Source organism: Larus michahellis, chromosome 2, assembly GCF_964199755.1.
Source record: "Larus michahellis chromosome 2, bLarMic1.1, whole genome shotgun sequence".
Lineage (NCBI taxonomy): Eukaryota > Metazoa > Chordata > Aves > Charadriiformes > Laridae > Larus > Larus michahellis.
Window position 1 is genome coordinate 76663137 of NC_133897.1, and position 121896 is coordinate 76785032.

General features: G+C 43.7%; 1 protein-coding gene and 1 long non-coding RNA gene across 3 annotated transcripts in view; both read left to right on the forward strand.

The window, feature by feature from the left end:
* Positions 1–2692, forward strand: part of LOC141739201 (uncharacterized) — a 5683-nt gene extending 2991 nt beyond the window's left edge. The window contains exons 2-3 of the long non-coding RNA XR_012585608.1: positions 276–402; positions 2437–2692. This is a non-coding gene — a long non-coding RNA (uncharacterized LOC141739201). The remainder of the gene's footprint in view (positions 1–275; positions 403–2436) is intronic.
* Positions 2693–27803: 25111 nt separating this feature from the next.
* On the forward strand, positions 27804–105445 carry F13A1 (coagulation factor XIII A chain). 2 transcript variants are annotated; one of them, XM_074576015.1, is made up of 16 exons: positions 27804–28031; positions 28942–29084; positions 34850–35038; positions 46485–46736; positions 53392–53510; positions 59071–59178; positions 61704–61878; positions 65353–65491; positions 71653–71756; positions 72558–72646; positions 73647–73800; positions 74368–74655; positions 79587–79747; positions 82777–82913; positions 86777–86889; positions 104583–105445. In XM_074576015.1, the coding sequence occupies exons 2-16, from the start codon at positions 28943–28945 to the stop codon at positions 104747–104749; spliced, it is 2337 nt and encodes a 778-aa protein (XP_074432116.1). In that variant the 5' UTR covers positions 27804–28031; position 28942; the 3' UTR covers positions 104750–105445. The 2 variants fall into 2 exon arrangements, with proteins under 2 accessions (XP_074432116.1, XP_074432117.1); XM_074576016.1 differs by lacking the exon at positions 104583–105445 and having other exon boundaries at positions 27910–28031; positions 86777–89015.
* Positions 105446–121896: the final 16451 nt, after the last annotated feature.

Below are 121896 nucleotides of genomic sequence, written 5' to 3' on the forward strand. Positions count from 1 at the left end.
GAGTCTCAGCTCTCATAAGCTGCCCGGTCTCAGGCTTGACCCCAGCTGGCTTGACCCCAGTCAGGACAGCCGTAACCTTCCTGCACCTCCTCATCCCCTCAAAGAACACTCAGGAGGAGGCACAAGTAGGGAAAGAGAGTATGGAATTTCTTTTAAAAGGCACAAACTTGTGACCTAGTTTTCGCTACCTTTTGGGGGAAAGTGTGTGTCTGACTGCTATTTCTAAGTTGATAATACTTTTTTTCCATGAAATAATGGTCCAAATTGTGTTACAGATAATCCCATCTCCTGATGCCTGCTTGTACATCTACCTGGTGGAAAACTTTATGTTGCAGTGTTCAGCTGACAAATTGAAATGTTCCACAGAAACATGTATTGGCTCCATTGACATTTTCATTTCAGGTATATTATGTTCCATTCATTTATGTAAAAGTCAAAAAGATAATGATTTTATCCACACAGTCCTTTTAGGCTTTCTGAAAAGCATTCAAATGAAATCTTTATAGAGGATTTCGTTTCATGAAACATTTGGAAGTTTTGAATTTGAAAAGTTGTTTTTAAAGTTTGTTTCTTTTTTTTTTTAATCTTGAATTAAATCTAGGTGTTGGTATCTTGAAATTGATTGCATGATGCAAAATTCATCTTTTAATTAGCTGTATTTGTAATGAAGAAATTTCCTGTCTCTTTTTCATAAGAATAATAGTGCTTCCTTCAGCGAAGTGACTAAATTCCACTCTGCAGCTTTCAGGCTGTAAGAAGCATTAATTGGATGTGATATTCTTCTTCACTTCTTGACCTACGATTACACGTAGTCAAACAGCAGTGTTGTTTTGTCATGGAGTTGAATGCATTTTAATTCCATATTAAATGAGTCCTTCTACATCGTGACACAGAAATGTTTGTGTTCTATAGGTGTTAATAAATACTGATATACTGAAATGCAGAGCTGTGAAATTATGTTCACTTATCTTGCACCATTAAATACCTAATGTCTACTCAGTCTGAAACCTGCTAGGTCTCTTAAGAATCCCTGAATATCCAGAGCAAGAGCTAGAAATGAGAGTGTAATACTGCTTAAAAGCAGAGATTATCAACATTACAACATGCTGTACAGCTTTTGTATCACAAGAGAAGACTCTGAAATGAAAACCTGTTTTAGCTCATTTTTTGGTAGTCTTTCTTTGATTATGTCCCTCTTTCCCTTTCTAAGATCTGTAGGGTTGGTAAGACAAGCAGCATGTTACAGAAATCATCCTAGTAAAACAGAAGTGATGCTCTGAAAAACTTGCTTAGATTAGTTCTTCTGGAATATATAAATTGGGTGGCAGCTCAAAAGCTTTGTTGGCAATTGTTTGGGGTGCCCTTCCTGCTGAGAAACAGGATCAGACATCATAAATTGATTGCCAAAAATTGTTTTCTGAGGTTCTTGGTCTCAGGGACCGCTAGTGGCCTGAGGCAATGATCATCAGGCCAGGAGTGGTCCCTCTGCACTGTGCTACAAGTAGGAGGGATGCAGTGGGGCTCCCTTTTGCTGGTAAGGTACTACTGGGAAGAATACCACTGTGAAAAAAATGGAGGACTGATGCTTTCTAAAACCCCAAGCAGTGTGGCTGAGGGATTGGAAATCTCTCAGGAATGTAAGTCTTGACACTTTTTGGTTTTTTCATCATGAAGGACAGGTTTGTAATTTTCAGAGGATGACCTGCATGCAAGCAGATGTCATGAACTGGCAAATGTTTGCCTGTGACCTTCCTAGCTAAACCTCTGGCTGGGCTTCTGCCTGTGCTTCTGAAATGGACTCTAGTGGGAAAAGAACCAAAGGACTCTGTTTCTCTTCCTGATTTTTATCTCTCTTTGCTGGTTCTGTCATTATGAAGTCTTTTCAGGCAGATTGTATTGCCTTGCTGCACCTTGGTGTAGCAGGAAGACCAGGACAGGCTCTCAGACTGAGATTGTCACTCATCTTGTGCCTTGCTCTCCTCAGAGCTCTGAGGAGCAGCCCAAGGATATCAAAAAGCGTCATGGCTTCATCCATTTGAGAACCTGTGTTGTATAGACAAACTGATGAGATTTTAAATAAATGAAGTGAGTGCAGCTAATGATTGTTATATTTGAGCTTCTGAAGACCACAAAGGTAAGAGCAAGATGCAAGGATCAACAGTTTTAAAATATTTATACTCTAAAAGAACGCGGGTATTTGTGCTAAAAGGAACTGGGAACTTGTATGTTTGCTGATATTCCAAATATCCCTTGTAAGGATATAAAATACTTAACTGGAATGGACCCTGATCCTTGGCTGTCACTGAATTCCCTGGAAGCAGGTTTGGGCTTGTGATCTGGAGCAATATGCAAGGTGGGCTTCTAAGCCAGGAATAAACTGCAAATTTACCAATTTCTTAGTTTCTCTTCTTTTTCTCCCTCCCCTTCTCCTGACAGACTCATCGTGGATAGACTCTCGCACCCACCACTGGCAACTTTAGGAGCGCACTGAAGGCTGCTCCTTTTTCCAGCCTTCTGGTAAACACAGGGATCACTCACTAGAAATCCGCTCCCCGTTTGTCCTTCCCAGTGGATCACATGCAGCAGTCCAGGAGGAAATATCTCACTCTTATAGGTCAAGTGGGATCCCATCGTCTTCATGCACGTGGCCAGGCTCTGCCCTTTGCTTTACTGTTGCCTTCCACAGCACATCAGTGAGGTACATGAGGGTGGCCTTTCTTTTATTCACTTTATGAGTGATAACATGATTTTATTAACAACGACGTATGGTAACTCAACCTGGCGTTGTTTCATTTTTTTCAGTACTTACTTTTTCCCTGCCAGTATGAATAGTGTGACAACATATTTTGGTGGTCTGTCATACAGACTCTTTTTCGTGCTTGCTCAGCAGGCTAGGCGTTTATTAGTTTGTTTGGGGTTTGTCTCAACAACTGGGGAAAAATATTTTGAACAGTATTTTGGACAATGTCTGCCTGAAAAGCTGTACAACTTGGCCAGGGGAATTAAGACACCTGAAATAACTTTCCACTCTATTATCAGGGTATATCCTGAAGTGAAGGAATATCGTTTTAGGCAGACTTGTGAAATCAGGAGGGGAGATTGAATTCGTTTGCATTTATAAGTAGGACTCACTCTCAATGAAGATATGCAGTCTCTGACTTGACTGTGCATTGCTTAGGTTGGATTCAGAAGGAAGGACATAAAGGAAAAATGAGACTGTAGATGTGGACATCAGTAAAGTTTTCAAGATTCCCATTTACATGCCTGGTAAGAATAGGACTCCTAATGATAATGAGCAGAGAGAGAAGAATCGAGGTGAAGAGGAAAGTATATACAAGACTATTAAGGAGAAGCAGGCTTGAGAAAAGGTGAATTTGTTGATTTATGAAGGAGGCAATCTTTTCACTGAATGAAGACAATATATAAATTTTGTTTTGTTGTTTTGAAGATTGGAGTGGGGAAATTGAGGACCAATATAGATTTATCTCTTTTATTAATGTTGTGTTTTTGTAAGAATATACAGAGATTTCTTTCTTGTAATAGGCATTCTGTATTACTTGGAAAATGATCAAGAAAGGATTCCCTGCATACAGAAAACATTTACTTTCCAAACTCAAGGTTCACTTGGCAAGGAGAGAGAATCAACTGGTGCTGTAATGACTTCCTGATTCTGAAAAAGAATTGGAAGGGCATGGTGAACAAAGAAAGAAATGTTCATAAATCCAAGGTGTCCTTGAGGAAAACAAGGCTTCTAAAGCTTAGAAGATAAAGAAGCAAGCTCTGAGGCTCACAGGGGCAGAAATTAATGGCAAACAGGAAAAGAATTAAAAGGCTTCAATCGTTAGTAGTTTCAAAGGAACAGTTTCCTTTGTTTTCCTTGCCTTAAATGGAGGCTGATGTGGATCCTGGAGAACTAGGCTTAACCTTGATGCAGAGTCTGAAAAGAAGTTTGAAAGAAACATTTGTGGCTGTTGACCCAAATGATAACCTAACACTGAGCATGGTGTTGCACAGAACTGATGTCAGCCCCACAGACCAGTGCTGAACATGCCCTTAGGGTCTTCACAACCTCCTGGGGACACCAGAAATCACCATCCCCACCCCTCAACTTGAAAGTGATAATGGAAAGGAGAGGACATCTGGGCTTCCAGAGGAGTGAAGCTCTTATCGGTTGGTCACTGTCTTTCAAATCTTTATTATTCATGCTGTAAGGGTGGCACTGCCAAACTGTGATCATCTGAATATTCAGCTTCTCTTCTTAGACCTTGCTGCCTGACCTCTTGCTCTCTATAAGATGATGCATTCCCCCCTCTCTGGTGTACCTCAATACAGCGGGATAAATAGCCCTCTGGAACTGTCTCCAATTACTGCAGAGAAAGCACATGCAACTTAGGCTATGTCAAGCTCCTAGCTGGCTGTGATGAGAGAAGTATCCAACCCTCGCTCACTGGGTCTAGGTCTGAGTATGACAAAGAAATAAAAAAAGGAGTGAGGTTACAGTGGAAGCGGGTGAGAAAAAGCGAAGTGGAAATAAAGACGACAAATCCTTACTGCAGGCTCTGTAAGGTAAAATGTGACATGTAGATGTGACTGGGTTAATGGTACTCACCGTGATACCATTGCCTGCTGAAGCCTGGCTATCCCAGAGGGTAGGGATACAACTGGTGCAAGAGTTACTCAAGGGGCTCCCAGAGGATAATATGAATGGCCACCACATCTCATTCCCTGGTGTCACTGGCTGTGGTGAACTCCAGGGTGGGCCTCTGAGAGAAAAGTGGGCAAAGAGGAGACAGAGGTCTGTGCTGACAAGGAGGATAGACAGGATGAGAAATAGCAGACAGAGGAAGTGTCCAGTGAAGTCAGGGAAGCAAAAGAGTCCAGCCTTCCTGAAGAAGCCTTCTTCCAGTAGGGAAGTTTAGGTATGTTCAGCTGAGGGGAACCATGTTTGTGTCATGTATCAGGCCCACAAGGTGACTTCATGAAAGAGAAAGACAATGTATCAAAGATATTTTCACAATGATGTGGTGTTGAGATCTGGGTCATTCGGCTGAGGTCTAAAGAGCTGAGGAACCCCGGGAGAAAGCAGGTCGTCTCTGGCTTCAAGTTCCTGCCCTCTTCACAAGGGTTGCAAATGAAGGGAGGACTGTACTTCTTCTTGGGAGAAGCAAAATTTGGCTCACCAAGTACTTTGATGTCCTGTTAAGTTCTTTTTTTTTTTTTTTTTTTTTTGCCTGTGACCTCTTCAGACAGTTACCAACTGGAACGTGTTGTGTTGCTGTTTCATTCACTTTCTTTCTGCAGAGGTGAAAGATGTGCCAAATCCTGTTGAAGAATACATGCATTCCAGAGGTTTAGGTAATGCTTGTGAGTTCTTTGATCATTTTTTTGAATTTCTGAACGTATCTACTTTTGTAACCATTCTACAAACTGAGAGGAGTGTCTATAATTCTCAACCAGGGAGGTGGGGTAGCCACAAGATTTTCACAGAGTTCACACCATACTGAAATAGGCCAGTGGGAGGCTATGTTGAGGACATCTAGCAGTTTCCATTCTAATTTGAAAAGCCTCTCAGTATATCTTATTGCTCTGGTCCTAAGCTATTACCTTGGACCAGAACCGAGGTAGCTGGTGATCCAGCATCAGCTGCATCTATGTGGGTGGAAAAAGTAGATGAGAGTGGTTTCGACATAGTGATCCCTGAATGCTAATGAAAAGAGAAACACATTTGGCACCATTACAAGCCAGGCACTCTGAGGATTTCAAAATTGTGTCCTTTTTTATAACAATAATAAATTTGTCAGTTATATGGGGAAACATTGTGAAAAATGAATGTCTTTTACTGTGTTCAGAGCTGTTGCTCCAAATCCAGCGAGATAATATCCAATAAAACTTTGAGCTGGGAGGTTGAGTTCTGCATTGCTAAAGCCTTCATTATGTGTGGTTATAGAAAACGTACACATGTGCCAGTGTGTCTCATTGTTCTTTTGCTGTTTTATTATTTTGTCAGAATGAAGTGGCTCTGATTCCAGCTATGAAATGCAAGTTTATCTTATATTGATCCTGTGTCCGTGTATAGGTCCTTAGCAGCTTTGCAGGGTGCTGTTAAGACCAGTTAGGTTTTATTTGCAGCCAAACCATACTGTAGTTTGTTCCCTATCAAAACAAATTGCATCTCAGTCCAAATGTACTTTTTCTTTTTTTTTAAATTGTAGAGGGTTGTCATTGACATCACCCAATTTTTTTTGAATGCTTAGGGGGAGTTAAGAGCCAACCTTGGGCACCCCAAGGCAGGGAATGTGGCTCTGAGGTTCCCAGAAATGCATTGTTAAATGGCTGTCTCTGCCGTAGGCCCATAGCATAGCACCCATAGTCTGACCCAGACTACTCTTGACTTTATAGTGTAGGCCAGGTTCTTCTTTCGGTGTCAGTCTGAAACTTATCATTAGGTTATCTATTGCAGTTTCTAGGATAACACACATTTCCTTTATGTCTTTGACAAATCCAGTAACTCCTTGTTTGACAAAGGTTTATGTTTGGTCCAGCTGGAATAAACTTAGGAGGTCTTCTATAACCAGGTTCAGTTTTCAGCACTCAATGAAAGTACTCCATCTCATGAGCAGTTAGCATCTGAATCTGAATAAGGTACGTCACATTACCAATCCACTTGTCGGTTCTTTAAATGTTATAAATCTAATTCACAACAATACCATCTCCCATGCGGTGTCATTTTTTTCCTAACTGGTGTACAATTTAAAAAATTATGTGTACATTAGCACCCTTCATCAGATCCTTGGAGGGATGGCATTACAGACACAATGACTTCAAACAGCATTGAAATACTGCAGCCTTTGAGGTGAGGTCTTTTTGTAGTGTGACCAATGCTATGCTAGGAAAAACGTAACACCTCAGGCTGGAACAAAGCCAATAGGTAAGGGCATGTGCTTGCCTAAATACCCTACCCAGACAAATCACAGAATATTTTAAAATAGAAGAATGATGTTGTACCTAAGAAATGAATGAAGAGATTTTTGGTTTAGCATAAACCAGGCAATGTTCTGGCAACACCAAAGGTCTTGGGAAAGACTATGAGGACTGTGTATTAGTGCAGCATCATTGGTATATCTCGTCAGATCCAAACTGAACTCCTTGAGGGACTGTGCCATGTGTTTTCTCAGCGTAAATAGAAAAGTTCTTGATGAAATCATATTTGTAGACAGCATTGAGCCTTTGCAGGGGAGACTGGGCACAAAGCAGACTAACAGTAAGACCTTACCATTTAAAACACTATGCTAGCAGGAAGGTGGCAGGAGGGTTGGGAATGGGCTGGCCTCCACCATGCTAAAGGACACCTTTCTGGGAGGGCGGCAATGTATTGGTTGTGGGTCCCCTCCTTGGGTAAGGAAAGCTCAGTGCTGACAGTGCATCTACCTGAGGATCAGACAATGGAAATTGTTATTCTCCACTACTTCTTTCCTATCTCTGACACGTTGTCTGTAGTACATAGTTTTAGGACAGTATTACCACATGCATCTGTCTGGGGCTGTGTAATGGATGTGCTGTACCAAAAGAGAGATTTGCTGTTCCCCCTAGCAGATTAGAGCACAGACGTACCACTTAGAAAACTCTTCCTGAATTCACCCGACCGGATTTTGTTGGTGGTCATATACATAGAGATATATACATATATATATATACAGAGAAATGCCATAGTCTTCAGTACTGTCCCTTAGATTGTGTACAGGCAATGGTTGCGTATCAGACCCTTTTTTTAATCTAAGGAGTCAGAGGCAATTGCAGTCAGAGAAATTTAAAGGAGAGAACCGAAATCAAAGGACTGTTTTTGTTTTGTTTTATTTTAGAGACAGACGTTAAGGTTTTGAATTTGTTATATCAGACCATCAAACGCAGTCAGTTTCCCCTGGTTAATTTTAGAGAACTAAAATATAAAACAAAATCACTTAAAACCAGAACCAGCTTTCATCCTTTCCCATACAGTGTGTCTGTAAACAACACAGTATTACAAAATATACTTCTAATTGTATGTTACAGTTTCCCCTGTAAGGATGAGCAAACATTTGCACCCATGGGGAGCAGCGTTTCACGAAATGCTTGGAGTTCAGCTGCAAACTGGTGGTCCAGATGATTCCCTGATGTCCACGCACTTTTAATAACTCAGTGCTCTTCCTCCTCCGTGGCCTGGGAACTCCTTCCTTAGTCTTCTGCTCCTTCTCCTAGTGCTGGATGGCAGGCTACAAACCAAGCGTCCCCTTCCCAGTTCACCTTGTTTGCTGGAACACTGGTAAGTCCACCCAGGCCAAGTGCTGCCAGAAGTCATCTCCTGTCTTCTCACCCCTGCAGCACTCCTTTCTGGGGACAAACACAGGCACTTAAAGGGCTTCAGTTGCTTGCTGCTGCTATGGCTTGCCCCATTGTACAGACCCAGCTCTGTAAACAGCATCTGTAGAAGAGTACAACTGAAGTCCTGTCAGGTGTTTTTGGCAAAGAAGCAAAGGGGAAGGCTCGGTTTGAGTGTGGGAGGTTTAAAGCTTCTGTGCTGGTCTCCAAAGTCTCTCCAGAGCCAGAGCACTTGAACGGGAGTCCTACGTGGAGTGGATAGGCTTGGGTCTGCGCCAAGTCACAGCAGTGAGCGGTGGGAAGATGGAGAGGGCTTCAGCTGGGGGCATGTGTCCTCCGTAGCTCACTGTGGGTTCATTATTGGGTGATGGGAGGTGAAATGTTCAGCCCCTCTCCTTTTCTCTTTTTGCGGTTGCTCTGCCCACTGCTAATTTACATCTTAGACATAAAAGAAATCTTTGTGTTCAAATGAAAAACATAAAGCTTCACTCTAGGGGCGATTAAAAATGAACAGAAAAAAGATTATAATATACTGAACAATATTCAAATGTGTTTTAACTTTTCCAGAAAAATATGTCTGCAGATCTGCGTGCCATTGCAGAGATTAGTCTAGAGGGAATTGATACGTCAAACAGAACAATATAATGACTTCTGATCTTTACTGAAGTGGTGAGAGAAAGGAAATTTTAAGAAAGGAAGAAAAGCAGCACAGAAGGTAGAAATTGTGGAGAATACACCAGGAATTTCTGGAACATTTTACACTTCAAAAATATGCACGTGTGGGTTGTGAACCGCTTCATAATTGTAGGACCTGCCTCAAAAAGTCTGTCAGAAATGCCAAGGCACTCATGCCTTTTTAGACCAGACTCTGACAGTAGAGCAAACCCATCAGAGAGGTCCCCAGTGTTTTATACGCATAGTGGTCACACAACGCAGAGCACTGTTGCCATAGCTATCATTCAAGTATCTCCAGATATGGTTCAAATGTCCAAAGACTGCCTGAGGTTGGAAATGGCAATGACAGATTTTGTGCTGGAGTGGATATTACCTGTATCGCAGGTACCAGGACTAACTTGATAGAAATGCAATCTTCCGCCCAGATCTGGTCCAGATCAAATTTGTACTGCTGAGTGCTCTGCTGGTGGAGAGACCTGGAGCCTGTGTCTGCGAAAGCCTGGTGAGAGATTCTGTTCTACCACTCTCCTTCCGGTATTGAATATCCTAGTTTTATGTCACGTACAATAGATGGTAGAATAGAAAGACAGAGCTTATGGTTCCCTATCTGTCACGTGAAAGTTGTCTATCTGGCATAGGGGAAGTTTCTCAAAGATATTCTTCCTGCTTTTCTCATGGCCAAACTGCACTACATAGAACAGATGTATTAAAACACGAACAAAAGAGAAGTGGGGAGTGGAGGGGAGCCACTGGCATGGGGTAACTTTCTCTTGAAATATCGCAATTAGGTTGTGTTATGATTGGACTCTGTCATGGAAAATGAGCCCTGAAGAGGACCTTAAGAGGTCATTAAACTACCTTTCCTTCTGAAGGCAAGTGCAACTATATCAACTTCATCCTTGACAGATGTGTGCCTAACTCCTTCTTAAAGGTATCCAGAGATGAAGGCTTTAAGTTGGGGCCTCAAAGATTAAATAAGCATTAACAAGCTATAGCAGTGAGCAGCTGTGATTACTAGAATTAAGCCTGTATTCTAAGGTGCTGGAAAAATTAATCATCATTTAAAAATATCAGTGTGTAGGCTAATTAGCCAAGGCACAAAGCTAATTTAAAATTAAGCTCTGGAGAAAGGTGAAACAGTATGAGACAGTAAATATCCTGGTCTTGCTTTTTTTTTTTTTCTTTCTTTCAAAATTGTGCTCCCTGTTTTTGTGACACTGATTTGACTAAAGATGCATAAACATCTTAATACGTTTTAGTAGTGGGGAAGGAGGGAGGAATGCAGTCAGAAGTGAAGACACCCAGTGTGGTTTTATCCGTGAATTACCTTCTGCCTTTGTTTCACATGGGGTGGAGGTGGGCAGATGGTGTGTGGTAAGGCAGTAACTTAGTAAAGACTATCCAACTTCTTACCTGCCTTGACTTAGGAGCCACTAAACTCCCCTCTATCGGTTTGCAGAAACTGCTGCTGAAAATCTGTATTTATTACTAATTTGAGTTCATCTGGTTTAAATATCTGGCCAACTAGTTTTGTGTCTTTTATGCTTACTGTGGCCTTCTTTTAGCATCCTTTCTCTCCAAAATTGCTGAGGTATGTATGGGGACAATTATTTGTGAACTGTAGTCTTGACTTCAGAATTGGGTCATGAGTTATTGTCTGAGAATTTGGTCCTTAAAACTAAACTGTCAGCAGGAATCATTACAATTGCCTGGAAATATGCTGTTAAAAAATTCAGTTTGTTTTTACCTGGACAGCTTTTTACCAAGCTCTGCAGGGATTTGATTCCAAGCCCAGTGCAGCTGAAGGAGACCGCTGTTTGTTCTGCAGCAAGGCTGGGATTTGGACATAGGTTAGGCTTGCTTTATAGCACAGACTTAATTCTGTCACACACCTTCATATCTCTCTGGCATTTCGCTCCAAAGCCAACGTAGTAAAGACTACAAGGTTTTGATATGAGTGCATCCTTTAAAGGTATAAATCCCTTTTCTAAAACGGGAAAAAGAGAAGTATATTGTGACTGACAGCTCAATCTAAGCTTTGCATCTAAGCAAAACCCCAGTCCATGCAGGAAGTGAATTGCAGAGCTTCAGAAATAGCACAGAAACCTACATTCTACTTGCAAATACACCGTTCATAGCTCCCACAGGGGCTGTAGCTCAGCCCCCTGCAACAAACACAGCAATCCGGGTGTGGAATAACACATAAAAATCTATGTTATGATATACACTCACAATAAGGCTGCCTTACAACAGGTAGGAAATCTTCTAATTGCTCGGAGTATGTGTTGGAAGGTTGCCTTAATGCGGGGAGTTTGCATGGAAATGGAGCTGAGCGTGGCAGAGCGGGACTTTGAAGGTTCAATCTGGTCCCATGAAGCTGCAGTTAGACAGATCAGGCTTGGTGCACGCTAAAAGGAGGTGAGACAAAATCCAGCACCTTTGGCTGAGCATGTGAAGCGAGACCTGACATTTACGGCTAATGAGAGGTGTCAAAGTAGCTCTAGGCAGCTGGGCTCCATCCAACAGGGTCTGCTTTGCTTTGGTTTTGTTTCTCGCACAATGTGACGGGGTTTAAATTACAGTGGGTTTGTGGAGTGAAATCTGACTCTCTTAAAAAGACTCAGAAAAGGGGTTCAGCTGACCCTGGATGCTTTTTCCCAGCTCCCGGAGTTGTCATTTCCTTTCTTTGCAGAATTCTATCATTTCTAAGGCATGGTGTGTGCAAGAATACCCACGTACAGAAGGTGTGTAAATAAATGCCTGCCTGCAGACTGCTCCGGTAGCAGTGGCATCACAGTATGGGACGGGGCATGGAAAGGGTCAAGGTGAAAGCAAACCAGCCATCAAATCCTGCCCTCCCCACGCCAGGTCATGATTAAGGTCAGGAGCTGGGTTGTGCCCTGCATGGTGAGGGAATTAACATGGAGCGGCGGCATGCCGGCGGCAGCTGTGGGAGGCCGGCTGGCATCGTGCGGATGAACACAAGCACAACATCCCCTTTCAGCTGCTGCACAGGGTCCAGGGTGTCCCCAGAATATCACGCAGGGTGCAGTCTAGCCACACAAAAGTGTTGTCCCGGTCCAAGGCGTTGCCTTTAGGGATCAGTGGGAAGGCAGAAGCCAAGTGCCCTCCCTGGGCTCTTGGTGGTGGGAAAGGATTGAAGGAAACCATGTCCTAATTCCATCTGTGCGGCATAGGTTGTTTTTTTGCACCTCTGACGTAGTTTGCTGCATCAACAGGCTGCTGAATCTACCAGCATCTATCCAGAGAGTGTTAATACCACGGAGGATTGAGTTGTTTTTTTGGATGGCATGAGTTTCTAGCACTTACTGAAAACTTGCAGATGAAATCTTAAAAATCTTGAAATTTCTAGAGAAGCAGTGAGAAACAAAAGACACAGGAATATTCGTGCTGTGGCATTCTGTCATTATGTTTAATGCAGTTCATAGTAAATGTTTGTGTGTCTGCGTGTGAATAAACATATACATGTCTGTCTGTTGAGTAGTTTCTCTCCCTTCTTGGGGTTTTTCTTATTAAAACGAAGAAAATATGTAGTTTCATATCACCTATATTTGCAATCACATTGTAAAAGAAAAGTTTTGTTGTAGCTTCTGCTAGTGCATCTCAAGAACAAATATCTGAATCGGGTTTATTCAGATACACCAAACATATTTAGTTGCAATGATGGAAATTATAAAACCTTTTGAAATGCTATTTTTTTATTTGCCTGAATGGAAAATAAACAAGCCTTTGTTCAGTCCCACCTCAAACAATAATGATCTGGAGATTGTTTTAAATGCTGGAAAACACCCATAGGAGATACAAAATAGAGAAACAGAATTGTCAACTTTCCCGACTGATTAATCCTGGATTTTAAACTAGACAAACAAAATTTCATCTCAAACAATAATTTTCAGAAAATCACGACTAAATGAGAGGACAGCTTTCCATTGGCCCAGTTGAGTTTATTTTCATCTCTACTGCATGGTATCCTTTTCCGTGATTAATCCCACGGGAGAATTCAATGTGAAGCAGGTTATGGGAAAGCAGTCTAATGAAAGTAGTTTTGCAACTTTAAAAACACAGCCATTCCCAGGATGCTTGGGTTTGCCATTCGGAGTGAAGGGAAGGAGACAAGCACAAGGTGCTTGAGGGCTGAACCTCTACCTCCCATCAGCACCTCCCTGCGTGCTGTGCGCTGCTGGCATGCAATGGCAGAGCTATAGGTTTGGGGGTGGGGGTGGTGCCGCTACCACCCTTTCTTTGGTAAAGCCCTGCAAGGATGTTTCTACAGCTCAGGCTACAAATGGGAATGACTTGCCATCAGCTGCTTCCATCAGTAGGAGAAGTTTTGTACTACTTTTCTTACCGTGCATAACGGTTTTCCCTGCCAACAGCTTCATTGATCAAGGTGTAAAAGAAGGCAGGGAGCTGACATTTGCTGTCCTCTCCGCAGAGAGAGGAATGCTGGCTCTGCAACCTCATGAATGAAGGAAAAAAAAAAATGAAATCGCCTTGCTCCCCTTCTGCAGAGTAGTCATTAACCTCGCTAATGGGGAAGGAGGCAGCTTTTTAAAGCCCCGTGCCTGAGGGATTACACATGCAATGACTCTTAATGTCAGCATTGATGTTTCTGAGTAAGTTTGTACCCTCCTGAAAACATAACCCAGGCAGGCAGAGGTACCGACGGTCCAGATTTATCCTGAAGGGATGGATGAGAACAGGGGTCACAAAATAAAGGCCAAAACCAGTCCTGTTTATGATAAAGGAGCATCTATGTGTTTTTGTTTGTAAATGTGAATTTCAAGGAATAGATATATATACACTATTCAGTGTGCAAAATAAAAGGCTATTCACCAATGTTTTAATATTATGCCTTAATAAAATGACACTTTCCAGAGCTAGTTGTGACTTTGAGCCAGATCATGGCTAAAAATATTAAGGGAAGGATCACCACAGCAACAATCACATTGCTCCTCTTCTGCAGAGGAAGTGGAAAAACACTCAAACTTTTGCCAACCTGAATAAATTATCCAGATTATCAGAACTGTAAGGAAAGCTGTATGTAATCTGCTCTGTGTGCGTGCCCGTGAGCGTGCGCATATGTGTTAACTGGATTGCAGCCTGTTAAATACCTATGTCAAAGGGGACAGCTCTGAATGTATGCTCAAGAGAAAAAAAATTACCACAGTTGTACCTTAATTGGCCAGCAGATACCACGTGCAGTACGGTGCTCACAGCAGCACTGGGGGACTCCAGTCCAGCTGCTGGGCTGGGCTGGGCTGTCCTGCTCGTGGTGCTGGGAGATGGGATGGGGGACACCGGTGCTCTCTTGGTCTCGTTCCAGCGTGAAGCTGGGAAAAGGCTAGGTTATTCACCTGGATTTGGGAGCACAGGCACACTCTTGCTCTGGTCTGGCAGTTGGTTTTACGTGTTGCGTGCGGTTTGCTTTGCCAAAGAAAACCACCTTGTTATCTGGGGAGGGAAGGGCATGGATGGAAGGGTTGGGGGCAGAAGCAGTATTGTCACTGCTTGACTTTAAGCACCTTGTGCAGGAATTTGCACTGGAAGCCTTCTCCTACCAGGCTGCCCACATGGTCAGTGGAGAGAGGCTGGCTTTTTTAGAGGCGGCCCAAGGGAAGGACGTGACTTAGAATAGTGGTAATCATGTCAAGATCTTTGGTAAATTCAGGGTGCATCAAAGACCCTGAAATCATGTTAAGGAAGTCCAAAAGCATGTGGCTTTTGAGCACAGGAAGACAACGTTAGGGTTGGAGTGCCAAGGGTGTGCGTTTCTATTCCTGCTTCTCCTGCCATTAGGAAGAGCTCCTGTTTAGCCGTTTGCTGGTTCCATACTAAACCCTGGATTGTTCCTGCCTGCCATCGTTTTCTGACTTGGGTTTATAGCTAGAAATGTCCCTTGGTTTTTCTGAGATCACACATTTTAAATAAACAGTGCCTGATTGTTTTGCGTCTTTAGCATTTTATACCTTTCAGGCTCATAGATGCTTTACAAAGGAACATTTTGCTCCTGTTGAACAAAATAAGCCAACTGATGACAGACTTGCTTTTCTTCATTTTCTTTTATGCAGGCCAGTGCAGACTTGGGCTTGGCTAGATGACCTGTATCCTGGCCCCATTTGGGGTATCTACCAAGTGTTGTTGCATATACTGTAATGTTGATGCAGACTGAATTCCAGTAATCACCTGTACCTGATGGTAACGTGGCTGGAAAAGGGTTAAGACAGCTGCTGTCAGAAGTGTAGGGGGCTTTCTACTTGTTCAGGGCCCTTGTGTGCCAGTGGCGGGGGTGGGGGAGGTACATGAGCAAGCAGGTTTAAGTTTGATCACAGCTGAAGAGCCTCCAGCTTGCTGTAAAGAGAAGTTTATGGCAAAATTGGTTACTCTGCAATATTCTGCTGTTCATTTTTTCAAATGTAAATTTTAAAATTTGCTTGCCCATTCATTTCAAGAACGCTAGGGGCCCGTCCACTCCTTGCTCTCTTTTCTGTCGTTTGCTGTCTGCCACCTTGCTGTGCCCACTGTGGCTCCAAGGCTGGCAGCCTGCTGAACTGCAGAGCCTTGCCACATGGCATGTGCTTTTGGGCAGGATTTTGTGCTGGCTGGCAGTGACACTCAGCCATTGCAGTGGGGAAAATCTAACAGCGGCAGCTGGAGTTAATGAATCCGACATCACCCTGGAACAGGGATGGGAATCCCAGAGCTCAGGGGGTTTTCGTGGAGGTCTGCTGCAATCTTGATGCGTGAGTGACTGGAGGAGATGAAAGCACATCTGGATAGGCTAAGGAATACATATACACTAGATTTTTTTTGCATTATATTTAATTTAGTGCTTGTGCATTAGGTGTCCTGTCCCCCCCCCATCTCTTTTTAAGGTTCACTTGTTTTAATGTGTAAGGAAAAATACGAGTGGTGCATATGGTTAGATGAATGTCTACTATGATTCTGTTATTGTGTGCTGGACCTTTAAAAATAAAGTGTTCCCCAGGCTGTAGTCTAGAAGGGATTGCTATGCATCAATGCAAGATGGCCCTTACAGTGAGTTACACGCTTGTTTTTCTCTCACGCGGTTGTTATTTCTCTCCTTGCTTATTTGATTTAATTTGAAACAAAAGCCATTCTGGTTGTAGGAAATTTTGATTTAGGTGTTCAGGAAATGGAACAGGATTAAGTCTGTGGAAAAGGGCACTGCGGAAATCCTACAATAGCAGCATGTTACTTCACCCACCATTCTGTCAAAGCCAGGTCTGGTCAGGACATCTCCTCTGTACAGTCCCGACCTATCTGTCAGGAGGACAGACTCTGAACTAGATGATAATACAGGTTGATTTTCTTTCCCCTTCAAACTCCCTTCCTCCAAACTAAGGTGCATGTACTATAACCAACACCCTAGTCGACAAAGCTGAACGGATTGCTAGCTGCGAAACTCATGTCTGGGTTCCCGATAATGAGATAATATCTAAGAAGCCACCAGTTTCTATCATGCAGATCTACTAGATGAAAGTCTCAAATATCAAGGATATATCCAGACCAGCTATGGGTCAGATGCTTCTACCGCGTATGTATTTTTGTCACAGAATCAGCTCATTTGTGTTATAGTTTGGGAATAAGAGACTCAGCAGCCTCTAAGCTGAACACAGCCTCACAGAGTGCCTTCCTGGGGGGCTCTCTGTTGTACCTTCCTGTCAAATGTGATGGGAAATCAATGATGAATAGGAGATCCCTAATTGCCATGCATACTTGTCCCTGCGTGGTGTCAAAATCTGAGTTGGCTGTTTATTTTCTCATATTTTACATATGACTTATTTACTTAGGAAGGGGAGGGGAAAGGAGGAGGCTATTTGGGGTTGAAGTGAAAAATGAGAGAAAGGAAATTTGGCAGTGATTCTCTGCTGGAGCTGCTAGGAGGCCTGCAGAAACTTGTCCCATATCTGCATCCCCTGCGCTTGTCGTCAGCTCATGCTTTGTTCTGTGCTCGCAGCGGGGTCTCAGGGGAACACAGCTGCTGCAGCTGCTTGTAGACCAAAAGGTGACCTTTTGAGTAGCCAAAGAATGATGCATTATTTAGTGCATTCCCGGCTGAAATGGAAATGAAATGATTTCATGAGCAGAATGATTTGTTTGTCCTTTCACTTGGATGCATCCTCTTTGGACCACACAATAGTGTGGTGCACACGCCACTCCTCGTGGTTTCTTCTGGGTAAAGCTCTTGATAAGACAAGCATTGCACTTTGAAAAACACTGACTGTTAAGTAGAAAGACCCTACTAGCCAAATGTAATAAGCCTCAGTTTAGAGGTATTGAGTTTGCAAAAAACAACTTCTATTTAAATAATGTGTAGGAGTGAAAGCTTCCTGGTGAAGTGTACGTCTCTAGACTACCAGCTGATACTGCTAAGTATCGTAACCAGCTGTTATTTCAACATGAAGTATGCTACATCTTTCAATTAATCAAGAGTCTCTTGGAAGGTGCCATAGCAGGACGTTCATTACAGGGACGTTAAACGAATGGAGTATTTGTCATTCTCATAGACAGAGTCTTCAGCAGCTGCCTCCCAGTGATCTCTGATAGCCAGATACTTAGGCACTCTGCTTATCCTTTGGGCAAAGGAGGGGAGGCAGATGGGAACAATTTTTCACAATGTCTAACTTTAAATTTCCTATGTGGTCTTCCAGACAGTGATTCAAAGAACCTGAAGCTGGAGCCTACCTCTCCTGCTGGCTGTGAATGAAGACGGCAGTATACTTTGCTGCAAGTCCATCTGCTCTTGAACATTATAAATACCTTTAAAAAGATCTATCTAATAGTGTCTTTCCTTTGAAGTTTCCAAAACCATTTATGAAGGCTTGAAAGTGGTATTATTCACGTGTTTCAGATGAAGAGAGCTGAAGTGTCAAGGTAACAACTGTTTTGAGAATGACTGTCTTTCTCCAAGCCATGAGCGTGTGGAGGGACCTGGGGGAAGATCCAGTGTTTACCAGGGATTTCACTGAGCTCAACAAGCCCTGAAATGTAGGAAGAAGAAATCTGCACGAATGAAGAGGCGCCCAGCAGACCATGCTATCTCATTGGAGAACCCAGTGGTAAAAATTGTCCATGAAATGATAGACATCTGCTTTTGTGGGATTATTTTTATTAGTAAAGTATTAGACGGGGTAAGGCAAGTAAACAGGGATTCTGTAAATGACTGCAAGTGCAGTTGCCTGTTTGACACTGTCTTAATTGTTACCACAAACAGCACAAGATGATGAAGAATGACCACCTTTCTACTCAGAAGATAACTGCCTTTAAAAAGAAAGGAATGAAACCCAGCTCTATGATTTCTAGGATCCCAATTAATTAAAATGGATATGACTAAAGAAGCATAAACAGCTGAGCAGCTTTCAGCCATTTCCCTGGCATGTTCTTACTGACTCTGAGTCCTTATTTCCAACCACAGTGTCTGCTCATCCTTTTGCAGCACCCTTCAAACCAGCCTCCCCCAAAGGATCCAGCAGACGTGGTCTGAGACAAGAGCTGAGCACAAGCTGGTAAGCATTCACTGCAGGGAGTTCCAAGTGCCGTGGGATTTAGTCAAACAGCAAAGTACAAGCTTCTACTATGACTCATCTGGTGTAAAACTAGTGCTAAGTATTGTACATAATTAAGACAACATTATTACAGTGAGATAGCACTTCTTTTTTTGGCATGGTTAAAGTCTTGAAAAGGTGTAATGTTTTCAGCCTTTAGAGCTGTGAAGAAGATGAAGACTTATGATGGGAGTTCATACTAAAAGATATCATGGCTACAGTGAATTTAGATCATAATTTGCGTTATTCCTGAAGCTTTGCGTGTGTATTTCAGTCACCTTCATGAAAGGCTGTGTTTTTTGTGAGAATAAACACAACCTTAAAGTAGTAATCATTAGATAAGACTTGCATCAATGGCCTCTGTAGACACTCCAAGGGTTTGCTGATTTTTATGCCACAAATCATGTATTTTATTTTGAGCCACATTTCTTAAAGAGATGCTACTGGTATTTCAAATAACAGACGTGAAAAATTATATTTACCGTTGAATGCAATAGAAATGTTGGCAACAGTGGTGTCAGAAAGCTATAGATTCAACATTTGAAGACCGACTGTCAGCAGTTACGGAACAGAAGTGTTAGTCAGCCAATGGCCCGAACGATGGGAAAAGTTAAACAAGTAGGTCATTACAATTTGCCTACTTGCCCCAGCTTTTTCCTTCAGAGGTCCACAAATCATCTTTGCTTTTTATGAATGCATGTTCTTGGTTAAAATTTGTTGTGGTATAATGCAAATAAATTCTGCGTATTCATTGCTCAAAAGCCATTTTTCCAGGCTACTTGCTTCTCATTATACTTAACTAGTAACTGCTCTTTATGGTGTTATGATATTGTTTCTGTTCATTGATTAGCTGTCTGACTTGCAAGCAAGAGGTGGGAAATCAGACTGCAAGATGGTGACACGAATCATTTTAAGGGACAGGACTTTGAATGAACCTATTTCCATCTGTGTATTCCAGTGGATGCCTTTGAAGCATGTTTATGCTCTTACTTGAAAATACATTGGCTACTTCTTCAACCTAATGTTACCACCACTTTTCTTATCATTTCCTAACATGCTACTTGTACCCCATTTTCATGCACATCTCCAAGGAATTATCCAAGAAAGTTACAGGGACTACAGAGTTTCAGGAGGAATCGCGGGCAAACAAGGCGCTGGGGTCAAGACATCTGAGCCACAGCCAGTGAGCCCCTTCTTTTTGTACGAGTTGAACAAACTATAATATTTTACAAGTCTGAAGATGAAGAATTCCAAGGGCCTTTCTGAGAAAATGATCATTTAATATAAAAGATAGATCAGTTCCCATTTTGTTTGCACTGCTGTTTTCCAGATGAGTTTCCAATCTATTAGAGAAGTAGTAAATGCTCCCCCAGCAACCAACCATTGATGTTTTGAAAGGAAATCAAAAAGCAGTGTAAGGTTGTTGAAGAAAATGGCTTTAAAGGAAAAGAGTAAAAGATCATACCATTCCTGTGATAGCTGCAAAAGTTTGTGAAGATTACAGCTGAGAGAGAGATGGGCCGGAGAGAGATCAAGGAGTCAAGGAGAAGATACCTGCCTGCAGAGCTTTGTCCTAGCATGTTTTCTTGGAAGCTCCCAGCCTAAAACTTTGTAGAGGTTGATCTGTTAGGGGCGCACAACCAGAGGTGGAATTGCGGAAGAGATGGATAAGCCTCAAATGGAGAGGGCGCCTGTTCACCATGGTTATTATCTTGTACTTTGTACGGCTTTGACAGGATTTAAACAGCTTCTTGACGCTTGAGAGAAATACTGTGCAGGCCTATTGTTCCTAAAGCAGGGTTTCACCGTCAGCTGAGCATCCAGGGACCTTGCTGTGGGTGCATGCTGGAGTTGCCCATCTGATGGAGTGTCTCTCAGCTGATCTGACTTTTACCTTTACTCCAACCATGAGCTCACTACGAGCACAAAGGGAAAAGTATTTGTATTCCACTGTGCACATTGACAGTAATTTTGTGGATGCAGGACAGCGCTATAGAAAGAGACAGCTATGTGGAGTGTTTAGAAGGCATTAATTTCTTACATTCTCCTTTTTCGAACCAGACTGCAAAAGGTTATAGCGGGAATAGCAAAGGAAAGAACTTGCAGACATCACAAAAATCAAAGCCTACAGCTTGTGTTGGATGGGTGTATTTGGCACACATCTGTGATTATGAAATTACTTTTAAATTGCTTTTAAACTTCATCTGGATAATGATTCATCCTTTCAATTTCCTTTGTCCCTCCAGAACATCCACCATTAACAAACCAACCAGTTGTGGTGTTTTACAATCCATGTTTGAACCTACTTCTCAAAGCATTGCACACTTCCTTAAATAAGCAATTACTCATTTGCACAAAGATAAGGTCAGCCTTGGGAATGAAAGATGGATGAACAACGCACTTTGGCAACCATCTTTGAAAAGAGTCAAGAAGCAGTTGCACCAGAGACTTATTAAACTGCAACATCAACAGGCGGCTTAAGTGTTTCTGTACAAACAGATATTGTACAGCCTTGATTTGGTTGAGCTGAGCCCATTACAGGATTTAGGCATATGCCTAAAGATGGAGTTACTTACATGACTGAAGTAAAGATGTGCCTAAGTGTTTTGTTGTGTATGGGCCTACACACTACATCTGTGTTTGTATTAAGAGGAAAAGCTGTTCTACAAGACATTCGTGCACTTCGAAATGTATTTTTGTTCTGAACTGGAACAGGAAATTTTACCCTGAAGTGAAATTTAGGAAATCTTTAATTCCAGAAATCTTTAATTCCAGAAATCTTGTAATTGAGCGTACATGAAACATTGTGTGTCAGTAATGTTGAAATGCTTTGTGACATTAAGATTGAAACATTACGTGTCCACATATGTTACTAAATTAATTAGAACCAACTGTCAACTAAGCATGCTGGGATTGCCTGGGTTGTGTATTACCCTCCCTCTGGATGCAGGAAGAGCTCTGATCTGATCTAGCATCTTGGCTGAGGTGCAGTGCTCCATGAACACTGCTGTTCAACCTGTGCATGATGTAGAGATGGACCTACTGAACCCTCCTCAGCCCAAATGGCTTTATGTAGGGACATCAGTTTAGGCTTTGTTCTTGGAGGCCAAGGGAGCTGACAGAAGTATTCTGGTCTACAGTATGATGCCGTGAAAACCTTAATTTGTCTTTCCGTAGAGCACTGAAATGTATGCTCAGCCCATATGAAGCTAATGCTTTCATGACTAAACAAAACAAGTTTTGATTGCAGACATCGATTTGCACACATGAAAGATGAAACAATTTGTTCTAGTTTTTTGAACATATTTCTGGATTGCTTCCCTTGGGTGTTAAACTGCTGTGTTTAACATGTTGGTTTAAAATCCGAACCTGAAGATTTGTGCTTTAATCTGTAAGGATTGCCGTCAGTGGAATTTTATTTTCTGTGGTTTTATTTTTGACTATAACTATATAGTATTTGGGGGAAAGACACTGAAGTGACTGAATTGTGAATACAATTCTGGCACTTCATTCTCTGATATCCCCACTAGTCTATTAGGTGAATTTCTTCTCTTGTATTTATACGTAAATGGTAGCAACTAAAAGTTCAGATAATTACCCTTAAAGATGCCAAAGAAGTATTAGAATGGTATTGGAGTGTATTTAGAATGGCAAAGGAATGCAAGTTTATAGATCATCTACCTCACCAAAAGCATTTGGGAAGCATTTCAGGGAGTTGGAATTGATGATCCTTATGGGTCCCTTCCAACTTGAGATATGATTCTATGATTCTGTCTCAAGTGTCTTGTACCAGGTCTTTGACATGAGTGCTTTAGGGGCGCAGGGCACAGACCCTGTGCTTGTGCTTGTAGGTGGTTTGGGTCTTCCTTGGCTTGTCGGTTCCAGCCCAGATGTATCCAAAATGACTCCACATTGTCCAGGAGCCATGGTAGTTTGGGCCACCACAAATGGATGACCCTCATTTGCATCTGATGCTGTATGTGACAGGTGAGCCCCTCTGGAGCTGAGGGCTGCACCTCTGCAGCAGCCAGTCTGGGTGCAGGACTGACCTGCAGCTACTTAAACCCAAGCTGGCTCTTTGCAGAAACTTTAAGGTTCCCCTCCCTGAGCTCCCCCAGCCTGTCCTGCCATAGACATCCCAGCACCTGGAGACTGCAGCCTGGCTGCAAACGTAAAAGCTAAAATGACCAAATCAAAGATAAGCATGTTTAGGTAACTTCTTGCTAACTGCTTTACCAGAACCAATTGTCATTTTCTTGCAAGCTTTTTCAGTGTTGTGGAATCAGCATCCACTATAAGGAGGCTGGTGCATTGGAAAAAATTCAGGCAGCTCTGTGAGTATATAGCAAGAATGATAGGCTTACCAGACTGAATATGTTTTTTGCTCTGCCTGCCTCTAGACACAATGGCGGTTCTAAAGGGAGTAGGTATCTGTCAACAGTCTCTGAAAGGGGACCATACAAATAATCTGTTTCCCCTGCTTTTCAAGTTGCAGTCCCTCTTCTCTGTCTCCTTGCCTGATGGACCAAGTAGGATTGATCCCTAGGCCAAGAGCTTCTCTTTGGGTATATGGGGTTAAGAAGACAAAGTGGTACTGAACCTATTGCTTTAGAAAAGTCTCTTTGTTTGGCCCAAGCATGCAGCACATGTGGTGAAATTTATTTAGACAAATATTATATCTAAAATGGCTTTTCCTGCTTAAGTCTCTGGGTAGGTATGGCTTTGCTTTGATGTCCTGTCCTTTTGTTTCAGGGTTGAAATAAAAATCTATGGTCCACAGCCTTTGTGTCTCTGTCAGCTTATGGGTCGGCTGCCCACAGCGGAATTACCCAATCCCATTTTTTGAGAGATGTTCTTTCATCCTTTAAGGCCTCAACTCCAGCAAAACATAAACCACTAACCTTAGCTGGAACCTGTGAATATTGTCTCTTATGAAAGACCCTCTTGCCCAAGCTTGGCCGCTCTCTTACGCTTTCTGTAAGAAACTAGGGTAGCCCCTAGTACCCAACCAACTGAATGCTTTGGCTTCAGATGTCAGCAAGAATAGGAGTGGAAACCTGGGTTATATGTTCATAACAGACAATACAATTGCTTTCTTATTTTGCTGCAGTTACTACATGTTATATTTCTGTCTGAGGAAGTTAAACGCCTTCACAGACAAGTATAAAAAGATGCATGTGTTTTCCCAAGCCTGAACTCATGAGCTTGTATGTACTTTACCATAATCTGACGCTTGTTTTAAGAAATGTGTTTTATATAATTGGCCGTGGCAGACATGTATTCTGAAAGAAAAAAGTGTATTGAACTGTATACTGTGTACCACTAATAATAATTTGCAGCAGTATCTTCCATAAAAGTAAAGGATAATTTAGCACTAGAACACCAGGCCTCAAAACCAAAATAAAATCCTTTTTTTTTTCCGTGGCTAGACTTAGGATTCATCTCACCTCACTGTAGACACATATGGTAGGACCCATCACCCCAAGCTCCCTTTGCAGTCAGTACAGGGAACAGGCACTTTTAGGCCATGATTCATCTGACCTATTTACATGTCTGCTGTAGGAGGAGATGAATCACTGCCGAGACTAGATCTGTGCGGAGGATAAAGGGAGCCGAAGATGGCCAGCTCAGATGTAGATGCTTATACAAATCTACAGTTTGAATTTAGACTTGTGGTTTGGAACAACAATTTTTCAGAGAAGAGTTAAATTTTCTAAGCCACGTATTCCCAGCAGAATGTGTGTACGAATATATATATATTTTTTTTTTTCTTCCCACAACAGAAACATTTGCAACAATATCTTTTGAAAACTGCCCTACATCCCCTTCTCCAAATGTTCTGCCATCTGAAGAGCTGCCATTTTATCTACTGCCTCTGCCCCTCTTTCACACATACAGACGTGTGTACACATGCCATGTTTCAGAGCTGGGCCTTCTGAATTTTCAGCATTAACTCAAAATATACTCCTCTGTACGTGGTAGCCAGAGCTGTTACACACAGGCAGATATATTAGCTGGTTTTGTTTTTTAAAAAAAAGCGAAGCAAAATAAGCAAACAAAACCACCAAATGAACATTTCTGAAATTTGCTTCTGTTTAAAAATATAATTTTTTATTCATCTTTTCTGCTAGAATCTGCTCTACTCTGCCTGCAGCCTTCACGAGGCAGGGCATCGTAGGAAGAGCAACGTTGGTTTCTGGGAGACGAGTAATGATGCAGAAAGAGGGGGAAGACATACTTGATCATCTAAGAAAGGGTGCACGTTCCCAAGTGAAGCTCTGAGAAGACAAGAGAGAGGTAATGTTGTGTGGTTATGTATAGAAGATCAGAGTTGAAAGAGTCTGGTTTATGGGGAGTGAGGAGGATGTCCTCGCAGGTACACTTCTGCACATGCTGTAGTATAATGTCCCAGTGCGTCTGAACACCCGTCTAGGCTGCAAATGGCACGAGGGTCATATATTCAAAAAGGAAGAAAAAAAGTCACCCTGTTGTAGAGCTTTACAATGCTCAGCTGCTGCCGAGGAGTGCTTGGTGTAGCTACAGTAGTGGTAGGCAAAATATCCCTCCCATCCAGTCGCTGGCACACAGCAGAGCAACCCATTTATGTGAGCACCTGGTCGATCAGTTCGCTTGTGACAGATCTTGGCACGCCCTCTCCTCTGGCTGTAAAGCTTTACTGACTCGTGTTTTGCAGGAATTTCCACCCCCCCCCCAAACTCTTGTCTGGCATGGGAGGACTTGGAACAGAGTGATACTGGCTCTGGCGACAACAGGAAACTGCATTTTGGATAACCCTTTATGGTGCAAGCTTTCCAGCCATTTCAGGGCTTTTCTGTGGGGGTGGGAAGGCTGTCCATCATTCAAAGTCCATTGCAGTCAGTGGGAAGAGTGCCCGTGACTGCAAAGGTCTTTGGCAAAGGCCACAAGTATCTGAAGGCTGCCTCTGAGAAATGGGCACGGGCTCGCAGCTCCCCGCGGGGCACAGTGCGGAAGCGGCTTCAGGAAGAGAGAGTGCTCTTTTACTGGTCATCCCAGTGCATCATTCATTAAATATAAGGCCCTACAGGAAAACCAGGGCTTTGTGTTCTCCATGCCCCTCCTGCATCAGCCCTGACGTCAGTCGTTTCGAACCATGGAAGTTAAATTAAGGTCAGAGCAGTCTAATAGGCAAGGGAGAGCAAATGCTAAGAAGCCAGGGTAATGAGAAAATACCTGCCATCTGGAGCTGTCATAAGCACAAATTTACATCACTCCCACAAAATAAATAAATTACAGCCTGCGGAACATTACTCTCCCTGGGTGCAAAGCCCTGCTCCTGCCACGACCGCCAAAAATTTTGGCCTGCCCGCTTTCTGCGTGATGGTGGGCTTCTGCCGAAAGCCCTGGAGAGATGTGCACGGGCACAGGGAGACATCTGCAACCCCTGGCTGATGGAGCACAACGGCTGGAGCGGGATCTGTTCGGCTGCATCCGCTTGCTCCCTTCCTCCCTCTGACGGAAAGTTTTCCTCCTGGCTCTGACAGCACCGCAGCCACTTGGGGAAGCACATGACTTCCTCGAGAGACGGCATTTCTTATTTGTGTTGCAGGCCTCCAGCAGGCATGGCACCGAGGCAATATTTATATCAGTTTTTGTAACGTCGTCACGGCAGCTGCAATTTTGGGAACTGAAGTGCTGGCTGGAAGCGGAGAGAGAGGCACAAAGCACACCACGCCACATAGAAATGAGGGTGGAGGGAAGAAAAAAAAAAAAAAGAAAAAAGGGAAATAAAAAAAGAAAATCGGTAACCAGCCTCCTCCCCCAGAAAGCTCGTTGTGTTCCCGTGTGCCAGGGGTGCCGCTTGCCCTCCAGATGGTTACCGCAGGGCCCATCTGCCTAAAAGTGAGTCAATGGAAATCACAGCTCAGGATGCCAGCGATGGGACCAGATCTGTCCCTGCAGGGTGCCTGCCTCCTGGGGAAGCAGGGCAGGGGAAGGGGAGTCCCCCGGCTAGGTGGCTTTCCATGCTGCTGGGGAGGTGGGAGAGAGCCCAAGCCCTTTGGCTGTGAGGCAGGCAGTGTAGATAGCAAGGCTGCCGCCAAAACCGCTGCAGCCTGGTGCTGTGCCTTGGCAATCAGCCCTAGCAGGCTCGTTAACGCAGCCACAATGCCGTGCTAATGCAGCCATTCTGCTCCCAGATCCCTGCTGTGCAAGTGTCCTGGCTTGTGTGGAGCAACCTTGCTGTGGCCTCTACTGGGAAATCCCCAGGGAACCGGCATGGGGGTCCTGTCTTCCAAATGATTTACCTGCTGCTTCCCATTACAAAAGTATGACCCGATTCATATTCCTGTTCATATTCCTATTCGTATTCAATGATTTCAATGGTGTTAAGCCAGAAGAGGTTTGAGGCTTCACTGATGCGATGGGTCTGGAAAGCCATAGCTGGATGAAAGAGAGAGGAGTCCTCTTCATTCTGTCTTCTCACTCCATCAACCCTGCAACTGAGGCAACTAAGTGCCCATGGCTTTCCCATGTGTATAAGAGGGGCTCTCCACTGCCCAGACGTGCTCTTAGTAGGTGACTTGTACCTCTGCTGCCAAACAGCAGTGGCTGGCAGGACAGTGGGCCTGAGTTCTTCCCGGTACACTGCTTTTTCTCCATGTAACTCCACAGGTCTGTGGAGTTATGTCTGACAGAGGAGGTGTCACACCATCCCCAGTTATGTTCGAGCTTGGTGGAACTGAACAGAGTTGACATGGAGCTGAAATCCTTCTACCAGGTACTGCCCAGACCCTGGTTGTTAGGTGATGCACGTATTATCATGGGCAAGAGCTGAAGATACCTTCGCTCTCCTGAACTGCACAGGGTCTCAAGAAAAAGATCCTCTCTGCTGGGCCACCAATGAGCTCTCCATGTCCATGTGCCCCGCAGTCCTCCAAAAGGATTGCCATGAGGCACCAGGTAGGGAAACCATCACTGTGTCTCCCTGGGAGCGCTCTGAAAACTAGCACCTTGAGGCAGAGACACCTTTAAAGACTGGCAACATGGTGAGCATGGCTTCTTGGGCTGTGTTCCTCAGAAATCCCCTCCAGTCTCCCACTTCGTATACCCTTGTGCCATGAGGAGCTCTACTCTGTCTCACTAAGAACTGAAACTTTGGTGCCCGAGTGCCTTGAAATGCTCCTGGTGAGCAGGGTTGGGGTCAGACAGGCAGGGAGAGGGAGTGAATAAGCAAAGACGTGCCAGCAGTGGTGGCAGATCCTCCGAGCTGATGTGGGGAGGGCTTGGCAACCCTTTCAGCACTGTCCTATTGCAACAGGAAGGAGGAGGATATACAGAGATTACTTAAAAGCCCTCAACTTTTTCCAGGCTTCTATTGCACTTCAGAAATTCTGCAAGAAAAGGAAAAAAAAAAAACTATCTGAAACGAAGGTACCCTTGCTAACTGAAAAACTTCCTTTAAGCGCTTACTGCTATCAAATAATTGCTACATTTTGAATTGCTGTTTTCAGGAGCTTTGGGAAAAAGTTGTGTTCTCAGCCATGAATATTTTCTTAGAAGGATGGCATGGCTCTTTCATTGCTACATGCTTACGCTGAAATAGTTGTGAAAGCAGTTTTGAGTAGCTCAAAGTCTCTGATCAGCCTACATCTGAGATTTCCCTTAAGGTCATTAGTGGGAGAGAAAGAAGCGAATATGTGCTTTTTTCTTTCCCTTTTTCCTCCCCCCCCGCCTTCTCCCTTTCTCTCTTTCTCTCTCAAAAGTGGCTTTTCTGAGTGCAGGAGTTACCCCTTTAGATATTGGGTGTTTGTGTGCATAGGGACAAAAATACAATTCTCCAGAGTGTTGTAGGCTGTAGTATTTGGGATGATTGCAGTATAACTTAGAATGTCATTTTATTAGGGGGAGGTATGTGTGTGATGCACTTTCTGGAAATATAATTTGCTATTTTGGATTCAGTAATGCTGTTTTGGAGGGTGGAAGAGTGAATGATATTCCAGTTCTTTTACCTGAAACTCCCTAATGTTTTTAACGCCCTGCTTCTCCTAGGCAAATACTTCTGTGTTAGGCTTCCCTCTCCTTCTCCCGCCCCCCTTCTTCTCTTATTCATGTGTTTTGACAAACGCAAAATGCCTTCCAATCCTTAGAGAGCTGTATTCCATCATTAGACTGATGTTTTCTGCCTCTCAGTTTTTATTTATGTGAGTCTGAAAATGTGTAGCTCACTGGCACCCCACACTGTTTTTGGTTTCTCCCATCTTACGTGTGCCACACTGGCTCATGTTTGCTTTTTCTTTGCATTCTTTCTTTCTTTCATGGTGTTACAACATTTTATATACAGGATGTCTGAAACAACAGACAAGGAGAAGAAACCTCCTCTGAATGGGAGAAGAGCCCTCCCGTCAAACAACTCCAATGATGAAGAAAATGAGGTCCCTGAGATGGAGGCTTTTGGATTGATACCTAGAGGATTTAATCCAACAGGTACAGTGTACAATTAAGACATAAGTCTATTTCTACATCTTCTGTACTCACCTCTACCCAGGTCTGTGAATTAAAACCAAATCACTTTTTGCTTAGTATTGTCATTTGTGTCCTACATACTTCTAGAGCGCCTTACATGTTTTGATCTCAGACAGCTTTTATTGCTGCTTATGGACAAAACTTACTAAAAACACCCATGTGCATGGAAGTGTTACCTCAGGTTATGGGTAGGGAAAGTGAAGAGCGGAGAGGTTGAGTGACCAGTTTTCAGCTTGAACTGTGGAAGTGGTTAAAAAAAAGGCAAGAATAGGTTTTCCAAGTTTGATCACATTCACAGAGTCACTTTAGAAACAGCTGCTTTCAGGCATGGCTGTGGCAGCACTGGGGTGAAGGGGGCAGGAGGACCCTCCCCTCTTAATGGCCCTTCTGGTTTGTACAGCCTTAAACTGACTGTGAAACCACTGCAAAATGCTGGCTGGTGGGGAAAACTTTTGCTAGATGTTCAACTTTCTCATAAAAATGACCACAAAACTAAAAGGCATCCCCATAATTTTAATTATTCTGTGAATAGCGTTTCAACCATTTGGCTGGGGAGTCAAAGCAATATCACGTAGGGGATGGGGAAATCAAACGACATTCTCAGTGACAACCTTTTGGAGTGACCCTGAAAAAAAAATAGATAAGATTTGGTTTAAAAGAAATTAGGATTGGCTCCTGAATAAGTCACCAACCAAATGATGGTAATTTTTTGGCCTGTTTGAAACAAACAGCAGAACTTGTTGAATGTGGCAGCTCAGGGTAGCCAGGAGTAATAATACTTAATGCTCGTATGGGACTTTTCATCCAGGGTTGAAAAAGTGCTTAATAAATGCGGACAAGCATTAATTACTGCATTTTACACGTTGGGAAACAGGCAAAGAGTTTTTAAGTGAAGAGTTCAAACTTTTATTGCAAAGCATTATTTCTGTAATCCTAATCATGTGCCTCATCCACACATCCCCCCCATTTTAATACACACACATTTCTTTAAAACGCATTTCTTTTAAACAATATCTGAGCAAAACCAACTGGCATGTTAAGACTGTAGAAACTTTGCTTGTAGAACCTTTTCAAACCACCCTGTAGCTCTGGGGCAAGTATGTGTGTTTAAATTGTCAAATGTAATGCAATACAGGTCCTGACTAGATATTGTTTCAAAACCAGTATGCTCACAGAAGCTGGAGATGTGTAAGGGTGTAGCTAAAGCCCACCAGTACCAGGAGAAAGATTCCTATGGCTTTTTGATGTGCTTCACATCAGGCTCTGAATGAAGTGTGGTGCTGGTGGGTGGGAGCCCCTTGCTTTTCAGAAATGCAATGGAAACTTAGGAGTGTCAGGTCAAGTGAGTTGAGGCAGGAACCCAACATGTGCTTAAGGTGATGCCGCTGGTGAGAAAAACAGCCCTTCTCCAAAGCAAGAGTTTGTGTGGCCATAGGATAAACCTGGCTATGGGACTGGTATGGCTGAAAAAGAAATTTGTGCATAACAGCAAAACTCTTTTTGTACAGCTGGATCAGCTGTGCTGTGCAGTTCAGCTCTGCGATGCTTGTAGCAACGACATGCAAGGGGTAACCTGAAGGGAAGGGACTGCAGCAGCGTTCCTGTTTCACTGCACGTCAGCTGTGATCTAAGCCTGTGCTGCCAGTGTGGTCCCTGGACACACTGCTTTGGGGTAGGATGCTTAAGTCACCTGTCAGACCACATTTAAAGTTTATAGTCCAACGCAGCTCAGACTGGAACTTACATTCGGGAGCTGAGCCTGCCCGGAGCACTCACAGTGTTGTGCTTGGGGGATAAAGTGAGCGTCTGCAGGCAGAGCAGGAGCAGCAGAGCACGACAGGGCTTAGCACCACGAGCGCATCCTTGCAGAGGGCTGCTTGTGCCACCTCCTTCCCCTTCTCCTGCGCACCTCTGCACTTCTGGGCCGTCCAAATCTTTTGTAGTGGTTCCCACAGTTTCATTGCCATAACACACTGAAAAAAACCATGCAAATGCTTTTATCCTTGCTGTTACAACTAAGGTGTTTTCTAGCCTTTGGACACCTGCTATAAACATCCAAACGTCAGTGTCTTCACCTGTGTCAGATCATAGTCAGCACAGAGCTGTGCAGTGAGTGGAGGTGAGGGCACAGGCTCTCCGGGGAGGCAGCGGTTGTCACTTCCCAGCTCCACCAGCTGCAGCAACCAGCCACCAACTGGCCATAATAAGAGGTTACATACCAGGCTCACATCATTTAGATGCCTAAATTTAACTGAATCTTGCCCTTGATCTGTGCAGTGTAGGTGTCTACAGCTGAGCTAGTCACCCTTGTTTCCCTTCGCAGCCAACAGAGAGAAACAGGCATTTTTAGGGTGTGATTCACTTGACCTATTTTAGCTACTACTCTAGGATGAGGTAAAAACCCTGTGCTCAACTAGCTCTCTGCTGACACCCACTTCTACACTGCTGAATCACAGCCAGAGCGAGCGGCGGAGGCTGCCGGGGATGGCTGCCTTTCCAGCCCTGTCAGTGGGATGCCTGCTGCAGGATCCTGGCTTGCTTGCCGGGGGAGATGCTCAGCATGGAGGATGAGCAGCGCCCGAGCGCTTCTTCTGCGAGAAGCCCGTGTCTCTGTGAACACGCCTGTGCTGTGTCCTCCCCCTGGTTCTTCCTAGCCAGCTCATCTCGCCACAATTTGTCACGAGTGGGCCTGGCGCTTACAGCCGCTGGGTGGGAGGACACAGCCCTGCAGCCCCCACGGTCTGCAAGCTCCCCCCACGCACCCTCCTGTGCAAAGTTCTGTGACTCGCCGGGGAATCGTGCTTGCCCTGTTAGCACACTGATGGGCACCTCCTCTGGAAACTCACACTATTAGGTTTGTAGTCCAGAGCCCTTTCTCTCTGGTCCTCCAAGAACGCCCGACGTTTGAAGGCTATTCTTGTTATTCAGAAAACAGCTGAAGCTTGTGCTTATTTATTTCCATGCAAGCTTAACGCTGCAAAAGCTTTATGAAAGCATTAGATTGCTGCCGCTTCTGCAGCACACCAGGCTACGGGCAAATTGTCAAATGGACCTGACTTCAAAGGAGCCCTCGATGGCCACCTGTCCCCCACGAACAGACGAGCAGTGACGTGCAAAGCGTCTGGACCCTTCCTTTTGATCGTACTCTGGTGGCGGCATTAGCACATTCTGTTGCCCTGCTCATGTTTTATCCTCTGTAATTACCATTGCTGTAATTAACAGAGGCTCAGTTGCAGGTTATCTTCATCGGGCAAGCTCAACGTGCATTGTAACACTGAGAGTGAAATCGAAATGTGTTTTCTTCAGATGTGTTTGGCTATGTTTTGACAGGAGCCATGTAAAGTCCTGAGATAAAATGAAGCAAATACTGAAGTGATGGCCCAGGGTGGCTTAGCTTTGCAGTTCCTTGAAGGAGCTAACATGCAAACGACGGGCAGGGGCACTGATGCCTTTTATTTCAGAACATGAGATGAAAATGCAACAAACTCACAACTCCATTTCTATGCCTCCTTAGAAGGAGGGAGAATCTGAGCCAAACTTACTAATAGCTTCACCCCTTGCAGAGCCCCAAGATATGCAGCTTTTTCATGCAGTGCTTTCAGCCTGGGAGGCATTGGGAGAGAAAACGGGAGAGACTCTCCCCTGCCCCTGCTTTACTCCTCTCTGGGAAATTCCTGCCTCACGTGATTTAATTGTGAGCTTTCTCCACACTATTGTGAGTGAGAGTTGGTAAGTTTTGCAGGGAGGGAGGCAAAGACGTGCCCCACTTCACAGAAGGGCAACGAGAATGATTTCTGAGCAAAACCGCATTTAATGTTTCGCACAAAAAACCATCTCTGTAACTTCAGTCAGTGCTAAAGCCAGCGAGGATCTACAGAAGTTACTTCAGAAGCCTGGTGAAATGAGCAGAGAATATCAATAATATTGCCATGGGACTTTAAGCCTACCTCAGGTTTCAACACGGTATTCCAGCCTTTCTGCAGATTAGGGTTAGCAGGAGGCGGATGGTTTTGGGTTCCGTTCTAAAGGGCTTTTCCTTGAAAGTATCATCATCTTGCCCTGTCCTCAGGCAGTTTCCTTTCCTTCTGCTTCCCACAGGGCAGGGCTAGGCAGCTGATGGTGGCAACCCACGAGTACGACCTGCTCCTGCTGCCCTTATTTCCCCCTCATTAGCTGTGACCCAGAGCCCAGGCTGGGTGACTTGGCCAGGGTGGCAGAAGGACCTTGCTGGCGTCCAGGGGAGTTGCTGCCTGCGGGGCTCTACTGATGTCTAGAAGACATCCCTGCAGAAAGGCAGGGCTAATGCCCAGGCTGCTGTAGCCTGGAGGCTACACAGCTGAGACAGAGCCGGTCTCTAGGCATCGTCTCCCTGCCTTCAAGGAAGAACAGAGTACAAAGCTGTTGTCTGAGCTTCTGTGAAATGGGCCGTATTCAGCCCTCAGTGACTTGAATATCCGACTCACTGGCTGAGCGCATCATTCCTGCTCACAGTGTACTCAGTGGCAGGCCAAATTAGCCACCATCACAAGTACACACAGCTCCACCAGCTGCTGTAAATGTGCACCTCTCTTTGCCAGGCATGAGTTTGGCTCTGTAATTGTCAGTATAAAATGCAGAAATTAGCTAGTTTCTAACTGTCAGCACCTGGAAAGACAAGCTGAGAGCTGCAAATCAAGCTTTACTCTTCTGTCTCTCACTTGGTTGTGAGCAGTAATGGTCCTGCTGGCAGAGGTTTCATGATTATCTGCCCGAGCATGTAGGCAAAAGAAAGATGTCCAGTTTGTTTTCATGTGGTTGCTTGTTGTGTGAGAAGACTCCCCTTACGAAGATTCCCGGTATGGTATGGTCATGTAGCTCATGGTGACTGCAAGTGCCTTTGGCTATCTGAACGTTACCCCACACTGGCCATTAGCTGAGCAGATTAACTTCTAGCAGTGGTAGGCTATAACCCTTTAGAAAGCCCTAATTTGAAGAAAGCAAAGCTTTGCCCATGCATGTTATAGATACCTACCGCTGTTTGCCTGTAACTCTATGCTGTAATTATATACTGCAATGTTATATTTAGTTTTCATAAGAAGACACTAACAGCAGTGGAGGTGTACTGAGAAGCTGAGTCTAGACACATACAGTACACCAAAACCTTATTTAATACAGACAATCCAAGCTCTCAGCTGAATGTAAGATCATTAACTGCCTCTCAGGCTCTTCAGCACTCGATAGTAGTAGTGCTTTGCAAACATTACTGTATTTAAGCACCACAAAACCCCTGTGAATTTGCACTTTACAAATGAAGGTCTGCAAGAAGGGAGACATGAAGCCACAGCTGCTGAAGGCCCACTGGTTGCACTGATAAACTTGTGATAGCGAGACCCAGACTTGCAGAAAGCCGATGCCAAAGAAAATAGGGAGCCCAGCTCTCCTTGGGGACATTCAGCTTTCCACCTGAAGCAACCTGCCCTTTCTGCAATTGCTTTCACCACTCACTAGAAGCCTTGCAGCCCCTGTGAAGATGGCAGGTGGACAGAGGGGTGTCAGTCCTTAAGTCCCCGCTCAGCCAGAAGGACATAAGCCCCAAACAGATCCAGCATGCTCCAGCATTGCACAGCGCTTCTCGACGAGGCAACACTGGGCAAGGGGAGCACAGGGCCTCTAATGATGTTAATATGGATATTGAGATTCCAACGAACTGACTCCTTCCTTCTCTGTTCATTTATGTGTCTCTGCAGATTACCTGCGTGTTGTGGACATTCACATGTTCAAGGAGCCCCATGAGATTAACAAGCAGCAGCACCACACTGACAAGTACTACAACCCCAAGCTGATAGTGCGTCGAGGACAGTCTTTCCAAATCCAGGTTGACTTCAATCGACCCTACAATCCAGAGACGGACCAATTCTGGCTGGAGTATTTGATAGGTAAGTGCCTGGCAAAGGCTGTGTCATATCAGCAAAGTAAGGTTGAAGAGTCCCTCATAAACAGGAGCAAAGCAGTACTTAATGGCTGTGTCTTTTCCTGTTACAATTGATAAACCATAAAAACAGGCTTAACCATAGGCAAGGAAGTGCTTTTCTAAACAGGGTCTAAATCCTTACTCAAGAAAGTCAGCAGACTTGCTTGTGAGAGAAGGAGCAGTATTTGGGCTTTCTGTTTAACAATCAGTTGTGCTTTATTGAGCTTTCAAAGTTATCTCTGGTTAATGCTGTATGGCAATGCTGAAAGGTAGGTGTAACGGGAAACATCTTTTATAATAAAAGGAGATGCAGGGAGGAGGAGTCTGTTGTTTGAGGTGGGAGAGATGACTATGTATGAACTGCGATAACAAAATGTTGAGTCTGCAAGGGGGGAATATTATGCAGGATGGAAGAATAGGAGGCCTTGCAACTTCACAGCCTGCATTTACAGACAACTTGGTAACAAGGGAGAAGGTTCAGAGACTGTAGCTTCAGACCAGAGACTTACTCAGGGCCACATCGGAGACTTTCTGGATTTTCTGCAAAAGGAGCAAGAAAGCATTTTTCCTCTCACTGAGAGATCTTTATCAGAGACCCAGGTCCTAATGTGCGTGTTGGCTTTTTGAAGGTACAGGACTAGAGAAGGGCACGACCTTGCTAGAGAAGGGGAAAAGCAAGTGACAGAGTGGGGCTTCCTACTGTGCTCCAAAGATGGCCCCACCGAACACTGGTCCCTACATCACAGTCTGGGAAAGCCCCAGCTTCATCTAGAGTGATCTGGGAGTTTCTGTGTTAAGATGTCAATGTTCCCCTTATAAACTCTTTAAAGTAGGTTTGAATTGATGTTTTAATTTACTTTCCTCAGAGATGCAGTTCCGAAATTTGTAACATTGATTTTTTTCCACTGTTGAATTATGATGATGTGGCCGTTTATTAGATTTGTTGCCTTTTAAACCTAGATGGGCGTCTCTTAAACGTATGTGCAGTGAAAAGGTTACTGTCTGCACATTTTTTTTCATGGGTCTCTTCTTTCTAATTTAAATTAGGGTTGGGAGGCATGTTATGACAGTCCAATGAATGATTGGCTGAACAGCCACAAGTGCCTTTAAAAATTTAATATGCATAAATATCATTAGTTCTTTTGGGATTTAATTAAATTCAAGACTGTTCCCTTAATCTTTATATGTTTAAAACAAACAGCTGTAGCAAGAAGAAGAGGAAAATGGAACATTTGTTTTTTATTGAATTGTGTGCAGTTTGCATTTGTTTTAATCAGATATTCTATATTGGAAGAAGAAATTTAACACTTCTTTTGACATTGCACAGTCCACTTAAGAGAATATATTCACTTATTTTCCTGTTGCTCTTTCCTAACACATCTATCCATGTTCTGTACCATGAATCTCTAAGCATGGATCAAAATCCCTTCATCCTCAGATGTGGTAGGAATGGGGTTAACTGCAGCCTGAGACAGGGGAGACTTTGCAACAAACTCAGGTCTGAATGATGACTTGGACTCAGCTCTGAGTCTGTGGTTGACTCTCCCTCCTGGTTCTTTACTGTTACTGTCCTTTCTGTGAAATGGGAACGATGATGCTGATGTCCCATGTGTGGTGGCTGGCAATCAGCTGAGGGAACGTGCTGTGTGTACAGGATAGCATACAGATGTTGCCCTCCCCTGCTTTTTAAGTGTCTGTTTCTGTGAGCACCATTGCCCTCTCGATACAAGTAATTTAGCTCACAGAAATTCAGCTGGGGGTTGTTCAAGCTCCTCTTCTAGGAATTGGTTGATACTCAGTGCTCCACAAATGTTTCTCTTTACGCACTCGTGGTGAAAACGCAGTACATTTGTTCTCAGAGGCTAGCAACAGAAAGCAAAACAAAAACAGCCCACAAAGGAGAAGGAAAGTATCCGGAAATGATCTGCTTGACTCTTACTACTTCTTTTAGTGGCAAGTCCAATGTTTAATGCCCTGAAAGGGAGAAAGAGGAGATTTCTTGTACTTGGGAAAGGGCACTGAGTGCTCAAGGTTTCAGTGCTGTGCTCTCAAACCTTTTGTGATGGGAGACGTGGCCTTTTACATCCAGGTTTGTTCTGTTTGTCTGTCTGAAGAGCAGGCATTCCCCTCTCATCATGCCAGCCACCCGAAAACCAGAGCCCAGTGCAAAACCTGTTGCCTTGGCTGCCTCTGTGGGCAGAGGAGGGAGGCAGGCACCTCCAGGTGGCAGCTTAGCCTTGCTGTCTTAAAATGGGATGAACTCTCTTCTGGATATTTTTTTCTTCCTCCAGTGACTCTCTCCTGTAGACCAGGCTCTGACTTTAGGATCACCAAAGACAGGGGAGGTGAATCCCTCCCTTGGGTACTGTCAGGCCAGAGCTACGCCTGGGGACTGGCTCAGGCAACAGCCCTACAGCAGAGGCAGCTTGAGCTGAGAGTCTTTTTGCACTGAAACAAGGGGGATATCTCATAGGAAAGTGCTGAGTATGAGAGACTAAAGTGACGGACACACAGAAATATTGGCAGGTTGTTGTAAAATTACTTTTTCAAGGACTGCTGTCTGTGCCTGAGCAGTAGATTTCAAACGGTGCAGCAGAACTGTAGAATAACCTAGGTTGGAGGGACGTCTGGAGGTGTCATGTCCAAGCTCTTACTCAAAGCAGGTCCAGCTCACTTTGGCTTCTGAGGGCCTTGCCCTAGGGACAGGTTTTGAGTATCTCCAAGAGTGGGGAGGTTACCCCAAGCAATGTGGACCAGGCTGTCCACGAACTGTAGAAACTTTTTTGTGTTTCAAGGTGTTATTCTCCTAAGGTACAAAGGTACTTTTAGTAGAGATGGCTGGCCTTGGCACCCAGGGAATTCAGCTGGAACTGGGAAAACTCAGCCTCTCTTTTGCAGGGCTGTACCTACAGTGAGGACTGTTTATTCAACAGCACTGTATAAAGCTATTCAGAAATTATTAGTTCCCAGCACTGGAAATTTCCCAGCCTTGACATTAATCCATCACAGAATTTTTATCTATTAAAGACTAATTTTCCTCCTGAAAAATGTGACAATGGTAATGGCTTGATCTTGTGTGTGTGCAGAACTATTCTATTTCTTTCCTTCGTTCCCTAAAATTTAGTTTTACTTCTCTTTTTTTGCTCCTATTTTTGCTTCTTTTACATCATTAAAAAGATGATTAATGAAGCAAGTAAAGCAAGTAGAGACTGCTTAATCCTTCTAATTGATAATGAATCAGTGTTACCTGGGACAAATGCTTCTTGCGTCATGTGAAACTACGTCTGAAACACTCACAGAATGATCTTTAGTAACAACCCTTTTTAATCCAGAGTCCATTTAAAGACCATTCACACTGAGTCTAGAATTCATGGGCTAAGTTGTATAACCAAATATATATAAGTAAATATAAATATAAAAAGATGTAATTCACACCAATCTCTTGAAAGTCACTTTTACTGATACTCTTCTGTGACGGTTCCTTATGGCTAAGGTCCTTTTTGCTTTAACAGACTGCTTTCCATAGAGTCATCATTGGTGAAACTGGCTGAAGTGCTAACATGTGAATTATTATAATTCAGTTTTCCACATAATGCTTCATTAAATTAGGACCATACTTGTCTGCCAAAGTATGGAAAACAACCAATGTGCCAAAAAATCCACATGGAAAAATATCCACTTATAAAGAGTAATGGGATGTTATTCCAGTTCTCGTGCTGGACTGCAGCCCTGCCTCAGTACCTGTGGTTTGGGAGCTGCTCCATCACCACAGATTTCCTTCCTTGCAGCCCACTTCCTGGCTTTAATGAGAGGAAAGGTGAGCATCACCCCTTGGGAAATGCTCATTTTATTGGTCTGGGGTTGAGATGAAAGAGCCACAAGAGAACTGTAGATGCTGTGCTTACATTCAGTTCCCCACAGCAGAAACAATCTCAGTTTGCTTGGAGCCCCAGGGAGCCCAATGACTTCTTCACCCATCTTGATCTCTCCTGGCTACTGCCTTTGTGGTGACGGGGACGCTTTGTGCTACTCTTGGCTTTCCACAATGTGGGGTTCAGCCTGTCCGAGCACAGCTCCTGCGCCTGCGGCAGCCAGTTTGGCATGAGTGCCGCAAAGTTTCCACAGTCACTGCTGCACTGGCAGTGATTTCTCTGAAAAGCAGATGTATGATTAGATGGGCTTATACGGCTTCAATCTTGCTTTTAGTAGTAGTTTTCTGTACATGGCTGTAAATCCTAGAGTGGTTGATGAGTTTATGTGGTGCATCCTTACTCTAATGATATATTTCCCCACATCCTCATAAATTGTTGTCTATTTGTATTTTCCTTAAATGGCTTCATAAATCCATATATATTGGTCTAGCCCTAAATATTATTATGAACACTTTATTCATTGGCATACCTCTGGAATGATCATAAATCCCAGTCCTCCAGGCTGCTATCACCTTTCCACACATGTGCATACATGGACACCCACCCACCCGTCCATATGCACTCCTCAGGCTTCTATAAATCACTGGCTTTTGGCCTGAGATGAGAGCAGAGACTTACTGCTCCTTTTTCTACAGTCTTCCCAAGCCTGCTCCAGAGGAACAGTTATAAAAACATGAAAGCAACTAAGAACATAAAGATGTGAGAGCTGATCCCATATGGCTTATTTAGGTGGCACCAAATTCCCACTTATAGTCAGAGGGGCATCTGAGCACAACTAAATAACCAGGGGTCTGATTTAAGACACCCACACCAGAATCAATGGAGTTCTTTATACTATCCTACAGTGTCCACAGCCTTTCCCTAATTTCACAGCAGTGTTGGGACACAGGTTATTCCAGGAGGGTTGAGGTTTTGTTCTTTTTGTCAGACAGTAAATCTGTCTTAGTGGGAAGTATTGCTACCCCTGCTGTCACCTGTCCTCCTCAGCAGCTTGGGGGCACGGCAGTTGGTAGCTAAAGAAGTGTTTGGAACATAAGGTGTCCCCCAACACTGTGGATGGGATGTTGAGCAGAGTTCTGCCTCTGAGAAAAAGTCGCTCATTGGGAAAACCTGAATCTTGATTTTTTTAGGAATCTTCTTGGCATTATACAAGAGCAACTATGGTACTGGGGGCAAACTCTGTTGGTGCTGGTACATATCTCAGCATTGAGAGTTTATTAGATCACTATATCCCTGTTTAACAAAGAATTATAAAAATTGAACAAAGATACAGAAATACCTGATAGTCTGAACATGGAATCCCATTTTGGGGAAGAAAGAATAGTGTATTAGCAGTAGAACACATTTCCTAGAAATTGACTCCGGACAGAGAAGAGACCTGTTTGACAGCTCTTAGCAAAGAACAACAAAATTCCCTTTCTAGATTAAGGTCTTGGGGTATTTTTTTTCCTCCCCTCTGGAATTCCCAGCCAGGATCCAGAGGAGCAGAGAGGAGAGAGTCCCTGAAGGTGCTCCATGAATCAATCACAGAATGGTTTGGGTTGGAAGGGACCTTAAAGATCATCTAGTTCCAGCCCCCCTGCCCTGGGCAGGGACACCTCCCACCAGACCAGGCTGCTCAAAGCCCCATCCAGCCTGGCCTTGAACACTTCCAGGGATAGGGCATCCGCAGCTTCCCTGGGATGCAGTATTTCATGCAAAGGAATCTTTATCATACTCTCCTTTTGCACTGCTGCAGCAGCATCAATTGGCACATAAAATCTAGCTGTATTTTTTAATGGTTTTAATAGCTAGGGTGCGTGACTCCGACAGTGTTTTACAAGTGTAAAGTACTAGAAACGTTCACTCCTGGGACTGAGTGGTCAGATGTTAAGGATTCCTAACTGGAGCCATAAGCAAAAATTATTTCAAGATATTTGGGTTTCCTACATTTCTAAGTTTGTATGCAGCACTTCTGAAGGCAAATGGGATTTGAGGGTGGGAGGAACCCAGATGTGATATTAAAGCAGTGCCTTAAAGACACTACTGTTTTTTTTACAAAAATTGGTTTCTCCTTCTTGCTTGTTTTGATTGTTTGGGATTTTATTAGAGCATCTCTCTTTTTTCTTTTTTCCTACTTTTTGTCTCCTCTCCTCCTTCCTTCCTTTCCTTCCTTCCTTCCTTCCTTCCTTCCTTCCTTCCTTCCTTCCTTCCTTCCTTCCTTCCTTCCTTCCTTCCTTCCTTCCTTCCTTCCTTCCTTCCTTCCTTCCTTCCTTCCTTCCTTCCTTCCTTCCTTCCTTCCTTCTTTCCTTCCTTCTCTTCTTTCTCTTCTTCCCTTTTGCCTTTTCTGACATTTGTTGTAGTTATTCATAGTGATTAATAAGGCATGGTTCCATTATGCTAACACCCATCCCCAGGCTGCTCACTACAATAAGGCTTACCTCTGCTGCACGGCTGCTCTACTTGTGGCTCCCAGCTCAGATTTATTTATCAGCCTGTCACAATTGTTATACTTCCAGGGCTGGCATTGAAACAGATTCTTTACCCTTTCTATGAGAGATTGTATCTAGGTAAAACAAATGGACCTAACAGGAAAATTGTTAACTTTATTGTGTGTAATCTATGTCCCAAAGGGAGACAAATTCCTCAACTCCTTTATAAAACAATCTTCTAAGGAGGGTTGCTAAATAAGACTATTGAGAAACAGCTTTGTTCGCCTCCCTCTCTTATGAGGTATCCTACTTCCATCAGGGAGGAAATGTCCTCCGAAGCTCACTATATTTCTAACCTCTGTGCTACAAAATTTTGCCCTCCTCCCTGCTGAAAGTAAAACATCTACTCGCTTGTGTAGGGCCTTATCCAAGAGGACCCGCCAGTCCCTCCGCTGGCTGTGCCAACTCAGCAGTGGCATTTAGGAGCTGTTTAATCCACGGACACATACAGCAACGTGTATGTGCTCTGGGGATCAAAGGAAAAACTAAACTAGATGGAGATAGGGGCTTCCAAGGACTGGGCAGGGGAGGAGGAGGAGTGTGGTTTGATCAAGGCCTGGTCCCTGTTAGTCACTTGGAAGGAACAGCAGCAGACTTGGATAGCTGGAGGAGGAGCGTTCGTGTTTTGCTGACTGAACTTGCTGTACCTCTCTCTCGCTCTCCCTCTGTTGCTGTAAATCCCTCTCTGGTGTGGCAGTTTTACCCAGAATTAAACACAGCTTGCCTCCGTGCCTGACGGGCCCAGAGCTGACATGCTAAGGATCTGAGGCATATGTTAAAAATAACTCACTTTGAATGCATATGTGTGTGGCTACAGTTATGTGTTTTAGACGGCTCATCCTTTTGCTACTGCATAAATAAGACTTTGGCAAACTTTAGCAAACACTGCACTCTGCTTTTTGCCCCTGTGAAGTGTGTGTGTGTGGCAGGGGGCATCCATACGTGCCCACATCCACATATGCTTCAGTCATGACGCATTTCGCCATGTAGACCTTCACTCATGCTTGCTTACTTTCAAAGCCTTGTGATGCAGGACTGAGGGAGAGCTGATCTCCCTTAATAGAACAGCAACTGTTTTTCTCCTCTTTTTCTGGGTGCCTGGAAAGCCCAGGAGGTGTAGAGAAGAGCTGAGCTGTAACAAAAGTGAGCAGGATCTTTAGGAGCCCAGCTTGGATAGCTACAGAAACCAAGGTGGGATAAGAAAGAAGTACCAAAGGGTTGCAGGCCTGTGTGTTGTGAAGCACGGGAAACAGATGTGTTTGGGCCATTAAACTTTCTGTATAAGGGAGGTTTCTGTGTGAATACTGTCTTCTGGCAGTATCGTGGCTCAGTACCTAGGATTGAAATGCAAAGAGTTGGAGGCCCATGAAGAGGGCCACCGTGAATTCTCTCCTGTCTGGAAGGCAAGACAGTCAGCAGACCCCATTCAGTGCCTGACATCCTCTGAACTGCAGATGGAACCTATAAAAAATTCACCCTGTGCCTGGTGGTAACAGGGCAGCAACATCCACCTCTCTGAATCCTCAGGCTGGATTTTCCCATGTCCATGTGCTGTTAGAGAGAGCAGATGGGGACATCCCAACAGCGTGATGTCATGCAATGACTTTGTATTTCACAGAGCAATTGGCTGTGAAATGTCCTCGAGTGAGGGCCAGGGCCTCCTTCCCCCAAAGCACACGTGAGCATCGGGAAGTGAGGCAACCACAAAGAACTGGCTGTGGAGCATGGTTCAGGCTGCCAGCTCCTGGAGCAAATCGGAGTGAGAGGGATCCTGAGCCAGCTGATGCTGCTGGCAGAAGCACCCTCCTGTCAGCATAAAAAGAGTTTATCTTCTCCACATGGCTCCTGGTCCTGACATGCACCCAAACACCCTCCTGCCTCTCCGCAGGTTGGGTTAGCACCAGATATCCTGCAGAGAGTGCTCTGCCAGCCATTCACAGGCTTTTGGTAATGAGTCTTTGGATAACATTGAATCTTCTTCCTTAGAGACTCTAACCCAGGGAATGAAATCACCATTGCACATTATCCCTTCTGAGAAAGGGCTGACATTACAGATATCCCAACTATGAGCCAAAGCTGTCCCTGCTTTTCCACTGCAGCCACAAATGCGTGCTCAAGATGTGGAAAAAAGTCAAATAGCCAAGCCATTCTGAGAGGACTTCCCTATAATGTTGATAAACATAGGACTGAACCTACATAAGGATTCTTTTGCCAGCAACCTTAGCATGTAATGCCAAAGTTATTCAGCTTTATATTGCTCTAGTATCAAGACAACAGATGTGTGTATATGAGACTAGCATGGCTGGTGCTCTCAGGTGTCTAGATGTGTGATTACAATTCAGCTCCACAAGCTCCTGTCAGAAGTAACAATTCCCTTGCTCTCCCATTTACATTTTGGTCTTTGTTTCAGAAGATGAGGGAACCTGTCCTCTCTTCAAAGAAAATGTTGGAAAATGCTCACAGTGCTCTTGAGGGCTCTGCCCATCTTACCAGGCTTCCTCATGGGTTCAGGATTTATGCAACTGTAAGAGAACACCAAACCCTGCTCATCTGTCAGAAGCAAACAATTTCTCTTGTATTTACTGTTTCTAACACCTATAAATTATCCTGACTTCTAGGATATCCCCTCCCTGGCATCCTTGCTATGTCTGCAGGGATGCAGGCAATACCCCAGAGCATCTTCTCCTCATGGGTAAGCAAGATACTGCAGTGGCTTCTCTCTCTTACCTGCGTGGGAGCAGCTGTGTGGGGCATACACGGGCTACAGGTGCTCTCTTGTCAAGCGACATTTCTATTAGGTAGCTTTGCATGCAAGAGATACCTTCGTTTTGAAGGGCAAATGGAGTTTTGTGTGTTGAGGTTTCAGAAAAGTGAGAGAGGCTTGGTACTTTGCTGAACTTGCTATGAGGTGCCAGCGACAAGGTTTCCATAAAGATGTCTTGCAAAGACCTCATGCCCTCTTTGAGATCTTATCTGGTTCCTATGGGCAAATTTACCAGGAAGTGATTCTTCAGTACAAGGTGCACATGGACATGGTGGTGCAAAGCCCCTGCCACAGCACCGGTTCTTATGTCCCCTATAGACTCCTACACCAACATGCAGCTTCCAGCAAAGACGACAATGTCAGTTCCTAACCACGTTAAAATAGTAATCTCTCCCCACTTCCGCCTTTCTGAAGGAGGTAAGGGAGGTATTTTAAAAAGTAGCACTTGTTAACAGTTTTCAAGGATGTCAGTACAATTACTTGGTTTGCTCTGCTGCTTTGTTTGCGTGGTCTGCTTTTTTAAAAAACCAGTTATGTCAAAACTAGAAGGAAAATATCAACTGCAGAGGCAAGCTGGGTCTTACCCAGTTGCACTACAAAGAACAAGAACATGTTCATCTCTCAGATCACAATTGTTAGCAGGCACAAGACTCTCATCTCTGTTACCTCTATAGGCTTTTCTCTCTAAACTGGCTTCCCTTTGATGGCTTATATTTGAAGTGTCCAGTGCTTTATCTTCTAGTGTTTTCTATTGATTTTGCTCTCTTATTCTAGTCCTTTTTCCTTCTCTTGGTCTTTTCCTTCTGTTGTGTCCCTCACTGATCTCAACGGGTTTCATGGGTTACAGCATCTCTGGCTGATGGGGCAAAGTGGGCTATTTATGTGCACTGAACATCTGCAAAATGGAAATTCACGTGCACTGAATAATCTTTTGGATGAAACACAGTAGCCCCAGATTTCTTAGAAACACTGATGTTGTGGCAGCTCGCAAGCTTCACAGTCAAAGCCGGAGTTGTCCTTTCCCAGAATGTAGTTCAGATCTGGGATTATCTTTACATCAGCTGTATAAAAATAAGCAAGCAGGGAAATCAACGCCCTTGTGAGTTTAATTTTGAAGTTCTTAAATAGTAGGAATGAAAAATATAGAAGTCTGTCTCTCTGTCTGCCATCGTTGCTTTTCATTACCCTATTTTTGAATAAGAGACTCTAACTTTCAGCCTAAAATATGAAATAAAGAATAGACTTGAGAATGAGATAAGGAATTCAGCCTTCTCGCAAGTGTCTTTTCTGTCTATGCTGCTGGTTGGTTTTCAGATATAGTTTGGCTCTACCTCAGGCTCAAAGGGTAGATCCTCACACAACTTTGAATCCTGGCAGTACACATGTTTACACGTAGCCTATCTGTCTAGATGCTTTTTATAGTTGGCAGAATAAAATAGGCTTCTCTGCAGTGTGATTTGGCTTACTAAGAGGTAGACTATCATATGCAGTACTTTGGAGGTATGTCATATTTTGGGACTTATCGCTTGCAGAGAAAGTTTGGTTATCCAGCCCAGATGTGCTCACCTATACTCCGGGTGTCCGGAGTTGGTTCCTGCTCCGTCCATGAAGAGTAGATGCTGAAGAGGAACTGAGTGTTGGATATCTGCTGGTTTCCTCCATCTGTGTGGATTTGTGTGAAAGAGCGCTCGGTCTCTGCTTGTCGGCGCAGTAGCGCAGTGAGAAGAACGAGGCTCTGCTCTGCTAAAGAGCCCCAAAACCGAGGTCCATGCCCCAGTGGGCACCTGCATGCTAGCGACGAGGGTGGTGGGTGCATCTGAGCCGGGGAAAGGGCTCTTACCTACACTTACCAACAGCACAGCCGACACCAAGGCAAGGAGTAAGCTGTAGCGGAGCTTGCTGCACTAGGATAAACAGTGGTGAGCAAGGAAATCCTGGGACAGCCCCTGTTCACGCTGCCAGGGCTCCACTCTGAGCCAGCAAGACTGAAGCCTGCTGGAGTGAGATGGGTGGGATGTCTGCACAGGCTGCCGGCTAGGAGGTGTTGCATGTATTCAGGTGGCTGTACTGCCAAGTGACCAGGCACAGTGTGAAGCAATGAGGAGAGTAGGTGGTTTCTGCCCACTAAAACTTGCCACCTCCGTTGGAAGAGGACAAAAGGGATAGAGGACTGCAAGGAAATGAAGACACTGTCAAAACACAGTGAACCTCTTCATGGAATTACGCCCCCCTCTCTCTCTGCAGGTCGCTACCCACAGCAAAACAAAGGTACCTACATCCCGATCCTAGTGCGTGATGTGCTGAAACCTGGCGAGTGGGGAGCCAAGATTACCCATAAGGAGAACAACTCCATTCGCCTGTCCATCATGTCCTCTGCCACCTGCATTGTTGGGAAGTTTCGCCTGTACGTTGCCGTCCTGACTCCCTTTGGCATCCTCCGGACACACAGAAACTCGGCAACCGACACTTACATCCTGTTCAATCCCTGGTGCCAGCGTAAGTACCTTATCAGAGTCAGAGGTTTGCACTTTCTGCTGCTGGGCTCATCATTTTTTGGGAGAGGGTGGTCCAGGAAGGGGAGTTTGGTACCAAGGTGACTGGAGACAAGCCAGTTTCAGTCCCAAAATTATATGGTAACTCTGCCAAGAGGGAAGTCTTTCAGGCTGGGGAATAGCCCTGCGTGAGGCCCTGCAGGGCTCCATGCTGCAGAGCTGTGCCTGTGCTGTAGCTGCACCCTGCAGGTTTATGAGGCCAAGCCTGTGTTTACCAGCTCGAGCAGCGCAATGATGCTCTGTTTCTCGTAGTAAATATACTCCAAGACTTTCCTCTGACTTTAATAGGCATCAGCATGAGCCTCCTGCCTGCCCGTGTGTGCCTTAAACTGGCAAGTCAATACAGGCATGTTTTTTCCCAGGATTTGGCGTGGGGCAGGATGTGTCAGTGTCCCATACTGTGCGGAGTTACATTGATGATTGACACCTTTAGGATCTAGCATCTGCAGCTGAAAGCCTGCAGGATTTCAGTGGGAGCTGCTTCTCCTGCACAGGCTGGATGCAGCCAACCTGCTGCAGCATCGCTGGTGGTGCCTTCCCACTGCTACACGATATTTGCCCTTATAACTTCCCCTTTAGTGGTGACTAATTACCAGCAACCCTGTCCTCTGTGAGGAACAGAACATTTTGCAAATGAGCCTTTTTTTTATACTCCAGTGGGTTGAAGAACAATTTATTTTTTTTTCAGTCTCCCCGGATCCCGGGTAAAATCAGCCCTTACACTGACAGAATTATATTTTACCCAACGAACTCCAAGTGTGGCTTTAAGGAGAGGGCAAGGAGGACTGCAGAGGTTTGGCTCAGCCTTTCGACAGGCTGTAGCACTGTGTTTCGGCCTCCAACACTTGTAAGGCTCCCAGTCTGGCATACACGTTGCTATATATTTAGGTCACCAGGTAACTTTAATATTCTCCCGCCACCCTTCCTTCGTCTTGCAATGTTTTGAACGGAGTATTTGCATCAAATAATCCCATACCAAACAAGGGCCATCCTACCGGTTGACGAGTAAGTTTAGCATTATTAATAGAGTCCATTATTCAGCTGCACTACTGTCAGTACATGGAATGATTTGTGCTGATTTCATTACTTGCCCCTGGTCCAAGGGAATATAAGCAATGATTAGGTTATGCATTATTTAGGAAGATATATGTTAATGCTGAGTAAAGCGGAGTTAGTTAAGTGGGAACAGGAGGGAAGGGCAGGGCCCAGGGCCCCGTGACACCATGAGATACTTTTGAAAGCAGCGTAGAGGTAGATCCCTCTTAGCAGCATGCCAAGAGTTTATTCTGGGAGAGAAGGGAGAGCGTTTAACAGAAAGAGAGGAATCATTGCCAAAGTTATGACCCACTGTGAGCAGACAAAACTGCTCAAGGTTTGTGAAGGCATCATCAGCCTGTCACAGCTCCAGCTAGGGAGGTGCAATTCTTCACCCCAAGATAGAGCATTCCTTGGCTTTAGTCGTGAGTGTCATAACAAACAGTTTGTTAGCCAGCGTGGTGACTAGGCAGTAGCTCAGCACCTCCTTAACGGGGATAAACCCCAAAGAAGTAGCTTCTTAAATTACTTTAGATTGCTAGTATACAATGACTAGCAATACAACCAGCTAGGGCTACATGCAGCCATAACGTGGAGAAAAAAAATGATATGAGGGGCTTGGCTGGCCCACTGTGGTGTGACTGGGACCACACAGGCTGATTCAAGGTGCTGGTCAGGGAGTGGAAGGGGAAAATCAATCCCTTCTTCTCACCTCCTTCCCCATCAGCTCCGTGCGCTGACTGGTCCACATCTGTTCATGGCACACGGGTCCTTTGCTCTCCTGTGCACTCCCTCCCTCACACCTGAGCTGAAGGGAGCCCAAACCCAGCAAGATTAAAACCACAGCATGGGAGCAAACCCATAGGGAGCAAGACATGCCGCAGCCGCCTCCAGCAGCAGCCATTGGCAAGGCCAATGGAAAAGTTCTGCTTTAGGAAAGCAGAAGAGAGTCTCCAGGCAGCAAGGATGTGCTATGTGCCCACAGGCCCAGGGGAGGCAACGCGGGGTCACGCCTGGAGGACCGTGTTTTTGTCTCCAGCTTACACGTTCAGGTGTGTCTCAATGACTTTGGGTATTGGCCCTTGCTGACTATTGTAGGTTTCATTATCTGTATTTTTCATTTGGATTTAGATTTATTCTCATTTCTTACCCTTACTCTTCCTCCTAGGTAGTTTGGGCTAATTGGCTCCTCTATCTGCCTTTTCCCTCTTTCCTTGTGTTAGAAAACCAGGGAGCGTTTCTCCACGCTTTATCCCCTGGCTGGAAAGATTGTTCAGTGGAGTGACAAAAGGGTATAAAAACTCAGGCAGTTAAAGCGCAGAGAAAACAATAGTTTGAAAATCTCCTAGACTTGTTTGCTGGGTTAATAGCTAAGCAGAAAAGTCTGAGTGAAAAGCCTCATTAAAGAGAGAAGGCTGATGCCAGGAGTGAATGGGGATTGTTATAGCAGGGAGCAGAGCATGGGCTCTGTCAGTGTCTATCGCAGCTTTCCGACTCATCATTTTGGAGGAACATCAATGTGTCGGTATAAGCTTTTCTTTAAGACAGAGGCATTTGTGCCCTTTCTTATTACTCCTTTTCTTACTGTAGTTCAGTTTTGACATATCTTCCTAGTCAGGGATGTGGCATTTTTTCTGCTGTTTCAGAACAAGTTTGAGTACTTTACCAGTCAAGCTACCGAGTACTTTGCTTCCAAAATCATCAGATGCTTATATACGTTTTAATCCCCTTAGCTACATTTAAGGCTGATCAGCAAGTATACTTTAAAGACGCAGATGCAGGGCTTCATCCTGCAAAATTATATACACCAGACCCAAACATCTGGGAGTTCAACAAGCTAGTGGATTGAGACTTCAGATACTCAGGTGAAATTTGCATTACTTAATAAGCAAAGTAAAGCCTGTGAGGAGAGGCAGCATCCTTTCTTCAGCCAGCTGACACAGTTGGGAAAAACAGGTGTGCTTTTGGGCATGCAGAGCCCTTTTCGGCTGTGAAACAGAAGATACAAATGGCAAGTAATTAAGGATAACTTCTTGGAGTTTAAGTTAACCCTTAGCAGTATCAGACTACATAAAAGCAGAGAAGGGCTCCTTTGATCTGGGTGCTGTGAGCACTTTCCAAGGAGGTGCTGAACCCCAGCAACGCTCTGCTGGGGAACATTCAGTTCTTCTTGGGAAGAGACCTTGCATTGACTTGTGTGTCTGTCTCACAGGGGTAGATGCACAGAGTATCTAAGTAAGTTGCAGACTCTGTGGACTGAGGCATGTGTTTCATTCACCCAAGTCTTCTGCAAGGTGCATCGCTTTTAAGCAATTATATATATATTGCAACTTTATTGAGTCAATTGTATATTTCTTCAGCTTACGTGCCTCAAATGTCCCAATAGTTTGAAGTTTAGTAACATGTGGTTGACTTTGGACTCCTTTTATTTGTTATCAGTTGTCCAAATTTGTCCCAATAACATTTTCTGGCTTTCTGTAGCTAAAACTTAAATTTGATGTCTTGTCTCATAGATTCCATATGGGTAAAATTCATGCAGAGCTTCGTCCTTCTGCTACATTAATGTAGGCAAGCTCTAGCAGTTGTAGGGCAGCAGACTGATCCTGGTCCTGGGTTTTGTAGGTAACTGTATTTAGCTCTCGCCTCCCCATGTTTGCCACAGAGCTGTTGTCTTCCCTGCAAGAGCCCTGGGAGCTCTGTGGCTCCAGCGAAGCCCAGCCTCGCATTCCTGGCTTCCCAAGGGAGTGTGTTGAAGGAAGGCTGGGTGCTCAGGTCAAGGCTGCTGCCTCCACCTCCCCTCGTCTGCTGGTGCTGGTGCTGTGCTCAGCAGTCACTGCCTGCACGAAGAAATAGCATTTCCCACTCCAGCCAGTTGCTGTGCTGGGGATGGGGTCCCCCCATACTGGGTAGGGTCTTCTCATGCTCATTCACCTTCCCCAATTGAAGGGGTGTTTCTACACTCCTCATCTCCTACAAGGAGCCCATGTTCAGTGGGAATTCCTCGCTTGCAGTATTGTCTTCCAGTGAAGTGTGTTTTTACCTTATTCATCTTCAAACACAGAAGCACAGCGGCTAATTTGCTTCTTTGTAGCATTGCGAGTGCCTTAGTAATTTCCCAGGATAAAAGAAGAAAGTAAAAGAACCCCTAAACTGCTAGAGAAAAAGAACAAACACACCCAGCACATTTCTATGGAATTCTTCTGTTTGTCAGACGTGAGCCTCCACTTGCACAAAATAATGAGGAGTTGTACTATGTAGAGCACGCTTAGCATCAAAGTCGTCACAAATGCCTCGTATTTTTTTCTAAACAGTCTCAAGGGTAGTGAAAGCTGTCAAAAATCAAAGCAGCTGGCTTCTCTGTGAAACACAGAAGCCCTTTTTACTTTGTCAAAAAACACAAATATTTTAAAATAATTGACAGAGAAGTTAATCAATTTTCATCTGATTTAGCAAAGAATACGCAGTCTCAAAATAACATAAGCATCTCTATTGATACCAACCAGATCAGTATTGATATTTTTAATCCCTGAAAGAAAACAACAGCTGTCAAGAAGGCATATGCACACATTCCACTGAATACGTAACTGTGCAGAAGAAGGTGTGAGTCCTCCTTTGAATGTGTTCTCTGTACCATTTGTACAGATGTGCTTTAACGCAATCCAAAGCTCAGTGAGTGAATCCATATAGTTGTTCAACCAGCAAATCAGGCAGATCCGGCCTAATGAAACAGAGCCTACGTGATGTGTAACATCTGCAACATTTTTGGTGGGAGGTTATGCAGAACTTGTCTAGAGCTGGGCGCTGGACCTCAAAAAAGTCATATAATACAGTTTCATAAGTGTGAGAGTCCCTGCTGGGATAAATGACGACAGCTTTTTGATTCTCTGTCAAGTTTTAATGTTCTCTTTCACCTGGTAGCCTCTGAATATAAACAACACGTAATCTTCCACTTTGTGCCTGTGTGCAGTTTGGCTAGGTCATGGGTAGTGACAGCCCTAGGAAGATAATTCTTGATGATCCAACCCTTAGAAGCCGAGTGAATACCACCATCCTGCCAAATGCGAATGCAGGTCTCAGAGCTGCCCACCTTAGGGAAACCCCGATAAAACCTGCCGCTTCTCCGTTTGCTCGGATTCAGATGTAGTCTGCAGAGGCTGTACAGCAACCCTGTCAAAAGTGTAATGGCAAGCGCTGGTCTCCTCAAATGAGATAACGGTTTCTTACATCTGACACCTGCTTCCCTATCATTCCTTGCACACCAGTGTGGAGGTCGTTATGTTACATACCTATGGGTAATTCCTTCTGCATGTGTAGACATAGAGATTTAAATATCTCTTCAGAGAAAACAAAACTTCCAGCAGGGTCAGGTGTGTAGACTAGCAAAACCCTTCACCTAGCTGAAACCAGTGTGAGTTTTGCCACCATTTTTTTTTTCAGAGGGCTCAGATTTTAGCTTATTTTCATCCAAACTGCAGTTTTATGGGCACAGAAGCTTTTGAGGATGAGGTTTACAAGGAAGTACAAATCTGATTTGCATTTCAACAAAATACAACAAATCTTTAAAAGCTTTTAAAAGTGAAATGAGCCTCTAGTAATTTGTAGTGGGATGCTGAAGAAATCCACTATGGCAGTGCTGAGTGGTAGTTTTGCAGTCGCCCATATCAAGCTATCAGAGGTTATTGCTTCCCTTTAATTTGCTATCTGGTACCACATTACTGATTTCCTCAAATTGATTAATTCCCACACCATTAATTGTTAAGCTGTATCTCTTAGTCTGAAAATACAAACTTTGGCACAGGAAAGAAATCCTCAACTGTTCTAGCATCACAGAATCATAACGTGCTTCGTACTTACCTGTGAACTTCTGAATAGTTTCACATCATTCAGGTTTATTTATGAATATTAATGATGGGTTATTTACATATGTGAATCATGCTTGCAGGGTGAGGGGCCACACATATGCTAGTATAAGACCAATCTGGATATACCCTTTGAATTTCTCCTCATATCAGCTGGGCAGTCAAGTTACATGGGCAAGGGGGACTCCAGTCTATAACTTATGTACAGAAAAAGCAATCAAACCCTGCTGTTAATACACTATAAAAATTGTATTCCAGTTTTTTTAATGCGCTACAGATTTTTCTTTAGATCTCTTGACTTGAGCTGTTTTCCATTAACATTAATAGGTTTGAAATTGTTCTTTGATCTGTTTGTATGGATGCGAGTTGCGTCATGGTGCTCCAACTTTTAAATTTGTGGTACACAGTAATCATAAAATTCTTGATAAGATGTGACATTTTAATCATACTTTACAGATCCTGAGAAAACAGGCAGGAGTTGTCATCATTTTTGCATCTTGCATGCTTTTGTGTACCATATTCCTAACTGGGGTCACTACCTCCTTATTCTTGTGCTCTGTTGAAGCAAGTAATGCTTTGTTTGATGGGAGAGGGGTACTTTTCATCAAAGATGACTGTACTGTATTACATGCTAAGAATTTTTATCTGTCCTATATAAAAACTTAAGTGACCGTGTTAACATTTATTTTCGGTAAACTGGTGCAGAGGATGCCGTGTATCTGGATGACGAGAAGGAAAGGGAAGAATACGTCCTGAATGATGTTGGTATTGTTTTCCATGGAAACATCAACGACATAAAATTAAGAAGCTGGAGTTACGGTCAGGTGAGCTATTTAGACCTTCTCTGGCTGCTCCCAGCAGGACAGCAAATGAGTTTAATTGGCACCAGGCTGTGGTTGAGACTGTGGGCTGTGGAGTGCATTATTGGTCTCTCCTTCAGAAAAAACAAGGGGCATAATTTTAAAATTGTATGAAGTGGGTATATGCCTAATCCAGAAAAGCAATGTTATAATAGCTAATATTTAAAGATCTTGTTTTCGGGGCATATTTCAGATACTAAGACGCTGCCCGTTGAAAGTTACAATCATTAGCTGAGATTACCACAGTGCAGTGGTATTTTTGCTGCTATGTTATTGCTGCTTCAGGATCAAGTCGATTTGGTGAAAGAGTAGAGAGATTATTTTTTTCATTTTTTTCAGCAATAAATTGTATTGTGTTTTGACTCTTTTTTGTCCTAGCAACTCGGTGGAAATTATTCTCATCTGCTCAGGGGTATGGGGTGTGGGGTGGTCAGCTTGCCACAGGGTTCCTATGGCAAACTGTGATTTAATCCCAGAGTTTTCAATTTCCTTGCCACAGTGACAAAGGGGGGAACCTCTCCCTTTGCTGCCTGGAGACCTTCCGACACCAATCTCCGGTGGCCTCTTGCAGCCTGGGGAAAGCCCCCCCTTCCAGCCTGATGCGTGCAATTGGTGTGCCTTCAGTAACAACAGACTCTTAGTGCTTGCTTGTCTATTTTACGTAAATCTTTTTGTAAACACTAACGAGCCTGAAAATCCCTACGGGAGGAAAGAGTTAAATTGTCGTGTGAGAATGGGGGGAAAGGCATTAACAAGCAGAATTAAAACGAGCAAAACTAACCCTAAGGTGTCACTCAGAGGGGCTCCAATGGACAGTTATTGGACATGGTGAACTCTGCTCATCTCACCTCCTGGATTTTCACAACAGTATAATTAAGAAAGTATTGAAGTATTCCCCTAATGCTATGATGACAGATCCATTCAGTTTTCGTGGCACCACCCCAGCGCAGCCTTGCAGAAGAGGCCTTCTTGCTTTGCTTTCTTTCCCTCAGCTAAAGACAATCTCCAAGCTTGAGCGGGATGTGTTGCCAGTGTGCCTGCCCTGGAGAGCTCTTTGAACTCACCTCTCTCTTGTTTCTTTATTTAAGGGTACAATTTCATCTTTTTTCCTGCAGCAGCACTGCTTTAGGGAGTTCCTGCCTCTGCACCATTCCTTTGGTTGTGCCATCACTGTTGTTTGCGGGGTCTGACTGTCATCCTGATTGAGCTAAATATAACCTTTAAACAAGGTGGAGGGGGGGAGGAATTCCATAAACCGATGGTGCCTCTGATAGAAGAGATGTGGAACCAGATCCTGAGGCCAAAGCTGGGTGTGCATTTAAGTTGACCAAAAATGCCCCCTCCTGGCCCTTCTTTCCCCCTGCAAGTGCTTGTGCAGCTGTGCAGCGAATCAGACTGGAGAGCTGATCTAGCTGAATAAGCATCTCCTTGATTTTTTATTTTCCTTTTTTTTCTTCCCCTGGGTTATTTTTCGGGCTTGCTCTGTTCCCACATTTGGGATACACTCCTTGACAGATATGAGGGGGAGGGAGAAAGGGGAATGAGTGGCTGGAGGTGGACGGTGCTGCTTAAACCAGCTGCTGGATTTATGTCCTAAGATGCTAAATTTATGGCCTATGGTGGCTTGGCCTGAGGTGCTTATATTCTGCAAATCTGGCATCTTCCTGACACAAACACCAACCTCCCTTGAGAAACTGCATTATTTATTTGGTTTTGCTAGGAGGTAGTTCTGGCTGGGAGGTTAGGGCTGTTCCATCTCCCTTTGTCATGTACTTTCATTCCTGTGTTGTGTGAAATTGGAGGACATGATTTCCACACTGTGCTGTGGTGCACCTTTTGCTGTCACTTGCCTGTGTGAAAACTGAGTGTGGCAGCTGCACCTAAGGGGGCCCAAGCCAACAGTTTTAAAGGAATCGATCATTTTATATGGGTGTAACAGATATCTCAAAGTGCACAGCAATGGAGAAATATTCTTCTGGTTCCCTCGCTTTCCGTAAGATGGAGGACTTGATGTTCTTGATCTTACCCAGACAATTTCCAAGCATTAAGACAAGCATCTCCCTCATTTTCAGCAATCCTGGATGTTAAGAAGAGCATTTCTGTGAGCAAGTAAAAGTAGGAGCAGCAAGGCCTATATTATGCATATATCATAGAAGTATGCATCGTGTATTTATGACATATAGCCCTGTACAACAGTGTAAGTGAAAAGCATAAGGCCACATACAGTCATAGAAGTGAAAGGTATATGGTCATATACAAAAATGCAGATAGACTTATGCATGGTAATATTCTTACGCTAAAAAATTGCTTTGAACAATGGCAGCTGGAAGTTTAACTCAGGTTGCAAATTGAAAAAAAACATACAGTTCAAAACTGGGTTACTAGTGGGAGATGATTCTCGCAGTTGCTCTCTTTAATAAGCAACGTCAACACGAGAGGAGGAAAGGCAAGAAAAATGGACCGAGGAAGAAAAAACAACAGACCGGTTGAAACATGGCTGTAATGAATGAGGATGGAGGTATTCTTTGTAACGTGACTGTGATTCTTTTCTTCTAAGAAAGTGTAAATAGCCAGTCACTCAGAAAAGCCCACAGGGGATTCAGGGGAAATTTGGCTTTGGAAGAAATGTAGGTGCATAGGAATTCTCTATCTGAGAAATGTCAGAAGTTGGATGCTGTATTGAACATTTAACGTTGCTTTTTTTCTGAGAAAAATAAAATAAAACAGGTGGGCATAGAGTTCTTGTTGCCATTGTGAGTTGTCTCCTGTCCACGCATCGAGCTGCATTAGCTTTGCAGCCCACTGTGCAAATGTAATTTTACAGCACGTGCATTTGGTCAGATCAGGCAACGTGAGATCAGATCTGCCTGCAACTGACTGTAAGAAATACAGTCCTCATTCAACCAGTGCAAAAGGTGATACAGGCCCTCTTACTTTGATTTAACTGGAAGGTCATATACTAGAAACAGGTTAGCATGAAAAGAGAATGCCCAGGAAGGCCAGCCTGACTAAATGTGTTGCTCTGTAACACAATACACGTCTGTGTGTAGGAAGAACCCCTTTGCCTCTATGTGGTTTCATGCCTTGTTTTCCGTCTGTAGTCTTTACCAGGTGGCTCTGCCAAGGTTCCTTCGTTCTGCTTTTGGTTTATTTCCATTTCCGCTTGTGTTAAGTAGACAACCTGCTCCTGTCCCAAGTTCACTCTCCCGCCCTGGCTGCCCGCTGCTGCTCCAGTTCCTCTGACATTTCAGGGCTGTCCAGCCTTACAAGTGCTATGTTTCTATTCCACTTCCCTCCACTTAGTATTTTCATGCCAAGATTGAGAGCAGGGAACTGATTTAGTTTGATTTAATGTTTTTAAACCTCTGGATATTGAAGAAGGGCAAAACTGGCTTTAGAGTTAAGGCTACTCTGCATCCTACACTACTGCAGTAGTAGAACCAGGACAGGCAATCAGACTTTACAGCTTGTCCTATATCTCTTCTCCTGTTAATCCAGTTATTCCACAGGCATTCATGTCATTTCATAAATGCTAAGGTGGAAGGCAACAACCCTGATAGCAATTTCTTTCCTCTTTATTCTTCCAGTATCTGCTGGCAAGATTGACAGTGTCTCATAAACCATAGATGAGAAAGACTTAATTTGCAGGGTAAACTTCTTATTGATTTAACTCAGGTCTTAGGCACTGCAGATGACTTGAAGTGCAGAAAGCAGATTTTGATCCTGTTGGAAGTGATAAATCATTGGACCAGACCAGAAGAAAAGGGAACTTGAAGCAGGAAGGACGGCTATGAGGGCCCAGAGTTTACATTGTCTGTTGTGAGGATTCTCCCTGGGAGGGAAGGTCTCCATAGCATGGTCATTCACTTGAGGTTATTTGCATCACATACGAGTGGAGTGGACTGGAGAGACTGGACCATATTGGAAGTAGGTCCCTGGGAACACTGACCCACTCTTTCCCTTCTTGCCCAAACACCATTAGTTCAGTTTTGCTCGGACTGTAAAGTGGTACTTCGTAGTGAACATCTGCTCCAGATGTTCACTCAGGAAGTAGTTCAGTGCAAGTGTGGGTGATGATGAGAGAGGTGTTTGCTGAAGAGGATTCGTACTGCGGGGGTACCCTGAGCGATGAGAGCCAGGCAGGCTCGAGGCAGGGGCAAAGAGAGGACTTTCCTTGGGAAAGAAATGTCTGAGGGTGGTGAAAAACGGTGGTGCCTCTGCTTTCTTGGCTTATGCCAGAGCTCAGCTGCTGCCTGTAAGGGAGAGGCCAAAGGGTACGTGGGCTCCCTGGGATTTCACCGCCATCCCTCCCATCTTCCCTGTGGCATCGGCAGCAGTCTTGGCTGTTCAGGGCTTCCTTTTCAGCTCTCTGGTCTCAGCCTTCTCTCTCCGCTGCCGCTCCCTGAGCTGCTGAAGCAGCAGCTTGTTCTGGGATCTTGCTCACTTTCTTCAGGAGGCAAAACTCAGATTACCTTCATCTGCCAAGGAGCCCTAAGCCAAGCTCGGGACAGCTGCAAAACCAATCCATCTCTAGTAGCAACATGAGAGCAAAAATCCTGTTAGCCTGAATCATACCTTTAATGATGCAAACGTAGAACATAAAGCGTAACATGACAAGGGGATGATCTCTGTGGAGTTTCTGTCATAGCCTTGAATATTAATATAAGATTGTGTTTTCAGTGAATCTAGAAGATATTTGTTTCATTAGCCTGCGTGTCCCTGTCTCCTGCTCTTTTCCAGGGGACAGAGGTATTTTCCTTTGCTATGCAGTTTCTCCTAAGGAAAATGAAATACATCACAGGGCAAGTTCTGTGACAAATGGTTTCTGGTCTATTTAGGCACCTCTGCCCTCAATTCATTCTTGTGCTTGTTCATGCTGGATCGAAGAAACTGTACCTTTTCACTCTATTTTTGAAGAAGACTACTTTAGGTCACTTGGTATTTTTGATGTCTAAGTTTCATAGACCAGGACTAATCCATATAATCAGCTTTTGTCTTGTCAATTTTAAACGTATTTAAAAAATAATTTTAAAATGTAAGTGTCTTCAAATTAACTTTAGCAAACCATTTATTGTTCAACTTCCCAGCATTGCACTGGCTGTGTCAGAGAAGTCCTGAAATTAACAGGTCTGGAATCTGTGAAGGACATGAAGTCCTTCGCAAGCAGACTAGCTTCTTGTAGTTATTATTACAATATCTTCCTATTATATACTTGTTAGCACTTAAAATTTTATGTCCTGTCAGAAAGGTTGTGTTGTCATTTTAACCTTCTGGAAACTGGAATGAGATAGAATTGAAAATGACACTCTCTTTTCCCTCACAGCCTCTCACATTTTTTTGCTATATGTGGGCAATCATTCTAGAATAAAACTTGTATTTTTAAACTCACAACTTTGACTTGACCAGCTAATTTTGATGCTGATTGGTTATTACAACAACAATGAAAAATAACTTTTCCTTTGCTTTCCAGATTAAAAAGTGACTCAATTTTCCCTCTGTTTCCTTTTTTTTTTTTTTTATCTAGTTTGAAGAAAACATTCTGGATGCTTGCCTGTTCCTCATGGACAAGGCAGAACTGGAACTCTCTGGGCGTGGAAACCCAATCAAAATCTGCCGTGTTGCCTCTGCAGTGGTATGTAATAGATGCCTAATATGTATCAGAAGCGACTCGTAAATCAAAGACAGTATCATTTAACTGGCCCTCATTCCCTGATGTGCTCACTCCAACAGGTGCCAGATCAATTGTCCATTCTGACCTCTTGGGTCTGGCATTTTGTTTCACTCCGGTAAAGGTGAAATACTTATGTCGGCTCATTGCCTTTTCCTGAGAATGGTACCTCACTGGTAGGAAAACCACTCTTAGATGTTGCACTCTAGGCATGATAAAATTTCTTTTGACACTGTGCTCACTTTCTGGTAGCTGAGACAATTGAGAAAGGTATTTCTGCCATGTCCATGTAAGGCAGCATGATGGATGGAATTTGGGGTGGAGAACTGAGAGACTTTATGTGGACTCCAGCACTAACCTCAACACGGTCTTAAGACACTGCAATGGTGGGTGTTACTGTGTCTGATTTTTAATCCCTGAATGGCCTAGTCGGGCTGAGAACACTTATGTGTGCTACCTTGGCCCCAGAAGGAAACACCACGAGAGCTGTTCTCTTAAACACGGGGTCCACAAAACTTATCATGTTCAGAATGGAAGTACCTAAAATAACCAGAAGCAAAGAGTAAGGAGAAAACTTTCCACATTTCCATTCTTTCCATCTGCTAGGCACCAGGAGTCATGCTGTGGGTGCAAAAGCAGCCCCATCTCTAATATTCAAGGTGGGAGATTCATGCAGGATGTGGAATGCAGAGGCCGAGTCCTCTCATCTGCCGTATAGAGGTCTGAACTGATGCCTTCTGCTTTCCAGAATAATATTCTAGTTATCGAGCTAGTGTCATTAGATGTTCTACCAAGTCATCTACTAAAATAGACTGTCCACAAAACATGGCTGCTGGACATGGATGATCTTTTAGCCCACTTGTTACAGCATTTGCCCAGGCTTTAAGAGAATGAGCTCTTTGTCTTAGATGACATTGAAATGGGATCTCCAGCCTCGGTGTCACACACTGAATCTTGCATAGCATCGTGTTAAATAGAATAGCTTCAGCAAGAAGTATTGAGAACACCCCCACTTTTCTTTCTCTTTTAACCTTTTGGTTAGTGCTTTCACTGCAGACATTAGAAATATGGCTTCAGACCTTCAGATGGAAGTAAGGATTGAATGTGGTTCCCTCTTCACTGGGCTAGTAGATGTAAAGGATCCCTCGTGCAGGTACCACGGTAGCCCTAAGGCCAGGATAGTGCAAAGTTTATGAACGCAAAGAGGGGTTGGATATTACTTAGGGTTTGAGCCACTCAGTCATTTTAGGGAGATGAAATTCACCACTGGAAATCCAGAAGTCAATGGACTTTAGGTCTAATCTGCAGGATTAGGCCATAGCTGGGTGGGAGTTCTGGCCATCTGAAATCTGGACCTCTGTAAGAAGTGTCCAAGAAGTGTTGATATCCCACCTGTGTTCTTTACCCTCAATCTTCCTCAACTTGAAACGTGGTAGAGCTGAGCATGTCTGAGGAGGTGCCCCCATGCTGGGGTCCTTCTGAGGCTTCCTGACATTGCAGAGCAGGTAGAGTCGCCGCTTTTTTCCTCTCTTTACAGCCAGAGGAGAGCCTGAAGATCAACACACTGCCCTGTCCTTGAAACGCCTCTTTTCTTGGCATGTTTCCCACAACAGGGAGACGGGCACAACCCCTTAACCCTTAGGTTATGACTTTAAATACTTATCTTTATTCAGTCCTAGGGTTCACAGAAAGTCGATTTTCTAATTATAAAACAGTAGTTAATCCAGCCAAAAGCTTTTAAATGAGAATTGTGATTTATTTGGCTGGCATGTGGCTGTTCCACATTAGCATAATTAAAAGGTACAAAGAGAATGAGCGTTTTGCAGAGCCTCAACTGGTTTGGTTCAAATTGCAGCTAGGAGCTGTATTGCTCGTTAATGTCTATCAGTATAGCCATTAGTCAGCAAAACTTCTTGCTTTGTATAATCTTACCAGGGGAAAACTTACACAGCAAATTCCTTCTCGTTTTCATGTGTGCTGGACCGAAGAAATTAGTTTCTACTCTAAAAATAACAGTGGACTCATTCTCCTCTCAATCCACTGTAAATCAGGAGTGATTTTATTAAAATCTCTGGACCGATACAGACAGAAAAAAAGACACGTTAAGAAAGAATCCAACTTAATATTTCTGAGGGTTGCTTCTCAGTGTATAACTGACCATGTTTAGTAAAAATACATAGCAGTAAGCATGCTTAATGTTAATAAAACTTACTAAATTAGCATCATGGATACTCAGTGTGGTGATTTAATTTCACCATTATTTTTAAGTGTCTGACATTCATTCAAAATTGTTCAGCGATGGAGAATCCATGGCCCTTAGCAAGATTGTTCTATTCATCTCCTACCTTCATAATTAAACATTTCTGTCTTACTTCTAGCCTAAACTTGGCTATATTCAGTCTCTCCCATCCTATCTTTATCTGCTGGGTTAAAGAGCACTGTATTATTCTGTCTCTGACATTCCTAATGCTCATTTCCTTTGTCTTTAGATCAACTCCAGGGATGATAATGGTGTGATTGCTGGATCCTGGGACAATACGTACACTAACGGGGTCCCACCTTCTGCCTGGACGGGAAGTGTGGACATTCTTTTGGAGTATTACAGTTCTAAGCAACCCGTGCGATACGGCCAGTGCTGGGTCTTTGCTGGTGTCTTCAACACATGTAGGTATCCATGAGAAAAGCTCCACATTGCTATGTGGTTCTTGCATAACAGAGAGAGCTTTCAGGTTAAACTAACTAAAATACTTCCTGGCTCTATGGTGTTCAGGAGTAAATGGTAGGGATACTTAAAAATACATGGCTAAAATAGATGCTCTTTAAATAAACCTTTGGCGTCTCCTTCAGCTCGACTGCTCTTCCACACAGTTCTGTTAACTATTTATTGGTTCAGTAAAATCTATTCAGTCACTCAGGAGGGTATGTTTGAGAGAGAGAAAGTTAGTCTTTTGGCACGTTCCACATTTCTGTTAGGAAATCTGAGATGAACAGGGGGCTTGTTATCTAGACCTACAACATGAAACTATTACCCAGTATGGGATATGTGGTGGTGTTTCTGCTCCAGAAAGGCCAAATCTCACCTACCAAGGATTGTTCCTAGCAAAATTGACATGCATTGTCTCAGTGTTGGATTGCTCCCATTTTTTTTACTGTCTAGCACTTGCTAACAGCAGCATCCCAGAGGAACTAATACACTGGAACACACTGCAGCATATTATGAGTCAAGGAGGGCTCTGTGAGTATAAAAAATGTGCATTATACAGATGATGGGGACCAGACATTTGGAAACAATGCCCTTGTCAAGTGCCAATGTAGAGCCAGTAAAGCCATTCCTATGCTTATGGCACTGGCCAATAGAAGAAGCAGAACAGAAACTAAAAATGTCTTAAACCCAGATGATCTTCCTTAGAGGCACTTGCAACACATGCATTTAAGTATCAGACTAGGGGGGACCAGATCAGCTTAGGACTAGGGAGATACAATGAGTATTTCTGCAGGCTTGGAGCCTACTTTTTATCAAGTACTTTTCAGCCACAGCTGAAGGTCTAATTTTTGGTCCTTGTATTTAAGACATTGAAAGGAAATTACAGAAAAACTCTCTGTGAAACCTTTTGCTTTTTCACCTGATTCAATACTGTCACACGTTGCTGTCTCAAGGAATAGCATTATACTTCTCTTTACATTATACTTCTATCAAAAATGAAGGATATTAGTCACCTGTCTTCTGCAGCAAATATGGAAATTGAATAATTAATGACAAGTTACAAGACTAGTTCTTCACCCCCAGGCAGCCCTGGACATCTCTGTGTTTTCACTTTATTTTTTCCTGTTCTGTATGTTTATGTTTCATTTTGTACATAACTTTCCTCCAGTCTAGATAATTGAATTTCATAACTCATTTTGGTTACCTGAGGTAGTTCAAAAGCTATTCAAAACAGTAAGGACCTCGGAAATAAAGCTGTCTTGTGACCACCTAGCCTACTGCTGGCACGTGTTTCTCACAGCTGCATCGGGGGATGCAGCTTCTCTTTCATGTATCTGGAGAGGTTCCTGTTTTGATTTGGAGAGATGCTAGCAAGTGCTCTGTCCTTTGACACATGAAGTGGTTCATTTTATTCCTGGCGCAGTGGGATAATGAACAATCACTCACATCCAAAGAACCTGAGAGGTTCCTTCACTTCACTGCCTGAGGTCGCGTGGTCTGTACTTGATGATCCTCAGCCTTTGCACAACGCAATGGGTTCAAAAAGGCTCTTGCAAATGTTTCCTATGGTTGCAATTCCTCGCAGCAGCTTCCACAGGCCACCTTGTCTCCTCTGACTGTTGCTTCGTCTCACCAGCTCTCCTACGTTCCCCCTGCACTGGCCCCGAATCATTGCTTCGCCGTATTTTGCCTGCAGGCCACTGTGAAACTGGGGCAACGCAGCAGAGGCCCAGAGCCTGCTGAGTTAAACGGAGAGGCGTATTTATCTGGGGCAAAACTAGACTCGGTTTGCTGACTAAGGTAGTGAAGTCAGAGACCTGCCACTCTGTACTGCAAGGATTGCTGAAGTATAAAGTTTGTTGAGCATTATGAAATGAAAATGTTGTCCAGTGGCTGATCTGGCATGTAGCCACTGACACATACAGCTGCTGACCACTGCACAGAGAGGACAGCAAAGGTCCAAACAGCCACACACAGATAAAAAGCTTGTTTTGAGCTGATTTTGAGTCTTTCTCAGTTGACAATATTTTACCATTGTGACCAGTCCAGCTTTCCAAGGTTACTATGTTGTACACTCTGGATAGTCATCTGTTAAAAATGCTAAAACATTCTGAAAAATGGTCATTAATCTTGAAATTGTCAGACAAATTATTTTCAATGAGCCCTGATGGCTCATGTGCTGGAAGCCTGGGAGGGCACTTGAATTAAGTTTAATCAATAGGTACATATGGTATTGGATGCATCCAGGTAATTTGTCATCCAGGAACTTGAAATGAATGTGCAGTCTTACACTTTATTGGGAATCACAGTAGTGACACTAATGAATATACAAAACCCAGCAGTAGAAGCAAGGGCTGTTCAACATTGCAGCATCGGTACTATTTTTAAATAAAAACATTTTTTCAATAAAAATGTTTTCCCTTTCCAAAAATGCCCCTCTGTTTTATGCAGAACATTGTTGGCTCCTGAATTGGAAAACAGGAACTTTTTTTGGCTAAGACACAAATTATTTCAGCTGGAGAAGCTGAGACGATGGTCACCCTGCAGCCCCACTCTCCCCTCAGGCTCCATGCCTATTTATCAGCCAGGGTGCACCACAAACACAGAAGCTTAATGAGGCACTACTGTACTTCAGATGTAGCTATAGCATTTCCACATTTCCCAAATTTACCATTTGTCAAATGGGAAGGAGAGCCATCAGTGCTACATTGTGATGATATGAGATTTAGGGGTAGGGGCTATCTTTTTTTTTTATCCTCCTTTTAAGATCCTTTATGGGAAGTCACTATTGACTCCAGAATACTATTACTTAGCAATCAATACAAATTATGTAATGCATTTTGTTCAGGCTCTCTAACTCTGACATTTCACTTGCAAATAATGCAGCTTTTCCCCTTGTTAACAATAATTTTCTGCTTTATTCTTTGTGTTCTCCAAATCCCTTCTGACGGCAGATGTCAAACAGGAAAGCTCCAAATCAACCAGAAGGAGATACTTTCTATTAATTTTCTTTTTAGCACAGACTCATGATTCTCCTTGGTTACTGATACTAGGAGACTTAATATACTTTGCATTTCTTGCAACTCAAACTTATTTTTCTTTATACCACATTTGGTCATGCAGTTGACCCATTGCACCCAGATTTGCCCTGAAAAGCTACAGTTTGTTCACTTTGCAAGACTATTCTAAAAGTATTGGTAATCAGCTGCTTAGGTTATAACCATTGTACCCTTACACATCTTGAATGCTCATCATTTTAGGACCAAATAAAATATTTAACATATTCTATATAAAGACAGATAGGAGGAATTATTTGGGTTGATTTGACTGAATTTTCCCATTTTATTCTAGTTATTAATAGTTTCTCTCTACTCATCCTGTCATCCACAGTCTTCATATTTGTCATTCTCATCGCACTTGTCTCTTTGCCACAGTTCTGAGATGCTTGGGGATACCTGCAAGACTCATTACCAACTATTCTTCTGCCCATGACAACAACGCCAATTTACAGTTGGACTTCTTTCTGGATGATGAAGGGAAAGTGGACACCACCACCACAAAAGACTCTGTCTGGTGAGTTCTCCTAGCAACTGCCTTTAATATGTCAACCATATAAGTAGAAAAAACATAACAGCAATGCCTGTGGTTTATTTATTTCTCTGTGCATTAAACACTGCTAGTGGATGTAAAACAGAATGAATGGGTTGTTACTAGGCTGACCAATATGAAGTCCTTGTCATGTAAGGAGACAAAGCCTAGGGGAGCCCATTACTAATGTTACCATACAGTGCACATTTAAGCACACTGGAGGAGAGCTGGAATACATTTGTGGTCCTCAGGGCCAGGTCATTTCTCAAATGGAAAGGGGTGGGACGGGCACTTCCATCAGTCTGGATCCGGGCTCAACAGGATACCTCAATATCTATAGAAAAACACCCTTCTTGTTCTGCTTCTGCCAAGTTCCCGTATTTGTAGGCTGGTTTTACATTGTGTACATGCAGTCATTGTCGCAAGTAGGTACTTTCCAAAACAAATCCAGTTCAGCTGAAAAAGAAACAAGTTACTGAAATGGTCTTGCCAGATTTGTAAAAAGAAAACTCCCTAGGAACAAGAAATGGAGTCTACATATTCTTTTGGAGAAGGCAGATCTCTAACTCGCTCTTTGAACTCTTCCTGTCTCCTGTCTGACAGGAGAAGTGTAGCATATATTGATTATATGCTCTGTTCCGCAGAAATTATGTGAGGGTTATTTGGCCTCAAGCTTCTCCTCCTTAGAGCGAAGCAGGGAATGTGACCTCTGTATTCCTATATTCAGGAGATACTTGTCCTATTCAGTGTTAATATACCTGATTTGTGTCAATGGCATCGTCAACTCATCAGCATAGCTGCTCATCAGCATGTTTCATTAACAGCAGAATCTCTGGAAGTCTTTGTATTAAAACTGTAACAAACCCATTCTGTGGTGGAGGAAACGACTGAACCTGATGCTGTAACCTCTTTTATGTGACTTTCATCATCTGCTACCAAGAGGGAATCTAAGGAAAACAACTAGGTTCATTTACATCGGAAGCTTGTAACACAACATCACAGAATGGTTGAGACTGGAAGTAAAAATCTGTTTCCTGATGTTCAGAGAGAGTTTACTGTGTTACAATTTGTGCCCGTTGCTTCTTGTCCTGTCACGGGGGGCTGCTGAGAAGAGTCTTGCTTTATTTTCTTTCCCTCAACTCCCTAACCAGGCGTTTACACACATGGATAAGATCCTGTTGAGCATTCCTATCTCTAGGCTGAATGGTGCCAGTTGTCTCAGCCTCTCCTCATGTACAGCTTCTCGTCCATCAGCCATTCCTTCCAGTTTTCTGTATCAGGAAACTTGCTGAGGGCATAATAGTTATCATCATCCAGGTGATTAATGAAAATGTTAAACAGTGTTGGACCCAGTGTCAACCCCTGGGGTACACACCTAGTGACTAGGCTCCAGCTGGAGTTCACGCCACTGATCACAGTCCTCTGATCCCACCAGTTCAGTCAGTTTTCAGTACATCTTACTGTCCACTTATCTCGTCTATACTTCAATGGTTTATCTGTGAGGATGTGCTGGGAGATGGTGCTAAAGTCAAACGAGAAAACAAGCCCCATGCACTGATCTCCCCTTGCCCATTCAGTCATTCGTCTCATCAGAGAAAGCTTGTCAGATTGGTCGGGCATGGCTGGCCCCTTGTAAATCCATGCTGTCTACTGCCAATCACCTTGTCCTTAATATGCTTGGAAATGTTGGCAAGAAGAAATGTCCCCAGGGATCAAGGTGAGGCTGATAAGTTTGTAGTTCTCTGGGTACTCCTTCTCTTTCTTGAAGAAAGGAGCGATACTTGCTTTCTTCCAGTCCTCAGGAACTTTACCCAGTCTCCACGACCTTTCCAAGATAGATATGAGTGATCTTAAAATGACGTCAGCCAGATCCCTCAGCACTTTTGGGTCTATCCCATCAGATCCATTGGACTTCTTTGTGTCCAGTTTGTTTATATATTCCTCCTCTTGTTCTGACTCTACAGATGATAAATTGTCATTACTCCAAACTTCTACACTGGTCTCAGGGGCTGTGATTTCTGAGGACAAAACTTAGCAGTAAAAAACAAGGCAAAGAAGACACTGAATACTTTGGCCTTTTCTTAGTCCTTGGTCACCAGGTCTTCCGCTCCATTCAGCATGCGACCCGTGTTTTCCATAGTCTTCCTTCTGATACCGATGTACTTACCTTTCTTATTGCTCTTCACATCCCTTGACATACCCCATTTGATCTGAGTTTTGGCTCTCCTAAACCTGTCCCTGCATGCTCAGACAGTGTCTCTGTATTCCTCCTGGTCACCTGTCCCTGCTTCCACTGCTTGTGTACTTTTTTTTATGTTTGAGTTTAGTTGGGACCACCTTGTTTACCATACGGCCTTGTTCCACTGTCGGTTGATTTCCTGCACATAGGGATGGACCATTCTTAGGCTTGGAGAAGGTGACCCTTGAAAAACAACCAGCTCTCCTAGACCTATCTTTCTGTCCAGTGCTGCCTCCCATGGGATTCTTCCAAGCAGAACGTTAAACAGGGCAAAGCCTACTCTCCTGAAGTCCAGGGTTGTAGTCCTGCTATTTGCTTTGTTCAATCCTGTTAGAATCCTTGGGGCTTCCCAGTTTTCTAAGCTGCATCTAGTGTATGTGGCAGCAGGACCTCAGTACGTCTTATGGCATTGGTCCTTCTACAGCTCACAGAGATGTGAAGGAACAGTCACTCTTCTGAAACTCCTCTGCCTATAAATCATGTGAAACAAGACCCAGTGACTGGCTGCCCCACTGCTCAGTCCATATATACCCAGTAATGGATTATTGTTGTGCTTCAGACTTGTCACCATCTCATCTCTTCTTCTTCTCCCCTTTTTCTAACCTGATCCTTGAAACAGCTCTCACCCACTTTTGATATTTCCATTTATTTCCTTACCTCTCCACTTCCCAGCTGTTTCCCAAGACTTCTTAATTCAGTCCTGTTTTTTTTTATTCTTTTGGAGCAGGGCCAGACCACCAGCTCCACTGAAATCCATATGCAACTTCACACCAGCATCTCATCCTCCCATCTTACATTTGCTATTCTTTGGCTTGATTACTTTTCAAACTGCCATGTTCATCCTTTTATTCTCCTGGTGCATTTATTAGTACATGGTGCACATAACCCTTTGGGCATGACTTAATATATCACACACCTCTTTTCATTTCTCCTCTGTGTCCTTTCTCTTCATTACTCTGTAACACTCCATGGTAGCCCACATGCCAACTTTAAATGGCTTATGTCTTAACCTTGATTTTATTTTTAATGTCTCTTTTATTCTTTCTTTTTTTTTTTTAAGAGGACAAGATCAAGGTATTTATAATGATTTTTTAAATGTATTTCTCACTTTTATTTATAATGTCCTAAAAACTGGAAGCAAAGCTCTTTTTCTTTATTAATATATTATTTCTATTGCCTTGTACTGCTGGAGCTGATCTGTCTAGATTTTAAATTCTCTCAGACTTCAGGGATACTTGGAGCCAGAATTTTTAGTCCAATCAATCTCTGAGTGTGGGGCTCCCCCTGAATGTTATCTGACATTTACTTATTTTTATTAAAGATCATCTTCTCCCTCAGGATAGGAAACAACAACAACAAAAAAACACATATACAGAATTACACAGACTTTGCAAAAAGTTATTTTTATAAAGCTGGCCGGATTTGGGCCCATCAGTACTGCCTCCGTCCCCTCACTTTGTTCTCCTTGTCTTTCTTAATGATGATATAAAGACACTTAAAGAATATTTCTCTTGGATGGGAATCAAGACTCACTCCTACTGTGAGGTCCAAGCAGACCGATGTCAGTACCTCAGCAGAAACTTGCTCGAAGTCCCACAGCCCCACGAGGGTTCATCCATGGCCAGGCCCATGGAGAAAGCCCTTCTGAGACCTCTGCTCTCACATTCACTTCCAGCTCACTTTTCTCTAATTTCTCACTAAGGTTATCAGTGCCTCTCTCAACCCCAATGCCTGAGCTTATTAGCTAATGAAAGGGCAGCAGCTGGTTCCAGCATGTGCCTGTCTCATAAGCAATATGAAGTACCCTTCTTAAATTGTCTTCCAGGCATAAAACCCACCTGGTCATCTTTTATTTATTTCCCCATTGCTTTGTTTAGTCTATTCGTAATTATCTCTGTAAATATTTAATGGTCACAACATTGATCTGTGTAGCCATTCTTGCTTTCTTTAATGTCTTGGACCTGCTGTAGAATACAAAAACTACAGAATCAGTTTAACAAATTATGGCTGCAGAGCCAGCTCCTCAGCTCTGCTCACTTCTACCAGAGAGAAGTTTCTGCTACATTTTGAAGAGGCAAATGTTCCCCTCGTCCTCCTTTCCTTAATGCTCATGTGCTTTATAAGCAATGTCTTTCTGTCCATTCACATTCAATATCCTTAAGTGTATTTGATATTTGCATGGCAGCTAACCTAAAGAAATTGCCATCCTGGTGCGCCCAACACTACACCAATAGAAGCCAGTAAGAAAGGTCCTGTCCCCTAGGATGAATGGAGAAAAAATGTAGAAGAAACGCATTACCTAGTTACAGAATTGAAGCAGAGCTGCCATTTTCCACACTGTTATCCCCCCTTTGGTTTTATCATCCTTCCCTCCTGCCTGCTCTTCGGGTTCTTTCACAGAACACAAAGCCAATGACACATCTGAGTTTGATTCAAAGTGAAACAGTGAAGGTTTCAGGGCAGGGATTGTCTCTCTCACATGTTGACATAACAGTTTTCAAAATCTCAGCTACCACAAATTACGTCCCCAATCTTTGGTAGCCCTCAACAAAGCTCTGCGAGCATGATTCAGCATTGACTACTCTCAGCAGCATCAAAAATTCTCTGAGTGTGCGTCATTTTCCTTGAATAATTCCTTTTTCTGTAGTGCTGCTTCATTAACTCTCCTAACTGACAAGTTTTACCCTGATCCAAGCTTTCATTTCCACTTTGAAATGTCTTGTTAGACAAGTCTCAGATCCTCCCGACTCTGCTCCATGGCTGGTTTTCACCTATTATTAATGAAATGGTCAGAATTTAACAATCCCCATTTTGGTTGCTAATATGATTGCATGTACTAGGGGCTGTATCAGCAGCTACGCAGATGTAATTTTATTCATATCTGCTGGAGGATATGTATAATTTGCAAGCAAAATTGCCCCTTTCTCTACTTCTTTCTTCTTTTATTTTTTTGCAGTAAAGAAATTAAAACGCTTTGCTGGCTTTACTGCAAGACCTTCTTCCTAGATTGTCTTTTTTTTCTTGGTTGTGCTCTCCCTTGAGCGCCGGTAGCATTGCGGGAAGTTACAAGATTTGTCTGTCTTTTCTGTTCATCGTTGAAACATCCTGGGCAGACTGTGATGGTGCTGTAGCGTTTTTTGCTTTTCCTGAGCATCCAGCCAAGTGAGGGCATTACAATGCTGAGCGCCTAGATGAACCGCTCTCAGAAATTCACCTTTCAGCATACTCTCCCAGTGGCTGGGGTGGGTTCTAGGACATCTGACCTCCCTGATTGGCATGATAGACTGGGAAGACCTTATAAGGAATCCAGAATGAGGATAGTCTTATAAAGCATATACAGGGTCTTTTTCTCAACAAACTTGGAAAACAGCTAAGCATGTTTGTTTTGAGCCATGAAAACAAAGCTACATGCTGTACGTTATGGAGTTGATCCTGAAATCTCTTCAGAAGAGGCGCCAAAGCTTCAGTCTTAATAGTTACAAAGCAGACCAAGTTCAGTGGCTTGAAGAAGATTCAAAGCTTGCTTTAGCAGACAGACTGAAGTGGAGGTGTCTGCCTGGAAAGGGATTGTAGTTTGTGTAGCTCTTCAAAAGCAACCCCAACAATCTCCAAGCACTGGAAAGTGTTCTCAAAGACATTTACATTCAGAACACAGTAGACAAATCCAAAAGCTTCTTCAACTTGCAGTCAATAAACTACAATGAAAGATTGTGGCCTTCAGGTTTTAATAGATAGGTACCAAACTTTTGGACCAAAAAATCTATTCTCTAAAAAGAACCAACTTTTTGACCCCTAAATTGGCAAATGTTGTTATTGAAGCAATGGCAGGACATAAATACACAGGTTTGTTTTGGTCTGTATGTTTCTTTCCAAGAATTTAATATTCTGGTCTCATCTCTTGTCTAAGGAACTATCATTGCTGGAATGAAGCCTGGATGACCAGACCTGATCTTCCTGTTGGTTTTGGAGGGTGGCAGGTTGTTGATGGGACACCCCAAGAAACCAGTGATGGTAATATTCCTTGAAGTCCTCCTTAGCTCTTTTTCCAATTCTTGGGTTCTGTGTGGCAAACAATGAGCTGAGCCAATGCCACCATATGGCCAGCGACAAGTTCTTGCACCAGATTACCACACTCACCTGTGCTGAAGGCCTTCTCCTGATTTGTTTTGAGCTCTAAAATAAATCTGTCCTTATTATAACACTGCTCATGATGCAAGTGCACCAAATCCTGCATGAGAAGTGCCCTGCTTGGTACAGAAGAGATGTAGTGATGTTGCCAATAGATGGCTTCTAAAATTTAACAGAACCTACAGAGGAGCCTGATCAAATTAATTCTTTTTCATTATACATCAGCCAGTTTCTGCAGCCCTTAGTAAACTTCCTGAGCAGGCGGTAGGCAAGAAAGAAAAAGTGAAAAGCCACTGCTATTTCTTCCCAGTCCTTAATTTTACAGTTCTTAAAAGACATTCTTAGCAAATTTGCAGTGAGATCTTTCTCAGCCTGTGATATAACTGAGCCCTTCAAAAATTATCTGCTTTAAGCAAAACCAGCTTTAACCACATTTCAAGCACTTGAGACATACAGAGATGGAGACTAAAGGTACTGAACCACTAAGTAGTTCCAGACTTGAGTCTGTGTTGTTTAGAGGGCTGGCAACGTAACTTAAGCTTTTCACTTCTTCATCAGGAGTTCCTGTAAACTATTAAAAGGGTTCACCAAACCCCAACAATTCTTTTTCTTTGAGAAAATATAACATTTTGACATGGTTTTTAATTAATTTAATCTCTCATTGTATCTGTCTTCTCCCTACAGGTATGTACAGGTGTGGCCCAGCCTCGGTTCAAGCCATTAAACACGGTCACGTTTGCTTCCAATTTGATGCTCCTTTTGTCTATGCTGAGGTACGTACTTGAAAATTTTTAGTGTGTTGAGTGATATCAGTGGGACCATAGGTGAGATAGAAGATAGGGCTCCACTGCAATTTATGGACTTAGAAGTTACTTCACATGTACTCCACGTCAAAGAAAAATCTCATAATTATATTTTGACATGCAGGCTAGTAGATGTGATACAGCTGTAATGAATGACAGAGATTTCTCTAATCTCTGCTCACCAATGTAATAAGCAGAAAAAGCTGCTCTGGGTCAGATGAAACTTCAGGCTGTGGTCGTTTATCCATCCCAGATTCCAGCTGTGCTGGCAAATGAGTCACTAGCTCTAGCTGCTCATCTTCACCCCTTGTTAGCTGTTACCGCCTTCTTAGGCTTGCCAGCAAAGCTGCTTATGTTAAAGTTCCCTTGCTTATTTCAGTCAAAATGGTTGCAGTGATTTTAAAGAGGCTCTTGCTCACTGTGTTCATTTTGGCTGCAGTGGGTCAAGGAGAGCTCACATGGGTGGTTTGACTGGCAGATCTGAGAGGGAAATATCTCCATGAGGAGCGGGAGGGCCTGGCCTGGAGTTTTAACCTCTTGCACCACCAGAGCTGGTGTGCCCAGAATTGCAGTAGCTGTAGAGCAAGTCTCTCTCTCTAATTGAATTGTATTAGGACAGAAGGAATTGAATTGCTTAGGACAGAAGAGAATAAAGATATTTTATCTACGAAGAATTCCCCTCTCTGTGGTCTAAAGCTTTTTGGTGCAAGGAATGTGTAATCGTGCTCCCCAAATCTGAACGGTATCTCCGTAGCCTACTCAAGTTTACGCTGTCTGTCATTCTGGAGCTGCGAATAGTAAAATGCCTCTAGTCGTTATTGTAGCATATGACTAATTTTACACATGGGACTTCAACACGAGTAATTAATGGGACTTCCAGTCAGCATGTCATTGTTTTGAGGGGAGTTAGGCTGGCTTCCCTTGCTTTCTACTTCCACGTATCTCGATTCTTTTTCATTTAATTTTATAGGTGAATAGTGATATTGTTTACTTAAGAAGGGCAAAGAATGGAACCCAAGTGATAGAAAATATTGACACAACCCATGTTGGGCAGTTAATTGTGACCAAGGAAGTTGGGTGTGATGGAATGATGGAGATTACTGAGGAGTACAAGTTCCAAGAAGGTAACCTGAAATGGGGTGGGACCATGCCAAAGTAGTTTTACCTCAGTCAGATCTTGGATGGTGGATTTACAAAACTCTGACAATGAGGGAGCTTCATGAAAAGCTGCCAAAGTGCCCTCTGGAACTCTTTATTTGTAATTCCATCGCAGAAACACTGCAGATGCCTTGAGAGCACAGACTTTGGTACTCAGAAATGCTTTGGACTGAGTAAGCTGCAGTGAAAACAAAAGGTAGTCATGGAGTAAATGAAAGCATTCAAAACCATTCAAGGCTTTCTGTACAGCTGTTTAGACATTTCTTACTCAGGCCAGATGTTTGCACAGGGTAAATCAGTGTAGCTCCATTAATATCAATTAAGCTACCTCAATTTATCTGATATGACTTGAATCTTTAACACCAGCTCACTTGGAAGCTGTGAAGTTCTCCTAATTACCACAGGAAGGTTCACTGTCCTCATCTATTCATTTCAGCTACCACAAACTATGGAAGATGCACCCTTGGGATCAGTGAGAGGGCTAATGCAGTACCCCTGTTTCTTTTCTAAATTTGATTGTCATTCATTTCTAGGCTCAGAGGAAGAGAGACTGGCTCTTGAAACTGCTGTGATGTACGGCGTTAAAAAGCAAACTACCCAAGGCACCTCGTATCAGCCACAAACGGATGTTGACATGGAGTTCCAAGCGCAAAAGGCAGTCCTTGGCAGTGACTTTAAAGTCACTATAACTTTCAGGAACAAAAGTCGCAACACCTACACTGCTACTACCTACCTTTCAGGCAACATAGTGTTTTATACAGGAGTCACAAAAAATGAATTCAAGAAGCACTCTTTCAGTGCAAAACTGGAACCCTATTCATGTAAGACTTGCATAGTTGTTTTCAAACCTGCTAGCATTTTTTCTCTGTGTCATTAACTGTCCAGTGCCTCTACTTACAGGTAGAGACAAAGCTAGTAAGGGTAGGATACTCTATTGGGTATCAGGAGATTCCATTCCTAATTCTGGACCTGCTGCCAGTGTCGGTTAGAGCTAAGGCTGTTTTCTTCAGTGTATTGGTCCCTGCATAATGCTCTCTTACACTGAGCTGCATGTCTGGGAATGGCATTTTTCTTACTTAGTACAAAAGAAAGCAAAGGAGTGCAGGTATTAAGCTGCAAGGTATTGTTTTTCATGCCTATGGCCTCTTAGCAGTATCTCAGCAAGCAAAGGAAAAGTTCTGGTTCCCCAGGGTGTCATTTACAGGGACAAAAAGGTGAGTATCTTGTCTTACCCCGTAGAAGCTGACAAGCTCTGAGTGGGTTCAAGGGCACATCTGGCTTTGGAGGACTGGGTGGTTCAGGACTTTGTGTTTACAGTGATCTAAAATGTTTGTGTGTTAACTAGAGTGTGCCGCTATAGAGCAGGGGAATTTGTCAGCTAGCAGGCACCCCAAAGGCGAGTTATCTTTACAGATGCAGCATTTGCTTTTCCTAGTGTCCTCTGGAATGCAGTGGGGAGACCCTGCCTCCCTCTTCTTATGAAAAAAGCAGTTCCTGGCAGCCTAGCTCACATGTCTGAGGGCAGGATTTTGCACTGCTCAAAGTAAGGAAGAGGGATGTTCTCCTTTTTTATTTTGGACATAACCAATCTACTTCATGGCAGCCATGTCATCCCCCTTTGGAAATCAGTCAGCAAGTGTTGAGGACCTGCTGTACTCCTAAGTGCTAGGGAGAAGGCTGGTTGTAGTTCCCTGGCTTCTCTAGTGACAAGTGACTGCCAATCACTTGTTTTCCTGACAGGCCTGTGCTCCTGGGTCAGTGCCTCCAGCTTACAAAAGTGAAGAGAACATGCCCTTGTGGAGGCTAAGTCAGAGGATCCTCCACTTGAGTTCCCTACTGAGAGAGTCAGGAGCAATGGTTTTGCCTTCTTGACGCTGCTACTGGGCAAAAGCAACCTCTGCTGAGTACAGCGGCAGTGGCAAGACTTTGGGAGGCTGAAGGATGGGCCTCTTGATCTAGGTCTGGTGCTGGATCACTGCAACCCTGGCTGACCTCTGAGATTTCTCATCCATCTTGCCTATCTCATCCCAGCTCAAGAGACACTGTAAGCCCTCTCTCCTCAAAGAGGACAGATTTTCACAGAATCACAGAATGACAGGGGTTGGAAGGGACCTCTGGAGATCATCTAGTCCAACCCCCCTGCCACAGCAGGGTCACCTAGAGCAGGTTGCACAGGAACGCGTCCAGGCGGGTTTGGAATGTCTCCAGAGATGGAGACTCCACCACCTCCCTGGGCAGCCTGTTCCAGTGCTCTGCCACCCTCAAAGTAAAGAAGTTCCTCCTCATGTTTAGGGGGAACTTCCTATGCTCAAGTTTGTGCCCATTGCCTCTTGTCCTGTCCCCAGGCACCACTGAAAAGAGCCTGGCCCCATCCTCCTGACACCCAACCTTTAAGTATTTATAAGCATTGATAAGATCCCTCCTCAGTCGTCTTTTTTCCAGACTGAAAAGACCCAAGTCCCTCAGCCTTTCTTCATAAGAGAGGTGTTCCAGTCCCCTAGTCATCTTGGTAGCTCCCTGCTGTACCCTCTCCAGCAGTTCCCTGTCCTTCTTGAGCCAGGGAGCCCAGAACTGAACACAGTACTCCAGCTGCGGCCTCACCAAGGCAGAGTAGAGGGAGAGGATGACCTCCCTTGACCTGCTGGCCACACTCTTCTTGATGCACCCCAGGATGCCATTGGCCTTCTTGGCCACAAGGGCACATTGCTGGCTCATGGTCATCCTGTTGTCCACCAGGACTCCCAGGTCTCTTTTCATCGAGCTGCTCTCCAGCAGATCAGCCCCCAACCTGTACTGGTGCATGGGGTTATTCCTCCCCAGGTGCAGCACCCTACACTTGCCCTTGTTGAATTTCATAAGGCTTCTCTCATGAGGTTTCATAACCTTCATAACCCTCATTTCATAAAGTTTTGTCTCAGTGAGAAGCCCCCATGGAACCACAGTTCCTGCTGTGCCATGAAAAAAAATCCTCTGGTTTCTTCCTCACTTTGAGCATCATCTAAAATTGCACATTTTTATTTGGAGCTGATTAATCTCTGTAAAGTAGAAGTCCACTTACAGGAACCTACAGGTGAAGCTTCTACCTCTGGTCTATAACAAAGCCCTGACAGCTGCTTGCTGGTTCTTTCTAACTCCCCAACTCATTTGCGGGGAGGCTGGAAATGGGCATTGAGTTGTTCCAACGCAGCCTATCAAAACACATTGTGGGGGTTTACAGTGGCTTTCATCAGTTACAAAATATTTGATCTGAAATACTGCAAAACTTTTTGAGACTTGGCTAGGTACATTAGAAAAATTAATTTCAACTGCCTGGTCTAAATTCTGTGCAACTTCTTCGATGGGGGAAAATTCAGTCATCTTGTAGGTGATGTGCAAATGCCTGCTACACTTTCCGGTTGTAATTTGTGCTTGGTTCCAGGACATAGGTCTGCTCTTGCATCAAAGGTCTGTGTAAGGTATTATTACCTAAAACACAGCTTCTGCAATGCTTTGAGGCTCATCTAGCTCCTCTCTGCAAGAAATGAAATGAATAGATGTTTAAGCATCACTGAGCCTCATAATTCACTTTTTCTAAGTTAAGTAAATGGTTTGTAAAACGGCTTCTTGAAGCTGTGCTGAAACTCTGAATTTACTGATGGTGAGTGAACATAGACTAGAGAGAGACACCTGACAGAACAGAACATGGATTTTTTTTGCATGTGTGCCAAACTTAGGTGCCCATCACTGCTTCTGGCCAAGGAGACATGTTTTAAGGTATTACCATCTTTCAAGGCGGAAATTATTACCTTACGTCTCAGCTGCAGTCATCGACTCGTGGAGCTTTTTGTCCCACAAGAGGACAAAAACCCCTCAGAAGTTACTACATCTCTGAGGGTGATTCATAAAACTTGAGCATGAATTCTTTCACCTTTGCCTTGGAAAGGAGTACACTCCACACGTGATCAGGAACGGTGTCTGAGCAGATGGGCAGTGTGAAGGGAGGCAGCATGATCATTTGCAACTGTGTGAGAATGCTCTGTTAGGGGCGTGATGGTTGGATACCTTCTGAGACACTCAGGCAGAATTTGTAGGCTTTGTTGATGGCAAGGAGTGTATATATATCTGGAGGTAACAAAAATTTACAATATAATAAAGATGTGTAAGAGGCATTCTTCCAGCTCATGCTACTGAAAGAATGAAGCAAACTAAGTTTTCGAACAGGAAGTGAATGCATGATTTTCAGAATAATGATTAAAGGAATTGTGTGGGTTGAAAACATCTTTGAGGATTTGAATAGCTTAAACTTTCTAGTGCCTTCAAAGGTGCTCTTACATCTACTCGGTTATATTTAGTTTTTTTTTTTTGGTTTTTTTTTTGCAAGGCTGTAAGGCAGCTTGGTGTTGTGTCTCCCTTGACTTTCCCAAGGGCAGTAAGTGGTACTGGTAACTTACCAGCACAGCCAGTGCTAAAGAAATGGAAGTCTATTTTCCTTTTTTTTCCCTGTGGTGATTAAATTTAAACAGAAAAGTTCATCTTTCCTTCCACTGTAAAGTAAATTTCTCTTTGACTGTAACTATTTATTTATTTACTTGCTTTACACAGATGAGAAATACCTTGCCTGATTTATAAATTACAGTTTGGGGCATTATGGGAAATTCTTTTACAAGAGATACAGAGGGAGAGGGAGGGAGGGGGAACACATCAAGTAAGTTTAAGGCTGGCCTGGTAAATCCAGGTCAGGTGGTCACCAAGGGAATAGCTTTGAAACCAAATCAAGGAACTGGTTTTGATGTGAGCGGATCAAAAGAGTGAAAAGGGGTGAATGTCATTTACCCAACTGAGTTCAGTTATCTCAGTGTGTACAGTGTATGTCACAAATACAGTACAAATAATGGACAACAGTAATAATCATAGTTAACAGATGGGAGGTCTTGATATGTTTATTAGGGTTATAATGAATGTTTATAGAGGCAAGAACTCCAGATCTGTATATTCTGCCCAGTCACTTAGTTAGCAGGTCTGCTTCTCTGCATCACGTTCTCACACCATTGTTGGCCTGGGAATTGCAGTTCAATATGGTTAAAATTAATGATTCCCTGCATCTCAACCATCTAGCTCAGGGGGACTTGTTCTTTCCAATAAATATCGTCAGGGAGCACGTGAAAGTTCTATGAAGGGTATGCTGGTGGCAGGATGACCTTCTTGCTAAATTTTGCAGGCAAGTTCAGTGTAGGACAAAGGCAGATATCCAGACATGTCCTGGAGAGCTGGTGGTCTCCTAGTTAGCCTGCATGGACTTGCAACCCCCAGTGGCTGCTCTGGTGGCATCCCTGGTGGCAACCCTCTGCCAGGAAGAGGGGCAGAGAAAGAGCAGGAATAAAGTGAAAGAGCAAATGTTTACAGGGCTGACACTCAATAGCTGGTTTGGACCTTTGTGCCCAGTAGCTATTTCTTGCCGGTCTTGCTTCTCACTTATTTTGTGGTAGTGCCTAGAAACCTTTAACAGTGACCTGGGCCCTGGGCAGAGGCTGTGCACAAACCCAGCCCTTGCCCTAGCGAGCTCACAGGCTAAAAGAAAAGAGGGCAAGACAAGACAGGGAACAGTGAGGTAAAGAAATTAAGATGGTTTGGGCAAAAAAATCAAAGTAATTCTTTGGTGGTGGGCCACCTTTTTTCCAAGGCACTTAGGTACCTGGCAGTGGCCATGATGGGAGGAGCAATTATCTATTAGATTGCTTCAGATGCCTTTTTTCTTTCCTGTTTCTCTCTTCAGCTAGTGCTTTCGATGTTGTGATTAAATCGAGCGAGTACCTGAGTGACCTGCTGGACCAAGCCTCCTTTCATTTCTTTGTGACGGCGCGGATCAATGAAACAGGGAAGATTCTGGCCACACAGAAGGCAACAGTCCTGGAAATTCCCTCCCTGAGGATCAAGGTAGCTCAGGGCTAGGGTGGAGGGGAGCGACCACAATGCTGCACATGGGCTATTCTCTACAGGGCTGTCCTATTGACTTCTGGGATGGGTGTGTGTGTTGTGTGTGTGTGTGCAGGTTAGACCTTCAGGCTAACATGGGCCTTATAAAGCAGCAGCTGGCTGGAGTGTACAAGGGTGTATAGGTATGTTGTAGATTGTACCGAGTATTCCTACATTGAAGTCTGAGGCTGACAGCATCACTGGTAGTAGAGAGCTGAAGCCATCACAGTGGAGGAAGGAAGGAAGGAAAAAGATCTGAGAAAAGCTGAAGGAACTCAAAGGGTAAGAGAGACTACTCACTCGAGTCACTCAAGTCTTTAAACTACTTCAGAAGTCTATTACATTTAAAGCAACACAGCACAGAGGCCTCTTGCTGAAGAAGGAAGGACACTGCTGTGAATTTGCTTGGAAAGCTCCTGCAGGTGTTGTGGAAAGTTCCTCCTAACTTGGATGGGCAGCATCCATTTGGGACGATGCTTTCAGGATTTCAGTGCTTTACTGCCACTCTGTGAATGCACCGTCAGTGGAGTTTCCTGAAAGTTCAAGGATTTCTGCAGACAGTGGCATGATACCTATGAAAATGTAGAAGTGTAATGTTTGTGTAGGACAAGGATCCTATGTCATATGGCAAAGGCAGGGCTGAGATTTAGAGATCTCAATTCATAACTGGGCATCCAAATAAATTGCCTCATTTTCAAGTGCTGAGCCTTCATCTGCTTTGCATGATGTCATTTGGATCTGCTTTTTTCCTAATACTAAAAAAAAAAATATCAGAACACCTGTTCAGGAAGCTTTACATGAACATGAATGCAGTTCCCTAAAATTCAGGACCTTGAAAGAAATCTAAGTTTATAGACATTTTCCTCCCTGAATATTTATTTGAACAAATGTTCATGTTTCCATTTAATAATATATGTAGTAATCTTAAGCAGCAGCCTTCTGCAGAAAAAGCTTTTTAAAATATGTAGATCAAAACTACAGTGAAGTTTGCAAAATATTTCATGGTCTGCAGAAATGTCACTATGATCTGATCAGACTATTGGTATTTTCAAGTGAAAGTTTTTTGGTTTACTGAGCATTCTAGAGAGGAGGTAAACAAGACAGATAAAACCTACTTCAAATACCTGTCTTCAATAACCAAATTTTGAAAGTAGAGAGTTCTTTCAATTCGGTACTTAGACAGAACATCTTATATAGGATCCCAAATCTCAGCTTCAAAATAGTTTATCCTCCCTGCTCTATGAAGAAAGGATGTTTAGTATATGAGAAAGGCGGTTTTCCAATAACCATGTCTTCTAGCAAAACTGAGTTTGCCTCGTCACTGCTTCTTTGTGATGTGTAAAAATAAGGTGAATTTTTAATAGCTGGATTTTTTTAAGAGTATGTGTGTGTGCGCGTGTGTATATACCTATGTATTTATATAGGAAACTTTACGTTATTGTTTTTTTAAGAAATCTGAAGAAGTTTATCTCCCTAGACTTCTTGTCAGATTTCTCCATTGAATTTGACTGGCAGACTGGAGTACTTAATGTGAGAGTAAGGGAGAAAAATTAAAAACCGTACTTCCTCTCATGTCTTCAGATACACCTTTGATCTTTCTCTGTTGGTCTAAGGAGACTGTCAGAGTTAACAATGTCAGAAATTACACCATATTCTAATTTAGCTTGAGACCAAGTATACAAAAATAAACTCAGCAAATACAGATCATGGTCTCAGTCACATGTGTGTGAGTTCAGGATGATTTTGTATCCCCCCGTGGAACAGTGGGCAATTGGCAATAAGGGCAATTGAAATAAGGAGGACATTAGACCTCTAATTGGGCTAGGACTTGTGAAAATGTCACCGATAACTTTTTGCAAATGCAGGTGGCCAAATACTGTTGAAAGCTTAGCTGTGAGTATCTCATTCTTTACTCCAGTCAATATATTGGCATTTGGTGCAGAGTGATTCCTTAGAGCAGAGTCTTTCCACCTTTTTGCAACTGTCATATTCCTTAAAAAATTTGCAGTAGGGCTGCAGACCCCAGCATAGCATACTTTAAATTTATTGTCAAGATATTTGTTTTTCTTAGCTACCGTTCTCAAGGCCCTTTAAAGTAGTCCGTGGACCAGCTGGGATCTGTCAGCCATAAGTGGAAACCCCTTGCCTGAGCCTTTTATATTCTGCGAGAAATGTTGTGTTTCTAGGGGGGCGGGGGGAAGAAAAAAAAAATCCGCATGCACGTAGTCTTTCTTTAAAAACATGTTCGTTTGGAGGTGTTTTCCTGGCAGCTGTACTACCAGCACTGATCTGAAGGGACAGACAGATTCCTTCGGCTGTGTACTGTAATACACATGGAAATCAATGTGACCGCTGGTCATTAGTCTCACAGTTTTATATTTTCCAGTGTAAAATTTATTGCTTTTTTTGCTATGTGAGTGTTTTGGAGAACAGCTGTCTCTCAGGTCTACATCGAGAGCAGGGCTTGAAACCCTTCAGAGCACGGGAGACGGTTGCAAGGCAGGGGGAAGACGGGCACAACACTTTTGGGGAGTGCAAGCAACGTGAGCCGGTGTTCCTACTGTAGTGTAATAAGACCTGCCCTTCTCCTCTGGAGCTTACGTCCTGAGCAGGCCATGCACTTCAGTGCTGGTGGGGAGCCTGGGGAGGGGGGAATCACCTGGGAGAGAGGCCCCCTCAGTTGGGCACTGAGTTCCAGGACTGCGCGGGCAGATTTCTGGTTTCTCTATGGAAATGGGGGCCTGCCTCTTCACCTGCCACGTGGCCTGAGGGAAAATTGCAACAGGTAGGAAAATCTGCAGTGGTGCCTATGGGCTCATCCAACAATTTTTTTCTGACTAGGCTTCCTCTGCCCTATGGTGTTTTGCTGTGTGCTCCATTCCCCCTCCTCTCCTTCCTTGCAACTACTGTGCGTTTAGCCCTACAGATTTCACCGCGGGGCATTTTATTATTATCAGCTTGCGGAGAATTGCTCTTTCCTTGTCTTGCAGACGCAAGGTGCGATGGTAGCTGGTAAAGAAATGTCCGTGACTGTGGAATTCACCAATCCTCTGAAACAAACCCTGGAGAACGTCACGCTCCGCCTCGAGGGACCCGGCGTGCTGAGAACGATGAAAAAGGAGTTCAGGTAGGGAAGAAAGCATGACTAGCTGGGAGTTCGTCCTCTGCTTGCTCACAGGAGGAAGCTCGCAAGAGACACTTAAGTAATCCAGTGCTGAGTAATTCAATTCAGATGCTCTCTCCTTGCTTTGAAATTCAATACACAGAGGAGATATAGGTCTCAATAGTCAAAAGTCAGGCTGTCCAGAGAGACTGTGAGAGCATTTCATCTGTTCTGGACCAGTGCTGGAGGAAGGGGTAGTGTTTGTGGGTAGGTGCTAATGCAGCCTGGGTTTACTTTTTCACTGTATTACATTATTTTTTGCGCTTGAGAATAGCACCTATGAGCCGCTGTCACAGAAGGACAGATTTATCCTACACATGAAGCGTTTACTGACACTTGCTCAGTGTGTGCAAACCAAGTCCTGTGCTGTTTTTCAAAAGGGGCTTTTCTCCACTCACATTAATTATGATTATATAAGATGTTCAGGTACTTCAGATGATCTTTGCAAGCTTATGTCAAGACCCAAATGATGGCTGCAGCTGGTGTGTGAGCACACAGCTCCCCTGGTAGCACCACTGCACAGGGCAGCCCTCGCATGGAGGTGTGTAGGGATTAGGGTGCTCCCCAGCCTGAGGAAAAGGAAAGTCCTTCAGCCACCTTCATTATACTCAGAGTTGCACCTCATGCTGACATGGTGGTACCTTTATGCTAAGCAAGTTGTTTCCTAAACCCTCTTTCCATTTGGGTTCAGTGATATAAGCTCAGCGTTAGCGAGTTCCAGGATATATAACTGGGATTCTTGGAAAATTTTGCAGCCATAGCTTAGTCTTGGGCAGCCAAAGCAATGTTATCTATCATTACCTGAGCTGATGGTCCCCAGGTGTGTGCAAAAGGAGTTTGAAAAATTGCCTGTGCTTCAGCAGCTGCATAAATTGTCAGCATTATCTGCAGCCAGTAGGGGAGGTCTGAGCCCAATTGTACCTGGGCCAGGGATAAAAAGATCAAAACCAGTCTCCAGAGTAGAGCTGGATAGAAAAATGACTGTGAAAGGGCATCATACTGTGTTGCTTTGTGCACGTGGTATGTCACAGATGCTGCTGAACATGACTCAGCGTGGTCCACAGGAGTTAGACAAGTTGCAGCAGGTAGCCCTCATTGCCGCCCAGCCGTGCCAGCCTCCCCTGCTGTTCTGCATCCTTCTCCACCCAAAAGCTGCCCTGGGCTGCTCTCACCTTCAGCAATGCAGAAGTTGTCAGGTGCATCAAAGGCACAGAAGTTAGGGAGACAAATGACTCACGGAACAAACATCATTTTCCTTCAAGTCACCATGTTTTCCCCTTTTCAGTGGTGCCCTTGGCATCGTTTAAAATGGAAACGGATCAGCTTAGTCATTTTAAGATTTAACTTCTCTGAGATGAATGAAGGCCACGGGTTATACACACAGAGGACAGCGCAGGGGGCAGTTGTAGTTTATTTAAATAATAATCACATTTGCCTCCATGCATTCAGAGTGATAAATGGCTCTGGTGTGGTGATGGCTCAGCATACTACGCAGAACCATTCATCACTGAATTCTCTCCCAAGAAAATCAGATTAGGGTGGCTTTACTCCATTTGCAAAGAGAATTAAATCTATTCTAGGCTTTCCCCACCCTTCCACTGCTTCCCTGTCCATCAAGGACTGTCACATATGGAATGTGGCTTTTGCAATTCTTTGTGGGGATGAGACTTTTGACCTCTCTGTATTTTTAAAGTAGCTTTTCTGTGTCACTTGGGTGATTCCATGAAACAGGTATGTGTGATCCAGCTGATTCAACATTATTCTGGTAAGGAAGTGGCTTGGGGGCTTCAGTCTTGACCATTCATGAAGACTATATCTATATGTATAATGATATGTAGCTATTAGGCTCAGACAGATGAGGATCATGACTTATGGAAAAGCCTTTGGCAGCAGAATTCCTACATAGGGCACAGTCTTTGCATGACAAATGAGAATTAACCAGGCAGTGATGGATAGTGTTAAAAGGATTTCAGCCAAGCATGCATTCACACTAGCAGGTAGGTCACTTTGGGTGTTTCTACATGTCAAAGCTCAGCTAGTATTAGCATTTGTAGAGAGAAGCAAGTTGTTCTAGAAGTAGGACAGTAGAGAAACAAGAAAAGATGTGTCTGGTTTGCTGGCGTAGCACATTTCTTGCACATAGACACATATATAAATGTATATATATGCAGAGACAATAGTACTATAAATCAGAGATGGTGGTGCTACCCTCTCTCACTGGGGCACTGTGAAGACATGGTCTGGAAACCTCCATTCTTAGAGAATCTGGCCCCCAGGTGCTCAAGAAAGTAGACCGAACCTTGCTGCACAGCAGACTTTTATAATATCTTCTTCACTTTGCATACAGATAAACCCTTGCAGATTATTCCCATAAACTCTAAATTTAAAAAGGTATTTAACCTTGTGCAGCAACTGAAGTCATTGTTTTATCATGCTACCATTTTAGTAGCTATTTAGTGGAGCAGGCAGGCCAGCTGAGGGGAACAGTATATCTTTCATTAAGAGAAAAGATAAAAAGAGGGAAAACACTTGCTGGAAGTGGTCTACACATGCTCACACCAAAAATATGATCTTTCTCTGTTTTTTCTTTTCTAAAACTGAGTACATGCCCCAGGGTACCTATGACTGTATATGCAAAATGCAGTGCAGCACCATGTGGAGATACCTAAGGTAACCTCTATGGAGCTAGAATACCTTTCATTTTAGCAGGGTCAGACTTGGACTGAAACAAAGATTCAGGTGTGAGGATGCCAGGCTTGCTCATTTAGAGCTAATTAATGTTTCTTGTCTTGTCGCAACTTACACTAAGACTGGGCAGTTATTCCTGTCCTGACCCCGGCATAGGACATGGCATCTGAGAGCCAAATCCTACCAGATGAGAATTTGAAACAGTAAAGTTTAGGCTTACTTTACTCTTACTTTATTCAGTTGTTTGCAGAATACCATAGCCATGTCAGATAAGAACATTGGCTAAATTCATAATCCTCTTACTTAATGCTGAGGAAAAAAACATTCACATACCTCCTGACATCCTCCAATCAATCAATCAATCAATCAATATTAGCCTTCAAAATCTGCACACAGAACATAGTGAAAGCACTGAGAAAACAGAGAAACCTGATACTCAAGGCTCTCTGTGCATCCGAATTGCAGGAAAAATTGGAAATCAAGAGCAGCACAGAATACAGTTTCTTTGTAGTATGAGTTATCAAGAGTTATGCATAATGTAAAACAGTAACTGCTAACAGCAGGACTCGCAAGAACACTTTGACTTATTTGTATGGACGTGAAAAAGTTAACTGAAGTGCCCATTGAGGAGGTCTGCTGATGTTACCACCGTGGGGGGGTGGTACAGAGTAGCAGCTGGCGATGGGCTCAGCAACTCATCAGTACTGCATCGGGTTTGCATGGGAATGCCCTGGACACTTCGTAACAAGGACTTATTTAACCATTTAAGGAATCACCAACAGGCTAGAGGGTATAATAAACAGGTAAAATGGAATTACAAAGTAGAAAAAAACGTTAGCTATAAAGAAGATCTTTCTGAAAGTGATTGTGAAAGGAAGTGACAGGATGCAGAGAAAAACCGATTCATTTTTGAAATTTAAAATTAGCCTGGAGGAAAGGCAAGAAAAGGCTTTGACAGAGTCAGTTCTGCGAGGAATAGAAGATGGAGGGAATAATTTATAGGACACTTATGAGAATGAGTGAAACATAAAAAATTTGAGACCTGTTATATTGTCCACTTTCAGTTTCTCCAGTTGTGGGTGAGGTTGGGAGCATTGGATGACTGATCACAGTATTGTTACTTTCCTTTTTCCCTACAGGCAAATCCCAATGAACTCTACCTTGATCTGGGAAGTAAAATGCATCCCAAATCGACCAGGGTTACGAAAGCTGATTGCAAGCCTGAATTGTGATGCTTTGAGGCATGTCTATGGTGAGCTGAACGTCCAGATTCAGAAACCATGAACAAAGGTGCTGCCTTTGTCTCTCATTTAGCTATATTTCAAAACATCACATTAGAAGGGGAAAATATAGAGGTAGAAATCTACTTATTGTTAATTTGGTCATCCTTGTGCTGAACAAAATTTGATAAAGTAATCAGTAACACTGGGGGGAATTTGAAAAAGCACCTGGCTAGCGAATGATTTAAAATTAGATACATGTAATTAAAGGCAATTCTAGGCCATATTATTCCTATAGTTCACTTGTATTTATGATCTTTTGCATTAGTGCTGCAAGGGAATCTGGAAAGCTCCATTCACCAAGTAGCCTGAACTTTAGTTTTAATTAAGGCCTGATATTTCACTGAAAAGGAGAAAAAAAAGAACGCACTGTTATAAATTCTTAGACTGAATTACTCAACCTTGTGGTAGATCATTCAAGCTGCAATAAAAATAGGTAGCTAAAGGGACTGCTTTATCTTATGGTATTATAATTTTCCATTTCATGGAGAGCTCACTTTGCTGGAAGCATCTCTCAGGTTATCTTCAGAATATTCCCAGCTCCTTGTTCTCTCTTGCCACTTCCCTACACTTTTTCATTTACTCTTCCACGTGTACAGGCACCCACACATACACTCCTTTATTTCTTGCCCTTATTCCACCCCATATACTGTTGATATGCTGTTCTTCTCCTCTGCATGATGAAAATCCAGAGTTTTTCAAGACCCTGCTCAGAGTTCGTCATAGCAAACTTGCATTTCCTGGTCACATCTCTCTTGTACGGTGTGGTCTCTCTTCATCCTTTTCTGCCTTTTCTTCTCTCCTGAGCTGACCCTGTAGCCCATTTCCCGTGTTTGTGTTGGGGTGTTCCCTGCCCCAGAACAGGGAAGAGAGTCCAGGCTCTGCCAGCTGGTAAACAGGGTGAAGGAGAGAGGAGTAGAGGGGGCAGCATGAGGGTCTTCTCCTGCCAGCCTCACAAGCCTAGCAAATATCCTGCACTGGAGCTGCCACCTGGGGATAAGTCTAGACTAAGCCATGCCTGAAAGTTTCCTGGGAATCACAGCTACTGCAGAATGAAGTCCTGTTACACGAGCAACCCCAGGAAGTTACATGGACAGAAACTCACCTGCAAAAGGAATAAAGATGTATCCTGAGAGTCAAAAACTCCACAAGCTGGATCTGCTTCCTGCCTTTCTTGTGGCATATTCCTCTGCTAGGGGCAATGGGACCTCCTGAGGCATTGCTCCTCCCCTGAGGACCTTCTGACCCAGAATCTGCTCTGAATCTGTGGTTTCCACGAGTCTTTCATGCAGCATGCCGCTGTATCCTAAGCCATGTACCCCATCATCCTAGGGCAGTAGGACAGTGTGTGTGTGTGTGCGCGTTCATCTCTCATCTCCCCTGAAATCCGTCTTGGGATCTTTTTCCATGAAGCAAAGATGCACGTGCCACAATCCGCGGCAACTCCTCTCTGCTGGCCACGGTGTGTAAGAGCATGTCCCGTACTAACAGGACAGGTGAGATAACTTAGCTTCCAAAGAAGTTAAAAGAAGCCTCATGCTCATTAAATTCTGGGGCTTTATTTTGCTGTGTATGGCTGTGTCATTTTGTGGTCTCATTAGTGAGAAAGCAACGGAGATGACTTGCCTTCTGATCCTCTTCTTGCCATACATTGCCTCCTGCAAAAAATGTGACCAGCTGTTAAAAATAAGGAAGTCCAGGCAGGGGAGAAATGCAGGCTGCTCTTTTGCTGAAGTATGTGGAACAAAGCAAAGATTCACACCACCTCGTATGCTCAATGAGTACCCCTGGATCCTGGAACACTGGGCTTTTGGGGGCTTTCAATTCAGGCATGGGCACACACTCATTTGGTACAGCTTATGTGACTACATTAGAAACTCTGCAATTAAAAGTTTCCCAAGTAAGTCCTCTGGGGTGCTAGGGACTGAACAGTGTGTTGTAAATGCAAGGTGACAATCTCTGTTTAGTAATTAAGCAGTCCTACTGGAGTATACATCATCTAATAAAATTATCAATTTTTTGCTCTTGCATATAAACCTGCTTTCCATTTTTATAACCACAGTATAATAAGAATTTGAAATAAAGCATGTGTGATTGCACTTGTGTCTTGTTTTCTGTATTTTGGTCAATCACTTCTACATAGCAGCACTATAACCACTTGCTGCATCTTAATTGTAAAAGTGAAAAAATTTACTTCTAAGCCATGCTAATAAAGGTGCCGTTTCTGGTGCTAAGGAGAAAACCCTATCTTTATTTAAAAAAAAAAAAAAAACACAAAAAAATAACCCCAAACAACAAACCAAACAACTATTTACAGGCTCAGTTTAACTACTTGCCTTTCATTTTCTTTCTGTTCTAACAACTGACTACCTAATACATTGGAGAAGATGAAAATTTCCAGAGCACATCGCAGTACCAGCAAAGAGAATCCCCAGATTCCCCTGGAAATTGTTTTAACATGTCAGAGCCCATTAAGTGGCCAGTATGCTCCTAGTGAAACCCACTGCTAAAGTGTGCTTCTCTTAGCTAAATATTTCAAGGCGTTTTACTAACAGTCATTAAGCTGAATATCGTTCACCAGGAGACAGGAAGTATTTTTATTGATAGTTTATAAAGGAGTATATTGAAGCAAAGAGAAGTGACAACTGGGAATAGAGGCCAGGGATGTCAACAGCCCTTGGCATCACCAGCCCACTCACTCTGTACAGTGTTTCTCACAAAAACCTAAGGACAAAACAAGGATGGCTTCTAGGATTTCAGCCACTCGTCACCCTGTGGATGGGCTGTTGCATGAATCATGTGTAAAAAGTGAGTGCTGTGATAGCACTATATGCACACATAGGAAATAATCAATAATAAGGTTAGATTGGCAACCTTAGATCTAGAGGATCTTTGAACGTGAAAAAAGACGGAGGTCAAACTCTTCATCTGAGGGTCTCTCTTGAGTGGGGTCAGCTTGTGTCCTCAACGCAGCCATCGCATCTCAGACATGGGCTGGGGAGGAAAAAGTCTAAAACCAAACTCCTGTCTCCACAGATCCCGCACTCCAGCAGATCAGAGCAGACAAGTACAAACAACAGTCTGTGCACTCCTGAAAGCAAGCCTCCTTTGTTATCAATGTGTTACATCCAAGCTACAGAGCGGGTTTCTTCAATTCCCATAAATTTGTCAGATTCAAAATCCTGTTATGGGCAAAAGAAAACACATCTTACATGTAAACCTAGGAAGAATATATTGTTAGTCTTATTAAAAATAGTCTAACAAAAAAATTAATATTAGCTGAGATAATTAGGTGATGAAATTATATTCATGCATTTTTCTTACATTGATACTGACACTTATAGTCCAAATTATATCAAGGAAAACTGATACACTTGAACTTTCTAGCATATTCCCTTTTCTCAGCTCTTATATGCACTACTACGCTACCCCTCTTAGTCTTCAGTCTGGGGTGAGGGCATGAGTAACAGCAAGTCATCGGTGTCCTCCAGCAAGCAGAGTCTGACATTAGCGTGGAGAGTTTCTTTTCTTCTTTGCTGGGATAAGCACAACTGAAAATTTCATCTTTCTTACCGTATGATCCACCAGAGGTCATTTTTACATGCTTACTAGTACATTCCACATCTTGTTCTTTCTTCATTGGTTCACAACCCCACAGGAGATCCAAATTTGCTATATGTGATGCATTTTAGAGATGTTGTGCACTTGTTTGTTCTTCTTTGTTAAATCTAAAATTTTTCTTACCCACCTGCCAAGGTTGCACCATTTGATGTAAGTAATTAACTACTGATGAGCTCTTTGTAGCCTGAGGCCTCCAAGGTCATCCTACACCTGTACCGCCAGGGCCCTTGTTATCATCCCAAGCTACTGATTCTTTACATTGCATTTTATTTTAGGGTCATAAATAGTTCATTCTACACAGAATAACTACCTGCTATTACTGTCTATTAGTTACAAAAAGTACATATAATAGGAAACATTTCACCATGCGATTGGATAAAGCAAAGCAAAAGCAAAAACATAGCCAGTGGTAGACATCAGGTCATGAGATAATTGCTTTTATAGCTAAACAAAGCACAGAAAAAGCTTGACAAGCCCTGATGCCTGTGCTGCTAGCTTATCACCAAGCTGTGACCTTTCACAAGCAATGGTAGCGTCTTATTTGTGAACCAGAATCAGAGAGTGTGCCAAAGCATTGGCTTTTTCTAATGGCTGGTGCTGCCGGTGATAATTTGTTTGAGCTGAAACTAATCAATAAATGCCCTGTCAAGTGGATGACACCCCTGGCCCCCCACCCTTTTTTCCTGCTGGGGAGTTATATACTTGTCGTGGTTTTGGCCGTATTGGCCAATCAGAAAGACAGATGCCCCCTCCCCCCCACCTCAGAGAGGAGAGGAAGAGATAAGGAGATTTACGAGTTTAGAATAAAAACTAAACTATTTTAATGAAAATAATAATAAATAAGAAAACAGTAAATAATAATAGAATAAAATAAATTTTTAAAAAAGTATACAATATATACAAAACCATATCCAACTCCCAGGATGATGATCGCGTCACCAGCAGACACAGGGAAAGTCCCAGACTGGAGTCAGTGATGGACAGGAGCAGGATTCCGGAACTAGAGTCAGGAGTGCTCGGATCGGTATCAAAGGCAGACGAACAGACAGGATCCTCCTCAGACGTCAGCCATTGAAGAAAATGCGAGCCAGAGCAGCCTTGCCCCTTTGATCCCTCAGCTTTTATACTGAGTGTGATGCATATGGGATGGAATACCCTGTTGGTCAGTTTTGGGTCACCTATCCCGTCCGCTCCTCCCTGCAGGTGGGACCCCTCTATGCTTCTCCACTTCCGACTCTCTAACGGGGCAAACAGCAAAGTTAGCTGACCTTGGTTGTTATAGCAATAAGTATAAGCAAGAGCCTCTGTGCGTACCGTTCCTTGGTATAATCAGGTCTTATCTCTCTGAGAGTGAACAGTTTCTGAACAATATGCTGTTAATTTCAGACTTTAGTCAGTTAGAAGAGGCCCAGCTAAAAAGTAAAATTGCAGATCAGAAAACTGGTTCTGTTTTACCTCAAACCAGGACAATGCTACCCTTTGCTCAGCATGTTGCTTTCATGTTTGTCCTTGTTTTCCATCAGGAGGAGACTGCTGGTGCTGGCTTCTGAACTTGAGTGATGGTGCAATGGAAGAAGATGAGCAGGCCTGAGGGGGTGGGAAAAGTGTCTGAGCTTGTGCAAACCAAAATTAATAACCCCGTTATGAAAGAGGAAAGTCAAAGTATACCGTGAGTGCTGGGGGAAGGAGAGGGATTGTCCTGTCTAGTGGAGCTGGTGTGGTGGCTGGTACCGAGTGGGGGTGTTACACATACGTTGGAGTAGCATCTGTAATGGAAGACGGTGCCTGAGAGAAGTTAGGAGGTTTTGACATGTAGGTGAGAGGAATTTATTCACTGCTAAAAGACGAAGTTGAAAAGGCTGAGTTGAATAATGAAGAAAGAAAACAAGGACTGCATGATAAAGAGGGGAAAACATGGCCAAAATGAGGCAAAGGGAAGATTCCTGGTGGGGAGGTGTGGGGGGTGAAGAGAAAGCTATAAGAGAGGAAAGCCCCAAGGCTGTGTTGACTAATGCAGGGAATCAACAGGAGATACTGGCAGTGGTGGCAGAGGCAGGCCTCCTGTCTGTCACCGGAGCTGGACATGGGCTGGCAGCAGAGGGGTTCTCCCCCTGCGCAGGTGGGTCTGTGAGCCTGTGCTGAGGGCTGCGGCCAGGCTCAGGAGCAAGCTTTGTCTGCAAGGCTGGCAAACCTTGGGGAAGGGAAAGTCAGAAGGCGGGCTGGGTGCTGGAAACCTGCGCACTGTGAGGCAGTCAGCAGCTATAAACCAACGGCATGGCTGAGTGTGCTCTGTGAGGAGATCCAGGCTGGGCTCAGCATTTTCCTTAAGTCACCTGCAGCCCAGCCCAAATGTGGTTGTGTTTATCTATCTGGCCTCCTCAGTATCAACCTGGGAATAAAAGAAGTGACCCCTCACGACTGCTTAGTCAACTCCTGCTCAGGTTTTGGCTCACACGCAGCTCACGCAAGGGCCCGAGGTATGCTGTGAGCTGCAATGCTTGAAGCAGATACAACAGCAGGCAGAGAGCTGAGGCTTTTGTGCTTCCATGTGTGATATGGGGGACACCCACAAGGTGATGGAGGAGGAAGAATGAGTGCTCGCACCGTCAACGAGGTAACGATTTTGCTCACAGGTGCATGAATTGCGAGTTATGAACTGAAGAACTTGTGAGTTAGAAATATCATGAATTAAGGCATGAATCAGTGAATTCACAAGTTAGACTACTCTGCACAAAATAGCCCTTGTTTGAAGTGTTTATTTTCTTTCCTAGTGTGCTCATAAAATAAAGTTTAATTTACAGAGTATGAGGACCTGTAAATTTGAGCGATTCAAATGGATCATAACACCTCTGACAATGACAAATAGGAAATGTCTAATGAAAACTATAATAGCAATAAGTGGTATTGCAGGTGCAGGTAATTCTTTATGCTACAGTAGCCTCCTTATTGGGCACAAATAGATGTGGTCTCTCTGGTAGCTTTGGTGGCCTTTTCTTTTGTGAGCCTTTGCAGCTTTGTTAGCTTTTAGCATCTACCACATGTTTGGGAAAGGAGTTCCACAGGTGTGCCGCCAATAGATGTGAAGAACTATCTCATATTTACTTTGAATCTCATTCTCCTACTAACCTCCTTTTACACCATATATCATTGGTACTGGAAGGGTCAGGGAAAAACTTGCCTCTCCAACATGTGGTCTATAATTTCATAGACTTCTGTATTATATTTCTTCCAAATCATTTCATTTTCAGACTTAGGAGTCCTACCTTAGTCACTTCCAGCATGGAAACTGTTTCATACCTGTGATCATTCTTGTTTCTCTCCTCTGAGCTTCTCCTAATATTATGTCATTTTAAGTACCATTTAAAAACAAGACAGCTGTTTTAAGCATCTATATTTTGAAAGGACACTGCTAATGAGTAAATGGCCTCCCTGTGCAGGAAGAATGTGGGTCTGTTGGAATCCAGGTTCATTAGGTTAAACCTGGACCCAGCTGTGGCTGAAACAAATAGATTCAAAACCTGCCCTGGTTGCAAGCTCTGTACAGTCAAGGTTGAACACATTATATGCTTTTGCATGGGGTATTTCATGAAATGACCTGTTTCATGAGACTAGCAGTCTCATGCAACTGCTATTGTGACTGCACTTCAAAAGACCATGGATCATCTTTCTACAACAATTTACTGATGAGGAGGGCATTAACATTTGAAAACCAGCTGATTTTTCATCATTACAAAGATTCATGAGGTCCCGAGATACTTTTAAATGTTATCTGCATTCAGGTCTTCAAACTAAATATGTCTGTGTATCTCAGTGGTTATGTGGTGCCCTTCAGGTTGTTTTATCTGATTACAAAAATCCTCTGTGTGGAAATAGCCTGTAGAATAACAGTGAAATGCTGCTGTGAACTTCAGACAACTGAACAGATAAAACCTCGTGGAGTAAGGGGTAAATCTAGTGAACCGTAACTCAATTTTAGCATTCTTCAGCTATATTTGCAATAGTAAGTTGAATAAGAGCAGATCTGTAGAGTGAAGCAGCTGGTGTCAAGTAGCCAATAGCTACACTATATTTTGGAGGGTTCATATTGGACTTGCCCCTCTCTGGTCTGAATGGCTATGAGCACTTGAAGAGCCTTTGGCATGCTCTTCAGTCGTCTCTCACAGACAAAACTGAGCTGAAAAGAATCTGTGCTCCAAGACCATCCCAATGCAAACCAAAGCACTGTAAGCTGTTGGTTCAAAAACATGTTCCTGGTCAGGAGATGTGAGGGACAGTCAAGAGCTCAGCATCTGCGACGGCTGAATGGCAAAGATGTGCCTGGGCAGCAAGATCCGAGAGCACCGAAGCATTCGGTATTTCCCTGTGTAGGTATGCTGGTACTCACACCATTACTGCTCACTCCTATAGGAGGCACAAATGGACTGTACGCTGTAAGCAACAGTTAAAATGCACCTTCAGAAGTAATGGTATGAACTCTTAATAGATCAACTTCAAGGAAAAAGAAATCTCTAGTTTCCCACATGTCCAGTTTCTTATCAGCAGGAATTCCTGGCGCTCTCTACAGAGCAGCACACTCTGATCTGGTTTGATCATTGAAGATATCTTTACACTAATTTAGCTGTATCGGTGCTTGTGATTGTACCAAGATGCATATTTTGGCAACTTGTCTCCTTTTAAGCAAATGCAATGTACATCATTAGTGATGTACACTGGCTCCAAATCCCCTTTGCAGATGTAAAACTTTACCCTGATGTTTTCTTAAAAGTTTGTTGGGTTTGTTGTCCTTTATAAAGCAAACAAGCTAATTTAGGGACTGTTATAAAGTTGATGTTCCAAAGCCTCTACTGCCTAAACAGTTTAGTTTATAGGAACACATTTTCATGTACTAAGATAAGCTTTACACAGGGCCATTATAAACCCCACTGCGACATGTTAGTGAGTTATTTTCTGCCTTTCAACTGGTTAAGTAAGGTAGCCACAGTTTTTGCGTTATAAAACAACACTGTGTGCTCCAATCAGCTTGCTCTGGAAGAGCTTTTAACTAATAAAACCTATTCCCAAAGCTCTGTTGGCCTTGTCAGTGTTACTGGTGCCCAAGAAAAAAATGCCTTTGTGTTCAGAGGCACTTAGCATTGGGGAAGTGTCTTCATCAAACTGCAAATTAACTTGCACCCAACTGTGGTTACAGCTGAAGGTGGGAGGTTAGGCAAATGGGAAAAGTCATCATTTGGGGAGGGGGGAAGATGGCTTCAGACTGTGGGGGGTCAGGAACATAAGAAAGTAAAATAAATATTAAGCACCTTATAGCTGTCTTTCTAGTGAAGCTGTGTAACGTCACAATGTTCTCGTAAAGCATCCGTTTTTTTCTGGGAAAAAGAATTTAGTTTGTTCAGCCTTTTGTTAGCTGGATTTCTAAAACCCCATTGAGCTAATGGACCAGGTAAAGACACTGCACTCCTCTTCGCAGTACTTCAGCTCCTTACTGGTGCAGGCAAAGATACCACCTCCTTCTCTGTCCATCATCATGTTTTCCACAGCTTATGCCATCCCTAGTTTGCCTCTGCAGTGTGGCCCTGAGGCCACTCCGGTGTTATCACCCTGTGCCGTGTTTGCCCTGGAGGACGGTGGGCTGTGTGTGCTGGGGGTGTCCTGGTTGCTAGCACACCTACAAACCTTGTGCCAGTTGAAATATATTACAGCTCTTCTTAAAGAAGCGTGACATCAATGCTTTGTAGAAGGTGGAGACATTTCTCTTTGTCTTTTTGCTGGTAATAAATTTCTGACTGTCACCATACGCTAACCTGTAGTCCCAACCAGATCCCACCATGAACGGTCAATTTTTAAAGTCCCAACAAAATAGTTGGTGTTGTAGGCTAGTTGTTGAAACGTGTATTTCTTATATTCAGCAGTTTTTCTGTTACATCCTATAGGGCACAGGATGCTGAAAATCCCTGCATGTGATTTTTTTAAGTAGTAGGTATTGATTGCCAGAGAAAAAATAAGACAACTAGGGACAATAATGAGGGAGAGAGGCAGAAGAAACTGTATTGAGAATAACACAGAAAGCATGTTATAAGCAGGCAAACTGGTTATGCATTTTTCTTTCTGATGTCTCTAATTGCTGTCACCAAGTGAGTCTTGGTTCCTTTATGTCACTGCTCAAACAGTGGTTGAATACCTCTCCCCCTGGAGCAGGAAAGGGACTTTATGGCTCACACCCTATTTTGTGTAGTGAGAACTTCTCTATTGCCTTCTGCTCCATTCATTCTCTCGTTTCTCCAAAATGCTGTAATAAGTGCTTTAGACGGATGACCTTATGGGTTTGGACTGGAAACGATGAGAAATTCTGTCTTTCCCTCCAGCCTTCTGGAAATGCCTAGGAAGTTATTCACCCTGGCACTATTATTTTTCTCCTTGGTCAGAGCTGGAGCTCCCGTCTAAGGAGAGGTACCAGGCAGCTGCCAAGCCAAAAGTTCTGATATTTAGAATTTATTGGATCAGTATTTCTGGAGATCAGCGTGGAGATTAATGTCAATGGCTCTACAGTCATTGGAGCTGCCCAGACTCTCTACAGAGATATTTCTCTCTCCTGGGAAGGGCTGGTTTATATTCACTACAGCCAGAAGTGAGCTATGCTTTGGGAAGTCCCAACTCAGGCATCCAAGTTGCCAGCCATGCAATGTTTGGGACAGATGCAGAAATTCCATTTCACCCATTTCAGAAGATGCAACTTCTGGCCATCCTAAATTAAATGCAAGTCTTTTAAGAACAGTTTTCTCTAAGTGACTTGTATGGGGACAAATTGTATTAAGGTGAATGCTGTTTCATTTTATTTCATGTTTCTTGTACTCTGCAGAGAACCAATGTCATAACAGTGACAATATTACACCAGAGTACAGCATGGAATGGGCTTGCTTTGCTTCCAAGCAGATCAGCTGAAAGCTCTTGGCCAGATACCATTACCAATAGCTTGAGTATTTTAGCATGTTAGAGCAGTGTGAATTTGTTCTATCACATCTTCTGTATTGAAAACGGAATGGGTATTACCCAGCCTCTAAGTAAAAACCACCAAGAGAGGCCAACCTGGCTTTTTAGGGCAAATGCAGCACTATAAAATTAGTGAGAAGCACACATAGCAGTACCTATGATACCAATCATCTCAGATCTCCCGAATCTCAATCTGGATTGAAAAGAAAGTGGAGTTTGTTTTTCTTTTTCTGTCTATGTGAACGCCTTTTCTTGACAACAATAATTTTACATAGCTTTTCTTCAGCTACTTTTCATGTTTGCAGCTCTGGATGACTGATTGCAGGCACAAGGCTCCTGTGTGCAGAGGTAGCGTAGTCATTGCTGTGGGAGAGGTTGATGAGGGTCACACGCTGAATCCATAAAATGCTTCGGGAAGTCTAACTTCTCTCAAAAATCATCTGTTAATTGAGCATCCCAGTTTTCCAGGTAGCTTTTGGCTTGTCACCACTCTGTGCGTTATGGGGCTTATTGGGGAAATGCAGTCATGGTGTACAACAGAAACCCCATGAAGAAAGAGTAACTGCTTTCTGAGCTGTGCTTGAATGGTGGGGAGGAAAAGCAGGGCAAGATGGGGCTTGTGGTGCTCCTTGACCCCTTCCCCCGCACTTGCTAAGGCTCCCTCTTTCCTTCCCTGGCCTTACGGAACTTAGGGCGGAAACTTCAGACACATTGCAGTGCCCACAAAAACCGAAAGGAGGGGGTGTCATAGAGATGAAGGGCAGAAGGCAAAATTCTTGGCCAAGGTGCAGGGTATCTATGGACATCGTATGGGTGGTGGGAATCCCCCCTTTCAGCCCTGAACATCTATGGCGACGTGTTTGGGATAGGCTGTCTGCGGTAGCAGTTGAGAGTGGGAGTATCCCACGCTACTTTCAGTGGGATGTCAGTGGTTGAAACAATGGGCCACTGCAGTAATTAACTTCACAAGGACCTCATTGTCCAGTTCTTATAACTTTTTATTTTGATTATTTATTATATTAATTGATGTTACGTATCCACACAGTTGAACATTTTTATTTTCCAGTAGGATCAGGGCTTTCAGGCAAATCCCAGCCTGGCAAGCTTCCCTAGGGAAAGTCACCACCACCAAGGCTGCTGGACTTGCGCAGTCTGAATGAGTGTGTGTGACGCAGTCCAGAGGCTTTCAGTCCTTCAACCCCACAGTAAGCCTACCAGCTTGGGGACAGGGTGCAACACAAACCTAGGGTGATGGACTTGAAGTCTGGCCCTAATGGTTGATGTGGCTGGGAGGTAACTGAGATTAGTATGGCAAGTGCCTGTGGCAGTAGAGATCAGAAATTCCATTCGTGTCCCCATTTCTTGGCCATTAAGACTCATCAGGGTGATTGGTGAGGCGAGAGAGAGATTTGACTTTGCACTTCACTGTCTGTCCCTTGAAAATAAAATAAGAAACATGTGAGAACACCAAATAATTAAAAGGCAAGAGTGTTTTTCCTCTTCCTTTTTTATTTCTTCTGCTTTCTGAATTTTGAGGTGTATTGTTGGTGTCTGGCTGGGTCACAGTAGATCCATTCACTCTTGCAACCCATGCCACTAGGCTCCTAGTAAAAGATACGGGGCAATGAAGTCAGCTCCAGGAGCAGCACTAGTCTTCCCAGTGCACACCAAAAAAGATAAACCACAACATAAAGAAGAGCTGGTAAATCTTTTTCTTCAAAAGTCTGGTTGCGTCTTCTCTTGTTGTCGCGTATTCTGACTTTAGGGGATTTCCAATAATTTACAGGGAAATTAAGGGGATTAATGGGAATAAAATTGGAGAATCTGAACTGGAACTGTAGCTCTGTACTGTAGGAAAGAACTGACGCCACTGCTGAAACCAGGGAAAGGGGGAAACGTTTCTGCTGATAAATCATTTGCCAAGAAAGTCAGTAAGGCCATCATCTTCCAGCTGATGATTCAGGATAAATAAGCACTGATTTTTTTGACATCTTTGTGCAAGTCAGTTCTCTATTTTGTATCCCGGTTTTACAGCTGGGAAGGGGTCATACTGCTCGCAAGCACTGCCTGGAGCCAAGGGCCAATGCTGAGCCACAGACTCCAGAAAGTGATCCTCAGAACCACCTCTGCTGTTTTTTTACAAAAACTTTACACTTGCAGGGAAACAATAAATGGGGAGTAATAATGATAATAAAAAAACTTTCAAAGCATGGGCTAATTCTTACCTAGCTTCAAATGAATAACTGTGTGATGGTCAGAAGGTGTTTTTCCCCCCCAAAGATTTATGTGGGCTGTGGATTAAAAAAAAAATAAATAATAGAAATATGTTATTACGGTGGATTATTATAAGTTCTGTATATAATGTAGAGGTAGATAGAGGAGTTAAAGTTATCCTGTAGGTAACAACTCCAGCAAGAAATGCCCCAGATGGTTGCTTTTGGCGAGTTTTGATTTGCAGAGAGGTTTTTGAAAGGTAATGAATAAAAAGGGCTTGTCTCCAATTGACTTGAGTGAAAGCACATGGCTCCTCTCAGGAAGAGATGTGTCTTACCAGAACACATACACCAATAATGTGCCAGCTTTTAAAAGAATCAATATTAACTATGTTTTGTCGGGTTGTAAAGACAGGTAGGAGTAATACCAAAAGCAGCCGTTGTGTCAGAGTTGGACGGGCTTACATCAGGTCTTCGTTTGGCCTTGTGCTCTTTATCGACTGAGAGGTAGTATTTGATTGCAACAGACCGATGTGCTTGTAATTAGCTCGGGTTGGATGCTTGTATCCTGAGCCTTTGATAAATTTAATTTGATGCTAGTGCAAACACTGAACTCGACATGGCTGTGTCATCTTTGACTCAGACATTTCTCTTGAGAAGTACATCAATTGAGCATTGCTGTGTGACAAGCACAGTGAAACAACATCCCCATACTCCAACCAGGTTATCTTTTTTCATCAGAGATCAAAATTTTTGCTACTGCTTCAGCCTTGGAAACACTCTTCACCTGTGTTTCCTCCCTCAATGCATTTGTAAGTCGTCTTAAGTGTCTCACTACACTGGAGGCTGGTCCAGAGGGGCTCAGAGTGATATGGAGCAACACAGTGATGCAATTTTTTTTGGCACCTGGAAGAACATTCAGTGATGTTTTGATGTCTTTCATTCAAAATTAGCCATGGCTATATCTCCGTAAAAGCTTGTTTCATTCTGTTGCTACAGCCTTGATGGTTTTGTACTGCCTTTGAGTCAGTCACTTCAGCTGGTATTGATTCTAAAGCATTACCGATTGTTTTCCCTTTAAACTGACCTACTGATTTTTGAAATATTAACACGTATACAGACTGTTGATGTGAAAGTGAATCAACTTTGTGGTAAAGTACATTATATACCCTGTAGCTTGAATGTTAGCCTAGTCCCCTGGAGGTTTGACACGAAGATTTGTAATACCTGTTAGCTCTGAGCCTGGCTCTGTTTGACTCAGTAGCCTTCAGTATCTTATTGAGTTCCCAGACAACTCAGAAATCAGGCGCTGAGATGTGAGGACAAGAGCACCAGAAGCCCAAGGGTCAGTGCTTCTTGCTTGACATCTGCCCATTGCCAAAACTGTTTCCCTGGATTCATTCTGGTTAAGTGTTTGGACACCATCTACCAAAATGCCCTCAAGGTCTCCACACACATGCATTGCACACGCATACATGCACGCTCGTCTTCAGACATCTCCAAGTTGATAAGAAAGCAGCTTATGGGGTTTTTTATGTCTCTTACTGAACATCTAAAGGGCTATTCAAGAGCTACTGCTAAGAAATAGTCTAATTTAACACGTGGCGATAATCAGACTAGGTGCTCATAGAAGCAGTACCAGGATCTGACCACTTACCACAGGGTTAAATTTATTCTATTAACTCCAGTCTATACCACGGGCTTTGCTGATCATTCTTCCTCTTTCTCTGCAGTGTAATTGTCACAGAGGTCCCTGTCCAATCTCTCCATGCAGCCCCAGGGGTACACTTAAATAACCCTTGCATGAGAATTATCATCTGGGATGGAGCCCTTTGGGTTTGGTGCTCATTTGCTGGATTCCCTGTGCTAGTGAATGTAATATGCAGAATGCTTGCCTGTGTTTTAAAGACCTGCTTACATCTTAAAAATAACTTTTTAGAAAACAATTCTCTTTTACCTTCTCCCCTAAGCAAGACAATTCACTCGTGTCTGGAGTTATATATACCACTTTTCCTCATGCTTTCCTAATGATGGCGATGGTATTTTTCTGGGAAAAACTCCTTGCTTATTTGCCATTCTTCTTCTCCTGCAACTTATTTCCTCATTGGGACCATAATTCTCTGCAATATCTTCATTGATTTCTTCTGGAAATGTTAATAAAACTTAGTTCTTTATACATAGTGATCTGTAAATGTAAACTGTCAGGATTTTTGAAAGTGACTAGTGATTTTTGCAAGTTCAAACTGAGATGCTGCAAGAAAACTTGCTTTTCCAGAGAATGCCTTCTGAAAATAAGTCTTGCCTGCCTAATGTGGTTCGGGTTGGATGCCCATAATAAGTGACCAAGAAAATGGATGCCTTCTGACAAGTAACTGCGACTCACTGGCCTACAGGCCTGAGCGTGGAGCCTCCTGTCCAACTCAGCATGCTGGAAATGCCCACAGTGGTCTCTACCAAGGCTTCGCCCCCAATCCCCTCTGCTGCTGGCACAATCGCTGCATGAGTCTTTGCAAGGCTACCACCCCAACCTGCCCTCCCACACACACACGTACACAATCTCATAGTCCCATACAAAGCCTTTAACACTTAAATTTCAGCCGGTGAACCTACCAGCAAGGTTCCCAAACAGATGGCAAGTCTCGCACATGAGAAAAATTTCTATTTCTAGCCCCATTTTGCAGAACACAAGAGCTCTGGAAGAGACTTGCTCACGGCCTCGCAACAAAATCACAGAGCTGCAATAAGCAGCCAGATGCTCAGACCTCCCAAACACCTTCCTCCAGCCTTGAGGCCAAGGTGAGGCTTGCCTTCTTGCCAAGAGCCTGCTGCTCTTTCAACTACAGCTAGGTGGCCACCCCAGGAGCGCAGGGCTTTGGGCAAGCCAATGGTCATGCCTTAAAAAATCGACTGGCCTCAGGCCATGAGAGATAAATTTTCAGGCTGTCTGACTTTCAGCCCTGGGTTTCATATCCCTGCATTAGACCACAAACATGCAGCATAAAGGAATAAAGAGTGACCAAATTGTACAACCGAGTATGTGTTGTCTGAAGTGGAGACCTGGGCTATCCTCAGATTTTCAGGTTTTTCTTTTGTTTTTATCTGTCTCTCTGACACATTGAGAGGGTCTTGCTGTCAGGAGCAGTGGTCTCCTTCCCTCTTGGAAAGCAAAAGGTTATGAGCATTGCACAGCAGAGTGACAGTTTCATGCTGTCTCCATTGCTTGGAAAGTTGTTTTGTGTGTGGGGTTGGGCATGTGATGGTCAAGTCTGACAGACAGGTCAAAAAACACTGAGAGGAGGTCCTCAACCCAAGGTACCACTGAGACCCTCAGAAGATAAGTGGATGTTCTGTGCAGCCTCAGTGGGCCGAGAGACAGGGCAATGCCACACCAGAGCTAGGAGAGACTGTCCTACAGACCATCTGAGACATCTCCCATTTCTTCAAGTAGAAAGCACAGCAATGCAGGTCTGGAAAGGAGAGTGGATTTAGAGTTACAAGTGCAAGAAGCAGCCATAGGCTGCTGGGAGAGCCTAGAACTGACCTGTTAAAGATCTCCTGAACAGGAAAGACACACACACTGTTGATTGCTTTGGTGACCACAGGTGAGTGGATCTCCTGGCTGGACATTCCTAGCGTGGGAACTATTCCCATGCATGCAAAGCAACATACCTGTACCTGTGGTTTTGAAGCAGGTGTCTCGTGGGAGTGAATCCTTCACAGACGAGTTTTTCCTAGGCTGTTCTAATAAATCAAGAAAGAAAGCATATTCTGACCAGCAATTCCATGTTATTATTTCAGCTAACTGCGAACTCTGCTACTATTTTGGCTCAGCCACCTGCTCACTAAAGCTTAGTTTGTTGCTAAGTGTCAAAATACCCTAAATCAGAACTGGTGTCTCAGCTAGCAACCAAGCAGCAGTAACACTAATGAGTCTGCAACATGATTTACATACAGGATCTCAGTGTCTGCTACTATGAGAAGAGCAACTATAGAGACTAGTAGGTCTGCATGAGCACAGACATAAAAATCTATCACGATTCTGGTCACTTTTTTTTTTTTTAATACATATTCAGGGGATTTAGAATATTTTAGCATCATATATCCCCTCCTGAATTACTGAAACTTTATATTCTTGCTACATAGGAAGTCCTAACTCAAGTCAGCTATATTTCAGCTATATTACAGAGGTAGCTTTTGGACTTTGTAGGGTTTTTTGGTTTTCTGTTTTTGACTAGAAATTAGTATTTTGACACAGGATAAAGCAAAGGTGCAGGTGGTTTTGGAAGTATTTGACTCTAGAAGTGTTATGGTCAGCAGGTCAGAATTTGGCTATCAGGATGTTTGGATAGCAAGCGTGATACTTTGCTCCTGCTTGGTTTACACTGCTTGGCTCTGGGTTGCTCTTCACAATTGGTTGTGAAGCTCATTAACATTGATGGAAAATGTTCATGTGTGCAAGGGGATGAGGCTCCAAACATCCAAATACTCATCAGCAGTGACTCAGAGACCAGAAGACATCATTAACTCATAACAACGCAAACCATGAGGCTGATGCTCCCAAATGCAATTTGAAGCCTGGCATGGCTGGGGGAATTCATGACATAAACTAACCACGGCAGGCCAGCACCACTGAGAGTTGAGTAGTGGGACCTACAGGGTGCATGGGACATCCACAGACTCTGACCTGGTGTTCTTTTCCCTGGTGACACTTGATAAATCACACAGGAAATGCCGGCATTCAGGTTTGACCTTCACTGTTTGAAAGCACAGAGGAAGAACTGGGGAAAAAAAAAAAAAAAGGATAATAATCCCTTTCCCTTTCTTTTCCTTTTTAAAACCAACAGGTTTGACCCAGCAGGCTGCTAAACAGCACAGGCCAGCTTTTCCTCTTCTCTCTCCGCCCCAGCGGGAACCGTCAATACCTCAAACTGTGCCGTGGTGGGAGCCCTGTCTGGCAAGTCAGCTGCTCAGCAGCTGGGAAGTTGCAAGCATTTGCAACCAAAGGGTCTGATTCAGAGAGGCTGGAAAAGCTGCCGGAGACTGGCAGGATCAGGGCAGAAGGGGCAGAGTGTCTCAGTCTCAGAAGGAGGGATGACGGATCAGAGCAGGGTAGAGCAATTTGCAGCACCCAGAATCAGCAGGAAAAAAACTACATCTCACAGGGACACTTGATGCTTCAGTTGTAAAACTGCACTCGGTTCTGGTTCAGCAAAGCATGAGAGCACTTGATGATATCTACATAGGAGGTAATCACATGCATGTCCACAGGGTGAAGCATGTTCATCATGCCGGGTGTATATTGAAGAAACAAGGTCTTCTAGGAGGAAAACTTGACATCTCCAATAATGACTCTGCTATTTGCCTACTGGATGGGAAGAAAAAGAAGAAGAGAAAGAAAGGAAGAGAGGGAGTGAGTGATCAAGGGACGGAAGAAAAGAAAGAAAAGAAGAGAATCCTTTGGGTTGGAAAAGCAGTTTCAAGAACTGAAAACAGTGTGACTTTCATCTGAGGATGGCTTTTGTGGAGGTTCTTCCATTCTGAGATTATTTCCCAAAAAGGAATCAAAAGATGGCCAACAAATTGTTTAAATGCATTAAAGGTGGTGGAAGTAAGTCACACATCAGTATTGTACTTACACTCTGCACCAAAGAAGGGAGGAATGCATAGCCTGGCAAATTCAAGCCTAGGTACAGCAAGCAAAACACCCAAAATAATTAAACAAAAAAGTCCCAGATCCTAAAGGTAGAAAAGAAGGAAGGAGGAGAGAAATCTAGAGTCGCTCTCCTGGGAAAGCTGCTCCTTTCCATACGGTTTGCAGAAGGTTTAGCTCCTCTAAGCAGTATTGATCAACATAAGGAGATACTCAAGGAGAAATCCTCTTCCCACTGAAGTCAACTTCACTGTTGCTTTGGACTTCAATGATGCCACAATTTTTTGTGTTCTGTTGCAAATGAAGTGCATGAAAATTCAGTGTATAAATCCTACCACAAAAGAATGGGCCAAGAGTATGGAGGGCCTGTTCCTCATCCCTCTTTAGAACTGGACACTCTGCACTGCAGAAACACAAATAAGTACATTTTTGGCATGGTGCTCAGAAAGATAGTCTCAGATATAGCCATCAGTGAAATAAAGAGTATTAATAATGCCAAATCTGTTATCCATAAATGTCTTGCTGTAAGAACAGGAAGCTGTATAAAATACATTTATTACCTCCTTTCTCCAGCACCACGTGATGTACAGTACAAAGGTATTTAAAACAGCTATAATTGGATATAGTGTAGCTTGAAAAAGTCCTGAAAGGGCATAATTACAATAATCAATGCAATAATGTGGGATGAGACCATGTGTTATAACTAGAGCTGCACCTTGATTCAAAGGATTTTCTCTCTAAAGCAGAGCCCTGAAATCCATGTTGGTTTGCTTTCTGACTAATAAGCATGAGAAGCAGCAGTTCCTCCATCACAGCTCTATTTGAGATGTTGAAGTCTGGCCCCCTGTCAGACCCACAGGCAGCCTCACGTGTTCTGGTGAGGAGCTGGAGAAAGAGCAGGGACTTCCTCAACAGAGCACTGTTCATTCATAACAAAGTCACCTGTGCTACCCACATCCATTAGACAGAGTTTGTAACACCAGGCAGAAAAGCAACTGCCTAAAATTTTCATGAACTGAGATATTGGTCCTTGAGACATGAATGGAAAGAGAATCAGAAATACCCTTGTGATGATGAGTCATGGGTTTAAAAGGATGCTGCCGGGTAAATATTTCTTTCCAGCCTTCCTCATTCTATTACCAGCACAACAGCTTGTCTTACTACACCTGTGAAAATCTGCAGGGCTAGATCCCTTAGCTGGCAAATGCCAGCTGGGCACCCCAAGCCACCGGTCCCTCTTCCACTGTTTTAAACAGACAGGAGAGACTCCCTGTTGGTCTCGGTCAGGTCCCGGTCCAGCCACATTGGTCAGCTATAGCACATCACCAGTCAGTCAACAGTAAGAACTACCTGAAGGTGAGGTGATGTTGGATCCCCCAACCTGGGCACAATGAGAGTGCCAACAAGAAAGCTGCAGCTAACATTTCCTTTGTGGCCTGCAACTGCCAGAGGGACCATCCTCCCAGAGCAAGTGCAGAGATCTTTAGAATTATCTCACCCCTCCCCTCATTGTGGCATTCATGCAAGCCTTGATAACAAACAAGTTTCATTATTTTGGAGTTCCGTGATAATTCAATGGAAAAGATTTTGTCACACCCTTTGCGTGAGTCCCAGTACCACTGTATTTTCCAAAACATCGTACATAGCTGTGTGAATGTCCAGCTATGTCCAGTTCAACAAACAATCCACTGAACATCATCTACACACTGGGAACAGCCAACATTGTGTAGCATAAAGGCCTGTTGTCTGAGTGTTGTTGGACCGTGGCACGATCAAGGGACCCCGGTGCACTTCACATCAGTCAGGCTGCGGCCAGCACGGGGACATGAGATTTACAAGGCTGCTACTTGAGTTAAGCTGTGAAGACTCTGCTACAACTCACACCTGTCCCCAGATGACACACAGAAGACGGTAGAACGTAGAAAAGCACATTAACTAGGGCTGGTGAGCAGGCCTTCAAATCTAGCAGGTGAGGCAAGAATTTATATTCTGTTGTATCACATTCAGCCTTGACTGAGCAAAATGTTCAGTTGTAACTTGATTATACTAGCTTGAGGTAGAAGGTCAGATCACATTTGATTATGTTTGGATGATTCAAGCAGATTCTGCCCCTCTTGACATGGATCTTTCTGTAGCACGGAAATACATCCAGATGATGGTGAAGTGTCATGCGTGTCCTCCAGGTTGGATACCATGAAGCCTTTTTTGAGGGAGTATGGGGGAGGGGAGGGCAGCTAGTCCTCGCAGCATGGAGCTACTCCTCCTGGTTCAGTCAATGAAGTGTCTGAAAGAGAATTAACATTTTTTCTCATAGAGACAGACTTCAGTGAGGGAGGCTGGCAAATACAGACAGGTTGGTGGGGCAGGGACAGGAGAGTCTGTCATGTGAGAAGTGAGGGGGTAGAGAAACGAAAACTATTAGAAGGGATGGAGTTGGAAGTGATAGAGAGAGGGGCATGTCAGGAGTAGGCAGTAGCACAGGTGTCACTAATCATGGTGCAGAGTGATAGAGAAGGTTATGGAGACAGAGAGCTCTGCCGATGAATGCACAGATAGTGTCATGTGCTGCTTGTCCCTTGTGGGAATCACATTCACCAAGAGCAAGGTCCTGCTGGCTTCTGCTCTTTGGCCCTCCTACCTTGGTACAGACTGCATGAAGGACATACTACTGGCCTCCTCCAATCTAGCGTCAAGCCCACCATCAAGGTAGGTAGCACTGGGATACACCAAGGGTACCATGTGCATAGCCAGTATGGCCAAAATATGTGGATAAATTTCCTGCACCCATCAGTGGTGTCCCCCTGTGCGAAGGAGCAGTGATCACCACTGGAGAGGAAAGTTTGTCTCACTGGTGGTCCCAACACAGTGGGTACATCATACCTGCTGCATGCTATAGTGACACTCTAGATATCTTTAACAGCCGCAACTTGTGACGTGACCAGCCATTGCATGTCTCTGCAGATCTCTGCAAAGTTCACCTGCCCTTCGACCCAGAAGAGGACATGAACACACATACTTATTTCCCAAAGTGGAGACCACAAGAACCTCCGAAGGCAACCTTTCACATCCAGACATCAGTGGGCCACTGTTAGGACACATGCTCCAGCACACGGAAGGTGCTCATTACTGAACATCGAGACGGTGTAGCAGGTTATATAACAAAGGTCTAGATGCCCCCACATCCTATCTCCAGCAGTGACGCAGAGATGCATAAGGAATGCATATGTCCAGGGCAGATGTATATGATATTTTCTACTGACACCTCCCCAGGATTCAACTATTTTTTGCTCATGGCCTTTCTGAGTTGGAGGTTTCTATGTATATTTAGTAACCTCCAACAGTTATTAAATGGTTACCTCAGTCTTTCATGAACTCATGTAAATCATCAAGAGCTTCAGCTTCCTATGGCAAAGAGTCCCTCAGGTCTAGTCGCTGCTGCATGAAGAACTGCCCCTGCTGCTTGATTTGACTCTGTTTCCCACCTGCTTCATTGGTGCCTCCTCACATCTCCCAGGGTGACAGTAGGTCCTGGGATTGATGCATGCAAAAAGCTGTCAAGGCACGATGGGTATCAGCCACCTAATGCCAAGCAGACACCATCCAGATGCTGCGTGTTAATGCAGTGGTAGCAGCGGGCGTGCTGAGGGGCAGCATCCAGGCCTGGCCCTATAGGGAGCTTTCCAGAGGGGGTGTAACATCGAGCAGGGGCTTCCTCAGGAGGTGCATCTTGTGATGTGCAGTGTGGCTGCACTTGCAGCAGGTGGCTCATGAGGGGTGAGGACACAGGCAGAGCGGTGTCAGTGGGCGGCCCTGTGTGGAGCAGTGCCGAGACAGTTACCTTGACCTCTGTAGCCTTTTAGTTCACTGTTCCCTGCCTGCCGACCACTGTGCATTATGTCTCATCCTTTATTGAGACAGCAGGTTCCTGGGGTTGGGGCTCCCTCCATGAGCTGTGTTTTGTTCGATATCCAGCACTGCCATGTAGTGGTCCTTGACTTCTTGCTGGGGGATGAGTGGAGTGGCAAGGCTCCATCACTGAATGTTGACTCAGCATAGATTAAGGGGCAGGGAGGAGGGAGAAGCATTTGAAAATACCAAAGTCACAGCCCTCCCTTTTTCCTCAGGCTCTGTTTTCAACTCTCAATCCCTAAGAAAAACATTAATCTAAAAATAATCTAATAAAGAAGCCTTCCACATTGACATGTGAAACAATCTTTGCTCCAAAGCTGCAAGATATCATCAGCTTGTGGAGCCTGTCAGCAGGTCAGCACTGTGACTGAAGTTTATTAGCAGGGCTGACAAGGTTGTGCCGGTCTGCCTGTGCCAGCAGCAAATCACAAGGTTTCTAATTCAGAGTCTCTTATTAACAACAGTCCCTGTTCCTTGTTTTTATTTGTAGGACTGATTGAGGGCACTGTAAATCTGTAAGTGAGCAGTCCAAGGACTTGGGTTAGAGTCCAGGGGTCAGTCTCGGAGGAGAACAGCTTTATAGGTATGTGCGCTTCCCGTGACTCCCCTGGTTACTGAGATAGAAGCTCCGATAAAAAGAGCATGCGAGCTAATAGGCAAGAGAAGCAGGGCTGCCCACGAGTTACTGGTATTCTTAAGCTCTCTTGCCTCTAGAGAGTGGCACTCTTGGAAATACACGACTGCTGTCGTACAGACCTTATCAGATAAAAGGCAGTTTGCCTGCGAAAAAAAAAAAAAATCTTTATTTATTGAATTCTAGTGCTTTGTACCAGATGACTCATTGTCACACTTCTTTTCCCTCTTCTCACTGAACTAGAATCGTGTAGCACGTTACTTTCATCCATTGTGGCTGGTTGATAAGATGAAAGGACAAATTTTAAACTTTAAGACTTTTCTTATGCTATCAGAGATCAGGAACATCACTAAATTTTTCCCTCTGGTCAGCTGGTCAGCATTTGGAGCTGAAGAGTGCCATTTAGTATTAGTAGCCCCAGACCTGAAATTAACATATTTTCTAGAGTTCTTTGCATTGGTTCTGGGACCCTCAAAGTGGGGAAACGAAGGTCATTTGAAGTCACCAGCTCTGCTTGTTGGATTTTAGCCAAGGACATTTGCATAAATATCTTCCTTGGGTATGATATTAAAAAATCACACAAATTACAGTTTTGCCCATTGTTTCTCAGAGTCTCATCTAATTCTCTAGGAAGCTGGCAAGAGTACTCTTTGATTTTAATGAGAATTGGATAAAGACTCAGAATACAATGGACCATCTATTCATTTAGCAGGAAGTCAACAGAACACAACTGGCTTCAATAAAGACGTGCCAATTTACAGCATGTGAGGAACTGGAAAGATATTGTTCCTCAACTGCTAAAAAATACACTAACTCTACAATCACAGGTTGATATCAGGATTTTGGTGTCAAAACACTTGGATTTGAGCCGCTTGGAGCAGCAGGTGGGGTGAATAACAAAAACCAACTGAATATTGTTTCTTAATAAACAGCGCCACCTCTGTTATTCTTTCATGTTAAGTGTCAAAATCCCAAATATTTGCATATGAAACATTTTGGTGTGCACTAATCTGAAAGGAACATACCCTAGCACAGGCCTTCTAGTAAAGCCTATCCCCCAGCTTTTAGACCAGAAGCAGTAATATAAGTGTATCTGGCAGATTATGAAAGCTAGACAGACAAGTAGACCAAGCCCTTAATTAGAGGTCTCCAGACCAAGCCTGGAGAATTTCTAGATCCTGTTAAATTGCTTTATTCTATTTTTACTAAACGAGAAAAAGGTCCACGTGTGGGAGGCTGAATTTGTATAGAAATGAGATGGAAGACTAAGACAAGAGCAGTACTTTATTACGTATAGCTATTTTCCTTATGAAAAAAAGGTAATTAGTTAAATTAATTACTTTACTTATACAGACCCGTTATAATAGCTTTTGATCACGTTAAATAACGACACGCTGCTTATGAGGTAAAGTTCACCTAAGAAGAGTCAACACAGGTAGACATTTGGGCTCAAAGGGGTGGCTGCAGGTAGTGCACAGCAGGATTTTATGTAGATAGAATTAGGATAAAGAAAATTGATTTTTAACCAACCATGAGGACCACAGAAAGAAATTACCACACTACTTGAGGGAACAGAAGTGCAGTCACCCCCATGGGAAGAGAGCTAGACTTCATTTCTCAACGAAGCTGAATTTCACCAAGATTCAGTAATTAAACTGCTTTCTTTAACAGTCAGGGTATTTGCAGCCAAATGAATGTTTCTTCCTGCTTAATTGATAGGAAGACGCATTTGCATTCAATGCCTGTCAAGGCTGAATTACAGACGCATCATGCCGTTGTCTACTTAGAGGCCAACGACTGTGGAGGCGAATCTGAGCGCTCAATAGAAGCCGCAGGTCAAACCCCACCACCTCCACTCGTGTTGAACCCTAGTGCCTGTTCCTGAAACAACGCCATTAATTGCAGCGAGCCCTACCTGACTCTAGCTCTTCTCATCAACTGAAGGGAAATTCTGAGTTAGAAATGGCAACCTTCAAGGTTATGTGTTTCACAGGCAGCTTATCTGTGTTAAGTTGCACCGGTGTATGTTGAAGAAAACATTTGCCTTGGGCTCTGGGTCCGTTTGATCTGTTATTATTAGGGCCTGGAAAAGCCATCACAGGGAATGGACCACTGTCACACAATATCTGTGCGTCACAGGTTGTTATGAAGAACTACAAGGAGTGAGGGGATGGAGACATTTGAGATTGCTTGAGATTCACCCAGAATTTACATCATTCTTCAGGCGATGCAAAGGCAATCTCTGCTGTGCTCCTCTCCTCCAGGTTTTAGGAATTAAAAATGGAGCAGGTGATTTGCTCTGAGCTCTGCCCTGCCACCACCAAGCCTCTGAGCTGTCACCAGCTGGCTTCTTCTGGGATAGAAAGAAGGGGACACCGGCTGCGATGCCATCACTGCGATGCTGGTCGGGGCCCCTGGCTGCCACCTGCAGCACCCCAAGTTCCTGGTGCAGAGCGGAGCCACTGGTTGAAGCCCTGTACACACCACGCAGCAGGGCTGGTCATCCCACTGCTGACCACAAAGCAGACACAACAAGCCTTAAGGAGAGGAGGGAGGAGAGGTGAAACAGTAGAAGCTGCAAAAAGGAGTGAATCTGAGGAGAGGGAAAAATAAGAGGAAGGAAAGGAATAAGGAAGGACATGAGCCAGTTATTACGGCATTGCGGTGGATCGGTAAGGAGGAGAATAACTGTGTCTGGGAAGAATTACAAATGCTGTCTCCTTTCTAAATTAAGACTTGTAAACTAAAGTGAAGAAAATAATTGGGGGAAACAAGAGGCAGGTGCAAAGCAGGAGGCAAAGTGTGGCTGATAATGAGGAAGAGGATTCTCCTTCGGCTTGTGGAGGGAACGGCAGGGGAACCAGGGAAGCAGATGCTGCTTTCTGGCAGTTTGAGTGAAAGGTAATGTCAGGAAAGTCAGGAGGGGACAAGACTTGCCACTTTTTATGGTTTTTCAGTCCTCATAATGGCCTTTTTTATCAGATTACAAGATCATTTGGACTGGAGAAAAGAGTGAAAATGGATGTCTTGCCGCTTGTGCACAGAGGACAGCAGGACAGCAGCCAAGTGGAGGGATTCTAATGGGTCCCAACTGGAGACAGAAACACATTGGTGTGAAGAGACATGCCAAATGATCTCCCACAGCTTGGGTACCAGCAAAATTTCTCCTCACCTTCTCAAGACCCCTTGAAAATTTGAAACACTGGAAAATTATTTTCTGTAGGTTAAACAAGGAGACTAGTTCCCGAATGGGAATCTTCATGGAAACAGACTTTAGACAGCTGCTTAAAAGAATGTTTCCTTTAAAACTTTAAGTTATTATAAAATTATACGAAGGAATTGTAAGTTTAATTATTCTTTCAGAACTGCCCTGAGCTGCAAAAGGGGACTTGCAGCTCCCCTAGGTCTTCCTGCCCTATGTTCACACCAAGTAAAACGGCGATTGAAAGGTGTTAAGAAGGCTCTTTTGTAGCCCCTGAGGGAGCTGAAGACTAGATATTAGCCAAGCTGCAGTTGTAAAGCACCACCATGACACCTACTGGACCCATGACTGGAATAGCCACCAATTCGTCTTGCCAATGAGAGGTGAAGCAGCTAACTTGTAGCTGCAAATTCAGACTCTGATGATGTCCTGTTGGTCCAGCTGCATGAGCTTCCACACAGACTCGAGGCAGTGACACATACAGACATGGTCAGTACTTTTGCATGGAAGCTGTCCAAAGCTTTTTTGTGGCAAAGCTTGTACAGGAAAGCTTGCTGTGGAGCTGCCCATGGTCTCTCTCTGGGTTACTCAACATATTGCTGTGTTCAAGGGCAAACTCACTAACCTCCCTATCACCATAAACCACAAGGGAGATGGATGAGACCCTAGCTTCAGCAAAGAGCAACACTGACTGGTTGGACACAGATTGGGTAGATCCTCAGGTCATGGAGGACTGACATTCCCTGCACACATCAAGATTCTCTGCAGAAAAGAAGAATGTTATTGCTGAAGTGTGGAGGCAAACTCAACTTAAAATGCTGTGTCTTTGGTTTTAATCTGGGCCTTAACGTATGCCTGTGTCTAATGCTGTCTTCAGTGGAGCTCTCTGTGCCTCGGTACACGCTTATGAGATGCCAGTTCTCAAAGTATAGAAAGTTAAATTGAGTCTGACACATGACAGTGTTTTAAAAAAATCAGTGGAGATAAAATGCACCAGTGTAAAGTGGACTTTTAATGACACCACAGATCAAACAACACCCTCCTGGTCTTGCCAACATCAGTGATTGGCATGAGTCAGGGACTCTGAACGTATGGATTGGTTACATTAATGGGATGAAGCTGCAACACTTCTTGGAAAAGAACTATTTATTTCAAGGCCACTGAAAGGTACAGTGCAGCCTTCTCCAAGAAGCAAATGTCACCACCCTGGCTGCACCTTCCCGCAGTCAGCAAGACATGATGGCATCAGGTTGGCAGCACCACCTGCAGCAGCAGCTAGAATATGGCTCAATGATTCCTGCAGCCGCTCTCTCCCTCCTACGTCACTTTCATTCACGGACTTACTCCTTTTATATATTGCTTTTTTGTGCTTGTTAGCTAATAACCAGCTAAGACACAGTCATCTTTTATGTGATTCAAAAAAACATCCTAAAAGTAATACCCAGAGCAGTGAAACATAGTTAGCAGCTTGACAGATCCTGGAGCAGTTGTTCTGAATCTGTGTTTCTCCAGACAGGTTGTTAGAAAAAAATCGGTGCTGAAGACAGTATCTTCCATACAGTATCTTGTATGTGGCTTGCATGTTATCTCTTTAAAGGAGTAATCAGAATGATGAGCCACTTCCATAGGCCAGGAAGGATTCCCAACTCTTTCTCTCCCCCAAAAGCAGGAAGCACAAGACCACACCTAAAATCATCAACAATATAATAAAAATAAAATTTTCACTCTAATGGATAAGGAAGCAGGAAAAAAGATGCTGATACAGTAAAATTTACTGCCTTATATTTCAAGTACTTTAACCACTTGGCCCTCCCTTCCTGTGTCTTTAATAAGAACCTGGAAAGTTCTTTAATGGTGGCTGTTACTATAAAAACAAGCCAACAATCACTTGCCATAAAACCCTGAATCAGTGTTGATTTTTTAATCTTGTAGCAGTAAACCCAAGCCTTTACATGAGATGTAAACCTGATACGTTCTTTAGCCCAAGACACTGCTTTATCATCAACGCATATGCATCAAAAGGCAAAATTTAGCCTGGAGTAGATCTTCTTTTATGATCTTCCCAGCAAATATTACTTTTCTATCCCCTGAGGCCATCCAGATATCCTGAAGAAATTAGAGACAAAGTTAGAGTAATTCTCAGCTCGAGGGATTAAATCAGCTTGTTGGAAACCCAGGATCAAGGAAGAGCATTTCCTTCCTAACCCTGTGGGCTCCCGGTGGGCTCAGCTCTGGGGCAGGAATGAGCCACTACCCAAGTCCTTAATCACAGCTCCTGAGAGGCGGCGTATATGTTGTCTACTGCGTTGTATAGTGGTACAGCTCCTGGTTACAGAAGTCCGGACTAGTTTTCTCCTAAATTTATCATGTTAATTTAGACTGTGCGAATTTAGATCTCACTTTAAAAAAATAAAAAAAAAATATGCACCCCTCCGTGTGCCATGACTTTACACAATTTCCTTCCCTTTAAGAAAAAACAGTATGTTAACAATTCAGCCGGTGCAAATTTCACTTAGTGTCTGAAATATCCAGAATGTATTTCAAAATAAATTCTTTACTTCTGCCTAATTTTCTCCAGACCTGAAGAATAATGAACAGTTTTATGTCCCCAACCAGCTCTGTGGCTCCTCGGTGGAATTCTTCTCTCCAGCTTTCCAAGTTCAGTCACTTTCTCAGGATGCAATTTCAAGCTAATAGTACTAATAGTTCTGTGCCTGGCAGTCCTCTACAATCAAGGACCTGGAACAGGATACACAGGAGAGATGTTTGGTTTGGGTTTGTTCAGGTTTTTTTCGCCTCTTGTGGCAAATGCCATCATAGCCTCAGAATTTTTGGACGTTTGTGAAACTGTTTCTGGGGTTTGTTACATTGCTGTCTTCTAAGTCTGTGCATCTATGGTGTCTTCACCCTTGTACACTTTGCAGAGCTCATTACATTAATCGTTTGACCTTTCCTATAATGAAGTGAATGTTCTGCTACTCACACTACTGACCTTTCTGTACGACGCTTCCAGACCTACCGTGGGAAAACAGATCCTGATGGAAGAGCTATCAGGGGAGTTTTAAATCAAATGTAGTCCAAGGTGAAGAGAGATCCCGCATGGATCCCTGTGAATGGTAGCAGATGCCCGGCTCTGGTCCTGTCAGCCCACATGTGAAAGGACATGAGGAACGTCTGATAAGTAGCAGCTGCTGCCATAAGGAAGTGTGCTACAGTGAGTGAAGCTGAAGATGGTTCCTTAAAAACTTGTAACTGTTAAAAAGCAATGAATAAATCATAAATACAGTCACAATTTTCCACCCTGCTATTATTTTTAAAAATTCTGCTCTGATTGATGTGAGATTGGAACCTCTTGGCCTGAAAGTCACACTGGGTTTAGCAGAGGTTCAAGCTCCATCTTGGGGAGAGATGGCTGACCACCAATGCGGACCACCACCCAAAATGCATGCTGTGGCCGGTGAAAAGCCACACGGTGTGGCTGGCAATGCTTTATAAAATGCATTTTAATGAAGTACATGTCTGTGAACAGAAGCAGTAAGAAAACAGGAAGAGGAAAGGAAGAAAATATCCTAAATGTTGGAAGAAAAACACAGGAAAGAAAGCGGTATAAGTAAGAAAAACACATTATTTTGAAGTAAATATCTGAATGGGGAAAAAAAAACCAACCACAACATGGAGCAGAAAACCAGAAACATTATTGTTTTCTGTTGGTGGATTCTTACTGTTCAAGGAAAAACAAGATGTATTCCCACAGTGGATATCTGTGGGATCACAGGAGAGAAACAACCAGCTCCATCAACCATTCTTCTAACAGGCGGAAATCTCGGATGAAGCAAGTAACAGAAAGAGCCAGGGTGATATCCTGGGAGATCTGTTTTTTAAAGCCCAGGAGCTGCAAGAGAAAGAAATACAAGGTTAAATGTAGGCCAGCTGCAGAGCCAGAGGAGTCACCAGTGAGCAGAGCATGGGCTAGGATTTGAGACATTTGATAGCACTTCAGATTTATCTTCCACTTCATTGTGCTGTGTTTTAGTCCCACCAATGTGAAATAGAGCTCTTTCCTACCTACCAGCGTAAGCAATGAGAAATAAAGTAGTTTAGCACTCTGGTGGTACTGGTGTGGGTGACGAGTTATCACATAAGTGACTAATCTAAAGGAACTCTCTTTTTCCAAGTTCCTAAAAAAAATTAAAAGAAGAAGAAAAAATCCAACCCCAAAAACCAGTCTGAAATAATCTGCCGGTAGCTTTTGGAAGCTGCCGGTTAGACAATAGCTGAACACCGAGAAGGAAAAGGCCTGCTAGATTTTCCTTTTATCTGGGACTTCTCTGCTTGGGTAGCACCTGCAAACGTCCTACCGCTTGCAGCTCTTGAGCCCGAACACACTTGCGTTGCCAGACCTGAGTCACAGCAGAGCTGTTACGAGTGTGGTCACCTGGGCAGGCACCAAGATGAAACAAGCCATAAGGTAACATTGATGCAGTGCCATAAGCTGATGCTGCTGATAATAGTGCCAAGCTGTCTCCAGCCCAGCACTGCGCCTGCATCAAAGGCTTCTAGCAGCAGGTATGGCAATCAATGAAATTTATAACTAAATTATTTAGATAATATAAGTCATAGATAAACTATATAATCTATTATGTAAATTATATCATTAAATCTTATTTGTCAACTAGGAATTCCAGTGTGCATATGTATTTGACTGCCCAAAGGAGCAGGGAAAGTCAACTCCCCTTCTCAGCCATGTCCCAGAAGCACCAAGATGCATCTCACGCTCCTCACAGGTTTGAGGAGAGGGAGAGTTTCCTTAGTCATCTGCAGAGAGGAGACAATGACATTTCCTCTGTGGTGTCTTCACGGGGGAGCTTGGCTGTGTCTGACACGGGACCTCATGAGAATCTGATGATAACAGCCCCAGCAGCCTTTGCTGGCTGGCACCGTCCCACCAGCAGCAGCACTGAACACACCAGCGTCCCCCCTGCGCCTCTCATCTGACACAGTCCTGGCATGGGGGACACCCCCTACCCAGGCACACACCACCGAGGCTCCCAGCCATCGGTGGCTACCTGTGCCACCACATCTAGCAACGGCAGCCATACAAGCACATCTAGCAACCTGTTTAACTGGCAAAAAACTATGGAAAGTAGTAAAAGGAAGACACAAATATGGATCTTCTAGGAGGTTTCAAGCTGATTGCCCAGCTTTTCCTAAATTGACTAAGGTTTTCTTTTCATTCACAAAATTCTATTACAGACAGAAGAGGGTTTCCCAGCCTGCTTCTCTTGTAAAGGCACAGCATGTTAGCAGGTAGGTAGACTTTTTGTTTAAATAAGGGTATAGGTTGTCTCTGACATGCAGCAGATTAAAAGCAGTGGGATATGTTAAAACGATTACACTGCAGAATTCTTCGGATTAAACAATGCCCTTGTTAAAATATTTATAGGATAATAATTTTTCAGGGAAGAAAGCTAAATAATCACATTAAAGGCTTCCACACCTAAATAGTTTTGTTATAGGATGCTTTAAAATAAAATTTTTAAAAAAAAGAAAATTCTGTACCAACAGGAAACCCTAGTCTCAATTTTCAGGCTCATATCTCTAAGACTCCTTGTCAGATTAACCTCAGACTTTACGCACACAAAAATCCTCCCCTGGCTGGAGAAAATAATTGAAAAATTGCAAGGAGAAAGCAGCTTTTTTGCAGAAAGTCGGAAAAATTAGGTTTAGCATGTAAAGCCAGGCATAATCTTCACAGTGGAATCACTGGAGGCTTCTTAATATATGAAATATTTTTGGTTTTAAGCTCTATACCTCATAGTCTCACTGTATTGTATTTATAGACTATCAGACTGCTGGACTTCCTATTGTTTTTCCTGATACTTTTTTCCTGTTTTGAGACCTTCATTTGACGAAGGGGGGAATCCGAAGCCATTCCGGCTGTAGTAAGTGAGCGGCTGTCTCACTTTTGAGGTGCACGGCGCGGCTCTATCCTCTAACACACTCAGTGCTGACTGATGCAAGACGTTCCCCAGGTGTTCGCATCCGATCTCCAACCTCTGGGCAGCTTCACCGTTGGGGGACAAGTGCATTAGCAGTAGGACCAAGCTGGAGGGTCTGCATATAGCCTTCACCTGCTGGCCTGAAGGTTCTTGCTGGCAAAAGATACACCGAGCCACAACCAGTGCCATGACCTGTGGCAAATGCTTTTGTTTTTCACAGAGAGAAGCCTGCTCCCACCCAGTTCTTCCCAATAGTTTGTGAGTATTGCCCTGGTGCTGCTGGTCTTGGCTGGTTTCTTCAACCTGCTCAGCTGGCTAGAGGTTTCCCTTTATCAGAAGTGCAGAAATATCATCTGTTCCCTTCCAGCATCAAAACCAGCTTCTTGTTACTCTGGTGCAGGCTTGGCAGAGGTGAAATCCAGGGCCTTCCCTGCCAAGCTGGGAGGTGAGTTTGCAAAGTATGGATGCTTAGCAGGAGAGGTATGCTGAAGGTTTGCCCAAGCAGGTCACAGGCATGCTGACCCAAAATATTGCTGTTTCGTTTCTTAAGCCACCCAGCTCAGCCCCTGTTTTCGGTAACAGCAATTCTTGGAAGCATTTTTCCCCATTAGACGGAGCGCTTGGATGCCAGTAACTTCGTTATGTGTATCCTATTGCAACACAACACACTGCTTTAGTTCTTGTGCAGCGCTTTCATGAATTACATCGATTCTAGAAGAGTCTGATCCTGCTCTTATTGAAGTCAATGACAGGACTTCCATGAAACCCGATACACGCTCACTATCCATTTAATCGTTCCTCGGGAAGCAATGAAAATATCAAGTGGCAGGAGGCAGGCGAGAGAAACGCGTCGCGCTGACTCTGCAGCGGGTCCGTTCTCGAGCTCAACCCCAGCGTTAAAGCCGATCACAGCCCTAAAATGCTGTTTTGGTAGCCGGGATCAGCAGCGTGGCGGGGCTGCTGTGGTTCCTGCCCCTGGGGACCCCTGGCAGCTTTCCACACCACCAGGGGATTCAGCTAGGAGGTCAGCCGTGCCGTCCCCTCGCCCCGAGCTGCAGCTCAAATTGGTCTGGCATCCAGTACCTGCTACCGGGGAGATGTGTTTGTTAAGGGTAGAAGCTGATCTCCCCATGGTATATACGGCACGCACTGCTCTAGCTAGTGCCCTGCACCTAAATTTCCCATAGCCGTCCTCACCTTGCCTGCCCAGCCTGGCAATCTCAGCTGAAGAATTTCCCACAAGAACAAAACAAGCTGTGCGTCGCAGGGAACCCAATTATGATACTGGAGCGGGGATCTGGGCAGTAGGACTGCTGAATTTGCTAGAGAATTTCCAATAATTTATTCTTTCGATATTTTAGAGGAAATAGAGGGAGAGACACTGGAAAATGCACAGACGCCTCGTCGGTTCTAAGTAAGGGTAAACACCCGGGTATATTCACTGATATATTTAACAAGTTGTATAGGAAATCGCGAGCTGTTCAAACATGTAATTATGTGTTAACATGCCTGCCTAACAGGGTGAAAACCCGCAATGAGTCAATAATTGGACTATGGAATGCTTTTCTTCCTTCTTTCCCTGCAGATTGGAGGCAGCTTATACACCTTTATCTGTCGAAGTTAAAAAAAATAAATAATAAAACGACCTTTTAGGAGCCCTTGAGCAGCTTGGCAATTGTGTCCTTCCAGTTCTTTCAACAATCAGATAAACTCAAGCACAATGTTATTTCCTGGCCAGGGTAGTATAAAGCTACGGTTTCTCACATAACTTGCTTCCTTGTGCTCCTGAAACTCATACTGCACAGGCAATGCTTTTCCCTGATGACAATTCAAAGCCTAGAGAGCTTTGGTTTTTTACCCTATTTAAAAATAAATACATGCTAATTATAGGACAAAAATAAAAAATCTCCATTCTACTGCACTGTGCAATTCTGCTACTTGGCATGGGCAGAGGGTTCAGCGCACTGTTGCTGTGAGCAATGGGGAGGGCTGAAAAGGAAAAATCAATGCCATTTCTTGTTCAATTAAGTTCATTGTGATTCAGAACCACCTCCTCACACTGCAGAGCCTGCAAGAGATCAGTGCTGCAATCACTACCTTTTAGCAGCTTGCTTTCTCCGTCTGGACCTGCACAAGCCACTCACGGGCAGGGCATCACACTTTGCCCTGAGAAAAAGAAAGAATGGAAAAAAAACCACCCGTCCTTACGGGACCCTCTGAAATACATTGTCATAAATCATAGGTCTTCAGGTGGGCATGTCGCGGAGTGGGAAGAGAGGGCAGTTCCCTCAGTGAGTCATTTTATTTAGATGTCAGAACTACCGCTGTCTTTTTACCCTTCAGTAAAAAGTTTGCTCTCCTTGCTGCCTCGCCGAGAAATATCTGAAAGACATATCTTGCTGCTTGGTCTCGCTCAGCCTAAGCAGTGTGATGGCGTGACTCAAAGTCTTTTGGAAGTCAACAGAAAGATGCTGGTGGACCCTGCTGGACTACGGATCAGATCAGACACCCTTATGGCCAGCAATCAGGGGTTAGTAGTCACTGCTGTCAAGAGGTTATGACGAAGGATTTTTAGGGTCCTTCCCACCCCCTTGTCCACTTTATCTACCCCATGGCAATTGTAAAACAAACAAACAAAAAAATAGATGTGTTTGGAGTAGAATGGGGTAACCTGGAGAGTTGCGGATCCCAAGGCTGATCCTACTGAGGATGCCAAGGTCTACGATGATGCACGGTGCCCCCTCAGTGCCAGCACCCCACAGGC

Coding starts and splice junctions, on each gene's coding strand:
- F13A1 (XM_074576015.1), top strand. CDS start 28,943: ATGTCTGAAACAACAGACAAGGAGAAGAAACCTCCTCTGAATGGGAGA. Junction 53,511..59,070: donor GAAGCTGGAGTTACGGTCAG/GTGAGCTATTTA, acceptor TTTTTTATCTAG/TTTGAAGAAAACATTCTGGA. Junction 61,879..65,352: donor TGCTGGTGTCTTCAACACAT/GTAGGTATCCAT, acceptor TCTTTGCCACAG/TTCTGAGATGCTTGGGGATA.